The sequence below is a fragment of the Ammospiza nelsoni genome, unplaced genomic scaffold, assembly GCF_027579445.1.
Source record: "Ammospiza nelsoni isolate bAmmNel1 unplaced genomic scaffold, bAmmNel1.pri scaffold_51, whole genome shotgun sequence".
Taxonomy (NCBI): domain Eukaryota; kingdom Metazoa; phylum Chordata; class Aves; order Passeriformes; family Passerellidae; genus Ammospiza; species Ammospiza nelsoni.
Genome location: NW_026683190.1, coordinates 99374 through 240600, shown reverse-complemented (window position 1 = coordinate 240600; position 141227 = coordinate 99374).

Sequence of the window (141227 nt, the reverse complement as noted above, 5' to 3'; positions counted from 1 at the left end):
GGTTAGGGTTACGCCTAGGTGTAGAGCTTTTTAAACCAGCAAGCTCTGAGCTCCAGGCACACGGCAGCTGCGAAAGGCATCCCAAGGGGAGCACAAAAGTGCCAGAAAATGGCTGCCTCCACACGTTTTCATTGGCACCATTGCTAAGCCTAGGCTGAATCACCTGCCTCCAGTCTCAGCTAGGGACATTGTTTATTAAACCAGGAAGCCCTGAGCTCCAGGCACACGGCAGCTGTGAAAGGCATCCCAAGGGGAGTACAAAAGTGCAACAACATGGCAGCTTTCACAGCTTTTTCCTTGGCACCATCCCTATGCCTAGGCTGATTTATCTGCCTAGGGTTAGGGTTAGGGCTCAGCCAAGGGCAAGGATTATTTTAACCAGGAAGCCCTGAGTTCCAGGCTTACTGCATCTGCCAAAGGCATCCCAAAGGGAGCGCAGAAGTGCCACAACATGGCTGCTTTCACAGCTTTTTCCTTAGGAAGAACCCTAATACCCGGCTGATTTACCTTCCTAGGGTTACTGTTAGGCTTAGGCCTAGGACTTTTAAAACCAGGAAGCCCTGTGCTCCAGGCACACTGCAGCTGTTAAAGGCATCCCAAGGGGAGCGCAAAAGTGACACAACTTGGCTGCCTCCACTGCTATTTCCATGACACCATCCCGAATCATAGGCTGATTTTCCTTCCTAGGCTTAAGGTTTGAGTTAGGCCTAGGGTTAGTGTTCTTTTAACCAGAAAGCCCTGAGTTCCAAGAACACAGCAGCTGCGAAGGACTACCCAAGAAGAGCGCAGAAGTGCCTCAACATGCCTGCCTCCACAGCTTTTTCCTTGGGGACGTCCCGAAACGAAGGCTGATTTAGAAGCCTCCAGTTTGGGCTAAAGTTGTGGGTTTTTACACCAGGAAGCCCTGTGCTCCAAGCACACTGCAGCTGTGAAAGGCATCCCAAGGGGAGCGCAAAAGTGCCACAACATGGCTGTCTCCACAGCTTTTCCCTTGGGATAATTCCTAAACCCAGGCTGCTTTAAATGACCAGTGTTACAGTTAGGGTTAGGGTTACGCCTAGGTGTAGAGCTTTTTAAACCAGCAAGCTCTGAGCTCCAGGCACACGGCAGCTGCGAAAGGCATCCCAAGGGGAGCACAAAAGTGCCAGAAAATGGCTGCCTCCACACGTTTTCATTGGCACCATTGCTAAGCCTAGGCTGAATCACCTGCCTCCAGTCTCAGCTAGGGACATTGTTTTTTAAACCAGGAAGCCCTGAGCTCCAGGCACTTGGCAGCTGTGAAAGGCATCCCAAGGGGAGTACAAAAGTGCAACAACATGGCAGCTTTCACAGCTTTTTCCTTGGCACCATCCCTATACCTAGGCTGATTTATCTGCCGAGGGTTAGGGTTAGGGCTCAGCCAAGGGCAAGGATTTTTTTAACCAGGAAGCCCTGAGTTCCAGGCTTACTGCATCTGCCAAAGGCATCCCAAAGGGAGTGGTGAAGTGCCACAACATGGCTGCTTTCACAGCTTTTTCCTTAGGAAGAACCCTAATACCCGGCTGATTTACCTTCCTAGGGTTACTGTTAGGCTTAGGCCTAGGACTTTTAAAACCAGGAAGCCCTGTGCTCCAGGCACACTGCAGCTGTGAAAGGCATCCCAAGGGGAGCGCAAAAGTGACACAACTTGGCTGCCTCCACTGCTATTTCCATGAGACCATCCTGAATCATAGGCTGATTTTCCTTCCTAGGCTTAAGGTTTGAGTTAGGCCTAGGGTTAGTGTTCTTTTAACCAGAAAGCCCTGAGTTCCAAGAACACAGCAGCTGCGAAGGACTACCCAAGAAGAGCGCAGAAGTGCCTCAACATGCCTGCCTCCACAGCTTTTTCCTTGGGGACGTCCCGAAACAAAGGCTGATTTAGAAGCCTCCAGTTTGGGCTAAAGTTGTGGTTTTTTACACCAGGAAGCCCTGAGTTCCAGGCTTACTGCATCTGCCAAAGGCATCCCAAGGGGAGCACAAAAGTGCCAGAAAATGGCTGCCTCCACACGTTTTCATTGGCACCATTGCTAAGCCTAGGCTGAATCACCTGCCTCCAGTCTCAGCTAGGGACATGGTTTTTTAAACCAGGAAGCCCTGAGCTCCAGGCACACGGCAGCTGTGAAAGGCATCCCAAGGGGAGTACAAAAGTGCAACAACATGGCAGCTTTCACAGCTTTTTCCTTGGCACCATCCCTATACCTAGGCTGATTTATCTGCCTAGGGTTAGGGTTAGGGCTCAGCCAAGGGCAAGGATTTTTTTAACCAGGAAGCCCTGAGTTCCAGGCTTACTGCATCTGCCAAAGGCATCCCAAAGGGAGCGCAGAAGTGCCACAACATGGCTGCTTTCACAGCTTTTTCCTTAGGAAGAACCCTAATACCTGGCTGATTTACCTTCCTAGGGTTACTGTTAGGCTTAGGCCTAGGACTTTTAAAACCAGGAAGCCCTGTGCTCCAGGCACACTGCAGCTGTTAAAGGCATCCCAAGGGGAGCGCAAAAGTGACACAACTTGGCTGCCTCCACTGCTATTTCCATGAGACCATCCCGAATCATAGGCTGATTTTCCTTCCTAGGCTTAAGGTTTGAGTTAGGCCTAGGGTTAGTGTTCTTTTAACCAGAAAGCCCTGAGTTCCAAGAACACAGCAGCTGCGAAGGACTACCCAAGAAGAGCGCAGAAGTGCCTCAACATGCCTGCCTCCACAGCTTTTTCCTTGGGGACGTCCTGAAACGAAGGCTGATTTAGAAGCCTCTAGTTTGGGCTAAAGTTGTGGTTTTTTACACCAGGAAGCCCTGTGCTCCAAGCACACTGCAGCTGTGAAAGGCATCCCAAGGGGAGCGCAAAAGTGCCACAACATGGCTGTCTCCACAGCTTTTCCCTTGGGATAATTCCTAAACCCAGGCTGATTTAAATGACCAGTGTTACAGTTCGGGTTAGGGTTACGCCTAGGTGTAGAGCTTTTTAAACCAGCAAGCTCTGAGCTCCAGGCACACGGCAGCTGCGAAAGGCATCCCAAGGGGAGCACAAAAGTGCCAGAAAATGGCTGCCTCCACACGTTTTCATTGGCACCATTGCTAAGCCTAGGCTGAATCACCTGCCTCCACTCTCAGCTAGGGACATGGTTTTTTAAACCAGGAAGCCCTGAGCTCCAGGCACTTGGCAGCTGTGAAAGGCATCCCAAGGGGAGTACAAAAGTGCAACAACATGGCAGCTTTCATAGCTTTTTCCTTGGCACCATCCCTATACCTAGGCTGATTTATCTGCCTAGGGTTAGGGTTAGGGCTCAGCCAAGGGCAAGGATTTTTTTAACCAGGAAGCCCTGAGTTCCAGGCTTACTGCATCTGCCAAAGGCATCCCAAAGGGAGCGCAGAAGTGCCACAACATGGCTGCTTTCACAGCTTTTTCCTTGGCACCATCCCTATACCTAGGCTGATTTATCTGCCTAGGGTTAGGGTTAGGGCTCAGCCAAGGGCAAGGATTTTTTTAAGCAGGAAGCCCTGAGTTCCAGGCTTACTGCATCTGCCAAAGGCATCCCAAAGGGAGCGCAGAAGTGCCACAACATGGCTGCTTTCACAGCTTTTTCCTTAGGAAGAACCCTAATACCCGGCTGATTTACCTTCCTAGGGTTACTGTTAGGCTTAGGCCTAGGACTTTTAAAACCAGGAAGCCCTGTGCTCCAGGCACACTGCAGCTGTTAAAGGCATCCCAAGGGGAGCGCAAAAGTGACACAACTTGGCTGCCTCCACTGCTATTTCCATGAGACCATCCCGAATCATAGGCTGATTTTCCTTCCTAGGCTTAAGGTTTGAGTTAGGCCTAGGGTTAGTGTTCTTTTAACCAGAAAGCCCTGAGTTCCAAGAACACAGCAGCTGCGAAGGACTACCCAAGAAGAGCGCAGAAGTGCCTCAACATGCCTGCCTCCACAGCTTTTTCCTTGGGGACGTCCCGAAACGAAGGCTGATTTAGAAGCCTCCAGTTTGGGCTAAAGTTGTGGTTTTTTAAACTAGGAAGCCCTGTGCTCCAAGCACACTGCAGCTGTGAAAGGCATCCCAAGGGGAGCGCAAAAGTGCCACAACATGGCTGTCTCCACAGCTTTTCCCTTGGGATAATTCCTAAACCCAGGCTGATTTAAATGACCAGTGTTACGGTTAGGGTTAGGGTTACGCCTAGGTGTAGAGCTTTTTAAACCAGCAAGCTCTGAGCTCCAGGCACACGGCAGCTGCGAAATGCATCCCAAGGGGAGCACAAAAGTGCCAGAAAATGGCTGCCTCCACACGTTTTCATTGGCACCATTGCTAAGCCTAGGCTGAATCACCTGCCTCCAGTCTCAGCTAGGGACATGGTTTTTTAAACCAGGAAGCCCTGAGCTCCAGGCACACGGCAGCTGTGATAGGCATCCCAGTGGGAGTACAAAAGTGCAACAACATGGCAGCTTTCACAGCTTTTTCCTTGGCACCATCCCTATACCTAGGCTGATTTATCTGCCTAGGGTTAGGGTTAGGGCTCAGCCAAGGGTTAGGATTTTTTTAACCAGGAAGCCCTGAGTTCCAGGCTTACTGCATCTGCCAAAGGCATCCCAAAGGGAGCGCAGAAGTGCCACAACATGGCTGCTTTCACAGCTTTTTCCTTAGGAAGAACCCTAATACCCGGCTGATTTACCTTCCTAGGGTTACTGTTAGGCTTAGGCCTAGGACTTTTAAAACCAGGAAGCCCTGTGCTCCAGGCACACTGCAGCTGTTAAAGGCATCCCAAGGGGAGCGCAAAAGTGACACAACTTGGCTGCCTCCACTGCTATTTCCATGACACCATCCCGAATCATAGGCTGATTTTCCTTCCTAGGCTTAAGGTTTGAGTTAGGCCTAGGGTTAGTGTTCTTTTAACCAGAAAGCCCTGAGTTCCAAGAACACAGCAGCTGCGAAGGACTACCCAAGAAGAGCGCAGAAGTGCCTCAACATGCCTGCCTCCACAGCTTTTTCCTTGGGGACGTCCTGAAACGAAGGCTGATTTAGAAGCCTCCAGTTTGGGCTAAAGTTGTGGTTTTTTACACCAGGAAGCCCTGTGCTCCAAGCACACTGCAGCTGTGAAAGGCATCCCAAGGGGAGCGCAAAAGTGCCACAACATGGCTGTCTCCACAGCTTTTCCCTTGGGATAATTCCTAAACCCAGGCTGATTTAAATGACCAGTGTTACAGTTAGGGTTAGGGTTACGCCTAGGTGTAGAGCTTTTTAAACCAGAAAGCTCTGAGCTCCAGGCACACGGCAGCTGCGAAAGGCATCCCAAGGGGAGCACAAAAGTGCCAGAAAATGGCTGCCTCCACACGTTTTCATTGGCACCATTGCTAAGCCTAGGCTGAATCACCTGCCTCCAGTCTCAGCTAGGGACATTGTTTTTTAAACCAGGAAGCCCTGAGCTCCAGGCACTTGGCAGCTGTGAAAGGCATCCCAAGGGGAGTACAAAAGTGCAACAACATGGCAGCTTTCACAGCTTTCTCCTCGGCACCATCCCTATACCTAGGCTGATTTATCTGCCTAGGGTTAGGGTTAGGGCTCAGCCAAGGGCAAGGATTTTTTTAACCAGGAAGCCCTGAGTTCCAGGCTTACTGCATCTGCCAAAGGCATCCCAAAGGGAGCGCAGAAGTGCCACAACATGGCTGCTTTCACAGCTTTTTCCTTGGCACCATCCCTATACCTAGGCTGATTTATCTGCCTAGGGTTAGGGCTAGGGCTCAGCCAAGGGCTAGGATTTTTTTAACCAGGAAGCCCTGAGTTCCAGGCTTACTGCATCTGCCAAAGGCATCCCAAAGGGAGCGCAGAAGTGCCACAACATGGCTGCTTTCACAGCTTTTTCCTTAGGAAGAACCCTAATACCCGGCTGATTTACCTTCCTAGGGTTACTGTTAGGCTTAGGCCTAGGACTTTTAAAACCAGGAAGCCCTGTGCTCCAGGCACACTGCAGCTGTTAAAGGCATCCCAAGGGGAGCGCAAAAGTGACACAACTTGGCTGCCTCCACTGCTATTTCCATGACACCATCCCGAATCATAGGCTGATTTTCCTTCCTAGGCTTAAGGTTTGAGTTAGGCCTAGGGTTAGTGTTCTTTTAACCAGAAAGCCCTGAGTTCCAAGAACACAGCAGCTGCGAAGGACTACCCAAGAAGAGCGCAGAAGTGCCTCAACATGCCTGCCTCCACAGCTTTTTCCTTGGGGACGTCCCGAAACGAAGGCTGATTTCGAAGCCTCCAGTTTGGGCTAAAGTTGTGGTTTTTTACACCAGGAAGCCCTGTGCTCCAAGCTCACTGCAGCTGTGAAAGGCATCCCAAGGGGAGCGCAAAAGTGCCACAACATGGCTGTCTCCACAGCTTTTCCCTTGGGATAATTCCTAAACCCAGGCTGATTTAAATGACCAGTGTTACAGTTAGGGTTAGGGTTACGCCTAGGTGTAGAGCTTTTTAAACCAGCAAGCTCTGAGCTCCAGGCACACGGCAGCTGCGAAAGGCATCCCAAGGGGAGCACAAAAGGGCCAGAAAATGGCTGCCTCCACACGTTTTCATTGGCACCATTGCTAAGCCTAGGCTGAATCACCTGCCTCCAGTCTCAGCTAGGGACATGGTTTTTTAAACCAGGAAGCCCTGAGCTCCAGGCACACGGCAGCTGTGAAAGGCATCCCAAGGGGAGTACAAAAGTGCAACAACATGGCAGCTTTCACAGCTTTTTCCTTGGCACCATCCCTATGCCTAGGCTGATTTATCTGCCTAGGGTTAGGGTTAGGGCTCAGCCAAGGGCAAGGATTTTTTTAACCAGGAAGCCCTGAGTTCCAGGCTTACTGCATCTGCCAAAGGCATCCCAAAGGGAGCGCAGAAGTGCCACAACATGGCTGCTTTCACAGCTTTTTCCTTAGGAAGAACCCTAATACCCGGCTGATTTACCTTCCTAGGGTTACTGTTAGGCTTAGGCCTAGGACTTTTAAAACCAGGAAGCCCTGTGCTCCAGGCACACTGCAGCTGTTAAAGGCATCCCAAGGGGAGCGCAAAAGTGACACAACTTGGCTGCCTCCACTGCTATTTCCATGAGACCATCCCGAATCATAGGCTGATTTTCCTTCCTAGGCTTAAGGTTTGAGTTAGGCCTAGGGTTAGTGTTCTTTTAACCAGAAAGCCCTGAGTTCCAAGAACACAGCAGCTGCGAAGGACTACCCAAGAAGAGCGCAGAAGTGCCTCAACATGCCTGCCTCCACAGCTTTTTCCTTGGGGACGTCCCGAAACGAAGGCTGATTTAGAAGCCTCCAGTTTGGGCTAAAGTTGTGGTTTTTTAAACAAGGAAGCCCTGTGCTCCAAGCACACTGCAGCTGTGAAAGGCATCCCAAGGGGAGCGCAAAAGTGCCACAACATGGCTGTCTCCACAGCTTTTCCCTTGGGATAATTCCTAAACCCAGGCTGATTTAAATGACCAGTGTTACGGTTAGGGTTAGGGTTACGCCTAGGTGTAGAGCTTTTTAAACCAGCAAGCTCTGAGCTCCAGGCACACGGCAGCTGCGAAATGCATCCCAAGGGGAGCACAAAAGTGCCAGAAAATGGCTGCCTCCACACGTTTTCATTGGCACCATTGCTAAGCCTAGGCTGAATCACCTGCCTCCAGTCTCAGCTAGGGACATGGTTTTTTAAACCAGGAAGCCCTGAGCTCCAGGCACACGGCAGCTGTGAAAGGCATCCCAAGGGGAGTACAAAAGTGCAACAACATGGCAGCTTTCACAGCTTTTTCCTTGGCACCATCCCTATACCTAGGCTGATTTATCTGCCTAGGGTTAGGGTTAGGGCTCAGCCAAGGGCTAGGATTTTTTTAAGCAGGAAGCCCTGAGTTCCAGGCTTACTGCATCTGCCAAAGGCATCCCAAAGGGAGCGCAGAAGTGCCACAACATGGCTGCTTTCACAGCTTTTTCCTTAGGAAGAACCCTAATACCCGGCTGATTTACCTTCCTAGGGTTACTGTTAGGCTTAGGCCTAGGACTTTTAAAACCAGGAAGCCCTGTGCTCCAGGCACACTGCAGCTGTTAAAGGCATCCCAAGGGGAGCGCAAAAGTGACACAACTTGGCTGCCTCCACTGCTATTTCCATGAGACCATCCCGAATCATAGGCTGATTTTCCTTCCTAGGCTTAAGGTTTGAGTTAGGCCTAGGGTTAGTGTTCTTTTAACCAGAAAGCCCTGAGTTCCAAGAACACAGCAGCTGCGAAGGACTACCCAAGAAGAGCGCAGAAGTGCCTCAACATGCCTGCCTCCACAGCTTTTTCCTTGGGGACGTCCTGAAACGAAGGCTGATTTAGAAGCCTCCAGTTTGGGCTAAAGTTGTGGTTTTTTACACCAGGAAGCCCTGTGCTCCAAGCACACTGCAGCTGTGAAAGGCATCCCAAGGGGAGCGCAAAAGTGCCACAACATGGCTGTCTCCACAGCTTTTCCCTTGGGATAATTCCTAAACCCAGGCTGATTTAAATGACCAGTGTTACAGTTCGGGTAAGGGTTACGCCTAGGTGTAGAGCTTTTTAAACCAGCAAGCTCTGAGCTCCAGGCACACGGCAGCTGCGAAAGGCATCCCAAGGGGAGCACAAAAGTGCCAGAAAATGGCTGCCTCCACACGTTTTCATTGGCACCATTGCTAAGCCTAGGCTGAATCACCTGCCTCCAGTCTCAGCTAGGGACATGGTTTTTTAAACCAGGAAGCCCTGAGCTCCAGGCACTTGGCAGCTGTGAAAGGCATCCCAAGGGGAGTACAAAAGTGCAACAACATGGCAGCTTTCACAGCTTTTTCCTCAGCACCATCCCTATACCTAGGCTGATTTATCTGCCTAGGGTTAGGGTTAGGGCTCAGCCAAGGGCAAGGATTTTTTTAACCAGGAAGCCCTGAGTTCCAGGCTTACTGCATCTGCCAAAGGCATCCCAAAGGGAGCGCAGAAGTGCCACAACATGGCTGCTTTCACAGCTTTTTCCTTGGCACCATCCCTATACCTAGGCTGATTTATCTGCCTAGGGTTAGGGCTAGGGCTCAGCCAAGGGCTAGGATTTTTTTAACCAGGAAGCCCTGAGTTCCAGGCTTACTGCATCTGCCAAAGGCATCCCAAAGGGAGCGCAGAAGTGCCACAACATGGCTGCTTTCACAGCTTTTTCCTTAGGAAGAACCCTAATACCCGGCTGATTTACCTTCCTAGGGTTACTGTTAGGCTTAGGCCTAGGACTTTTAAAACCAGGAAGCCCTGTGCTCCAGGCACACTGCAGCTGTTAAAGGCATCCCAAGGGGAGCGCAAAAGTGACACAACTTGGCTGCCTCCACTGCTATTTCCATGACACCATCCCGAATCATAGGCTGATTTTCCTTCCTAGGCTTAAGGTTTGAGTTAGGCCTAGGGTTAGTGTTCTTTTAACCAGAAAGCCCTGAGTTCCAAGAACACAGCAGCTGCGAAGGACTACCCAAGAAGAGCGCAGAAGTGCCTCAACATGCCTGCCTCCACAGCTTTTTCCTTGGGGACGTCCCGAAACGAAGGCTGATTTCGAAGCCTCCAGTTTGGGCTAAAGTTGTGGTTTTTTACACCAGGAAGCCCTGTGCTCCAAGCTCACTGCAGCTGTGAAAGGCATCCCAAGGGGAGCGCAAAAGTGCCACAACATGGCTGTCTCCACAGCTTTTCCCTTGGGATAATTCCTAAACCCAGGCTGATTTAAATGACCAGTGTTACAGTTCGGGTAAGGGTTACGCCTAGGTGTAGAGCTTTTTAAACCAGCAAGCTCTGAGCTCCAGGCACACGGCAGCTGCGAAAGGCATCCCAAGGGGAGCACAAAAGTGCCAGAAAATGGCTGCCTCCACACGTTTTCATTGGCACCATTGCTAAGCCTAGGCTGAATCACCTGCCTCCAGTCTCAGCTAGGGACATGGTTTTTTAAACCAGGAAGCCCTGAGCTCCAGGCACTTGGCAGCTGTGAAAGGCATCCCAAGGGGAGTACAAAAGTGCAACAACATGGCAGCTTTCACAGCTTTTTCCTCGGCACCATCCCTATACCTAGGCTGATTTATCTGCCTAGGGTTAGGGTTAGGGCTCAGCCAAGGGCAAGGATTTTTTTAACCAGGAAGCCCTGAGTTCCAGGCTTACTGCATCTGCCAAAGGCATCCCAAAGGGAGCGCAGAAGTGCCACAACATGGCTGCTTTCACAGCTTTTTCCTTGGCACCATCCCTATACCTAGGCTGATTTATCTGCCTAGGGTTAGGGCTAGGGCTCAGCCAAGGGCTAGGATTTTTTTAACCAGGAAGCCCTGAGTTCCAGGCTTACTGCATCTGCCAAAGGCATCCCAAAGGGAGCGCAGAAGTGCCACAACATGGCTGCTTTCACAGCTTTTTCCTTAGGAAGAACCCTAATACCCGGCTGATTTACCTTCCTAGGGTTACTGTTAGGCTTAGGCCTAGGACTTTTAAAACCAGGAAGCCCTGTGCTCCAGGCACACTGCAGCTGTTAAAGGCATCCCAAGGGGAGCGCAAAAGTGACACAACTTGGCTGCCTCCACTGCTATTTCCATGAGACCATCCCGAATCATAGGCTGATTTTCCTTCCTAGGCTTAAGGTTTGAGTTAGGCCTAGGGTTAGTGTTCTTTTAACCAGAAAGCCCTGAGTTCCAAGAACACAGCAGCTGCGAAGGACTACCCAAGAAGAGCGCAGAAGTGCCTCAACATGCCTGCCTCCACAGCTTTTTCCTTGGGGACGTCCCGAAACGAAGGCTGATTTCGAAGCCTCCAGTTTGGGCTAAAGTTGTGGTTTTTTACACCAGGAAGCCCTGTGCTCCAAGCTCACTGCAGCTGTGAAAGGCATCCCAAGGGGAGCGCAAAAGTGCCACAACATGGCTGTCTCCACAGCTTTTCCCTTGGGATAATTCCTAAACCCAGGCTGATTTAAATGACCAGTGTTACAGTTAGGGTTAGGGTTACGCCTAGGTGTAGAGCTTTTTAAACCAGCAAGCTCTGAGCTCCAGGCACACGGCAGCTGCGAAAGGCATCCCAAGGGGAGCACAAAAGGGCCAGAAAATGGCTGCCTCCACACGTTTTCATTGGCACCATTGCTAAGCCTAGGCTGAATCACCTGCCTCCAGTCTCAGCTAGGGACATGGTTTTTTAAACCAGGAAGCCCTGAGCTCCAGGCACACGGCAGCTGTGAAAGGCATCCCAAGGGGAGTACAAAAGTGCAACAACATGGCAGCTTTCACAGCTTTTTCCTTGGCACCATCCCTATGCCTAGGCTGATTTATCTGCCTAGGGTTAGAGTTAGGGCTCAGCCAAGGGCAAGGATTTTTAAAACCAGGAAGCCCTGAGTTCCAGGCTTACTGCATCTGCCAAAGGCATCCCAAGGGGAGCGCAAAAGTGACACAACTTGGCTGCCTCCACTGCTATTTCCATGAGACCATCCCGAATCATAGGCTGATTTTCCTTCCTAGGCTTAAGGTTTGAGTTAGGCCTAGGGTTAGTGTTCTTTTAACCAGAAAGCCCTGAGTTCCAAGAACACAGCAGCTGCGAAGGACTACCCAAGAAGAGCGCAGAAGTGCCTCAACATGCCTGCCTCCACAGCTTTTCCTTGGGGACGTCCCGAAACGAAGGCTGATTTAGAAGCCTCCAGTTTGGGCTAAAGTTGTGGTTTTTTACACCAGGAAGCCCTGTGCTCCAAGCACACTGCAGCTGTGAAAGGCATCCCAAGGGGAGCGCAAAAGTGCCACAACATGGCTGTCTCCACAGCTTTTCCCTTGGGATAATTCCTAAACCCAGGCTGATTTAAATGACCAGTGTTACAGTTCGGGTTAGGGTTACGCCTAGGTGTAGAGCTTTTTAAACCAGCAAGCTCTGAGCTCCAGGCACACGGCAGCTGCGAAAGGCATCCCAAGGGGAGCACAAAAGTGCCAGAAAATGGCTGCCTCCACACGTTTTTATTGGCACCATTGCTAAGCCTAGGCTGAATCACCTGCCTCCAGTCTCAGCTAGGGACATGGTTTTTTAAACCAGGAAGCCCTGAGCTCCAGGCACACGGCAGCTGTGAAAGGCATCCCAAGGGGAGTACAAAAGTGCAACAACATGGCAGCTTTCACAGCTTTTTCCTTGGCACCATCCCTATACCTAGGCTGATTTATCTGCCTAGGGTTAGGGTTAGGGCTCAGCCAAGGGCAAGGATTTTTTTAACCAGGAAGCCCTGAGTTCCAGGCTTACTGCATCTGCCAAAGGCATCCCAAAGGGAGCGCAGAAGTGCCACAACATGGCTGCTTTCACAGCTTTTTCCTTAGGAAGAACCCTAATACCCGGCTGATTTACCTTCCTAGGGTTACTGTTAGGCTTAGGCCTAGGACTTTTAAAACCAGGAAGCCCTGTGCTCCAGGCACACTGCAGCTGTGAAAGGCATCCCAAGGGGAGCGCAAAAGTGACACAACTTGGCTGCCTCCACTGCTATTTCCATGAGACCATCACAAATCATAGGCTGATTTTCCTTCCTAGGCTTAAGGTTTGAGTTAGGCCTAGGGTTAGTGTTCTTTTAACCAGAAAGCCCTGAGTTCAAAGAACACAGCAGCTGCGAAGGACTACCCAAGAAGAGCGCAGAAGTGCCTCAACATGCCTGCCTCCACAGCTTTTTCCTTGGGGACGTCCCGAAACGAAGGCTGATTTAGAAGACTCCAGTTTGGGCTAAAGTTGTGGTTTTTTACACCAGGAAGCCCTGAGTTCCAGGCTTACTGCATCTGCCAAAGGCATCCCAAAGGGAGCGCAGAAGTGCCACAACATGGCTGCTTTCACAGCTTTTTCCTTAGGAAGAACCCTAATACCCGGCTGATTTACCTTCCTAGGGTTACTGTTAGGCTTAGGCCTAGGACTTTTAAAACCAGGAAGCCCTGTGCTCCAGGCACACTGCAGCTGTTAAAGGCATCCCAAGGGGAGCGCAAAAGTGACACAACTTGGCTGCCTCCACTGCTATTTCCATGAGACCATCCCGAATCATAGGCTGATTTTCCTTCCTAGGCTTAAGGTTTGAGTTAGGCCTAGGGTTAGTGTTCTTTTAACCAGAAAGCCCTGAGTTCCAAGAACACAGCAGCTGCGAAGGACTACCCAAGAAGAGCGCAGAAGTGCCTCAACATGCCTGCCTCCACAGCTTTTTCCTTGGGGACGTCCCGAAACGAAGGCTGATTTAGAAGCCTCCAGTTTGGGCTAAAGTTGTGGTTTTTTACACCAGGAAGCCCTGTGCTCCAAGCACACTGCAGCTGTGAAAGGCATCCCAAGGGGAGCGCAAAAGTGCCACAACATGGCTGTCTCCACAGCTTTTCCCTTGGGATAATTCCTAAACCCAGGCTGATTTAAATGACCAGTGTTACGGTTAGGGTTATGGTTACGCCTAGGTGTAGAGCTTTTTAAATCAGCAAGCTCTGAGCTCCAGGCACACGGCAGCTGCGAAATGCATCCCAAGGGGAGCACAAAAGTGCCAGAAAATGGCTGCCTCCACACGTTTTCATTGGCACCATTGCTAAGCCTAGGCTGAATCACCTGCCTCCAGTCTCAGCTAGGGACATGGTTTTTTAAACCAGGAAGCCCTGAGCTCCAGGCACACGGCAGCTGTGAAAGGCATCCCAAGGGGAGTACAAAAGTGCAACAACATGGCAGCTTTCACAGCTTTTTCCTTGGCACCATCCCTATACCTAGGCTGATTTATCTGCCTAGGGTTAGGGTTAGGGCTCAGCCTAGGGCTAGGATTTTTTTAACCAGGAAGCCCTGAGTTCCAGGCTTACTGCATCTGCCAAAGGCATCCCAAAGGGAGCGCAGAAGGTCCACAACATGGCTGCTTTCACAGCTTTTTCCTTAGGAAGAACCCTAATACCCGGCTGATTTACCTTCCTAGGGTTACTGTTAGGCTTAGGCCTAGGACTTTTAAAACCAGGAAGCCCTGTGCTCCAGGCACACTGCAGCTGTTAAAGGCATCCCAAGGGGAGCGCAAAAGTGACACAACTTGGCTGCCTCCACTGCTATTTCCATGAGACCATCCCGAATCATAGGCTGATTTTCCTTCCTAGGCTTAAGGTTTGAGTTAGGCCTAGGGTTAGTGTTCTTTTAACCAGAAAGCCCTGCGTTCCAAGAACACAGCAGCTGCGAAGGACTACCCAAGAAGAGCGCAGAAGTGCCTCAACATGCCTGCCTCCACAGCTTTTTCCTTGGGGACGTCCCGAAACGAAGGCTGATTTAGAAGCCTCCAGTTTGGGCTAAAGTTGTGGTTTTTTAGACCAGGAAGCCCTGTGCTCCAAGCACACTGCAGCTGTGAAAGGCATCCCAAGGGGAGCGCAAAAGTGCCACAACATGGCTGTCTCCACAGCTTTTCCCTTGGGATAATTCCTAAACCCAGGCTGATTTAAATGACCAGTGTTACAGTTAGGGTTAGGGTTACGCCTAGGTGTAGAGCTTTTTAAACCAGCAAGCTCTGAGCTCCAGGCACACGGCAGCTGTGAAAGGCATCCCAAGGGGAGCACAAAAGTGCCAGAAAATGGCTGCCTCCACACGTTTTCATTGGCACCATTGCTAAGCCTAGGCTGAATCACCTGCCTCCAGTCTCAGCTAGGGACATGGTTTTTTAAACCAGGAAGCCCTGAGCTCCAGGCACACGGCAGCTGTGAAAGGCATCCCAAGGGGAGTACAAAAGTGCAACAACATGGCAGCTTTCACAGCTTTTTCCTTGGCACCATCCCTATACCTAGGCTGATTTATCTGCCTAGGGTTAGGGTTAGGGCTCAGCCTAGGGCTAGGATTATTTTAACCAGGAAGCCCTGAGTTCCAGGCTTACTGCATCTGCCAAAGGCATCCCAAAGGGAGCGCAGAAGGTCCACAACATGGCTGCTTTCACAGCTTTTTCCTTAGGAAGAACCCTAATACCCGGCTGACTTACCTTCCTAGGGTTACTGTTAGGCTTAGGCCTAGGACTTTTAAAACCAGGAAGCCCTGTGCTCCAGGCACACTGCAGCTGTTAAAGGCATCCCAAGGGGAGCGCAAAAGTGACACAACTTGGCTGCCTCCACTGCTATTTCCATGAGACCATCCCGAATCATAGGCTGATTTTCCTTCCTAGGCTTAAGGTTTGAGTTAGGCCTAGGGTTAGTGTTCTTTTAACCAGAAAGCCCTGAGTTCCAAGAACACAGCAGCTGCGAAGGACTACCCAAGAAGAGCGCAGAAGTGCCTCAACATGCCTGCCTCCACAGCTTTTTCCTTGGGGACGTCCCGAAACGAAGGCTGATTTAGAAGCCTCCAGTTTGGGCTAAAGTTGTGGTTTTTTACACCAGGAAGCCCTGTGCTCCAAGCACACTGCAGCTGTGAAAGGCATCCCAAGGGGAGCGCAAAAGTGCCACAACATGGCTGTCTCCACAGCTTTTCCCTTGGGATAATTCCTAAACCCAGGCTGATTTAAATGACCAGTGTTACGGTTAGGGTTAGGGTTACGCCTAGGTGTAGAGCTTTTTAAACCAGCAAGCTCTGAGCTCCAGGCACACGGCAGCTGCGAAAGGCATCCCAAGGGGAGCACAAAAGTGCCAGAAAATGGCTGCCTCCACACGTTTTCATTGGCACCATTGCTAAGCCTAGGCTGAATCACCTGCCTCCAGTCTCAGCTAGGGACATGGTTTTTTAAACCAGGAAGCCCTGAGCTCCAGGCACACGGCAGCTGTGAAAGGCATCCCAAGGGGAGTACAAAAGTGCAACAACATGGCAGCTTTCACAGCTTTTTCCTTGGCACCATCCCTATACCTAGGCTGATTTATCTGCCTAGGGTTAGGGTTAGGGCTCAGCCTAGGGCTAGGATTTTTTTAACCAGGAAGCCCTGAGTTCCAGGCTTACTGCATCTGCCAAAGGCATCCCAAAGGGAGCGCAGAAGTGCCACAACATGGCTGCTTTCACAGCTTTTTCCTTAGGAAGAACCCTAATACCCGGCTGATTTACCTTCCTAGGGTTACTGTTAGGCTTAGGCCTAGGACTTTTAAAACCAGGAAGCCCTGTGCTCCAGGCACACTGCAGCTGTTAAAGGCATCCCAAGGGGAGCGCAAAAGTGACACAACTTGGCTGCCTCCACTGCTATTTCCATGAGACCATCCCAAATCATAGGCTGATTTTCCTTCCTAGGCTTAAGGTTTGAGTTAGGCCTAGGGTTAGTGTTCTTTTAACCAGAAAGCCCTGAGTTCCAAGAACACAGCAGCTGCGAAGGACTACCCAAGAAGAGCGCAGAAGTGCCTCAACATGCCTGCCTCCACAGCTTTTTCCTTGGGGACGTCCCGAAACGAAGGCTGATTTAGAAGCCTCCAGTTTGGGCTAAAGTTGTGGTTTTTTAAACCAGGAAGCCCTGTGCTCCAAGCACACTGCAGCTGTGAAAGGCATCCCAAGGGGAGCGCAAAAGTGCCACAACATGGCTGTCTCCACAGCTTTTCCCTTGGGATAATTCCTAAACCCAGGCTGATTTAAATGACCAGTGTTACGGTTAGGGTTAGGGTTACGCCTAGGTGTAGAGCTTTTTAAACCAGCAAGCTCTGAGCTCCAGGCACACGGCAGCTGCGAAAGGCATCCCAAGGGGAGCACAAAAGTGCCAGAAAATGGCTGCCTCCACACGTTTTCATTGGCACCATTGCTAAGCCTAGGCTGAATCACCTGCCTCCCGTCTCAGCTAGGGACATGGTTTTTTAAACCAGGAAGCCCTGAGCTCCAGGCACACGGCAGCTGTGAAAGGCATCCCAAGGGGAGTACAAAAGTGCAACAACATGGCAGCTTTCACAGCTTTTACCTTGGCACCATCCCTATACCTAGGCTGATTTATCTGCCTAGGGTTAGGGTTAGGGCTCAGCCTAGGGCTAGGATTTTTTTAACCAGGAAGCCCTGAGTTCCAGGCTTACTGCATCTGCCAAAGGCATCCCAAAGGGAGCGCAGAAGGTCCACAACATGGCTGCTTTCACAGCTTTTTCCTTAGGAAGAACCCTAATACCCGGCTGATTTACCTTCCTAGGGTTACTGTTAGGCTTAGGCCTAGGACTTTTAAAACCAGGAAGCCCTGTGCTCCAGGCACACTGCAGCTGTTAAAGGCATCCCAAGGGGAGCGCAAAAGTGACACAACTTGGCTGCCTCCACTGCTATTTCCATGAGACCATCCCGAATCATAGGCTGATTTTCCTTCCTAGGCTTAAGGTTTGAGTTAGGCCTAGGGTTAGTGTTCTTTTAACCAGAAAGCCCTGAGTTCCAAGAACACAGCAGCTGCGAAGGACTACCCAAGAAGAGCGCAGAAGTGCCTCAACATGCCTGCCTCCACAGCTTTTTCCTTGGGGACGTCCCGAAACGAAGGCTGATTTAGAAGCCTCCAGTTTGGGCTAAAGTTGTGGTTTTTTACACCAGGAAGCCCTGTGCTCCAAGCACACTGCAGCTGTGAAAGGCATCCCAAGGGGAGCGCAAAAGTGCCACAACATGGCTGTCTCCACAGCTTTTCCCTTGGGATAATTCCTAAACCCAGGCTGATTTAAATGACCAGTGTTACGGTTAGGGTTAGGGTTACGCCTAGGTGTAGAGCTTTCTAAACCAGCAAGCTCTGAGCTCCAGGCACACGGCAGCTGCGAAATGCATCCCAAGGGGAGCACAAAAGTGCCAGAAAATGGCTGCCTCCACACGTTTTCATTGGCACCATTGCTAAGCCTAGGCTGAATCACCTGCCTCCAGTCTCAGCTAGGGACATGGTTTTTTAAACCAGGAAGCCCTGAGCTCCAGGCACACGGCAGCTGTGAAAGGCATCCCAAGGGGAGTACAAAAGTGCAACAACATGGCAGCTTTAACAGCTTTTTCCTTGGCACCATCCCTATACCTAGGCTGATTTATCTGCCTAGGGTTAGGGTTAGGGCTCAGCCAAGGGCAAGGATTTTTTTAACCAGGAAGCCCTGAGTACCAGGCTTACTGCATCTGCCAAAGGCATCCCAAAGGGAGCGCAGAAGTGCCACAACATGGCTGCTTTCACAGCTTTTTCCTTAGGAAGAACCCTAATACCCGGCTGATTTACCTTCCTAGGGTTACTGTTAGGCTTAGGCCTAGGACTTTTAAAACCAGGAAGCCCTGTGCTCCAGGCACACTGCAGCTGTTAAAGGCATCCCAAGGGGAGCGCAAAAGTGCCACAACATGGCTGTCTCCACAGCTTTTCCCTTGGGATAATTCCTAAACCCAGGCTGATTTAAATGACCAGTGTTACGGTTAGGGTTAGGGTTACGCCTAGGTGTAGAGCTTTTTAAACCAGCAAGCTCTGAGCTCCAGGCACACGGCAGCTGCGAAAGGCATCCCAAGGGGAGCACAAAAGTGCCAGAAAATGGCTGCCTCCACACGTTTTCATTGGCACCATTGCTAAGCCTAGGCTGAATCACCTGCCTCCAGTCTCAGCTAGGGACATGGTTTTTTAAACCAGGAAGCCCTGAGCTCCAGGCACACGGCAGCTGTGAAAGGCATCCCAAGGGGAGTACAAAAGTGCAACAACATGGCAGCTTTCACAGCTTTTTCCTTGGCACCATCCCTATACCTAGGCTGATTTATCTGCCTAGGGTTAGGGTTAGGGCTCAGCCTAGGGCAAGGATTTTTTTAAGCAGGAAGCCCTGAGTTCCAGGCTTACTGCATCTGCCAAAGGCATCCCAAAGGGAGCGCAGAAGGTCCACAACATGGCTGCTTTCACAGCTTTTTCCTTAGGAAGAACCCTAATACCCGGCTGACTTACCTTCCTAGGGTTACTGTTAGGCTTAGGCCTAGGACTTTTAAAACCAGGAAGCCCTGTGCTCCAGGCACACTGCAGCTGTTAAAGGCATCCCAAGGGGAGCGCAAAAGTGACACAACTTGGCTGCCTCCACTGCTATTTCCATGAGACCATCCCGAATCATAGGCTGATTTTCCTTCCTAGGCTTAAGGTTTGAGTTAGGCCTAGGGTTAGTGTTCTTTTAACCAGAAAGCCCTGAGTTCCAAGAACACAGCAGCTGCGAAGGACTACCCAAGAAGAGCGCAGAAGTGCCTCAACATGCCTGCCTCCACAGCTTTTTCCTTGGGGACGTCCCGAAACGAAGGCTGATTTAGAAGCCTCCAGTTTGGGCTAAAGTTGTGGTTTTTTACACCAGGAAGCCCTGTGCTCCAAGCACACTGCAGCTGTGAAAGGCATCCCAAGGGGAGCGCAAAAGTGCCACAACATGGCTGTCTCCACAGCTTTTCCCTTGGGATAATTCCTAAACCCAGGCTGATTTAAATGACCAGTGTTACGGTTAGGGTTAGGGTTACGCCTAGGTGTAGAGCTTTTTAAACCAGCAAGCTCTGAGCTCCAGGCACACGGCAGCTGCGAAATGCATCCCAAGGGGAGCACAAAAGTGCCAGAAAATGGCTGCCTCCACACGTTTTCATTGGCACCATTGCTAAGCCTAGGCTGAATCACCTGCCTCCAGTCTCAGCTAGGGACATGGTTTTTTAAACCAGGAAGCCCTGAGCTCCAGGCACACGGCAGCTGTGAAAGGCATCCCAAGGGGAGTACAAAAGTGCAACAACATGGCAGCTTTCACAGCTTTTTCCTTGGCACCATCCCTATACCTAGGCTGATTTATCTGCCTAGGGTTAGGGTTAGGGCTCAGCCTAGGGCTAGGATTTTTTTAACCAGGAAGCCCTGAGTTCCAGGCTTACTGCATCTGCCAAAGGCATCCCAAAGGGAGCGCAGAAGTGCCACAACATGGCTGCTTTCACAGCTTTTTCCTTAGGAAGAACCCTAATACCCGGCTGATTTACCTTCCTAGGGTTACTGTTAGGCTTAGGCCTAGGACTTTTAAAACCAGGAAGCCCTGTGCTCCAGGCACACTGCAGCTGTTAAAGGCATCCCAAGGGGAGCGCAAAAGTGCCACAACATGGCTGTCTCCACAGCTTTTCCCTTGGGATAATTCCTAAACCCAGGCTGATTTAAATGACCAGTGTTACGGTTAGGGTTAGGGTTACGCCTAGGTGTAGAGCTTTTTAAACCAGCAAGCTCTGAGCTCCAGGCACACGGCAGCTGCGAAAGGCATCCCAAGGGGAGCACAAAAGTGCCAGAAAATGGCTGCCTCCACACGTTTTCATTGGCACCATTGCTAAGCCTAGGCTGAATCACCTGCCTCCAGTCTCAGCTAGGGACATGGTTTTTTAAACCAGGAAGCCCTGAGCTCCAGGCACACGGCAGCTGTGAAAGGCATCCCAAGGGGAGTACAAAAGTGCAACAACATGGCAGCTTTCACAGCTTTTTCCTTGGCACCATCCCTATACCTAGGCTGATTTATCTGCCTAGGGTTAGGGTTAGGGCTCAGCCTAGGGCAAGGATTTTTTTAAGCAGGAAGCCCTGAGTTCCAGGCTTACTGCATCTGCCAAAGGCATCCCAAAGGGAGCGCAGAAGGTCCACAACATGGCTGCTTTCACAGCTTTTTCCTTAGGAAGAACCCTAATACCCGGCTGACTTACCTTCCTAGGGTTACTGTTAGGCTTAGGCCTAGGACTTTTAAAACCAGGAAGCCCTGTGCTCCAGGCACACTGCAGCTGTTAAAGGCATCCCAAGGGGAGCGCAAAAGTGACACAACTTGGCTGCCTCCACTGCTATTTCCATGAGACCATCCCGAATCATAGGCTGATTTTCCTTCCTAGGCTTAAGGTTTGAGTTAGGCCTAGGGTTAGTGTTCTTTTAACCAGAAAGCCCTGAGTTCCAAGAACACAGCAGCTGCGAAGGACTACCCAAGAAGAGCGCAGAAGTGCCTCAACATGCCTGCCTCCACAGCTTTTTCCTTGGGGACGTCCCGAAACGAAGGCTGATTTAGAAGCCTCCAGTTTGGGCTAAAGTTGTGGTTTTTTACACCAGGAAGCCCTGTGCTCCAAGCACACTGCAGCTGTGAAAGGCATCCCAAGGGGAGCGCAAAAGTGCCACAACATGGCTGTCTCCACAGCTTTTCCCTTGGGATAATTCCTAAACCCAGGCTGATTTAAATGACCAGTGTTACGGTTAGGGTTAGGGTTACGCCTAGGTGTAGAGCTTTTTAAACCAGCAAGCTCTGAGCTCCAGGCACACGGCAGCTGTGAAATGCATCCCAAGGGGAGCACAAAAGTGCCAGAAAATGGCTGCCTCCACACGTTTTCATTGGCACCATTGCTAAGCCTAGGCTGAATCACCTGCCTCCAGTCTCAGCTAGGGACATGGTTTTTTAAACCAGGAAGCCCTGAGCTCCAGGCACACGGCAGCTGTGAAAGGCATCCCAAGGGGAGTACAAAAGTGCAACAACATGGCAGCTTTCACAGCTTTTTCCTTGGCACCATCCCTATACCTAGGCTGATTTATCTGCCTAGGGTTAGGGTTAGGGCTCAGCCTAGGGCTAGGATTTTTTTAACCAGGAAGCCCTGAGTTCCAGGCTTACTGCATCTGCCAAAGGCATCCCAAAGGGAGCGCAGAAGTGCCACAACATGGCTGCTTTCACAGCTTTTTCCTTAGGAAGAACCCTAATACCCGGCTGATTTACCTTCCTAGGGTTACTGTTAGGCTTAGGCCTAGGACTTTTAAAACCAGGAAGCCCTGTGCTCCAGGCACACTGCAGCTGTTAAAGGCATCCCAAGGGGAGCGCAAAAGTGACACAACTTGGCTGCCTCCACTGCTATTTCCATGAGACCATCCCAAATCATAGGCTGATTTTCCTTCCTAGGCTTAAGGTTTGAGTTAGGCCTAGGGTTAGTGTTCTTTTAACCAGAAAGCCCTGAGTTCCAAGAACACAGCAGCTGCGAAGGACTACCCAAGAAGAGCGCAGAAGTGCCTCAACATGCCTGCCTCCACAGCTTTTTCCTTGGGGACGTCCCGAAACGAAGGCTGATTTAGAAGCCTCCAGTTTGGGCTAAAGTTGTGGTTTTTTAAACCAGGAAGCCCTGTGCTCCAAGCACACTGCAGCTGTGAAAGGCATCCCAAGGGGAGCGCAAAAGTGCCACAACATGGCTGTCTCCACAGCTTTTCCCTTGGGATAATTCCTAAACCCAGGCTGATTTAAATGACCAGTGTTACGGTTAGGGTTAGGGTTACGCCTAGGTGTAGAGCTTTTTAAACCAGCAAGCTCTGAGCTCCAGGCACACGGCAGCTGCGAAAGGCATCCCAAGGGGAGCACAAAAGTGCCAGAAAATGGCTGCCTCCACACGTTTTCATTGGCACCATTGCTAAGCCTAGGCTGAATCACCTGCCTCCCGTCTCAGCTAGGGACATGGTTTTTTAAACCAGGAAGCCCTGAGCTCCAGGCACACGGCAGCTGTGAAAGGCATCCCAAGGGGAGTACAAAAGTGCAACAACATGGCAGCTTTCACAGCTTTTTCCTTGGCACCATCCCTATACCTAGGCTGATTTATCTGCCTAGGGTTAGGGTTAGGGCTCAGCCTAGGGCAAGGATTTTTTTAACCAGGAAGCCCTGAGTTCCAGGCTTACTGCATCTGCCAAAGGCATCCCAAAGGGAGCGCAGAAGGTCCACAACATGGCTGCTTTCACAGCTTTTTCCTTAGGAAGAACCCTAATACCCGGCTGATTTACCTTCCTAGGGTTACTGTTAGGCTTAGGCCTAGGACTTTTAAAACCAGGAAGCCCTGTGCCCCAGGCACACTGCAGCTGTTAAAGGCATCCCAAGGGGAGCGCAAAAGTGCCACAACATGGCTGTCTCCACAGCTTTTCCCTTGGGATAATTCCTAAACCCAGGCTGATTTAAATGACCAGTGTTACGGTTAGGGTTAGGGTTACGCCTAGGTGTAGAGCTTTTTAAACCAGCAAGCTCTGAGCTCCAGGCACACGGCAGCTGCGAAAGGCATCCCAAGGGGAGCACAAAAGTGCCAGAAAATGGCTGCCTCCACACGTTTTCATTGGCACCATTGCTAAGCCTAGGCTGAATCACCTGCCTCCAGTCTCAGCTAGGGACATGGTTTTTTAAACCAGGAAGCCCTGAGCTCCAGGCACACGGCAGCTGTGAAAGGCATCCCAAGGGGAGTACAAAAGTGCAACAACATGGCAGCTTTCACAGCTTTTTCCTTGGCACCATCCCTATACCTAGGCTGATTTATCTGCCTAGGGTTAGGGTTAGGGCTCAGCCTAGGGCAAGGATTTTTTTAAGCAGGAAGCCCTGAGTTCCAGGCTTACTGCATCTGCCAAAGGCATCCCAAAGGGAGCGCAGAAGGTCCACAACATGGCTGCTTTCACAGCTTTTTCCTTAGGAAGAACCCTAATACCCGGCTGACTTACCTTCCTAGGGTTACTGTTAGGCTTAGGCCTAGGACTTTTAAAACCAGGAAGCCCTGTGCTCCAGGCACACTGCAGCTGTTAAAGGCATCCCAAGGGGAGCGCAAAAGTGACACAACTTGGCTGCCTCCACTGCTATTTCCATGAGACCATCCCGAATCATAGGCTGATTTTCCTTCCTAGGCTTAAGGTTTGAGTTAGGCCTAGGGTTAGTGTTCTTTTAACCAGAAAGCCCTGAGTTCCAAGAACACAGCAGCTGCGAAGGACTACCCAAGAAGAGCGCAGAAGTGCCTCAACATGCCTGCCTCCACAGCTTTTTCCTTGGGGACGTCCCGAAACGAAGGCTGATTTAGAAGCCTCCAGTTTGGGCTAAAGTTGTGGTTTTTTACACCAGGAAGCCCTGTGCTCCAAGCACACTGCAGCTGTGAAAGGCATCCCAAGGGGAGCGCAAAAGTGCCACAACATGGCTGTCTCCACAGCTTTTCCCTTGGGATAATTCCTAAACCCAGGCTGATTTAAATGACCAGTGTTACGGTTAGGGTTAGGGTTACGCCTAGGTGTAGAGCTTTTTAAACCAGCAAGCTCTGAGCTCCAGGCACACGGCAGCTGCGAAATGCATCCCAAGGGGAGCACAAAAGTGCCAGAAAATGGCTGCCTCCACACGTTTTCATTGGCACCATTGCTAAGCCTAGGCTGAATCACCTGCCTCCAGTCTCAGCTAGGGACATGGTTTTTTAAACCAGGAAGCCCTGAGCTCCAGGCACACGGCAGCTGTGAAAGGCATCCCAAGGGGAGTACAAAAGTGCAACAACATGGCAGCTTTCACAGCTTTTTCCTTGGCACCATCCCTATACCTAGGCTGATTTATCTGCCTAGGGTTAGGGTTAGGGCTCAGCCTAGGGCTAGGATTTTTTTAACCAGGAAGCCCTGAGTTCCAGGCTTACTGCATCTGCCAAAGGCATCCCAAAGGGAGCGCAGAAGTGCCACAACATGGCTGCTTTCACAGCTTTTTCCTTAGGAAGAACCCTAATACCCGGCTGATTTACCTTCCTAGGGTTACTGTTAGGCTTAGGCCTAGGACTTTTAAAACCAGGAAGCCCTGTGCTCCAGGCACACTGCAGCTGTTAAAGGCATCCCAAGGGGAGCGCAAAAGTGACACAACTTGGCTGCCTCCACTGCTATTTCCATGAGACCATCCCAAATCATAGGCTGATTTTCCTTCCTAGGCTTAAGGTTTGAGTTAGGCCTAGGGTTAGTGTTCTTTTAACCAGAAAGCCCTGAGTTCCAAGAACACAGCAGCTGCGAAGGACTACCCAAGAAGAGCGCAGAAGTGCCTCAACATGCCTGCCTCCACAGCTTTTTCCTTGGGGACGTCCCGAAACGAAGGCTGATTTAGAAGCCTCCAGTTTGGGCTAAAGTTGTGGTTTTTTAAACCAGGAAGCCCTGTGCTCCAAGCACACTGCAGCTGTGAAAGGCATCCCAAGGGGAGCGCAAAAGTGCCACAACATGGCTGTCTCCACAGCTTTTCCCTTGGGATAATTCCTAAACCCAGGCTGATTTAAATGACCAGTGTTACGGTTAGGGTTAGGGTTACGCCTAGGTGTAGAGCTTTTTAAACCAGCAAGCTCTGAGCTCCAGGCACACGGCAGCTGCGAAAGGCATCCCAAGGGGAGCACAAAAGTGCCAGAAAATGGCTGCCTCCACACGTTTTCATTGGCACCATTGCTAAGCCTAGGCTGAATCACCTGCCTCCCGTCTCAGCTAGGGACATGGTTTTTTAAACCAGGAAGCCCTGAGCTCCAGGCACACGGCAGCTGTGAAAGGCATCCCAAGGGGAGTACAAAAGTGCAACAACATGGCAGCTTTCACAGCTTTTTCCTTGTCACCATCCCTATACCTAGGCTGATTTATCTGCCTAGGGTTAGGGTTAGGGCTCAGCCTAGGGCTAGGATTTTTTTAACCAGGAAGCCCTGAGTTCCAGGCTTACTGCATCTGCCAAAGGCATCCCAAAGGGAGCGCAGAAGTGCCACAACATGGCTGCTTTCACAGCTTTTTCCTTAGGAAGAACCCTAATACCCGGCTGACTTACCTTCCTAGGGTTACTGTTAGGCTTAGGCCTAGGACTTTTAAAACCAGGAAGCCCTGTGCTCCAGGCACACTGCAGCTGTTAAAGGCATCCCAAGGGGAGCGCAAAAGTGACACAACTTGGCTGCCTCCACTGCTATTTCCATGAGACCATCCCGAATCATAGGCTGATTTTCCTTCCTAGGCTTAAGGTTTGAGTTAGGCCTAGGGTTAGTGTTCTTTTAACCAGAAAGCCCTGAGTTCCAAGAACACAGCAGCTGCGAAGGACTACCCAAGAAGAGCGCAGAAGTGCCTCAACATGCCTGCCTCCACAGCTTTTTCCTTGGGGACGTCCCGAAACGAAGGCTGATTTAGAAGCCTCCAGTTTGGGCTAAAGTTGTGGTTTTTTACACCAGGAAGCCCTGTGCTCCAAGCACACTGCAGCTGTGAAAGGCATCCCAAGGGGAGCGCAAAAGTGCCACAACATGGCTGTCTCCACAGCTTTTCCCTTGGGATAATTCCTAAACCCAGGCTGATTTAAATGACCAGTGTTACGGTTAGGGTTAGGGTTACGCCTAGGTGTAGAGCTTTTTAAACCAGCAAGCTCTGAGCTCCAGGCACACGGCAGCTGCGAAATGCATCCCAAGGGGAGCACAAAAGTGCCAGAAAATGGCTGCCTCCACACGTTTTCATTGGCACCATTGCTAAGCCTAGGCTGAATCACCTGCCTCCAGTCTCAGCTAGGGACATGGTTTTTTAAACCAGGAAGACCTGAGCTCCAGGCACACGGCAGCTGTGAAAGGCATCCCAAGGGGAGTACAAAAGTGCAACAACATGGCAGCTTTCACAGCTTTTTCCTTGGCACCATCCCTATACCTAGGCTGATTTATCTGCCTAGGGTTAGGGTTAGGGCTCAGCCAAGGGCAAGGATTTTTTTAACCAGGAAGCCCTGAGTTCCAGGCTTACTGCATCTGCCAAAGGCATCCCAAAGGGAGCGCAGAAGTGCCACAACATGGCTGCTTTCACAGCTTTTTCCTTAGGAAGAACCCTAATACCCGGCTGATTTACCTTCCTAGGGTTACTGTTAGGCTTAGGCCTAGGACTTTTAAAACCAGGAAGCCCTGTGCTCCAGGCACACTGCAGCTGTTAAAGGCATCCCAAGGGGAGCGCAAAAGTGACACAACTTGGCTGCCTCCACTGCTATTTCCATGAGACCATCCCGAATCATAGGCTGATTTTCCTTCCTAGGCTTAAGGTTTGAGTTAGGCCTAGGGTTAGTGTTCTTTTAACCAGAAAGCCCTGAGTTCCAAGAACACAGCAGCTGCGAAGGACTACCCAAGAAGAGCGCAGAAGTGCCTCAACATGCCTGCCTCCACAGCTTTTTCCTTGGGGACGTCCCGAAACGAAGGCTGATTTAGAAGCCTCCAGTTTGGGCTAAAGTTGTGGTTTTTTAAACCAGGAAGCCCTGTGCTCCAAGCACACTGCAGCTGTGAAAGGCATCCCAAGGGGAGCGCAAAATTGCCACAACATGGCTGTCTCCACAGCTTTTCCCTTGGGATAATTCCTAAACCCAGGCTGATTTAAATGACCAGTGTTACGGTTAGGGTTAGGGTTACGCCTAGGTGTAGAGCTTTTTAAACCAGCAAGCTCTGAGCTCCAGGCACACGGCAGCTGCGAAAGGCATCCCAAGGGGAGCACAAAAGTGCCAGAAAATGGCTGCCTCCACACGTTTTCATTGGCACCATTGCTAAGCCTAGGCTGAATCACCTGCCTCCCGTCTCAGCTAGGGACATGGTTTTTTAAACCAGGAAGCCCTGAGCTCCAGGCACACGGCAGCTGTGAAAGGCATCCCAAGGGGAGTACAAAAGTGCAACAACATGGCAGCTTTCACAGCTTTTTCCTTGGCACCATCCCTATACCTAGGCTGATTTATCTGCCTAGGGTTAGGGTTAGGGCTCAGCCAAGGGCAAGGATTTTTTTAAGCAGGAAGCCCTGAGTTCCAGGCTTACTGCATCTGCCAAAGGCATCCCAAAGGGAGCGCAGAAGTGCCACAACATGGCTGCTTTCACAGCTTTTTCCTTAGGAAGAACCCTAATACCCGGCTGATTTACCTTCCTAGGGTTACTGTTAGGCCTAGGCCTAGGACTTTTAAAACCAGGAAGCCCTGTGCTCCAGGCACACTGCAGCTGTTAAAGGCATCCCAAGGGGAGCGCAAAAGTGACACAACTTGGCTGCCTCCACTGCTATTTCCATGAGACCATCCCGAATCATAGGCTGATTTTCCTTCCTAGGCTTAAGGTTTGAGTTAGGCCTAGGGTTAGTGTTCTTTTAACCAGAAAGCCCTGAGTTCCAAGAACACAGCAGCTGCGAAGGACTACCCAAGAAGAGCGCAGAAGTGCCTCAACATGCCTGCCTCCACAGCTTTTTCCTTGGGGACGTCCCGAAACGAAGGCTGATTTAGAAGCCTCCAGTTTGGGCTAAAGTTGTGGTTTTTTAAACCAGGAAGCCCTGTGCTCCAAGCACACTGCAGCTGTGAAAGGCATCCCAAGGGGAGCGCAAAATTGCCACAACATGGCTGTCTCCACAGCTTTTCCCTTGGGATAATTCCTAAACCCAGGCTGATTTAAATGACCAGTGTTACGGTTAGGGTTAGGGTTACGCCTAGGTGTAGAGCTTTTTAAACCAGCAAGCTCTGAGCTCCAGGCACACGGCAGCTGCGAAAGGCATCCCAAGGGGAGCACAAAAGTGCCAGAAAATGGCTGCCTCCACACGTTTTCATTGGCACCATTGCTAAGCCTAGGCTGAATCACCTGCCTCCCGTCTCAGCTAGGGACATGGTTTTTTAAACCAGGAAGCCCTGAGCTCCAGGCACACGGCAGCTGTGAAAGGCATCCCAAGGGGAGTACAAAAGTGCAACAACATGGCAGCTTTCACAGCTTTTTCCTTGGCACCATCCCTATACCTAGGCTGATTTATCTGCCTAGGGTTAGGGTTAGGGCTCAGCCAAGGGCAAGGATTTTTTTAAGCAGGAAGCCCTGAGTTCCAGGCTTACTGCATCTGCCAAAGGCATCCCAAAGGGAGCGCAGAAGTGCCACAACATGGCTGCTTTCACAGCTTTTTCCTTAGGAAGAACCCTAATACCCGGCTGATTTACCTTCCTAGGGTTACTGTTAGGCCTAGGCCTAGGACTTTTAAAACCAGGAAGCCCTGTGCTCCAGGCACACTGCAGCTGTTAAAGGCATCCCAAGGGGAGCGCAAAAGTGACACAACTTGGCTGCCTCCACTGCTATTTCCATGAGACCATCCCGAATCATAGGCTGATTTTCCTTCCTAGGCTTAAGGTTTGAGTTAGGCCTAGGGTTAGTGTTCTTTTAACCAGAAAGCCCTGAGTTCCAAGAACACAGCAGCTGCGAAGGACTACCCAAGAAGAGCGCAGAAGTGCCTCAACATGCCTGCCTCCACAGCTTTTTCCTTGGGGACGTCCCGAAACGAAGGCTGATTTAGAAGCCTCCAGTTTGGGCTAAAGTTGTGGTTTTTTACACCAGGAAGCCCTGTGCTCCAAGCACACGGCAGCTGTGAAAGGCATCCCAAGGGGAGCGCAAAAGTGCCACAACATGGCTGTCTCCACAGCTTTTCCCTTGGGATAATTCCTAAACCCAGGCTGATTTAAATGACCAGTGTTACGGTTAGGGTTAGGGTTACGCCTAGGTGTAGAGCTTTTTAAACCAGCAAGCTCTGAGCTCCAGGCACACGGCAGCTGCGAAAGGCATCCCAAGGGGAGCACAAAAGTGCCAGAAAATGGCTGCCTCCACACGTTTTCATTGGCACCATTGCTAAGCCTAGGCTGAATCACCTGCCTCCAGTCTCAGCTAGGGACATGGTTTTTTAAACCAGGAAGCCCTGAGCTCCAGGCACACGGCAGCTGTGAAAGGCATCCCAAGGGGAGTACAAAAGTGCAACAACATGGCAGCTTTCACAGCTTTTTCCTTGGCACCATCCCTATACCTAGGCTGATTTATCTGCCTAGGGTTAGGGTTAGGGCTCAGCCTAGGGCTAGGATTTTTTTAACCAGGAAGCCCTGAGTTCCAGGCTTACTGCATCTGCCAAAGGCATCCCAAAGGGAGCGCAGAAGTGCCACAACATGGCTGCTTTCACAGCTTTTTCCTTAGGAAGAACCCTAATACCCGGCTGATTTACCTTCCTAGGGTTACTGTTAGGCTTAGGCCTAGGACTTTTAAAACCAGGAAGCGCTGTGCTCCAGGCACACTGCAGCTGTTAAAGGCATCCCAAGGGGAGCGCAAAAGTGACACAACTTGGCTGCCTCCACTGCTATTTCCATGAGACCATCCCGAATCATAGGCTGATTTTCCTTCCTAGGCTTAAGGTTTGAGTTAGGCCTAGGGTTAGTGTTCTTTTAACCAGAAAGCCCTGAGTTCCAAGAACACAGCAGCTGCGAAGGACTACCCAAGAAGAGCGCAGAAGTGCCTCAACATGCCTGCCTCCACAGCTTTTTCCTTGGGGACGTCCCGAAACGAAGGCTGATTTCGAAGCCTCCAGTTTGTGCTAAAGTGGTGGTTTTTTAAACCAGGAAGCCCTGTGCTCCAAGCACACTGCAGCTGTGAAAGGCATCCCAAGGGGAGCGCAAAAGTGCCACAACATGGCTGTCTCCACAGCTTTTCCCTTGGGATAATTCCTAAACCCAGGCTGATTTAAATGACCAGTGTTACGGTTAGGGTTAGGGTTACGCCTAGGTGTAGAGCTTTTTAAACCAGCAAGCTCTGAGCTCCAGGCACACGGCAGCTGCGAAAGGCATCCCAAGGGGAGCACAAAAGTGCCAGAAAATGGCTGCCTCCACACGTTTTCATTGGCACCATTGCTAAGCCTAGGCTGAATCACCTGCCTCCCGTCTCAGCTAGGGACATGGTTTTTTAAACCAGGAAGCCCTGAGCTCCAGGCACACGGCAGCTGTGAAAGGCATCCCAAGGGGAGTACAAAAGTGCAACAACATGGCAGCTTTCACAGCTTTTTCCTTGGCACCATCCCTATACCTAGGCTGATTTATCTGCCTAGGGTTAGGGTTAGGGCTCAGCCAAGGGCAAGGATTTTTTTAAGCAGGAAGCCCTGAGTTCCAGGCTTACTGCATCTGCCAAAGGCATCCCAAAGGGAGCGCAGAAGTGCCACAACATGGCTGCTTTCACAGCTTTTTCCTTAGGAAGAACCCTAATACCCGGCTGATTTACCTTCCTAGGGTTACTGTTAGGCCTAGGCCTAGGACTTTTAAAACCAGGAAGCCCTGTGCTCCAGGCACACTGCAGCTGTTAAAGGCATCCCAAGGGGAGCGCAAAAGTGACACAACTTGGCTGCCTCCACTGCTATTTCCATGAGACCATCCCGAATCATAGGCTGATTTTCCTTCCTAGGCTTAAGGTTTGAGTTAGGCCTAGGGTTAGTGTTCTTTTAACCAGAAAGCCCTGAGTTCCAAGAACACAGCAGCTGCGAAGGACTACCCAAGAAGAGCGCAGAAGTGCCTCAACATGCCTGCCTCCACAGCTTTTTCCTTGGGGACGTCCCGAAACGAAGGCTGATTTAGAAGCCTCCAGTTTGGGCTAAAGTTGTGGTTTTTTAAACCAGGAAGCCCTGTGCTCCAAGCACACGGCAGCTGTGAAAGGCATCCCAAGGGGAGCGCAAAAGTGCCACAACATGGCTGTCTCCACAGCTTTTCCCTTGGGATAATTCCTAAACCCAGGCTGATTTAAATGACCAGTGTTACGGTTAGGGTTAGGGTTACGCCTAGGTGTAGAGCTTTTTAAACCAGCAAGCTCTGAGCTCCAGGCACACGGCAGCTGCGAAAGGCATCCCAAGGGGAGCACAAAAGTGCCAGAAAATGGCTGCCTCCACACGTTTTCATTGGCACCATTGCTAAGCCTAGGCTGAATCACCTGCCTCCAGTCTCAGCTAGGGACATGGTTTTTTAAACCAGGAAGCCCTGAGCTCCAGGCACACGGCAGCTGTGAAAGGCATCCCAAGGGGAGTACAAAAGTGCAACAACATGGCAGCTTTCACAGCTTTTTCCTTGGCACCATCCCTATACCTAGGCTGATTTATCTGCCTAGGGTTAGGGTTAGGGCTCAGCCAAGGGCAAGGATTTTTTTAACCAGGAAGCCCTGAGTTCCAGGCTTACTGCATCTGCCAAAGGCATCCCAAAGGGAGCGCAGAAGTGCCACAACATGGCTGCTTTCACAGCTTTTTCCTTAGGAAGAACCCTAATACCCGGCTGATTTACCTTCCTAGGGTTACTGTTAGGCTTAGGCCTAGGACTTTTAAAACCAGGAAGCCCTGTGCTCCAGGCACACTGCAGCTGTTAAAGGCATCCCAAGGGGAGCGCAAAAGTGACACAACTTGGCTGCCTCCACTGCTATTTCCATGAGACCATCCCAAATCATAGGCTGATTTTCCTTCCTAGGCTTAAGGTTTGAGTTAGGCCTAGGGTTAGTGTTCTTTTAACCAGAAAGCCCTGAGTTCCAAGAACACAGCAGCTGCGAAGGACTACCCAAGAAGAGCGCAGAAGTGCCTCAACATGCCTGCCTCCACAGCTTTTTCCTTGGGGACGTCCCGAAACGAAGGCTGATTTAGAAGCCTCCAGTTTGGGCTAAAGTTGTGGTTTTTTAAACCAGGAAGCCCTGTGCTCCAAGCACACTGCAGCTGTGAAAGGCATCCCAAGGGGAGCGCAAAAGTGCCACAACATGGCTGTCTCCACAGCTTTTCCCTTGGGATAATTCCTAAACCCAGGCTGATTTAAATGACCAGTGTTACGGTTAGGGTTAGGGTTACGCCTAGGTGTAGAGCTTTTTAAACCAGCAAGCTCTGAGCTACAGGCACACTGCAGCTGTTAAAGGCATCCCAAGGGGAGCGCAAAAGTGACACAACTTGGCTGCCTCCACTGCTATTTCCATGAGACCATCCCGAATCATAGGCTGATTTTCCTTCCTAGGCTTAAGGTTTGAGTTAGGCCTAGGGTTAGTGTTCTTTTAACCAGAAAGCCCTGAGTTCCAAGAACACAGCAGCTGCGAAGGACTACCCAAGAAGAGCGCAGAAGTGCCTCAACATGCCTGCCTCCACAGCTTTTTCCTTGGGGACGTCCCGAAACGAAGGCTGATTTAGAAGCCTCCAGTTTGGGCTAAAGTTGTGGTTTTTTAAACCAGGAAGCCCTGTGCTCCAAGCACACGGCAGCTGTGAAAGGCATCCCAAGGGGAGCGCAAAAGTGCCACAACATGGCTGTCTCCACAGCTTTTCCCTTGGGATAATTCCTAAACCCAGGCTGATTTAAATGACCAGTGTTACGGTTAGGGTTAGGGTTACGCCTAGGTGTAGAGCTTTTTAAACCAGCAAGCTCTGAGCTCCAGGCACACGGCAGCTGCGAAAGGCATCCCAAGGGGAGCACAAAAGTGCCAGAAAATGGCTGCCTCCACACGTTTTCATTGGCACCATTGCTAAGCCTAGGCTGAATCACCTGCCTCCAGTCTCAGCTAGGGACATGGTTTTTTAAACCAGGAAGCCCTGAGCTCCAGGCACACGGCAGCTGTGAAAGGCATCCCAAGGGGAGTACAAAAGTGCAACAACATGGCAGCTTTCACAGCTTTTTCCTTGGCACCATCCCTATACCTAGGCTGATTTATCTGCCTAGGGTTAGGGTTAGGGCTCAGCCAAGGGCAAGGATTTTTTTAACCAGGAAGCCCTGAGTTCCAGGCTTACTGCATCTGCCAAAGGCATCCCAAAGGGAGCGCAGAAGTGCCACAACATGGCTGCTTTCACAGCTTTTTCCTTAGGAAGAACCCTAATACCCGGCTGATTTACCTTCCTAGGGTTACTGTTAGGCTTAGGCCTAGGACTTTTAAAACCAGGAAGCCCTGTGCTCCAGGCACACTGCAGCTGTTAAAGGCATCCCAAGGGGAGCGCAAAAGTGACACAACTTGGCTGCCTCCACTGCTATTTCCATGAGACCATCCCAAATCATAGGCTGATTTTCCTTCCTAGGCTTAAGGTTTGAGTTAGGCCTAGGGTTAGTGTTCTTTTAACCAGAAAGCCCTGAGTTCCAAGAACACAGCAGCTGCGAAGGACTACCCAAGAAGAGCGCAGAAGTGCCTCAACATGCCTGCCTCCACAGCTTTTTCCTTGGGGACGTCCCGAAACGAAGGCTGATTTAGAAGCCTCCAGTTTGGGCTAAAGTTGTGGTTTTTTAAACCAGGAAGCCCTGTGCTCCAAGCACACTGCAGCTGTGAAAGGCATCCCAAGGGGAGCGCAAAAGTGCCACAACATGGCTGTCTCCACAGCTTTTCCCTTGGGATAATTCCTAAACCCAGGCTGATTTAAATGACCAGTGTTACGGTTAGGGTTAGGGTTACGCCTAGGTGTAGAGCTTTTTAAACCAGCAAGCTCTGAGCTCCAGGCACACGGCAGCTGCGAAAGGCATCCCAAGGGGAGCACAAAAATGCCAGAAAATGGCTGCCTCCACACGTTTTCATTGGCACCATTGCTAAGCCTAGGCTGAATCACCTGCCTCCCGTCTCAGCTAGGGACATTGTTTTTTAAACCAGGAAGCCCTGAGCTCCAGGCACACGGCAGCTGTGAAAGGCATCCCAAGGGGAGTACAAAAGTGCAACAACATGGCAGCTTTCACAGCTTTTTCCTTGGCACCATCCCTATACCTAGGCTGATTTATCTGCCTAGGGTTAGGGTTAGGGCTCAGCCAAGGGCAAGGATTTTTTTAACCAGGAAGCCCTGAGTTCCAGGCTTACTGCATCTGCCAAAGGCATCCCAAAGGGAGCGCAGAAGTGCCACAACATGGCTGCTTTCACAGCTTTTTCCTTAGGAAGAACCCTAATACCCGGCTGATTTACCTTCCTAGGGTTACTGTTAGGCTTAGGCCTAGGACTTTTAAAACCAGGAAGCCCTGTGCTCCAGGCACACTGCAGCTGTTAAAGGCATCCCAAGGGGAGCGCAAAAGTGACACAACTTGGCTGCCTCCACTGCTATTTCCATGAGACCATCCCGAATCATAGGCTGATTTTCCTTCCTAGGCTTAAGGTTTGAGTTAGGCCTAGGGTTAGTGTTCTTTTAACCAGAAAGCCCTGAGTTCCAAGAACACAGCAGCTGCGAAGGACTACCCAAGAAGAGCGCAGAAGTGCCTCAACATGCCTGCCTCCACAGCTTTTTCCTTGGGGACGTCCCGAAACGAAGGCTGATTTAGAAGCCTCCAGTTTGGGCTAAAGTTGTGGTTTTTTAAACCAGGAAGCCCTGTGCTCCAAGCACACTGCAGCTGTGAAAGGCATCCCAAGGGGAGCGCAAAAGTGCCACAACATGGCTGTCTCCACAGCTTTTCCCTTGGGATAATTCCTAAACCCAGGCTGATTTAAATGACCAGTGTTACGGTTAGGGTTAGGGTTACGCCTAGGTGTAGAGCTTTTTAAACCAGCAAGCTCTGAGCTCCAGGCACACGGCAGCTGCGAAAGGCATCCCAAGGGGAGCACAAAAGTGCCAGAAAATGGCTGCCTCCACACGTTTTCATTGGCACCATTGCTAAGCCTAGGCTGAATCACCTGCCTCCCGTCTCAGCTAGGGACATTGTTTTTTAAACCAGGAAGCCCTGAGCTCCAGGCACACGGCAGCTGTGAAAGGCATCCCAAGGGGAGTACAAAAGTGCAACAACATGGCAGCTTTCACAGCTTTTTCCTTGGCACCATCCCTATACCTAGGCTGATTTATCTGCCTAGGGTTAGGGTTAGGGCTCAGCCAAGGGCAAGGATTTTTTTAACCAGGAAGCCCTGAGTTCCAGGCTTACTGCATCTGCCAAAGGCATCCCAAAGGGAGCGCAGAAGTGCCACAACATGGCTGCTTTCACAGCTTTTTCCTTAGGAAGAACCCTAATACCCGGCTGATTTACCTTCCTAGGGTTACTGTTAGGCTTAGGCCTAGGACTTTTAAAACCAGGAAGCCCTGTGCTCCAGGCACACTGCAGCTGTTAAAGGCATCCCAAGGGGAGCGCAAAAGTGACACAACTTGGCTGCCTCCACTGCTATTTCCATGAGACCATCCCAAATCATAGGCTGATTTTCCTTCCTAGGCTTAAGGTTTGAGTTAGGCCTAGGGTTAGTGTTCTTTTAACCAGAAAGCCCTGAGTTCCAAGAACACAGCAGCTGCGAAGGACTACCCAAGAAGAGCGCAGAAGTGCCTCAACATGCCTGCCTCCACAGCTTTTTCCTTGGGGACGTCCCGAAACGAAGGCTGATTTAGAAGCCTCCAGTTTGGGCTAAAGTTGTGGTTTTTTAAACCAGGAAGCCCTGTGCTCCAAGCACACTGCAGCTGTGAAAGGCATCCCAAGGGGAGCGCAAAAGTGCCACAACATGGCTGTCTCCACAGCTTTTCCCTTGGGATAATTCCTAAACCCAGGCTGATTTAAATGACCAGTGTTACGGTTAGGGTTAGGGTTACGCCTAGGTGTAGAGCTTTTTAAACCAGCAAGCTCTGAGCTCCAGGCACACGGCAGCTGCGAAAGGCATCCCAAGGGGAGCACAAAAGTGCCAGAAAATGGCTGCCTCCACACGTTTTCATTGGCACCATTGCTAAGCCTAGGCTGAATCACCTGCCTCCAGTCTCAGCTAGGGACATTGTTTTTTAAACCAGGAAGCCCTGAGCTCCAGGCACACGGCAGCTGTGAAAGGCATCCCAAGGGGAGTACAAAAGTGCAACAACATGGCAGCTTTCACAGCTTTTTCCTTGGCACCATCCCTATACCTAGGCTGATTTATCTGCCTAGGGTTAGGGTTAGGGCTCAGCCAAGGGCAAGGATTTTTTTAACCAGGAAGCCCTGAGTTCCAGGCTTACTGCATCTGCCAAAGGCATCCCAAAGGGAGCGCAGAAGTGCCACAACATGGCTGCTTTCACAGCTTTTTCCTTAGGAAGAACCCTAATACCCGGCTGATTTACCTTCCTAGGGTGACTGTTAGGCTTAGGCCTAGGACTTTTAAAACCAGGAAGCCCTGTGCTCCAGGCACACTGCAGCTGTTAAAGGCATCCCAAGGGGAGCGCAAAAGTGACACAACTTGGCTGCCTCCACTGCTATTTCCATGAGACCATCCCAAATCATAGGCTGATTTTCCTTCCTAGGCTTAAGGTTTGAGTTAGGCCTAGGGTTAGTGTTCTTTTAACCAGAAAGCCCTGAGTTCCAAGAACACAGCAGCTGCGAAGGACTACCCAAGAAGAGCGCAGAAGTGCCTCAACATGCCTGCCTCCACAGCTTTTTCCTTGGGGACGTCCCGAAACGAAGGCTGATTTAGAAGCCTCCAGTTTGGGCTAAAGTTGTGGTTTTTTAAACCAGGAAGCCCTGTGCTCCAAGCACACTGCAGCTGTGAAAGGCATGCCAAGGGGAGCGCAAAAGTGCCACAACATGGCTGTCTCCACAGCTTTTCCCTTGGGATAATTGCTAAACCCAGGCTGATTTAAATGACCAGTGTTACGGTTAGGGTTAGGGTTACGCCTAGGTGTAGAGCTTTTTAAACCAGCAAGCTCTGAGCTCCAGGCACACGGCAGCTGCGAAAGGCATCCCAAGGGGAGCACAAAAGTGCCAGAAAATGGCTGCCTCCACACGTTTTCATTGGCACCATTGCTAAGCCTAGGCTGAATCACCTGCCTCCCGTCTCAGCTAGGGACATTGTTTTTTAAACCAGGAAGCCCTGAGCTCCAGGCACACGGCAGCTGTGAAAGGCATCCCAAGGGGAGTACAAAAGTGCAACAACATGGCAGCTTTCACAGCTTTTTCCTTGGCACCATCCCTATACCTAGGCTGATTTATCTGCCTAGGGTTAGGGTTAGGGCTCAGCCAAGGGCAAGGATTTTTTTAACCAGGAAGCCCTGAGTTCCAGGCTTACTGCATCTGCCAAAGGCATCCCAAAGGGAGCGCAGAAGTGCCACAACATGGCTGCTTTCACAGCTTTTTCCTTAGGAAGAACCCTAATACCCGGCTGATTTACCTTCCTAGGGTTACTGTTAGGCTTAGGCCTAGGACTTTTAAAACCAGGAAGCCCTGTGCTCCAGGCACACTGCAGCTGTTAAAGGCATCCCAAGGGGAGCGCAAAAGTGACACAACTTGGCTGCCTCCACTGCTATTTCCATGAGACCATCCCGAATCATAGGCTGATTTTCCTTCCTAGGCTTAAGGTTTGAGTTAGGCCTAGGGTTAGTGTTCTTTTAACCAGAAAGCCCTGAGTTCCAAGAACACAGCAGCTGCGAAGGACTACCCAAGAAGAGCGCAGAAGTGCCTCAACATGCCTGCCTCCACAGCTTTTTCCTTGGGGACGTCCCGAAACGAAGGCTGATTTAGAAGCCTCCAGTTTGGGCTAAAGTTGTGGTTTTTTAAACCAGGAAGCCCTGTGCTCCAAGCACACTGCAGCTGTGAAAGGCATCCCAAGGGGAGCGCAAAAGTGCCACAACATGGCTGTCTCCACAGCTTTTCCCTTGGGATAATTCCTAAACCCAGGCTGATTTAAATGACCAGTGTTACGGTTAGGGTTAGGGTTACGCCTAGGTGTAGAGCTTTTTAAACCAGCAAGCTCTGAGCTCCAGGCACACGGCAGCTGCAAAAGGCATCCCAAGGGGAGCACAAAAGTGCCAGAAAATGGCTGCCTCCACACGTTTTCATTGGCACCATTGCTAAGCCTAGGCTGAATCACCTGCCTCCAGTCTCAGCTAGGGACATTGTTTTTTAAACCAGGAAGCCCTGAGCTCCAGGCACACGGCAGCTGTGAAAGGCATCCCAAGGGGAGTACAAAAGTGCAACAACATGGCAGCTTTCACAGCTTTTTCCTTGGCACCATCCCTATACCTAGGCTGATTTATCTGCCTAGGGTTAGGGTTAGGGCTCAGCCAAGGGCAAGGATTTTTTTAACCAGGAAGCCCTGAGTTCCAGGCTTACTGCATCTGCCAAAGGCATCCCAAAGGGAGCGCAGAAGTGCCACAACATGGCTGCTTTCACAGCTTTTTCCTTAGGAAGAACCCTAATACCCGGCTGATTTACCTTCCTCGGGTTACTGTTAGGCTTAGGCCTAGGACTTTTAAAACCAGGAAGCCCTGTGCTCCAGGCACACTGCAGCTGTTAAAGGCATCCCAAGGGGAGCGCAAAAGTGACACAACTTGGCTGCCTCCACTGCTATTTCCATGAGACCATCCCGAATCATAGGCTGATTTTCCTTCCTAGGCTTAAGGTTTGAGTTAGGCCTAGGGTTAGTGTTCTTTTAACCAGAAAGCCCTGAGTTCCAAGAACACAGCAGCTGCGAAGGACTACCCAAGAAGAGCGCAGAAGTGCCTCAACATGCCTGCCTCCACAGCTTTTTCCTTGGGGACGTCCCGAAACGAAGGCTGATTTAGAAGCCTCCAGTTTGGGCTAAAGTTGTGGTTTTTTAAACCAGGAAGCCCTGTGCTCCAAGCACACTGCAGCTGTGAAAGGCATCCCAAGGGGAGCGCAAAAGTGCCACAACATGGCTGTCTCCACAGCTTTTCCCTTGGGATAATTCCTAAACCCAGGCTGATTTAAATGACCAGTGTTACGGTTAGGGTTAGGGTTACGCCTAGGTGTAGAGCTTTTTAAACCAGCAAGCTCTGAGCTCCAGGCACACGGCAGCTGCGAAAGGCATCCCAAGGGGAGCACAAAAGTGCCAGAAAATGGCTGCCTCCACACGTTTTCATTGGCACCATTGCTAAGCCTAGGCTGAATCACCTTCCTCCAGTCTCAGCTAGGGACATTGTTTTTTAAACCAGGAAGCCCTGAGCTCCAGGCACACGGCAGCTGTGAAAGGCATCCCAAGGGGAGTACAAAAGTGCAACAACATGGCAGCTTTCACAGCTTTTTCCTTGGCACCATCCCTATACCTAGGCTGATTTATCTGCCTAGGGTTAGGGTTAGGGCTCAGCCAAGGGCAAGGATTTTTTTAACCAGGAAGCCCTGAGTTCCAGGCTTACTGCATCTGCCAAAGGCATCCCAAAGGGAGCGCAGAAGTGCCACAACATGGCTGCTTTCACAGCTTTTTCCTTAGGAAGAACCCTAATACCCGGCTGATTTACCTTCCTCGGGTTACTGTTAGGCTTAGGCCTAGGACTTTTAAAACCAGGAAGCCCTGTGCTCCAGGCACACTGCAGCTGTTAAAGGCATCCCAAGGGGAGCGCAAAAGTGACACAACTTGGCTGCCTCCACTGCTATTTCCATGAGACCATCCCGAATCATAGGCTGATTTTCCTTCCTAGGCTTAAGGTTTGAGTTAGGCCTAGGGTTAGTGTTCTTTTAACCAGAAAGCCCTGAGTTCCAAGAACACAGTAGCTGCGAAGGACTACACAAGAAGAGTGCAGAAGTGCCTCAACATGCCTGCCTCCACAGCTTTTTCCTTGGGGACGTCCCGAAACGAAGGCTGATTTAGAAGCCTCCAGTTTGGGCTAAAGTTGTGGTTTTTTAAACCAGGAAGCCCTGTGCTCCAAGCACACTGCAGCTGTGAAAGGCATCCCAAGGGGAGCGCAAAAGTGCCACAACATGGCTGTCTCCACAGCTTTTCCCTTGGGATAATTCCTAAACCCAGGCTGATTTAAATGACCAGTGTTACGGTTAGGGTTAGGGTTACGCCTAGGTGTAGAGCTTTTTAAACCAGCAAGCTCTGAGCTCCAGGCACACGGCAGCTGCAAAAGGCATCCCAAGGGGAGCACAAAAGTGCCAGAAAATGGCTGCCTCCACACGTTTTCATTGGCACCATTGCTAAGCCTAGGCTGAATCACCTGCCTCCAGTCTCAGCTAGGGACATTGTTTTTTAAACCAGGAAGCCCTGAGCTCCAGGCACACGGCAGCTGTGAAAGGCATCCCAAGGGGAGTACAAAAGTGCAACAACATGGCAGCTTTCACAGCTTTTTCCTTGGCACCATCCCTATACCTAGGCTGATTTATCTGCCTAGGGTTAGGGTTAGGGCTCAGCCAAGGGCAAGGATTTTTTTAACCAGGAAGCCCTGAGTTCCAGGCTTACTGCATCTGCCAAAGGCATCCCAAAGGGACCGCAGAAGTGCCACAACATGGCTGCTTTCACAGCTTTTTCCTTAGGAAGAACCCTAATACCCGGCTGATTTACCTTCCTAGGGTTACTGTTAGGCTTAGGCCTAGGACTTTTAAAACCAGGAAGCCCTGTGCTCCAGGCACACTGCAGCTGTTAAAGGCATCCCAAGGGGAGCGCAAAAGTGACACAACTTGGCTGCCTCCACTGCTATTTCCATGAGACCATCCCGAATCATAGGCTGATTTTCCTTCCTAGGCTTTAGGTTTGAGTTAGGCCTAGGGTTAGTGTTCTTTTAACCAGAAAGCCCTGAGTTCCAAGAACACAGCAGCTGCGAAGGACTACCCAAGAAGAGCGCAGAAGTGCCTCAACATGCCTGCCTCCACAGCTTTTTCCTTGGGGACGTCCCGAAACGAAGGCTGATTTAGAAGCCTCCAGTTTGGGCTAAAGTTGTGGTTTTTTACACCAGGAAGCCCTGTGCTCCAAGCACACTGCAGCTGTGAAAGGCATCCCAAGGGGAGCGCAAAAGTGCCACAACATGGCTGTCTCCACAGCTTTTCCCTTGGGATAATTCCTAAACCCAGGCTGATTTAAATGACCAGTGTTACGGTTAGGGTTAGGGTTACGCCTAGGTGTAGAGCTTTTTAAACCAGCAAGCTCTGAGCTCCAGGCACACGGCAGCTGCGAAAGGCATCCCAAGGGGAGCACAAAAGTGCCAGAAAATGGCTGCCTCCACACGTTTTCATTGGCACCATTGCTAAGCCTAGGCTGAATCACCTGCCTCCAGTCTCATCTAGGGACATTGTTTTTTAAACCAGGAAGACCTGAGCTCCAGGCACACGGCAGCTGTGAAAGGCATCCCAAGGGGAGTACAAAAGTGCAACAACATGGCAGCTTTCACAGCTTTTTCCTTGGCACCATCCCTATACCTAGGCTGATTTATCTGCCTAGGGTTAGGGTTAGGGCTCAGCCAAGGGCAAGGATTTTTTTAAGCAGGAAGCCCTGAGTTCCAGGCTTACTGCATCTGCCAAAGGCATCCCAAAGGGAGCGCAGAAGTGCCACAACATGGCTGCTTTCACAGCTTTTTCCTTAGGAAGAACCCTAATAACCGGCTGATTTACCTTCCTAGGGTGACTGTTAGGCTTAGGCCTAGGACTTTTAAAACCAGGAAGCCCTGTGCTCCAGGCACACTGCAGCTGTTAAAGGCATCCCAAGGGGAGCGCAAAAGTGACACAACTTGGCTGCCTCCACTGCTATTTCCATGAGACCATCCCGAATCATAGGCTGATTTTCCTTCCTAGGCTTAAGGTTTGAGTTAGGCCTAGGGTTAGTGTTCTTTTAACCAGAAAGCCCTGAGTTCCAAGAACACAGCAGCTGCGAAGGACTACCCAAGAAGAGCGCAGAAGTGCCTCAACATGCCTGCCTCCACAGCTTTTTCCTTGGGGACGTCCCGAAACGAAGGCTGATTTAGAAGCCTCCAGTTTGGGCTAAAGTTGTGGTTTTTTAAACCAGGAAGCCCTGTGCTCCAAGCACACTGCAGCTGTGAAAGGCATCCCAAGGGGAGCGCAAAAGTGCCACAACATGGCTGTCTCCACAGCTTTTCCCTTGGGATAATTGCTAAACCCAGGCTGATTTAAATGACCAGTGTTACGGTTAGGGTTAGGGTTACGCCTAGGTGTAGAGCTTTTTAAACCAGCAAGCTCTGAGCTCCAGGCACACGGCAGCTGCGAAAGGCATCCCAAGGGGAGCACAAAAGTGCCAGAAAATGGCTGCCTCCACACGTTTTCATTGGCACCATTGCTAAGCCTAGGCTGAATCACCTGCCTCCAGTCTCAGCTAGGGACATGGTTTTTTAAACCAGGAAGCCCTGAGCTCCAGGCACACGGCAGCTGTGAAAGGCATCCCAAGGGGAGTACAAAAGTGCAACAACATGGCAGCTTTCACAGCTTTTTCCTTGGCACCATCCCTATACCTAGGCTGATTTATCTGCCTAGGGTTAGGGTTAGGGCTCAGCCAAGGGCAAGGATTTTTTTAACCAGGAAGCCCTGAGTTCCAGGCTTACTGCATCTGCCAAAGGCATCCCAAAGGGAGCGCAGAAGTGCCACAACATGGCTGCTTTCACAGCTTTTTCCTTAGGAAGAACCCTAATACCCGGCTGATTTACCTTCCTAGGGTTACTGTTAGGCTTAGGCCTAGGACTTTTAAAACCAGGAAGCCCTGTGCTCCAGGCACACTGCAGCTGTTAAAGGCATCCCAAGGGGAGCGCAAAAGTGACACAACTTGGCTGCCTCCACTGCTATTTCCATGAGACCATCCCGAATCATAGGCTGATTTTCCTTCCTAGGCTTAAGGTTTGAGTTAGGCCTAGGGTTAGTGTTCTTTTAACCAGAAAGCCCTGAGTTCCAAGAACACAGCAGCTGCGAAGGACTACCCAAGAAGAGCGCAGAAGTGCCTCAACATGCCTGCCTCCACAGCTTTTTCCTTGGGGACGTCCCGAAACGAAGGCTGATTTAGAAGCCTCCAGTTTGGGCTAAAGTTGTGGTTTTTTAAAGCAGGAAGCCCTGTGCTCCAAGCACACTGCAGCTGTGAAAGGCATCCCAAGGGGAGCGCAAAAGTGCCACAACATGGCTGTCTCCACAGCTTTTCCCTTGGGATAATTGCTAAACCCAGGCTGATTTAAATGACCAGCGTTACAGTTAGGGTTAGGGTTACGCCTAGGTGTAGAGCTTTTTAAACCAGCAAGCTCTGAGCTCCAGGCACACGGCAGCTGCGAAAGGCATCCCAAGGGGAGCACAAAAGTGCCAGAAAATGGCTGCCTCCACACGTTTTCATTGGCACCATTGCTAAGCCTAGGCTGAATCACCTGCCTCCAGTCTCAGCTAGGGACATGGTTTTTTAAACCAGGAAGCCCTGAGCTCCAGGCACACAGCAGCTGTGAAAGGCATCCCAAGGGGAGTACAAAAGTGCAACAACATGGCAGCTTTCACAGCTTTTTCCTTGGCACCATCCCTATACCTAGGCTGATTTATCTGCCTAGGGTTAGGGTTAGGGCTCAGCCTAGGGCTAGGATTTTTTTAACCAGGAAGCCCTGAGTTCCAGGCTTACTGCATCTGCCAAAGGCATCCCAAAGGGAGCGCAGAAGTGCCACAACATGGCTGCTTTCACAGCTTTTTCCTTAGGAAGAACCCTAATACCCGGCTGATTTACCTTCCTAGGGTTACTGTTAGGCTTAGGCCTAGGACTTTTAAAACCAGGAAGCCCTGTGCTCCAGGCACACTGCAGCTGTTAAAGGCATCCCAAGGGGAGTGCAAAAGTGACACAACTTGGCTGCCTCCACTGCTATTTCCATGAGACCATCCCGAATCATAGGCTGATTTTCCTTCCTAGGCTTAAGGTTTGAGTTAGGCCTAGGGTTAGTGTTCTTTTAACCAGAAAGCCCTGAGTTCCAAGAACACAGCAGCTGCGAAGGACTACCCAAGAAGAGCGCAGAAGTGCCTCAACATGCCTGCCTCCACAGCTTTTTCCTTGGGGACGTCCCGAAACGAAGGCTGATTTAGAAGCCTCCAGTTTGGGCTAAAGTTGTGGGTTTTTACACCAGGAAGCCCTGTGCTCCAAGCACACTGCAGCTGTGAAAGGCATCCCAAGGGGAGCGCAAAAGTGCCACAACATGGCTGTCTCCACAGCTTTTCCCTTGGGATAATTCCTAAACCCAGGCTGATTTAAATGACCAGTGTTACGGTTAGGGTTAGGGTTACGCCTAGGTGTAGAGCTTTTTAAACCAGCAAGCTCTGAGCTCCAGGCACACGGCAGCTGCGAAAGGCATCCCAAGGGGAGCACAAAAGTGCCAGAAAATGGCTGCCTCCACACGTTTTCATTGGCACCATTGCTAAGCCTAGGCTGAATCACCTGCCTCCAATCTCACCTAGGGACATGGATTTTTAAACCAGGAAGCCCTGAGCTCCAGGCACACGGCAGCTGTGAAAGGCATCCCAAGGGGAGTACAAAAGTGCAACAACATGGCAGCTTTCACAGCTTTTTCCTTGGCACCATCCCTATACCTAGGCTGATTTATCTGCCTAGGGTTAGGGTTAGGGCTCAGCCTAGGGCTAGGATTATTTTAACCAGGAAGCCCTGAGTTCCAGGCTTACTGCATCTGCCAAAGGCATCCCAAAGGGAGCGCAGAAGTGCCACAACATGTCTGCTTTCACAGCTTTTTCCTTAGGAAGAACCCTAATACCCGGCTGATTTACCTTCCTAGGGGTACTGTTAGGCTTAGGCCTAGGACTTTTAAAACCAGGAAGCCCTGTGCTCCAGGCACACTGCAGCTGTGAAAGGCATCCCAAGGGGAGCGCAAAAGTGACACAACTTGGCTGCCTCCACTGCTATTTCCATGAGACCATCCCGAATCATAGGCTGATTTTCCTTCCTAGGCTTAAGGTTTGAGTTAGGCCTAGGGTTAGTGTTCTTTTAACCAGAAAGCCCTGAGTTCCAAGAACACAGCAGCTGCGAAGGACTACCCAAGAAGAGCGCAGAAGTGCCTCAACATGCCTGCCTCCACAGCTTTTTCCTTGGGGACGTCCCGAAACGAAGGCTGATTTAGAAGCCTACAGTTTGGGCTAAAGTTGTGGTTTTTTACACCAGGAAGCCCTGTGCTCCAAGCACACTGCAGCTGTGAAAGGCATCCCAAGGGGAGCGCAAAAGTGCCACAACATGGCTGTCTCCACAGCTTTTCCCTTGGGATAATTGCTAAACCAAGGCTGATTTAAATGACCAGTGTTACGGTTAGGGTTAGGGTTACGCCTAGGTGTAGAGCTTTTTAAACCAGCAAGCTCTGAGCTCCAGGCACACGGCAGCTGCGAAAGGCATCCCAAGGGGAGCACAAAAGTGCCAGAAAATGGCTGCCTCCACACGTTTTCATTGGCACCATTGCTAAGCCTAGGCTGAATCACCTGCCTCCAATCTCACCTAGGGACATGGTTTTTTAAACCAGGAAGCCCTGAGCTCCAGGCACACGGCAGCTGTGAAAGGCATCCCAAGGGGAGTACAAAAGTGCAACAACATGGCAGCTTTCACAGCTTTTTCCTTGGCACCATCCCTATACCTAGGCTGATTTATCTGCCTAGGGTTAGGGTTAGGGCTCAGCCTAGGGCTAGGATTTTTTTAAGCAGGAAGCCCTGAGTTCCAGGCTTACTGCATCTGCCAAAGGCATCCCAAAGGGAGCGCAGAAGTGCCACAACATGGCTGCTTTCACAGCTTTTTCCTTAGGAAGAACCCTAATAACCGGCTGATTTACCTTCCTAGGATTACTGTTAGGCTTAGGCCTAGGACTTTTAAAACCAGGAAGCCCTGTGCTCCAGGCACACTGCAGCTGTTAAAGGCATCCCAAGGGGAGCGCAAAAGTGACACAACTTGGCTGCCTCCACTGCTATTTCCATGAGACCATCCCGAATCATAGGCTGATTTTCCTTCCTAGGCTTAAGGTTTGAGTTAGGCCTAGGGTTAGTGTTCTTTTAACCAGAAAGCCCTGAGTTCCAAGAACACAGCAGCTGCGAAGGACTACCCAAGAAGAGCGCAGAAGTGCCTCAACATGCCTGCCTCCACAGCTTTTTCCTTGGGGACGTCCCGAAACGAAGGCTGATTTAGAAACCTCCAGTTTGGGCTAAAGTTGTGGTTTTTTACACCAGGAAGCCCTGTGCTCCAAGCACACTGCAGCTGTGAAAGGCATCCCAAGGGGAGCGCAAAAGTGCCACAACATGGCTGTCTCCACAGCTTTTCCCTTGGGATAATTCCTAAACCCAGGCTGATTTAAATGACCAGTGTTACAGTTAGGGTTAGGGTTACGCCTAGGTGTAGAGCTTTTTAAACCAGCAAGCTCTGAGCTCCAGGCACACGGCAGCTGCGAAAGGCATCCCAAGGGGAGCACAAAAGTGCCAGAAAATGGCTGCCTCCACACGTTTTCATTGGCACCATTGCTAAGCCTAGGCTGAATCACCTGCCTCCAGTCTCAGCTAGGGACATTGTTTATTAAACCAGGAAGCCCTGAGCTCCAGGCACACGGCAGCTGTGAAAGGCATCCCAAGGGGAGTACAAAAGTGCAACAACATGGCAGCTTTCACAGCTTTTTCCTTGGCACCATCCCTATGCCTAGGCTGATTTATCTGCCTAGGGTTAGGGTTAGGGCTCAGCCAAGGGCAAGGATTATTTTAACCAGGAAGCCCTGAGTTCCAGGCTTACTGCATCTGCCAAAGGCATCCCAAAGGGAGCGCAGAAGTGCCACAACATGGCTGCTTTCACAGCTTTTTCCTTAGGAAGAACCCTAATACCCGGCTGATTTACCTTCCTAGGGTTACTGTTAGGCTTAGGCCTAGGACTTTTAAAACCAGGAAGCCCTGTGCTCCAGGCACACTGCAGCTGTTAAAGGCATCCCAAGGGGAGCGCAAAAGTGACACAACTTGGCTGCCTCCACTGCTATTTCCATGACACCATCCCGAATCATAGGCTGATTTTCCTTCCTAGGCTTAAGGTTTGAGTTAGGCCTAGGGTTAGTGTTCTTTTAACCAGAAAGCCCTGAGTTCCAAGAACACAGCAGCTGCGAAGGACTACCCAAGAAGAGCGCAGAAGTGCCTCAACATGCCTGCCTCCACAGCTTTTTCCTTGGGGACGTCCCGAAACGAAGGCTGATTTAGAAGCCTCCAGTTTGGGCTAAAGTTGTGGTTTTTTACACCAGGAAGCCCTGTGCTCCAAGCACACTGCAGCTGTGAAAGGCATCCCAAGGGGAGCGCAAAAGTGCCACAACATGGCTGTCTCCACAGCTTTTCCCTTGGGATAATTCCTAAACCCAGGCTGCTTTAAATGACCAGTGTTACAGTTAGGGTTAGGGTTACGCCTAGGTGTAGAGCTTTTTAAACCAGCAAGCTCTGAGCTCCAGGCACACGGCAGCTGCGAAAGGCATCCCAAGGGGAGCACAAAAGTGCCAGAAAATGGCTGCCTCCACACGTTTTCATTGGCACCATTGCTAAGCCTAGGCTGAATCACCTGCCTCCAGTCTCAGCTAGGGACATTGTTTTTTAAACCAGGAAGCCCTGAGCTCCAGGCACTTGGCAGCTGTGAAAGGCATCCCAAGGGGAGTACAAAAGTGCAACAACATGGCAGCTTTCACAGCTTTTTCCTTGGCACCATCCCTATACCTAGGCTGATTTATCTGCCTAGGGTTAGGGTTAGGGCTCAGCCAAGGGCAAGGATTTTTTTAACCAGGAAGCCCTGAGTTCCAGGCTTACTGCATCTGCCAAAGGCATCCCAAAGGGAGTGGTGAAGTGCCACAACATGGCTGCTTTCACAGCTTTTTCCTTAGGAAGAACCCTAATACCCGGCTGATTTACCTTCCTAGGGTTACTGTTAGGCTTAGGCCTAGGACTTTTAAAACCAGGAAGCCCTGTGCTCCAGGCACACTGCAGCTGTGAAAGGCATCCCAAGGGGAGCGCAAAAGTGACACAACTTGGCTGCCTCCACTGCTATTTCCATGAGACCATCCTGAATCATAGGCTGATTTTCCTTCCTAGGCTTAAGGTTTGAGTTAGGCCTAGGGTTAGTGTTCTTTTAACCAGAAAGCCCTGAGTTCCAAGAACACAGCAGCTGCGAAGGACTACCCAAGAAGAGCGCAGAAGTGCCTCAACATGCCTGCCTCCACAGCTTTTTCCTTGGGGACGTCCCGAAACAAAGGCTGATTTAGAAGCCTCCAGTTTGGGCTAAAGTTGTGGTTTTTTACACCAGGAAGCCCTGAGTTCCAGGCTTACTGCATCTGCCAAAGGCATCCCAAGGGGAGCACAAAAGTGCCAGAAAATGGCTGCCTCCACACGTTTTCATTGGCACCATTGCTAAGCCTAGGCTGAATCACCTGCCTCCAGTCTCAGCTAGGGACATGGTTTTTTAAACCAGGAAGCCCTGAGCTCCAGGCACACGGCAGCTGTGATAGGCATCCCAGTGGGAGTACAAAAGTGCAACAACATGGCAGCTTTCACAGCTTTTTCCTTGGCACCATCCCTATACCTAGGCTGATTTATCTGCCTAGGGTTAGGGTTAGGGCTCAGCCAAGGGTTAGGATTTTTTTAACCAGGAAGCCCTGAGTTCCAGGCTTACTGCATCTGCCAAAGGCATCCCAAAGGGAGCGCAGAAGTGCCACAACATGGCTGCTTTCACAGCTTTTTCCTTAGGAAGAACCCTAATACCCGGCTGATTTACCTTCCTAGGGTTACTGTTAGGCTTAGGCCTAGGACTTTTAAAACCAGGAAGCCCTGTGCTCCAGGCACACTGCAGCTGTTAAAGGCATCCCAAGGGGAGCGCAAAAGTGACACAACTTGGCTGCCTCCACTGCTATTTCCATGAGACCATCCCGAATCATAGGCTGATTTTCCTTCCTAGGCTTAAGGTTTGAGTTAGGCCTAGGGTTAGTGTTCTTTTAACCAGAAAGCCCTGAGTTCCAAGAACACAGCAGCTGCGAAGGACTACCCAAGAAGAGCGCAGAAGTGCCTCAACATGCCTGCCTCCACAGCTTTTTCCTTGGGGACGTCCTGAAACGAAGGCTGATTTAGAAGCCTCCAGTTTGGGCTAAAGTTGTGGTTTTTTACACCAGGAAGCCCTGTGCTCCAAGCACACTGCAGCTGTGAAAGGCATCCCAAGGGGAGCGCAAAAGTGCCACAACATGGCTGTCTCCACAGCTTTTCCCTTGGGATAATTCCTAAACCCAGGCTGATTTAAATGACCAGTGTTACAGTTAGGGTTAGGGTTACGCCTAGGTGTAGAGCTTTTTAAACCAGCAAGCTCTGAGCTCCAGGCACACGGCAGCTGCGAAAGGCATCCCAAGGGGAGCACAAAAGTGCCAGAAAATGGCTGCCTCCACACGTTTTCATTGGCACCATTGCTAAGCCTAGGCTGAATCACCTGCCTCCAGTCTCAGCTAGGGACATTGTTTTTTAAACCAGGAAGCCCTGAGCTCCAGGCACTTGGCAGCTGTGAAAGGCATCCCAAGGGGAGTACAAAAGTGCAACAACATGGCAGCTTTCACAGCTTTCTCCTCGGCACCATCCCTATACCTAGGCTGATTTATCTGCCTAGGGTTAGGGTTAGGGCTCAGCCAAGGGCAAGGATTTTTTTAACCAGGAAGCCCTGAGTTCCAGGCTTACTGCATCTGCCAAAGGCATCCCAAAGGGAGCGCAGAAGTGCCACAACATGGCTGCTTTCACAGCTTTTTCCTTGGCACCATCCCTATACCTAGGCTGATTTATCTGCCTAGGGTTAGGGCTAGGGCTCAGCCAAGGGCTAGGATTTTTTTAACCAGGAAGCCCTGAGTTCCAGGCTTACTGCATCTGCCAAAGGCATCCCAAAGGGAGCGCAGAAGTGCCACAACATGGCTGCTTTCACAGCTTTTTCCTTAGGAAGAACCCTAATACCCGGCTGATTTACCTTCCTAGGGTTACTGTTAGGCTTAGGCCTAGGACTTTTAAAACCAGGAAGCCCTGTGCTCCAGGCACACTGCAGCTGTTAAAGGCATCCCAAGGGGAGCGCAAAAGTGACACAACTTGGCTGCCTCCACTGCTATTTCCATGACACCATCCCGAATCATAGGCTGATTTTCCTTCCTAGGCTTAAGGTTTGAGTTAGGCCTAGGGTTAGTGTTCTTTTAACCAGAAAGCCCTGAGTTCCAAGAACACAGCAGCTGCGAAGGACTACCCAAGAAGAGCGCAGAAGTGCCTCAACATGCCTGCCTCCACAGCTTTTTCCTTGGGGACGTCCCGAAACAAAGGCTGATTTCGAAGCCTCCAGTTTGGGCTAAAGTTGTGGTTTTTTACACCAGGAAGCCCTGTGCTCCAAGCTCACTGCAGCTGTGAAAGGCATCCCAAGGGGAGCGCAAAAGTGCCACAACATGGCTGTCTCCACAGCTTTTCCCTTGGGATAATTCCTAAACCCAGGCTGATTTAAATGACCAGTGTTACAGTTAGGGTTAGGGTTACGCCTAGGTGTAGAGCTTTTTAAACCAGCAAGCTCTGAGCTCCAGGCACACGGCAGCTGCGAAAGGCATCCCAAGGGGAGCACAAAAGGGCCAGAAAATGGCTGCCTCCACACGTTTTCATTGGCACCATTGCTAAGCCTAGGCTGAATCACCTGCCTCCAGTCTCAGCTAGGGACATGGTTTTTTAAACCAGGAAGCCCTGAGCTCCAGGCACACGGCAGCTGTGAAAGGCATCCCAAGGGGAGTACAAAAGTGCAACAACATGGCAGCTTTCACAGCTTTTTCCTTGGCACCATCCCTATGCCTAGGCTGATTTATATGCCTAGGGTTAGGGTTAGGGCTCAGCCAAGGGCAAGGATTTTTTTAACCAGGAAGCCCTGAGTTCCAGGCTTACTGCATCTGCCAAAGGCATCCCAAAGGGAGCGCAGAAGTGCCACAACATGGCTGCTTTCACAGCTTTTTCCTTAGGAAGAACCCTAATACCCGGCTGATTTACCTTCCTAGGGTTACTGTTAGGCTTAGGCCTAGGACTTTTAAAACCAGGAAGCCCTGTGCTCCAGGCACACTGCAGCTGTTAAAGGCATCCCAAGGGGAGCGCAAAAGTGACACAACTTGGCTGCCTCCACTGCTATTTCCATGAGACCATCCCGAATCATAGGCTGATTTTCCTTCCTAGGCTTAAGGTTTGAGTTAGGCCTAGGGTTAGTGTTCTTTTAACCAGAAAGCCCTGAGTTCCAAGAACACAGCAGCTGCGAAGGACTACCCAAGAAGAGCGCAGAAGTGCCTCAACATGCCTGCCTCCACAGCTTTTTCCTTGGGGACGTCCCGAAACGAAGGCTGATTTAGAAGCCTCCAGTTTGGGCTAAAGTTGTGGTTTTTTAAACAAGGAAGCCCTGTGCTCCAAGCACACTGCAGCTGTGAAAGGCATCCCAAGGGGAGCGCAAAAGTGCCACAACATGGCTGTCTCCACAGCTTTTCCCTTGGGATAATTCCTAAACCCAGGCTGATTTAAATGACCAGTGTTACGGTTAGGGTTAGGGTTACGCCTAGGTGTAGAGCTTTTTAAACCAGCAAGCTCTGAGCTCCAGGCACACGGCAGCTGCGAAATGCATCCCAAGGGGAGCACAAAAGTGCCAGAAAATGGCTGCCTCCACACGTTTTCATTGGCACCATTGCTAAGCCTAGGCTGAATCACCTGCCTCCAGTCTCAGCTAGGGACATGGTTTTTTAAACCAGGAAGCCCTGAGCTCCAGGCACACGGCAGCTGTGAAAGGCATCCCAAGGGGAGTACAAAAGTGCAACAACATGGCAGCTTTCACAGCTTTTTCCTTGGCACCATCCCTATACCTAGGCTGATTTATCTGCCTAGGGTTAGGGTTAGGGCTCAGCCAAGGGCTAGGATTTTTTTAAGCAGGAAGCCCTGAGTTCCAGGCTTACTGCATCTGCCAAAGGCATCCCAAAGGGAGCGCAGAAGTGCCACAACATGGCTGCTTTCACAGCTTTTTCCTTAGGAAGAACCCTAATACCCGGCTGATTTACCTTCCTAGGGTTACTGTTAGGCTTAGGCCTAGGACTTTTAAAACCAGGAAGCCCTGTGCTCCAGGCACACTGCAGCTGTTAAAGGCATCCCAAGGGGAGCGCAAAAGTGACACAACTTGGCTGCCTCCACTGCTATTTCCATGAGACCATCCCGAATCATAGGCTGATTTTCCTTCCTAGGCTTAAGGTTTGAGTTAGGCCTAGGGTTAGTGTTCTTTTAACCAGAAAGCCCTGAGTTCCAAGAACACAGCAGCTGCGAAGGACTACCCAAGAAGAGCGCAGAAGTGCCTCAACATGCCTGCCTCCACAGCTTTTTCCTTGGGGACGTCCTGAAACGAAGGCTGATTTAGAAGCCTCCAGTTTGGGCTAAAGTTGTGGTTTTTTACACCAGGAAGCCCTGTGCTCCAAGCACACTGCAGCTGTGAAAGGCATCCCAAGGGGAGCGCAAAAGTGCCACAACATGGCTGTCTCCACAGCTTTTCCCTTGGGATAATTCCTAAACCCAGGCTGATTTAAATGACCAGTGTTACAGTTCGGGTAAGGGTTACGCCTAGGTGTAGAGCTTTTTAAACCAGCAAGCTCTGAGCTCCAGGCACACGGCAGCTGCGAAAGGCATCCCAAGGGGAGCACAAAAGTGCCAGAAAATGGCTGCCTCCACACGTTTTCATTGGCACCATTGCTAAGCCTAGGCTGAATCACCTGCCTCCAGTCTCAGCTAGGGACATGGTTTTTTAAACCAGGAAGCCCTGAGCTCCAGGCACACGGCAGCTGTGAAAGGCATCCCAAGGGGAGTACAAAAGTGCAACAACATGGCAGCTTTCACAGCTTTTTCCTCAGCACCATCCCTATACCTAGGCTGATTTATCTGCCTAGGGTTAGGGTTAGGGCTCAGCCAAGGGCAAGGATTTTTTTAACCAGGAAGCCCTGAGTTCCAGGCTTACTGCATCTGCCAAAGGCATCCCAAAGGGAGCGCAGAAGTGCCACAACATGGCTGCTTTCACAGCTTTTTCCTTGGCACCATCCCTATACCTAGGCTGATTTATCTGCCTAGGGTTAGGGCTAGGGCTCAGCCAAGGGCTAGGATTTTTTTAACCAGGAAGCCCTGAGTTCCAGGCTTACTGCATCTGCCAAAGGCATCCCAAAGGGAGCGCAGAAGTGCCACAACATGGCTGCTTTCACAGCTTTTTCCTTAGGAAGAACCCTAATACCCGGCTGATTTACCTTCCTAGGGTTACTGTTAGGCTTAGGCCTAGGACTTTTAAAACCAGGAAGCCCTGTGCTCCAGGCACACTGCAGCTGTTAAAGGCATCCCAAGGGGAGCGCAAAAGTGACACAACTTGGCTGCCTCCACTGCTATTTCCATGACACCATCCCGAATCATAGGCTGATTTTCCTTCCTAGGCTTAAGGTTTGAGTTAGGCCTAGGGTTAGTGTTCTTTTAACCAGAAAGCCCTGAGTTCCAAGAACACAGCAGCTGCGAAGGACTACCCAAGAAGAGCGCAGAAGTGCCTCAACATGCCTGCCTCCACAGCTTTTTCCTTGGGGACGTCCCGAAACGAAGGCTGATTTCGAAGCCTCCAGTTTGGGCTAAAGTTGTGGTTTTTTACACCAGGAAGCCCTGTGCTCCAAGCTCACTGCAGCTGTGAAAGGCATCCCAAGGGGAGCGCAAAAGTGCCACAACATGGCTGTCTCCACAGCTTTTCCCTTGGGATAATTCCTAAACCCAGGCTGATTTAAATGACCAGTGTTACAGTTCGGGTAAGGGTTACGCCTAGGTGTAGAGCTTTTTAAACCAGCAAGCTCTGAGCTCCAGGCACACGGCAGCTGCGAAAGGCATCCCAAGGGGAGCACAAAAGTGCCAGAAAATGGCTGCCTCCACACGTTTTCATTGGCACCATTGCTAAGCCTAGGCTGAATCACCTGCCTCCAGTCTCAGCTAGGGACATGGTTTTTTAAACCAGGAAGCCCTGAGCTCCAGGCACTTGGCAGCTGTGAAAGGCATCCCAAGGGGAGTACAAAAGTGCAACAACATGGCAGCTTTCACAGCTTTTTCCTCGGCACCATCCCTATACCTAGGCTGATTTATCTGCCTAGGGTTAGGGTTAGGGCTCAGCCAAGGGCAAGGATTTTTTTAACCAGGAAGCCCTGAGTTCCAGGCTTACTGCATCTGCCAAAGGCATCCCAAAGGGAGCGCAGAAGTGCCACAACATGGCTGCTTTCACAGCTTTTTCCTTGGCACCATCCCTATACCTAGGCTGATTTATCTGCCTAGGGTTAGGGCTAGGGCTCAGCCAAGGGCTAGGATTTTTTTAACCAGGAAGCCCTGAGTTCCAGGCTTACTGCATCTGCCAAAGGCATCCCAAAGGGAGCGCAGAAGTGCCACAACATGGCTGCTTTCACAGCTTTTTCCTTAGGAAGAACCCTAATACCCGGCTGATTTACCTTCCTAGGGTTACTGTTAGGCTTAGGCCTAGGACTTTTAAAACCAGGAAGCCCTGTGCTCCAGGCACACTGCAGCTGTTAAAGGCATCCCAAGGGGAGCGCAAAAGTGACACAACTTGGCTGCCTCCACTGCTATTTCCATGAGACCATCCCGAATCATAGGCTGATTTTCCTTCCTAGGCTTAAGGTTTGAGTTAGGCCTAGGGTTAGTGTTCTTTTAACCAGAAAGCCCTGAGTTCCAAGAACACAGCAGCTGCGAAGGACTACCCAAGAAGAGCGCAGAAGTGCCTCAACATGCCTGCCTCCACAGCTTTTTCCTTGGGGACGTCCCGAAACGAAGGCTGATTTCGAAGCCTCCAGTTTGGGCTAAAGTTGTGGTTTTTTACACCAGGAAGCCCTGTGCTCCAAGCTCACTGCAGCTGTGAAAGGCATCCCAAGGGGAGCGCAAAAGTGCCACAACATGGCTGTCTCCACAGCTTTTCCCTTGGGATAATTCCTAAACCCAGGCTGATTTAAATGACCAGTGTTACAGTTAGGGTTAGGGTTACGCCTAGGTGTAGAGCTTTTTAAACCAGCAAGCTCTGAGCTCCAGGCACACGGCAGCTGCGAAAGGCATCCCAAGGGGAGCACAAAAGTGCCAGAAAATGGCTGCCTCCACACGTTTTCATTGGCACCATTGCTAAGCCTAGGCTGAATCACCTGCCTCCAGTCTCAGCTAGGGACATGGTTTTTTAAACCAGGAAGCCCTGAGCTCCAGGCACACGGCAGCTGTGAAAGGCATCCCAAGGGGAGTACAAAAGTGCAACAACATGGCAGCTTTCACAGCTTTTTCCTTGGCACCATCCCTATGCCTAGGCTGATTTATCTGCCTAGGGTTAGAGTTAGGGCTCAGCCAAGGGCAAGGATTTTTTTAACCAGGAAGCCCTGAGTTCCAGGCTTACTGCATCTGCCAAAGGCATCCCAAGGGGAGCGCAAAAGTGACACAACTTGGCTGCCTCCACTGCTATTTCCATGAGACCATCCCGAATCATAGGCTGATTTTCCTTCCTAGGCTTAAGGTTTGAGTTAGGCCTAGGGTTAGTGTTCTTTTAACCAGAAAGCCCTGAGTTCCAAGAACACAGCAGCTGCGAAGGACTACCCAAGAAGAGCGCAGAAGTGCCTCAACATGCCTGCCTCCACAGCTTTTCCTTGGGGACGTCCCGAAACGAAGGCTGATTTAGAAGCCTCCAGTTTGGGCTAAAGTTGTGGTTTTTTACACCAGGAAGCCCTGTGCTCCAAGCACACTGCAGCTGTGAAAGGCATCCCAAGGGGAGCGCAAAAGTGCCACAACATGGCTGTCTCCACAGCTTTTCCCTTGGGATAATTCCTAAACCCAGGCTGATTTAAATGACCAGTGTTACAGTTCGGGTTAGGGTTACGCCTAGGTGTAGAGCTTTTTAAACCAGCAAGCTCTGAGCTCCAGGCACACGGCAGCTGCGAAAGGCATCCCAAGGGGAGCACAAAAGTGCCAGAAAATGGCTGCCTCCACACGTTTTTATTGGCACCATTGCTAAGCCTAGGCTGAATCACCTGCCTCCAGTCTCAGCTAGGGACATGGTTTTTTAAACCAGGAAGCCCTGAGCTCCAGGCACACGGCAGCTGTGAAAGGCATCCCAAGGGGAGTACAAAAGTGCAACAACATGGCAGCTTTCACAGCTTTTTCCTTGGCACCATCCCTATACCTAGGCTGATTTATCTGCCTAGGGTTAGGGTTAGGGCTCAGCCAAGGGCAAGGATTTTTTTAACCAGGAAGCCCTGAGTTCCAGGCTTACTGCATCTGCCAAAGGCATCCCAAAGGGAGCGCAGAAGTGCCACAACATGGCTGCTTTCACAGCTTTTTCCTTAGGAAGAACCCTAATACCCGGCTGATTTACCTTCCTAGGGTTACTGTTAGGCTTAGGCCTAGGACTTTTAAAACCAGGAAGCCCTGTGCTCCAGGCACACTGCAGCTGTGAAAGGCATCCCAAGGGGAGCGCAAAAGTGACACAACTTGGCTGCCTCCACTGCTATTTCCATGAGACCATCACAAATCATAGGCTGATTTTCCTTCCTAGGCTTAAGGTTTGAGTTAGGCCTAGGGTTAGTGTTCTTTTAACCAGAAAGCCCTGAGTTCAAAGAACACAGCAGCTGCGAAGGACTACCCAAGAAGAGCGCAGAAGTGCCTCAACATGCCTGCCTCCACAGCTTTTTCCTTGGGGACGTCCCGAAACGAAGGCTGATTTAGAAGACTCCAGTTTGGGCTAAAGTTGTGGTTTTTTACACCAGGAAGCCCTGAGTTCCAGGCTTACTGCATCTGCCAAAGGCATCCCAAAGGGAGCGCAGAAGTGCCACAACATGGCTGCTTTCACAGCTTTTTCCTTAGGAAGAACCCTAGTACCCGGCTGATTTACCTTCCTAGGGTTACTGTTAGGCTTAGGCCTAGGACTTTTAAAACCAGGAAGCCCTGTGCTCCAGGCACACTGCAGCTGTTAAAGGCATCCCAAGGGGAGCGCAAAAGTGACACAACTTGGCTGCCTCCACTGCTATTTCCATGAGACCATCCCGAATCATAGGCTGATTTTCCTTCCTAGGCTTAAGGTTTGAGTTAGGCCTAGGGTTAGTGTTCTTTTAACCAGAAAGCCCTGAGTTCCAAGAACACAGCAGCTGCGAAGGACTACCCAAGAAGAGCGCAGAAGTGCCTCAACATGCCTGCCTCCACAGCTTTTTCCTTGGGGACGTCCCGAAACGAAGGCTGATTTAGAAGCCTCCAGTTTGGGCTAAAGTTGTGGTATTTTACACCAGGAAGCCCTGTGCTCCAAGCACACTGCAGCTGTGAAAGGCATCCCAAGGGGAGCGCAAAAGTGCCACAACATGGCTGTCTCCACAGCTTTTCCCTTGGGATAATTCCTAAACCCAGGCTGATTTAAATGACCAGTGTTACGGTTAGGGTTATGGTTACGACTAGGTGTAGAGCTTTTTAAATCAGCAAGCTCTGAGCTCCAGGCACACGGCAGCTGCGAAATGCATCCCAAGGGGAGCACAAAAGTGCCAGAAAATGGCTGCCTCCACACGTTTTCATTGGCACCATTGCTAAGCCTAGGCTGAATCACCTGCCTCCAGTCTCAGCTAGGGACATGGTTTTTTAAACCAGGAAGCCCTGAGCTCCAGGCACACGGCAGCTGTGAAAGGCATCCCAAGGGGAGTACAAAAGTGCAACAACATGGCAGCTTTCACAGCTTTTTCCTTGGCACCATCCCTATACCTAGGCTGATTTATCTGCCTAGGGTTAGGGTTAGGGCTCAGCCTAGGGCTAGGATTTTTTTAACCAGGAAGCCCTGAGTTCCAGGCTTACTGCATCTGCCAAAGGCATCCCAAAGGGAGCGCAGAAGTGCCACAACATGGCTGCTTTCACAGCTTTTTCCTTAGGAAGAACCCTAATACCCGGCTGATTTACCTTCCTAGGGTTACTGTTAGGCTTAGGCCTAGGACTTTTAAAACCAGGAAGCCCTGTGCTCCAGGCACACTGCAGCTGTTAAAGGCATCCCAAGGGGAGCGCAAAAGTGACACAACTTGGCTGCCTCCACTGCTATTTCCATGAGACCATCCCGAATCATAGGCTGATTTTCCTTCCTAGGCTTAAGGTTTGAGTTAGGCCTAGGGTTAGTGTTCTTTTAACCAGAAAGCCCTGCGTTCCAAGAACACAGCAGCTGCGAAGGACTACCCAAGAAGAGCGCAGAAGTGCCTCAACATGCCTGCCTCCACAGCTTTTTCCTTGGGGACGTCCCGAAACGAAGGCTGATTTAGAAGCCTCCAGTTTGGGCTAAAGTTGTGGTTTTTTAGACCAGGAAGCCCTGTGCTCCAAGCACACTGCAGCTGTGAAAGGCATCCCAAGGGGAGCGCAAAAGTGCCACAACATGGCTGTCTCCACAGCTTTTCCCTTGGGATAATTCCTAAACCCAGGCTGATTTAAATGACCAGTGTTACAGTTAGGGTTAGGGTTACGCCTAGGTGTAGAGCTTTTTAAACCAGCAAGCTCTGAGCTCCAGGCACACGGCAGCTGTGAAAGGCATCCCAAGGGGAGCACAAAAGTGCCAGAAAATGGCTGCCTCCACACGTTTTCATTGGCACCATTGCTAAGCCTAGGCTGAATCACCTGCCTCCAGTCTCAGCTAGGGACATGGTTTTTTAAACCAGGAAGCCCTGAGCTCCAGGCACACGGCAGCTGTGAAAGGCATCCCAAGGGGAGTACAAAAGTGCAACAACATGGCAGCTTTCACAGCTTTTTCCTTGGCACCATCCCTATACCTAGGCTGATTTATCTGCCTAGGGTTAGGGTTAGGGCTCAGCCTAGGGCTAGGATTATTTTAACCAGGAAGCCCTGAGTTCCAGGCTTACTGCATCTGCCAAAGGCATCCCAAAGGGAGCGCAGAAGGTCCACAACATGGCTGCTTTCACAGCTTTTTCCTTAGGAAGAACCCTAATACCCGGCTGACTTACCTTCCTAGGGTTACTGTTAGGCTTAGGCCTAGGACTTTTAAAACCAGGAAGCCCTGTGCTCCAGGCACACTGCAGCTGTTAAAGGCATCCCAAGGGGAGCGCAAAAGTGACACAACTTGGCTGCCTCCACTGCTATTTCCATGAGACCATCCCGAATCATAGGCTGATTTTCCTTCCTAGGCTTAAGGTTTGAGTTAGGCCTAGGGTTAGTGTTCTTTTAACCAGAAAGCCCTGAGTTCCAAGAACACAGCAGCTGCGAAGGACTACCCAAGAAGAGCGCAGAAGTGCCTCAACATGCCTGCCTCCACAGCTTTTTCCTTGGGGACGTCCCGAAACGAAGGCTGATTTAGAAGCCTCCAGTTTGGGCTAAAGTTGTGGTTTTTTACACCAGGAAGCCCTGTGCTCCAAGCACACTGCAGCTGTGAAAGGCATCCCAAGGGGAGCGCAAAAGTGCCACAACATGGCTGTCTCCACAGCTTTTCCCTTGGGATAATTCCTAAACCCAGGCTGATTTAAATGACCAGTGTTACGGTTAGGGTTAGGGTTACGCCTAGGTGTAGAGCTTTTTAAACCAGCAAGCTCTGAGCTCCAGGCACACGGCAGCTGCGAAATGCATCCCAAGGGGAGCACAAAAGTGCCAGAAAATGGCTGCCTCCACACGTTTTCATTGGCACCATTGCTAAGCCTAGGCTGAATCACCTGCCTCCAGTCTCAGCTAGGGACATGGTTTTTTAAACCAGGAAGCCCTGAGCTCCAGGCACACGGCAGCTGTGAAAGGCATCCCAAGGGGAGTACAAAAGTGCAACAACATGGCAGCTTTCACAGCTTTTTCCTTGGCACCATCCCTATACCTAGGCTGATTTATCTGCCTAGGGTTAGGGTTAGGGCTCAGCCTAGGGCTAGGATTTTTTTAACCAGGAAGCCCTGAGTTCCAGGCTTACTGCATCTGCCAAAGGCATCCCAAAGGGAGCGCAGAAGTGCCACAACATGGCTGCTTTCACAGCTTTTTCCTTAGGAAGAACCCTAATACCCGGCTGATTTACCTTCCTAGGGTTACTGTTAGGCTTAGGCCTAGGACTTTTAAAACCAGGAAGCCCTGTGCTCCAGGCACACTGCAGCTGTTAAAGGCATCCCAAGGGGAGCGCAAAAGTGACACAACTTGGCTGCCTCCACTGCTATTTCCATGAGACCATCCCAAATCATAGGCTGATTTTCCTTCCTAGGCTTAAGGTTTGAGTTAGGCCTAGGGTTAGTGTTCTTTTAACCAGAAAGCCCTGAGTTCCAAGAACACAGCAGCTGCGAAGGACTACCCAAGAAGAGCGCAGAAGTGCCTCAACATGCCTGCCTCCACAGCTTTTTCCTTGGGGACGTCCCGAAACGAAGGCTGATTTAGAAGCCTCCAGTTTGGGCTAAAGTTGTGGTTTTTTAAACCAGGAAGCCCTGTGCTCCAAGCACACTGCAGCTGTGAAAGGCATCCCAAGGGGAGCGCAAAAGTGCCACAACATGGCTGTCTCCACAGCTTTTCCCTTGGGATAATTCCTAAACCCAGGCTGATTTAAATGACCAGTGTTACGGTTAGGGTTAGGGTTACGCCTAGGTGTAGAGCTTTTTAAACCAGCAAGCTCTGAGCTCCAGGCACACGGCAGCTGCGAAAGGCATCCCAAGGGGAGCACAAAAGTGCCAGAAAATGGCTGCCTCCACACGTTTTCATTGGCACCATTGCTAAGCCTAGGCTGAATCACCTGCCTCCCGTCTCAGCTAGGGACATGGTTTTTTAAACCAGGAAGCCCTGAGCTCCAGGCACACGGCAGCTGTGAAAGGCATCCCAAGGGGAGTACAAAAGTGCAACAACATGGCAGCTTTCACAGCTTTTACCTTGGCACCATCCCTATACCTAGGCTGATTTATCTGCCTAGGGTTAGGGTTAGGGCTCAGCCTAGGGCTAGGATTTTTTTAACCAGGAAGCCCTGAGTTCCAGGCTTACTGCATCTGCCAAAGGCATCCCAAAGGGAGCGCAGAAGGTCCACAACATGGCTGCTTTCACAGCTTTTTCCTTAGGAAGAACCCTAATACCCGGCTGATTTACCTTCCTAGGGTTACTGTTAGGCTTAGGCCTAGGACTTTTAAAACCAGGAAGCCCTGTGCTCCAGGCACACTGCAGCTGTTAAAGGCATCCCAAGGGGAGCGCAAAAGTGACACAACTTGGCTGCCTCCACTGCTATTTCCATGAGACCATCCCGAATCATAGGCTGATTTTCCTTCCTAGGCTTAAGGTTTGAGTTAGGCCTAGGGTTAGTGTTCTTTTAACCAGAAAGCCCTGAGTTCCAAGAACACAGCAGCTGCGAAGGACTACCCAAGAAGAGCGCAGAAGTGCCTCAACATGCCTGCCTCCACAGCTTTTTCCTTGGGGACGTCCCGAAACGAAGGCTGATTTAGAAGCCTCCAGTTTGGGCTAAAGTTGTGGTTTTTTACACCAGGAAGCCCTGTGCTCCAAGCACACTGCAGCTGTGAAAGGCATCCCAAGGGGAGCGCAAAAGTGCCACAACATGGCTGTCTCCACAGCTTTTCCCTTGGGATAATTCCTAAACCCAGGCTGATTTAAATGACCAGTGTTACGGTTAGGGTTAGGGTTACGCCTAGGTGTAGAGCTTTTTAAACCAGCAAGCTCTGAGCTCCAGGCACACGGCAGCTGCGAAATGCATCCCAAGGGGAGCACAAAAGTGCCAGAAAATGGCTGCCTCCACACGTTTTCATTGGCACCATTGCTAAGCCTAGGCTGAATCACCTGCCTCCAGTCTCAGCTAGGGACATGGTTTTTTAAACCAGGAAGCCCTGAGCTCCAGGCACACGGCAGCTGTGAAAGGCATCCCAAGGGGAGTACAAAAGTGCAACAACATGGCAGCTTTAACAGCTTTTTCCTTGGCACCATCCCTATACCTAGGCTGATTTATCTGCCTAGGGTTAGGGTTAGGGCTCAGCCAAGGGCAAGGATTTTTTTAACCAGGAAGCCCTGAGTACCAGGCTTACTGCATCTGCCAAAGGCATCCCAAAGGGAGCGCAGAAGTGCCACAACATGGCTGCTTTCACAGCTTTTTCCTTAGGAAGAACCCTAATACCCGGCTGATTTACCTTCCTAGGGTTACTGTTAGGCTTAGGCCTAGGACTTTTAAAACCAGGAAGCCCTGTGCTCCAGGCACACTGCAGCTGTTAAAGGCATCCCAAGGGGAGCGCAAAAGTGCCACAACATGGCTGTCTCCACAGCTTTTCCCTTGGGATAATTCCTAAACCCAGGCTGATTTAAATGACCAGTGTTACGGTTAGGGTTAGGGTTACGCCTAGGTGTAGAGCTTTTTAAACCAGCAAGCTCTGAGCTCCAGGCACACGGCAGCTGCGAAAGGCATCCCAAGGGGAGCACAAAAGTGCCAGAAAATGGCTGCCTCCACACGTTTTCATTGGCACCATTGCTAAGCCTAGGCTGAATCACCTGCCTCCAGTCTCAGCTAGGGACATGGTTTTTTAAACCAGGAAGCCCTGAGCTCCAGGCACACGGCAGCTGTGAAAGGCATCCCAAGGGGAGTACAAAAGTGCAACAACATGGCAGCTTTCACAGCTTTTTCCTTGGCACCATCCCTATACCTAGGCTGATTTATCTGCCTAGGGTTAGGGTTAGGGCTCAGCCTAGGGCAAGGATTTTTTTAAGCAGGAAGCCCTGAGTTCCAGGCTTACTGCATCTGCCAAAGGCATCCCAAAGGGAGCGCAGAAGGTCCACAACATGGCTGCTTTCACAGCTTTTTCCTTAGGAAGAACCCTAATACCCGGCTGACTTACCTTCCTAGGGTTACTGTTAGGCTTAGGCCTAGGACTTTTAAAACCAGGAAGCCCTGTGCTCCAGGCACACTGCAGCTGTTAAAGGCATCCCAAGGGGAGCGCAAAAGTGACACAACTTGGCTGCCTCCACTGCTATTTCCATGAGACCATCCCGAATCATAGGCTGATTTTCCTTCCTAGGCTTAAGGTTTGAGTTAGGCCTAGGGTTAGTGTTCTTTTAACCAGAAAGCCCTGAGTTCCAAGAACACAGCAGCTGCGAAGGACTACCCAAGAAGAGCGCAGAAGTGCCTCAACATGCCTGCCTCCACAGCTTTTTCCTTGGGGACGTCCCGAAACGAAGGCTGATTTAGAAGCCTCCAGTTTGGGCTAAAGTTGTGGTTTTTTACACCAGGAAGCCCTGTGCTCCAAGCACACTGCAGCTGTGAAAGGCATCCCAAGGGGAGCGCAAAAGTGCCACAACATGGCTGTCTCCACAGCTTTTCCCTTGGGATAATTCCTAAACCCAGGCTGATTTAAATGACCAGTGTTACGGTTAGGGTTAGGGTTACGCCTAGGTGTAGAGCTTTTTAAACCAGCAAGCTCTGAGCTCCAGGCACACGGCAGCTGCGAAATGCATCCCAAGGGGAGCACAAAAGTGCCAGAAAATGGCTGCCTCCACACGTTTTCATTGGCACCATTGCTAAGCCTAGGCTGAATCACCTGCCTCCAGTCTCAGCTAGGGACATGGTTTTTTAAACCAGGAAGCCCTGAGCTCCAGGCACACGGCAGCTGTGAAAGGCATCCCAAGGGGAGTACAAAAGTGCAACAACATGGCAGCTTTCACAGCTTTTTCCTTGGCACCATCCCTATACCTAGGCTGATTTATCTGCCTAGGGTTAGGGTTAGGGCTCAGCCTAGGGCTAGGATTTTTTTAACCAGGAAGCCCTGAGTTCCAGGCTTACTGCATCTGCCAAAGGCATCCCAAAGGGAGCGCAGAAGTGCCACAACATGGCTGCTTTCACAGCTTTTTCCTTAGGAAGAACCCTAATACCCGGCTGATTTACCTTCCTAGGGTTACTGTTAGGCTTAGGCCTAGGACTTTTAAAACCAGGAAGCCCTGTGCTCCAGGCACACTGCAGCTGTTAAAGGCATCCCAAGGGGAGCGCAAAAGTGACACAACTTGGCTGCCTCCACTGCTATTTCCATGAGACCATCCCAAATCATAGGCTGATTTTCCTTCCTAGGCTTAAGGTTTGAGTTAGGCCTAGGGTTAGTGTTCTTTTAACCAGAAAGCCCTGAGTTCCAAGAACACAGCAGCTGCGAAGGACTACCCAAGAAGAGCGCAGAAGTGCCTCAACATGCCTGCCTCCACAGCTTTTTCCTTGGGGACGTCCCGAAACGAAGGCTGATTTAGAAGCCTCCAGTTTGGGCTAAAGTTGTGGTTTTTTAAACCAGGAAGCCCTGTGCTCCAAGCACACTGCAGCTGTGAAAGGCATCCCAAGGGGAGCGCAAAAGTGCCACAACATGGCTGTCTCCACAGCTTTTCCCTTGGGATAATTCCTAAACCCAGGCTGATTTAAATGACCAGTGTTACGGTTAGGGTTAGGGTTACGCCTAGGTGTAGAGCTTTTTAAACCAGCAAGCTCTGAGCTCCAGGCACACGGCAGCTGCGAAAGGCATCCCAAGGGGAGCACAAAAGTGCCAGAAAATGGCTGCCTCCACACGTTTTCATTGGCACCATTGCTAAGCCTAGGCTGAATCACCTGCCTCCCGTCTCAGCTAGGGACATGGTTTTTTAAACCAGGAAGCCCTGAGCTCCAGGCACACGGCAGCTGTGAAAGGCATCCCAAGGGGAGTACAAAAGTGCAACAACATGGCAGCTTTCACAGCTTTTTCCTTGGCACCATCCCTATACCTAGGCTGATTTATCTGCCTAGGGTTAGGGTTAGGGCTCAGCCTAGGGCTAGGATTTTTTTAACCAGGAAGCCCTGAGTTCCAGGCTTACTGCATCTGCCAAAGGCATCCCAAAGGGAGCGCAGAAGGTCCACAACATGGCTGCTTTCACAGCTTTTTCCTTAGGAAGAACCCTAATACCCGGCTGATTTACCTTCCTAGGGTTACTGTTAGGCTTAGGCCTAGGACTTTTAAAACCAGGAAGCCCTGTGCTCCAGGCACACTGCAGCTGTTAAAGGCATCCCAAGGGGAGCGCAAAAGTGCCACAACATGGCTGTCTCCACAGCTTTTCCCTTGGGATAATTCCTAAACCCAGGCTGATTTAAATGACCAGTGTTACGGTTAGGGTTAGGGTTACGCCTAGGTGTAGAGCTTTTTAAACCAGCAAGCTCTGAGCTCCAGGCACACGGCAGCTGCGAAAGGCATCCCAAGGGGAGCACAAAAGTGCCAGAAAATGGCTGCCTCCACACGTTTTCATTGGCACCATTGCTAAGCCTAGGCTGAATCACCTGCCTCCAGTCTCAGCTAGGGACATGGTTTTTTAAACCAGGAAGCCCTGAGCTCCAGGCACACGGCAGCTGTGAAAGGCATCCCAAGGGGAGTACAAAAGTGCAACAACATGGCAGCTTTCACAGCTTTTTCCTTGGCACCATCCCTATACCTAGGCTGATTTATCTGCCTAGGGTTAGGGTTAGGGCTCAGCCTAGGGCAAGGATTTTTTTAAGCAGGAAGCCCTGAGTTCCAGGCTTACTGCATCTGCCAAAGGCATCCCAAAGGGAGCGCAGAAGGTCCACAACATGGCTGCTTTCACAGCTTTTTCCTTAGGAAGAACCCTAATACCCGGCTGACTTACCTTCCTAGGGTTACTGTTAGGCTTAGGCCTAGGACTTTTAAAACCAGGAAGCCCTGTGCTCCAGGCACACTGCAGCTGTTAAAGGCATCCCAAGGGGAGCGCAAAAGTGACACAACTTGGCTGCCTCCACTGCTATTTCCATGAGACCATCCCGAATCATAGGCTGATTTTCCTTCCTAGGCTTAAGGTTTGAGTTAGGCCTAGGGTTAGTGTTCTTTTAACCAGAAAGCCCTGAGTTCCAAGAACACAGCAGCTGCGAAGGACTACCCAAGAAGAGCGCAGAAGTGCCTCAACATGCCTGCCTCCACAGCTTTTTCCTTGGGGACGTCCCGAAACGAAGGCTGATTTAGAAGCCTCCAGTTTGGGCTAAAGTTGTGGTTTTTTACACCAGGAAGCCCTGTGCTCCAAGCACACTGCAGCTGTGAAAGGCATCCCAAGGGGAGCGCAAAAGTGCCACAACATGGCTGTCTCCACAGCTTTTCCCTTGGGATAATTCCTAAACCCAGGCTGATTTAAATGACCAGTGTTACAGTTAGGGTTAGGGTTACGCCTAGGTGTAGAGCTTTTTAAACCAGCAAGCTCTGAGCTCCAGGCACACGGCAGCTGCGAAATGCATCCCAAGGGGAGCACAAAAGTGCCAGAAAATGGCTGCCTCCACACGTTTTCATTGGCACCATTGCTAAGCCTAGGCTGAATCACCTGCCTCCAGTCTCAGCTAGGGACATGGTTTTTTAAACCAGGAAGCCCTGAGCTCCAGGCACACGGCAGCTGTGAAAGGCATCCCAAGGGGAGTACAAAAGTGCAACAACATGGCAGCTTTCACAGCTTTTTCCTTGGCACCATCCCTATACCTAGGCTGATTTATCTGCCTAGGGTTAGGGTTAGGGCTCAGCCTAGGGCTAGGATTTTTTTAACCAGGAAGCCCTGAGTTCCAGGCTTACTGCATCTGCCAAAGGCATCCCAAAGGGAGCGCAGAAGTGCCACAACATGGCTGCTTTCACAGCTTTTTCCTTAGGAAGAACCCTAATACCCGGCTGATTTACCTTCCTAGGGTTACTGTTAGGCTTAGGCCTAGGACTTTTAAAACCAGGAAGCCCTGTGCTCCAGGCACACTGCAGCTGTTAAAGGCATCCCAAGGGGAGCGCAAAAGTGACACAACTTGGCTGCCTCCACTGCTATTTCCATGAGACCATCCCAAATCATAGGCTGATTTTCCTTCCTAGGCTTAAGGTTTGAGTTAGGCCTAGGGTTAGTGTTCTTTTAACCAGAAAGCCCTGAGTTCCAAGAACACAGCAGCTGCGAAGGACTACCCAAGAAGAGCGCAGAAGTGCCTCAACATGCCTGCCTCCACAGCTTTTTCCTTGGGGACGTCCCGAAACGAAGGCTGATTTAGAAGCCTCCAGTTTGGGCTAAAGTTGTGGTTTTTTAAACCAGGAAGCCCTGTGCTCCAAGCACACTGCAGCTGTGAAAGGCATCCCAAGGGGAGCGCAAAAGTGCCACAACATGGCTGTCTCCACAGCTTTTCCCTTGGGATAATTCCTAAACCCAGGCTGATTTAAATGACCAGTGTTACGGTTAGGGTTAGGGTTACGCCTAGGTGTAGAGCTTTTTAAACCAGCAAGCTCTGAGCTCCAGGCACACGGCAGCTGCGAAAGGCATCCCAAGGGGAGCACAAAAGTGCCAGAAAATGGCTGCCTCCACACGTTTTCATTGGCACCATTGCTAAGCCTAGGCTGAATCACCTGCCTCCCGTCTCAGCTAGGGACATGGTTTTTTAAACCAGGAAGCCCTGAGCTCCAGGCACACGGCAGCTGTGAAAGGCATCCCAAGGGGAGTACAAAAGTGCAACAACATGGCAGCTTTCACAGCTTTTTCCTTGGCACCATCCCTATACCTAGGCTGATTTATCTGCCTAGGGTTAGGGTTAGGGCTCAGCCTAGGGCTAGGATTTTTTTAACCAGGAAGCCCTGAGTTCCAGGCTTACTGCATCTGCCAAAGGCATCCCAAAGGGAGCGCAGAAGGTCCACAACATGGCTGCTTTCACAGCTTTTTCCTTAGGAAGAACCCTAATACCCGGCTGATTTACCTTCCTAGGGTTACTGTTAGGCTTAGGCCTAGGACTTTTAAAACCAGGAAGCCCTGTGCTCCAGGCACACTGCAGCTGTTAAAGGCATCCCAAGGGGAGCGCAAAAGTGACACAACTTGGCTGCCTCCACTGCTATTTCCATGAGACCATCCCGAATCATAGGCTGATTTTCCTTCCTAGGCTTAAGGTTTGAGTTAGGCCTAGGGTTAGTGTTCTTTTAACCAGAAAGCCCTGAGTTCCAAGAACACAGCAGCTGCGAAGGACTACCCAAGAAGAGCGCAGAAGTGCCTCAACATGCCTGCCTCCACAGCTTTTTCCTTGGGGACGTCCCGAAACGAAGGCTGATTTAGAAGCCTCCAGTTTGGGCTAAAGTTGTGGTTTTTTACACCAGGAAGCCCTGTGCTCCAAGCACACTGCAGCTGTGAAAGGCATCCCAAGGGGAGCGCAAAAGTGCCACAACATGGCTGTCTCCACAGCTTTTCCCTTGGGATAATTCCTAAACCCAGGCTGATTTAAATGACCAGTGTTACGGTTAGGGTTAGGGTTACGCCTAGGTGTAGAGCTTTTTAAACCAGCAAGCTCTGAGCTCCAGGCACACGGCAGCTGCGAAATGCATCCCAAGGGGAGCACAAAAGTGCCAGAAAATGGCTGCCTCCACACGTTTTCATTGGCACCATTGCTAAGCCTAGGCTGAATCACCTGCCTCCAGTCTCAGCTAGGGACATGGTTTTTTAAACCAGGAAGACCTGAGCTCCAGGCACACGGCAGCTGTGAAAGGCATCCCAAGGGGAGTACAAAAGTGCAACAACATGGCAGCTTTCACAGCTTTTTCCTTGGCACCATCCCTATACCTAGGCTGATTTATCTGCCTAGGGTTAGGGTTAGGGCTCAGCCTAGGGCTAGGATTTTTTTAACCAGGAAGCCCTGAGTTCCAGGCTTACTGCATCTGCCAAAGGCATCCCAAAGGGAGCGCAGAAGTGCCACAACATGGCTGCTTTCACAGCTTTTTCCTTAGGAAGAACCCTAATACCCGGCTGATTTACCTTCCTAGGGTTACTGTTAGGCTTAGGCCTAGGACTTTTAAAACCAGGAAGCCCTGTGCTCCAGGCACACTGCAGCTGTTAAAGGCATCCCAAGGGGAGCGCAAAAGTGACACAACTTGGCTGCCTCCACTGCTATTTCCATGAGACCATCCCGAATCATAGGCTGATTTTCCTTCCTAGGCTTAAGGTTTGAGTTAGGCCTAGGGTTAGTGTTCTTTTAACCAGAAAGCCCTGAGTTCCAAGAACACAGCAGCTGCGAAGGACTACCCAAGAAGAGCGCAGAAGTGCCTCAACATGCCTGCCTCCACAGCTTTTTCCTTGGGGACGTCCCGAAACGAAGGCTGATTTAGAAGCCTCCAGTTTGGGCTAAAGTTGTGGTTTTTTAAACCAGGAAGCCCTGTGCTCCAAGCACACTGCAGCTGTGAAAGGCATCCCAAGGGGAGCGCAAAATTGCCACAACATGGCTGTCTCCACAGCTTTTCCCTTGGGATAATTCCTAAACCCAGGCTGATTTAAATGACCAGTGTTACGGTTAGGGTTAGGGTTACGCCTAGGTGTAGAGCTTTTTAAACCAGCAAGCTCTGAGCTCCAGGCACACGGCAGCTGCGAAAGGCATCCCAAGGGGAGCACAAAAGTGCCAGAAAATGGCTGCCTCCACACGTTTTCATTGGCACCATTGCTAAGCCTAGGCTGAATCACCTGCCTCCCGTCTCAGCTAGGGACATGGTTTTTTAAACCAGGAAGCCCTGAGCTCCAGGCACACGGCAGCTGTGAAAGGCATCCCAAGGGGAGTACAAAAGTGCAACAACATGGCAGCTTTCACAGCTTTTTCCTTGGCACCATCCCTATACCTAGGCTGATTTATCTGCCTAGGGTTAGGGTTAGGGCTCAGCCAAGGGCAAGGATTTTTTTAAGCAGGAAGCCCTGAGTTCCAGGCTTACTGCATCTGCCAAAGGCATCCCAAAGGGAGCGCAGAAGTGCCACAACATGGCTGCTTTCACAGCTTTTTCCTTAGGAAGAACCCTAATACCCGGCTGATTTACCTTCCTAGGGTTACTGTTAGGCCTAGGCCTAGGACTTTTAAAACCAGGAAGCCCTGTGCTCCAGGCACACTGCAGCTGTTAAAGGCATCCCAAGGGGAGCGCAAAAGTGACACAACTTGGCTGCCTCCACTGCTATTTCCATGAGACCATCCCGAATCATAGGCTGATTTTCCTTCCTAGGCTTAAGGTTTGAGTTAGGCCTAGGGTTAGTGTTCTTTTAACCAGAAAGCCCTGAGTTCCAAGAACACAGCAGCTGCGAAGGACTACCCAAGAAGAGCGCAGAAGTGCCTCAACATGCCTGCCTCCACAGCTTTTTCCTTGGGGACGTCCCGAAACGAAGGCTGATTTAGAAGCCTCCAGTTTGGGCTAAAGTTGTGGTTTTTTACACCAGGAAGCCCTGTGCTCCAAGCACACGGCAGCTGTGAAAGGCATCCCAAGGGGAGCGCAAAAGTGCCACAACATGGCTGTCTCCACAGCTTTTCCCTTGGGATAATTCCTAAACCCAGGCTGATTTAAATGACCAGTGTTACGGTTAGGGTTAGGGTTACGCCTAGGTGTAGAGCTTTTTAAACCAGCAAGCTCTGAGCTCCAGGCACACGGCAGCTGCGAAAGGCATCCCAAGGGGAGCACAAAAGTGCCAGAAAATGGCTGCCTCCACACGTTTTCATTGGCACCATTGCTAAGCCTAGGCTGAATCACCTGCCTCCAGTCTCAGCTAGGGACATGGTTTTTTAAACCAGGAAGCCCTGAGCTCCAGGCACACGGCAGCTGTGAAAGGCATCCCAAGGGGAGTACAAAAGTGCAACAACATGGCAGCTTTCACAGCTTTTTCCTTGGCACCATCCCTATACCTAGGCTGATTTATCTGCCTAGGGTTAGGGTTAGGGCTCAGCCTAGGGCTAGGATTTTTTTAACCAGGAAGCCCTGAGTTCCAGGCTTACTGCATCTGCCAAAGGCATCCCAAAGGGAGCGCAGAAGTGCCACAACATGGCTGCTTTCACAGCTTTTTCCTTAGGAAGAACCCTAATACCCGGCTGATTTACCTTCCTAGGGTTACTGTTAGGCTTAGGCCTAGGACTTTTAAAACCAGGAAGCGCTGTGCTCCAGGCACACTGCAGCTGTTAAAGGCATCCCAAGGGGAGCGCAAAAGTGACACAACTTGGCTGCCTCCACTGCTATTTCCATGAGACCATCCCGAATCATAGGCTGATTTTCCTTCCTAGGCTTAAGGTTTGAGTTAGGCCTAGGGTTAGTGTTCTTTTAACCAGAAAGCCCTGAGTTCCAAGAACACAGCAGCTGCGAAGGACTACCCAAGAAGAGCGCAGAAGTGCCTCAACATGCCTGCCTCCACAGCTTTTTCCTTGGGGACGTCCCGAAACGAAGGCTGATTTCGAAGCCTCCAGTTTGTGCTAAAGTTGTGGTTTTTTAAACCAGGAAGCCCTGTGCTCCAAGCACACTGCAGCTGTGAAAGGCATCCCAAGGGGAGCGCAAAAGTGCCACAACATGGCTGTCTCCACAGCTTTTCCCTTGGGATAATTCCTAAACCCAGGCTGATTTAAATGACCAGTGTTACGGTTAGGGTTAGGGTTACGCCTAGGTGTAGAGCTTTTTAAACCAGCAAGCTCTGAGCTCCAGGCACACGGCAGCTGCGAAAGGCATCCCAAGGGGAGCACAAAAGTGCCAGAAAATGGCTGCCTCCACACGTTTTCATTGGCACCATTGCTAAGCCTAGGCTGAATCACCTGCCTCCCGTCTAAGCTAGGGACATGGTTTTTTAAACCAGGAAGCCCTGAGCTCCAGGCACACGGCAGCTGTGAAAGGCATCCCAAGGGGAGTACAAAAGTGCAACAACATGGCAGCTTTCACAGCTTTTTCCTTGGCACCATCCCTATACCTAGGCTGATTTATCTGCCTAGGGTTAGGGTTAGGGCTCAGCCAAGGGCAAGGATTTTTTTAAGCAGGAAGCCCTGAGTTCCAGGCTTACTGCATCTGCCAAAGGCATCCCAAAGGGAGCGCAGAAGTGCCACAACATGGCTGCTTTCACAGCTTTTTCCTTAGGAAGAACCCTAATACCCGGCTGATTTACCTTCCTAGGGTTACTGTTAGGCCTAGGCCTAGGACTTTTAAAACCAGGAAGCCCTGTGCTCCAGGCACACTGCAGCTGTTAAAGGCATCCCAAGGGGAGCGCAAAAGTGACACAACTTGGCTGCCTCCACTGCTATTTCCATGAGACCATCCCGAATCATAGGCTGATTTTCCTTCCTAGGCTTAAGGTTTGAGTTAGGCCTAGGGTTAGTGTTCTTTTAACCAGAAAGCCCTGAGTTCCAAGAACACAGCAGCTGCGAAGGACTACCCAAGAAGAGCGCAGAAGTGCCTCAACATGCCTGCCTCCACAGCTTTTTCCTTGGGGACGTCCCGAAACGAAGGCTGATTTAGAAGCCTCCAGTTTGGGCTAAAGTTGTGGTTTTTTAAACCAGGAAGCCCTGTGCTCCAAGCACACGGCAGCTGTGAAAGGCATCCCAAGGGGAGCGCAAAAGTGCCACAACATGGCTGTCTCCACAGCTTTTCCCTTGGGATAATTCCTAAACCCAGGCTGATTTAAATGACCAGTGTTACGGTTAGGGTTAGGGTTACGCCTAGGTGTAGAGCTTTTTAAACCAGCAAGCTCTGAGCTCCAGGCACACGGCAGCTGCGAAAGGCATCCCAAGGGGAGCACAAAAGTGCCAGAAAATGGCTGCCTCCACACGTTTTCATTGGCACCATTGCTAAGCCTAGGCTGAATCACCTGCCTCCACTCTCAGCTAGGGACATGGTTTTTTAAACCAGGAAGCCCTGAGCTCCAGGCACACGGCAGCTGTGAAAGGCATCCCAAGGGGAGTACAAAAGTGCAACAACATGGCAGCTTTCACAGCTTTTTCCTTGGCACCATCCCTATACCTAGGCTGATTTATCTGCCTAGGGTTAGGGTTAGGGCTCAGCCAAGGGCAAGGATTTTTTTAACCAGGAAGCCCTGAGTTCCAGGCTTACTGCATCTGCCAAAGGCATCCCAAAGGGAGCGCAGAAGTGCCACAACATGGCTGCTTTCACAGCTTTTTCCTTAGGAAGAACCCTAATACCCGGCTGATTTACCTTCCTAGGGTTACTGTTAGGCTTAGGCCTAGGACTTTTAAAACCAGGAAGCCCTGTGCTCCAGGCACACTGCAGCTGTTAAAGGCATCCCAAGGGGAGCGCAAAAGTGACACAACTTGGCTGCCTCCACTGCTATTTCCATGAGACCATCCCGAATCATAGGCTGATTTTCCTTCCTAGGCTTAAGGTTTGAGTTAGGCCTAGGGTTAGTGTTCTTTTAACCAGAAAGCCCTGAGTTCCAAGAACACAGCAGCTGCGAAGGACTACCCAAGAAGAGCGCAGAAGTGCCTCAACATGCCTGCCTCCACAGCTTTTTCCTTGGGGACGTCCCGAAACGAAGGCTGATTTAGAAGCCTCCAGTTTGGGCTAAAGTTGTGGTTTTTTAAACCAGGAAGCCCTGTGCTCCAAGCACACTGCAGCTGTGAAAGGCATCCCAAGGGGAGCGCAAAAGTGCCACAACATGGCTGTCTCCACAGCTTTTCCCTTGGGATAATTCCTAAACCCAGGCTGATTTAAATGACCAGTGTTACGGTTAGGGTTAGGGTTACGCCTAGGTGTAGAGCTTTTTAAACCAGCAAGCTCTGAGCTACAGGCACACTGCAGCTGTTAAAGGCATCCCAAGGGGAGCGCAAAAGTGACACAACTTGGCTGCCTCCACTGCTATTTCCATGAGACCATCCCGAATCATAGGCTGATTTTCCTTCCTAGGCTTAAGGTTTGAGTTAGGCCTAGGGTTAGTGTTCTTTTAACCAGAAAGCCCTGAGTTCCAAGAACACAGCAGCTGCGAAGGACTACCCAAGAAGAGCGCAGAAGTGCCTCAACATGCCTGCCTCCACAGCTTTTTCCTTGGGGACGTCCCGAAACGAAGGCTGATTTAGAAGCCTCCAGTTTGGGCTAAAGTTGTGGTTTTTTAAACCAGGAAGCCCTGTGCTCCAAGCACACGGCAGCTGTGAAAGGCATCCCAAGGGGAGCGCAAAAGTGCCACAACATGGCTGTCTCCACAGCTTTTCCCTTGGGATAATTCCTAAACCCAGGCTGATTTAAATGACCAGTGTTACGGTTAGGGTTAGGGTTACGCCTAGGTGTAGAGCTTTTTAAACCAGCAAGCTCTGAGCTCCAGGCACACGGCAGCTGCGAAAGGCATCCCAAGGGGAGCACAAAAGTGCCAGAAAATGGCTGCCTCCACACGTTTTCATTGGCACCATTGCTAAGCCTAGGCTGAATCACCTGCCTCCAGTCTCAGCTAGGGACATGGTTTTTTAAACCAGGAAGCCCTGAGCTCCAGGCACACGGCAGCTGTGAAAGGCATCCCAAGGGGAGTACAAAAGTGCAACAACATGGCAGCTTTCACAGCTTTTTCCTTGGCACCATCCCTATACCTAGGCTGATTTATCTGCCTAGGGTTAGGGTTAGGGCTCAGCCAAGGGCAAGGATTTTTTTAACCAGGAAGCCCTGAGTTCCAGGCTTACTGCATCTGCCAAAGGCATCCCAAAGGGAGCGCAGAAGTGCCACAACATGGCTGCTTTCACAGCTTTTTCCTTAGGAAGAGCCCTAATACCCGGCTGATTTACCTTCCTAGGGTTACTGTTAGGCTTAGGCCTAGGACTTTTAAAACCAGGAAGCCCTGTGCTCCAGGCACACTGCAGCTGTTAAAGGCATCCCAAGGGGAGCGCAAAAGTGACACAACTTGGCTGCCTCCACTGCTATTTCCATGAGACCATCCCGAATCATAGGCTGATTTTCCTTCCTAGGCTTAAGGTTTGAGTTAGGCCTAGGGTTAGTGTTCTTTTAACCAGAAAGCCCTGAGTTCCAAGAACACAGCAGCTGCGAAGGACTACCCAAGAAGAGCGCAGAAGTGCCTCAACATGCCTGCCTCCACAGCTTTTTCCTTGGGGACGTCCCGAAACGAAGGCTGATTTAGAAGCCTCCAGTTTGGGCTAAAGTTGTGGTTTTTTAAACCAGGAAGCCCTGTGCTCCAAGCACACTGCAGCTGTGAAAGGCATCCCAAGGGGAGCGCAAAAGTGCCACAACATGGCTGTCTCCACAGCTTTTCCCTTGGGATAATTCCTAAACCCAGGCTGATTTAAATGACCAGTGTTACGGTTAGGGTTAGGGTTACGCCTAGGTGTAGAGCTTTTTAAACCAGCAAGCTCTGAGCTCCAGGCACACGGCAGCTGCGAAAGGCATCCCAAGGGGAGCACAAAAATGCCAGAAAATGGCTGCCTCCACACGTTTTCATTGGCACCATTGCTAAGCCTAGGCTGAATCACCTGCCTCCCGTCTCAGCTAGGGACATTGTTTTTTAAACCAGGAAGCCCTGAGCTCCAGGCACACGGCAGCTGTGAAAGGCATCCCAAGGGGAGTACAAAAGTGCAACAACATGGCAGCTTTCACAGCTTTTTCCTTGGCACCATCCCTATACCTAGGCTGATTTATCTGCCTAGGGTTAGGGTTAGGGCTCAGCCAAGGGCAAGGATTTTTTTAACCAGGAAGCCCTGAGTTCCAGGCTTACTGCATCTGCCAAAGGCATCCCAAAGGGAGCGCAGAAGTGCCACAACATGGCTGCTTTCACAGCTTTTTCCTTAGGAAGAACCCTAATACCCGGCTGATTTACCTTCCTAGGGTTACTGTTAGGCTTAGGCCTAGGACTTTTAAAACCAGGAAGCCCTGTGCTCCAGGCACACTGCAGCTGTTAAAGGCATCCCAAGGGGAGCGCAAAAGTGACACAACTTGGCTGCCTCCACTGCTATTTCCATGAGACCATCCCGAATCATAGGCTGATTTTCCTTCCTAGGCTTAAGGTTTGAGTTAGGCCTAGGGTTAGTGTTCTTTTAACCAGAAAGCCCTGAGTTCCAAGAACACAGCAGCTGCGAAGGACTACCCAAGAAGAGCGCAGAAGTGCCTCAACATGCCTGCCTCCACAGCTTTTTCCTTGGGGACGTCCCGAAACGAAGGCTGATTTAGAAGCCTCCAGTTTGGGCTAAAGTTGTGGTTTTTTAAACCAGGAAGCCCTGTGCTCCAAGCACACTGCAGCTGTGAAAGGCATCCCAAGGGGAGCGCAAAAGTGCCACAACATGGCTGTCTCCACAGCTTTTCCCTTGGGATAATTCCTAAACCCAGGCTGATTTAAATGACCAGTGTTACGGTTAGGGTTAGGGTTACGCCTAGGTGTAGAGCTTTTTAAACCAGCAAGCTCTGAGCTCCAGGCACACGGCAGCTGCGAAAGGCATCCCAAGGGGAGCACAAAAGTGCCAGAAAATGGCTGCCTCCACACGTTTTCATTGGCACCATTGCTAAGCCTAGGCTGAATCACCTGCCTCCCGTCTCAGCTAGGGACATTGTTTTTTAAACCAGGAAGCCCTGAGCTCCAGGCACACGGCAGCTGTGAAAGGCATCCCAAGGGGAGTACAAAAGTGCAACAACATGGCAGCTTTCACAGCTTTTTCCTTGGCACCATCCCTATACCTAGGCTGATTTATCTGCCTAGGGTTAGGGTTAGGGCTCAGCCAAGGGCAAGGATTTTTTTAACCAGGAAGCCCTGAGTTCCAGGCTTACTGCATCTGCCAAAGGCATCCCAAAGGGAGCGCAGAAGTGCCACAACATGGCTGCTTTCACAGCTTTTTCCTTAGGAAGAACCCTAATACCCGGCTGATTTACCTTCCTAGGGTTACTGTTAGGCTTAGGCCTAGGACTTTTAAAACCAGGAAGCCCTGTGCTCCAGGCACACTGCAGCTGTTAAAGGCATCCCAAGGGGAGCGCAAAAGTGACACAACTTGGCTGCCTCCACTGCTATTTCCATGAGACCATCCCGAATCATAGGCTGATTTTCCTTCCTAGGCTTAAGGTTTGAGTTAGGCCTAGGGTTAGTGTTCTTTTAACCAGAAAGCCCTGAGTTCCAAGAACACAGCAGCTGCGAAGGACTACCCAAGAAGAGCGCAGAAGTGCCTCAACATGCCTGCCTCCACAGCTTTTTCCTTGGGGACGTCCCGAAACGAAGGCTGATTTAGAAGCCTCCAGTTTGGGCTAAAGTTGTGGTTTTTTAAACCAGGAAGCCCTGTGCTCCAAGCACACTGCAGCTGTGAAAGGCATCCCAAGGGGAGCGCAAAAGTGCCACAACATGGCTGTCTCCACAGCTTTTCCCTTGGGATAATTCCTAAACCCAGGCTGATTTAAATGACCAGTGTTACGGTTAGGGTTAGGGTTACGCCTAGGTGTAGAGCTTTTTAAACCAGCAAGCTCTGAGCTCCAGGCACACGGCAGCTGCGAAAGGCATCCCAAGGGGAGCACAAAAGTGCCAGAAAATGGCTGCCTCCACACGTTTTCATTGGCACCATTGCTAAGCCTAGGCTGAATCACCTGCCTCCCGTCTCAGCTAGGGACATTGTTTTTTAAACCAGGAAGCCCTGAGCTCCAGGCACACGGCAGCTGTGAAAGGCATCCCAAGGGGAGTACAAAAGTGCAACAACATGGCAGCTTTCACAGCTTTTTCCTTGGCACCATCCCTATACCTAGGCTGATTTATCTGCCTAGGGTTAGGGTTAGGGCTCAGCCAAGGGCAAGGATTTTTTTAACCAGGAAGCCCTGAGTTCCAGGCTTACTGCATCTGCCAAAGGCATCCCAAAGGGAGCGCAGAAGTGCCACAACATGGCTGCTTTCACAGCTTTTTCCTTAGGAAGAACCCTAATACCCGGCTGATTTACCTTCCTAGGGTTACTGTTAGGCTTAGGCCTAGGACTTTTAAAACCAGGAAGCCCTGTGCTCCAGGCACACTGCAGCTGTTAAAGGCATCCCAAGGGGAGCGCAAAAGTGACACAACTTGGCTGCCTCCACTGCTATTTCCATGAGACCATCCCAAATCATAGGCTGATTTTCCTTCCTAGGCTTAAGGTTTGAGTTAGGCCTAGGGTTAGTGTTCTTTTAACCAGAAAGCCCTGAGTTCCAAGAACACAGCAGCTGCGAAGGACTACCCAAGAAGAGCGCAGAAGTGCCTCAACATGCCTGCCTCCACAGCTTTTTCCTTGGGGACGTCCCGAAACGAAGGCTGATTTAGAAGCCTCCAGTTTGGGCTAAAGTTGTGGTTTTTTAAACCAGGAAGCCCTGTGCTCCAAGCACACTGCAGCTGTGAAAGGCATCCCAAGGGGAGCGCAAAAGTGCCACAACATGGCTGTCTCCACAGCTTTTCCCTTGGGATAATTCCTAAACCCAGGCTGATTTAAATGACCAGTGTTACGGTTAGGGTTAGGGTTACGCCTAGGTGTAGAGCTTTTTAAACCAGCAAGCTCTGAGCTCCAGGCACACGGCAGCTGCGAAAGGCATCCCAAGGGGAGCACAAAAGTGCCAGAAAATGGCTGCCTCCACACGTTTTCATTGGCACCATTGCTAAGCCTAGGCTGAATCACCTGCCTCCCGTCTCAGCTAGGGACATTGTTTTTTAAACCAGGAAGCCCTGAGCTCCAGGCACACGGCAGCTGTGAAAGGCATCCCAAGGGGAGTACAAAAGTGCAACAACATGGCAGCTTTCACAGCTTTTTCCTTGGCACCATCCCTATACCTAGGCTGATTTATCTGCCTAGGGTTAGGGTTAGGGCTCAGCCAAGGGCAAGGATTTTTTTAACCAGGAAGCCCTGAGTTCCAGGCTTACTGCATCTGCCAAAGGCATCCCAAAGGGAGCGCAGAAGTGCCACAACATGGCTGCTTTCACAGCTTTTTCCTTAGGAAGAACCCTAATACCCGGCTGATTTACCTTCCTAGGGTGACTGTTAGGCTTAGGCCTAGGACTTTTAAAACCAGGAAGCCCTGTGCTCCAGGCACACTGCAGCTGTTAAAGGCATCCCAAGGGGAGCGCAAAAGTGACACAACTTGGCTGCCTCCACTGCTATTTCCATGAGACCATCCCAAATCATAGGCTGATTTTCCTTCCTAGGCTTAAGGTTTGAGTTAGGCCTAGGGTTAGTGTTCTTTTAACCAGAAAGCCCTGAGTTCCAAGAACACAGCAGCTGCGAAGGACTACCCAAGAAGAGCGCAGAAGTGCCTCAACATGCCTGCCTCCACAGCTTTTTCCTTGGGGACGTCCCGAAACGAAGGCTGATTTAGAAGCCTCCAGTTTGGGCTAAAGTTGTGGTTTTTTAAACCAGGAAGCCCTGTGCTCCAAGCACACTGCAGCTGTGAAAGGCATCCCAAGGGGAGCGCAAAAGTGCCACAACATGGCTGTCTCCACAGCTTTTCCCTTGGGATAATTGCTAAACCCAGGCTGATTTAAATGACCAGTGTTACGGTTAGGGTTAGGGTTACGCCTAGGTGTAGAGCTTTTTAAACCAGCAAGCTCTGAGCTCCAGGCACACGGCAGCTGCGAAAGGCATCCCAAGGGGAGCACAAAAGTGCCAGAAAATGGCTGCCTCCACACGTTTTCATTGGCACCATTGCTAAGCCTAGGCTGAATCACCTGCCTCCCGTCTCAGCTAGGGACATTGTTTTTTAAACCAGGAAGCCCTGAGCTCCAGGCACACGGCAGCTGTGAAAGGCATCCCAAGGGGAGTACAAAAGTGCAACAACATGGCAGCTTTCACAGCTTTTTCCTTGGCACCATCCCTATACCTAGGCTGATTTATCTGCCTAGGGTTAGGGTTAGGGCTCAGCCAAGGGCAAGGATTTTTTTAACCAGGAAGCCCTGAGTTCCAGGCTTACTGCATCTGCCAAAGGCATCCCAAAGGGAGCGCAGAAGTGCCACAACATGGCTGCTTTCACAGCTTTTTCCTTAGGAAGAACCCTAATACCCGGCTGATTTACCTTCCTAGGGTTACTGTTAGGCTTAGGCCTAGGACTTTTAAAACCAGGAAGCCCTGTGCTCCAGGCACACTGCAGCTGTTAAAGGCATCCCAAGGGGAGCGCAAAAGTGACACAACTTGGCTGCCTCCACTGCTATTTCCATGAGACCATCCCGAATCATAGGCTGATTTTCCTTCCTAGGCTTAAGGTTTGAGTTAGGCCTAGGGTTAGTGTTCTTTTAACCAGAAAGCCCTGAGTTCCAAGAACACAGCAGCTGCGAAGGACTACCCAAGAAGAGCGCAGAAGTGCCTCAACATGCCTGCCTCCACAGCTTTTTCCTTGGGGACGTCCCGAAACGAAGGCTGATTTAGAAGCCTCCAGTTTGGGCTAAAGTTGTGGTTTTTTAAACCAGGAAGCCCTGTGCTCCAAGCACACTGCAGCTGTGAAAGGCATCCCAAGGGGAGCGCAAAAGTGCCACAACATGGCTGTCTCCACAGCTTTTCCCTTGGGATAATTCCTAAACCCAGGCTGATTTAAATGACCAGTGTTACGGTTAGGGTTAGGGTTACGCCTAGGTGTAGAGCTTTTTAAACCAGCAAGCTCTGAGCTCCAGGCACACGGCAGCTGCAAAAGGCATCCCAAGGGGAGCACAAAAGTGCCAGAAAATGGCTGCCTCCACACGTTTTCATTGGCACCATTGCTAAGCCTAGGCTGAATCACCTGCCTCCAGTCTCAGCTAGGGACATTGTTTTTTAAACCAGGAAGCCCTGAGCTCCAGGCACACGGCAGCTGTGAAAGGCATCCCAAGGGGAGTACAAAAGTGCAACAACATGGCAGCTTTCACAGCTTTTTCCTTGGCACCATCCCTATACCTAGGCTGATTTATCTGCCTAGGGTTAGGGTTAGGGCTCAGCCAAGGGCAAGGATTTTTTTAACCAGGAAGCCCTGAGTTCCAGGCTTACTGCATCTGCCAAAGGCATCCCAAAGGGAGCGCAGAAGTGCCACAACATGGCTGCTTTCACAGCTTTTTCCTTAGGAAGAACCCTAATACCCGGCTGATTTACCTTCCTCGGGTTACTGTTAGGCTTAGGCCTAGGACTTTTAAAACCAGGAAGCCCTGTGCTCCAGGCACACTGCAGCTGTTAAAGGCATCCCAAGGGGAGCGCAAAAGTGACACAACTTGGCTGCCTCCACTGCTATTTCCATGAGACCATCCCGAATCATAGGCTGATTTTCCTTCCTAGGCTTAAGGTTTGAGTTAGGCCTAGGGTTAGTGTTCTTTTAACCAGAAAGCCCTGAGTTCCAAGAACACAGCAGCTGCGAAGGACTACCCAAGAAGAGCGCAGAAGTGCCTCAACATGCCTGCCTCCACAGCTTTTTCCTTGGGGACGTCCCGAAACGAAGGCTGATTTAGAAGCCTCCAGTTTGGGCTAAAGTTGTGGTTTTTTAAACCAGGAAGCCCTGTGCTCCAAGCACACTGCAGCTGTGAAAGGCATCCCAAGGGGAGCGCAAAAGTGCCACAACATGGCTGTCTCCACAGCTTTTCCCTTGGGATAATTCCTAAACCCAGGCTGATTTAAATGACCAGTGTTACGGTTAGGGTTAGGGTTACGCCTAGGTGTAGAGCTTTTTAAACCAGCAAGCTCTGAGCTCCAGGCACACGGCAGCTGCGAAAGGCATCCCAAGGGGAGCACAAAAGTGCCAGAAAATGGCTGCCTCCACACGTTTTCATTGGCACCATTGCTAAGCCTAGGCTGAATCACCTTCCTCCAGTCTCAGCTAGGGACATTGTTTTTTAAACCAGGAAGCCCTGAGCTCCAGGCACACGGCAGCTGTGAAAGGCATCCCAAGGGGAGTACAAAAGTGCAACAACATGGCAGCTTTCACAGCTTTTTCCTTGGCACCATCCCTATACCTAGGCTGATTTATCTGCCTAGGGTTAGGGTTAGGGCTCAGCCAAGGGCAAGGATTTTTTTAACCAGGAAGCCCTGAGTTCCAGGCTTACTGCATCTGCCAAAGGCATCCCAAAGGGAGCGCAGAAGTGCCACAACATGGCTGCTTTCACAGCTTTTTCCTTAGGAAGAACCCTAATACCCGGCTGATTTACCTTCCTCGGGTTACTGTTAGGCTTAGGCCTAGGACTTTTAAAACCAGGAAGCCCTGTGCTCCAGGCACACTGCAGCTGTTAAAGGCATCCCAAGGGGAGCGCAAAAGTGACACAACTTGGCTGCCTCCACTGCTATTTCCATGAGACCATCCCGAATCATAGGCTGATTTTCCTTCCTAGGCTTAAGGTTTGAGTTAGGCCTAGGGTTAGTGTTCTTTTAACCAGAAAGCCCTGAGTTCCAAGAACACAGTAGCTGCGAAGGACTACACAAGAAGAGTGCAGAAGTGCCTCAACATGCCTGCCTCCACAGCTTTTTCCTTGGGGACGTCCCGAAACGAAGGCTGATTTAGAAGCCTCCAGTTTGGGCTAAAGTTGTGGTTTTTTAAACCAGGAAGCCCTGTGCTCCAAGCACACTGCAGCTGTGAAAGGCATCCCAAGGGGAGCGCAAAAGTGCCACAACATGGCTGTCTCCACAGCTTTTCCCTTGGGATAATTCCTAAACCCAGGCTGATTTAAATGACCAGTGTTACGGTTAGGGTTAGGGTTACGCCTAGGTGTAGAGCTTTTTAAACCAGCAAGCTCTGAGCTCCAGGCACACGGCAGCTGCAAAAGGCATCCCAAGGGGAGCACAAAAGTGCCAGAAAATGGCTGCCTCCACACGTTTTCATTGGCACCATTGCTAAGCCTAGGCTGAATCACCTGCCTCCAGTCTCAGCTAGGGACATTGTTTTTTAAACCAGGAAGCCCTGAGCTCCAGGCACACGGCAGCTGTGAAAGGCATCCCAAGGGGAGTACAAAAGTGCAACAACATGGCAGCTTTCACAGCTTTTTCCTTGGCACCATCCCTATACCTAGGCTGATTTATCTGCCTAGGGTTAGGGTTAGGGCTCAGCCAAGGGCAAGGATTTTTTTAACCAGGAAGCCCTGAGTTCCAGGCTTACTGCATCTGCCAAAGGCATCCCAAAGGGACCGCAGAAGTGCCACAACATGGCTGCTTTCACAGCTTTTTCCTTAGGAAGAACCCTAATACCCGGCTGATTTACCTTCCTAGGGTTACTGTTAGGCTTAGGCCTAGGACTTTTAAAACCAGGAAGCCCTGTGCTCCAGGCACACTGCAGCTGTTAAAGGCATCCCAAGGGGAGCGCAAAAGTGACACAACTTGGCTGCCTCCACTGCTATTTCCATGAGACCATCCCGAATCATAGGCTGATTTTCCTTCCTAGGCTTTAGGTTTGAGTTAGGCCTAGGGTTAGTGTTCTTTTAACCAGAAAGCCCTGAGTTCCAAGAACACAGCAGCTGCGAAGGACTACCCAAGAAGAGCGCAGAAGTGCCTCAACATGCCTGCCTCCACAGCTTTTTCCTTGGGGACGTCCCGAAACGAAGGCTGATTTAGAAGCCTCCAGTTTGGGCTAAAGTTGTGGTTTTTTACACCAGGAAGCCCTGTGCTCCAAGCACACTGCAGCTGTGAAAGGCATCCCAAGGGGAGCGCAAAAGTGCCACAACATGGCTGTCTCCACAGCTTTTCCCTTGGGATAATTCCTAAACCCAGGCTGATTTAAATGACCAGTGTTACGGTTAGGGTTAGGGTTACGCCTAGGTGTAGAGCTTTTTAAACCAGCAAGCTCTGAGCTCCAGGCACACGGCAGCTGCGAAAGGCATCCCAAGGGGAGCACAAAAGTGCCAGAAAATGGCTGCCTCCACACGTTTTCATTGGCACCATTGCTAAGCCTAGGCTGAATCACCTGCCTCCAGTCTCATCTAGGGACATTGTTTTTTAAACCAGGAAGACCTGAGCTCCAGGCACACGGCAGCTGTGAAAGGCATCCCAAGGGGAGTACAAAAGTGCAACAACATGGCAGCTTTCACAGCTTTTTCCTTGGCACCATCCCTATACCTAGGCTGATTTATCTGCCTAGGGTTAGGGTTAGGGCTCAGCCAAGGGCAAGGATTTTTTTAAGCAGGAAGCCCTGAGTTCCAGGCTTACTGCATCTGCCAAAGGCATCCCAAAGGGAGCGCAGAAGTGCCACAACATGGCTGCTTTCACAGCTTTTTCCTTAGGAAGAACCCTAATAACCGGCTGATTTACCTTCCTAGGGTGACTGTTAGGCTTAGGCCTAGGACTTTTAAAACCAGGAAGCCCTGTGCTCCAGGCACACTGCAGCTGTTAAAGGCATCCCAAGGGGAGCGCAAAAGTGACACAACTTGGCTGCCTCCACTGCTATTTCCATGAGACCATCCCGAATCATAGGCTGATTTTCCTTCCTAGGCTTAAGGTTTGAGTTAGGCCTAGGGTTAGTGTTCTTTTAACCAGAAAGCCCTGAGTTCCAAGAACACAGCAGCTGCGAAGGACTACCCAAGAAGAGCGCAGAAGTGCCTCAACATGCCTGCCTCCACAGCTTTTTCCTTGGGGACGTCCCGAAACGAAGGCTGATTTAGAAGCCTCCAGTTTGGGCTAAAGTTGTGGTTTTTTAAACCAGGAAGCCCTGTGCTCCAAGCACACTGCAGCTGTGAAAGGCATCCCAAGGGGAGCGCAAAAGTGCCACAACATGGCTGTCTCCACAGCTTTTCCCTTGGGATAATTGCTAAACCCAGGCTGATTTAAATGACCAGTGTTACGGTTAGGGTTAGGGTTACGCCTAGGTGTAGAGCTTTTTAAACCAGCAAGCTCTGAGCTCCAGGCACACGGCAGCTGCGAAAGGCATCCCAAGGGGAGCACAAAAGTGCCAGAAAATGGCTGCCTCCACACGTTTTCATTGGCACCATTGCTAAGCCTAGGCTGAATCACCTGCCTCCAGTCTCAGCTAGGGACATGGTTTTTTAAACCAGGAAGCCCTGAGCTCCAGGCACACGGCAGCTGTGAAAGGCATCCCAAGGGGAGTACAAAAGTGCAACAACATGGCAGCTTTCACAGCTTTTTCCTTGGCACCATCCCTATACCTAGGCTGATTTATCTGCCTAGGGTTAGGGTTAGGGCTCAGCCAAGGGCAAGGATTTTTTTAACCAGGAAGCCCTGAGTTCCAGGCTTACTGCATCTGCCAAAGGCATCCCAAAGGGAGCGCAGAAGTGCCACAACATGGCTGCTTTCACAGCTTTTTCCTTAGGAAGAACCCTAATACCCGGCTGATTTACCTTCCTAGGGTTACTGTTAGGCTTAGGCCTAGGACTTTTAAAACCAGGAAGCCCTGTGCTCCAGGCACACTGCAGCTGTTAAAGGCATCCCAAGGGGAGCGCAAAAGTGACACAACTTGGCTGCCTCCACTGCTATTTCCATGAGACCATCCCGAATCATAGGCTGATTTTCCTTCCTAGGCTTAAGGTTTGAGTTAGGCCTAGGGTTAGTGTTCTTTTAACCAGAAAGCCCTGAGTTCCAAGAACACAGCAGCTGCGAAGGACTACCCAAGAAGAGCGCAGAAGTGCCTCAACATGCCTGCCTCCACAGCTTTTTCCTTGGGGACGCCCCGAAACGAAGGCTGATTTAGAAGCCTCCAGGTTGGGCTAAAGTTGTGGTTTTTTAAAGCAGGAAGCCCTGTGCTCCAAGCACACTGCAGCTGTGAAAGGCATCCCAAGGGGAGCGCAAAAGTGCCACAACATGGCTGTCTCCACAGCTTTTCCCTTGGGATAATTGCTAAACCCAGGCTGATTTAAATGACCAGCGTTACAGTTAGGGTTAGGGTTACGCCTAGGTGTAGAGCTTTTTAAACCAGCAAGCTCTGAGCTCCAGGCACACGGCAGCTGCGAAAGGCATCCCAAGGGGAGCACAAAAGTGCCAGAAAATGGCTGCCTCCACACGTTTTCATTGGCACCATTGCTAAGCCTAGGCTGAATCACCTGCCTCCAGTCTCAGCTAGGGACATGGTTTTTTAAACCAGGAAGCCCTGAGCTCCAGGCACACAGCAGCTGTGAAAGGCATCCCAAGGGGAGTACAAAAGTGCAACAACATGGCAGCTTTCACAGCTTTTTCCTTGGCACCATCCCTATACCTAGGCTGATTTATCTGCCTAGGGTTAGGGTTAGGGCTCAGCCTAGGGCTAGGATTTTTTTAACCAGGAAGCCCTGAGTTCCAGGCTTACTGCATCTGCCAAAGGCATCCCAAAGGGAGCGCAGAAGTGCCACAACATGGCTGCTTTCACAGCTTTTTCCTTAGGAAGAACCCTAATACCCGGCTGATTTACCTTCCTAGGGTTACTGTTAGGCTTAGGCCTAGGACTTTTAAAACCAGGAAGCCCTGTGCTCCAGGCACACTGCAGCTGTTAAAGGCATCCCAAGGGGAGTGCAAAAGTGACACAACTTGGCTGCCTCCACTGCTATTTCCATGAGACCATCCCGAATCATAGGCTGATTTTCCTTCCTAGGCTTAAGGTTTGAGTTAGGCCTAGGGTTAGTGTTCTTTTAACCAGAAAGCCCTGAGTTCCAAGAACACAGCAGCTGCGAAGGACTACCCAAGAAGAGCGCAGAAGTGCCTCAACATGCCTGCCTCCACAGCTTTTTCCTTGGGGACGTCCCGAAACGAAGGCTGATTTAGAAGCCTCCAGTTTGGGCTAAAGTTGTGGGTTTTTACACCAGGAAGCCCTGTGCTCCAAGCACACTGCAGCTGTGAAAGGCATCCCAAGGGGAGCGCAAAAGTGCCACAACATGGCTGTCTCCACAGCTTTTCCCTTGGGATAATTCCTAAACCCAGGCTGATTTAAATGACCAGTGTTACGGTTAGGGTTAGGGTTACGCCTAGGTGTAGAGCTTTTTAAACCAGCAAGCTCTGAGCTCCAGGCACACGGCAGCTGCGAAAGGCATCCCAAGGGGAGCACAAAAGTGCCAGAAAATGGCTGCCTCCACACGTTTTCATTGGCACCATTGCTAAGCCTAGGCTGAATCACCTGCCTCCAATCTCACCTAGGGACATGGTTTTTTAAACCAGGAAGCCCTGAGCTCCAGGCACACGGCAGCTGTGAAAGGCATCCCAAGGGGAGTACAAAAGTGCAACAACATGGCAGCTTTCACAGCTTTTTCCTTGGCACCATCCCTATACCTAGGCTGATTTATCTGCCTAGGGTTAGGGTTAGGGCTCAGCCTAGGGCTAGGATTATTTTAACCAGGAAGCCCTGAGTTCCAGGCTTACTGCATCTGCCAAAGGCATCCCAAAGGGAGCGCAGAAGTGCCACAACATGTCTGCTTTCACAGCTTTTTCCTTAGGAAGAACCCTAATACCCGGCTGATTTACCTTCCTAGGGGTACTGTTAGGCTTAGGCCTAGGACTTTTAAAACCAGGAAGCCCTGTGCTCCAGGCACACTGCAGCTGTGAAAGGCATCCCAAGGGGAGCGCAAAAGTGACACAACTTGGCTGCCTCCACTGCTATTTCCATGAGACCATCCCGAATCATAGGCTGATTTTCCTTCCTAGGCTTAAGGTTTGAGTTAGGCCTAGGGTTAGTGTTCTTTTAACCAGAAAGCCCTGAGTTCCAAGAACACAGCAGCTGCGAAGGACTACCCAAGAAGAGCGCAGAAGTGCCTCAACATGCCTGCCTCCACAGCTTTTTCCTTGGGGACGTCCCGAAACGAAGGCTGATTTAGAAGCCTACAGTTTGGGCTAAAGTTGTGGTTTTTTACACCAGGAAGCCCTGTGCTCCAAGCACACTGCAGCTGTGAAAGGCATCCCAAGGGGAGCGCAAAAGTGCCACAACATGGCTGTCTCCACAGCTTTTCCCTTGGGATAATTGCTAAACCAAGGCTGATTTAAATGACCAGTGTTACGGTTAGGGTTAGGGTTACGCCTAGGTGTAGAGCTTTTTAAACCAGCAAGCTCTGAGCTCCAGGCACACGGCAGCTGCGAAAGGCATCCCAAGGGGAGCACAAAAGTGCCAGAAAATGGCTGCCTCCACACGTTTTCATTGGCACCATTGCTAAGCCTAGGCTGAATCACCTGCCTCCAATCTCACCTAGGGACATGGTTTTTTAAACCAGGAAGCCCTGAGCTCCAGGCACACGGCAGCTGTGAAAGGCATCCCAAGGGGAGTACAAAAGTGCAACAACATGGCAGCTTTCACAGCTTTTTCCTTGGCACCATCCCTATACCTAGGCTGATTTATCTGCCTAGGGTTAGGGTTAGGGCTCAGCCTAGGGCTAGGATTATTTTAACCAGGAAGCCCTGAGTTCCAGGCTTACTGCATCTGCCAAAGGCATCCCAAAGGGAGCGCAGAAGTGCCACAACATGGCTGCTTTCACAGCTTTTTCCTTAGGAAGAACCCTAATAACCGGCTGATTTACCTTCCTAGGATTACTGTTAGGCTTAGGCCTAGGACTTTTAAAACCAGGAAGCCCTGTGCTCCAGGCACACTGCAGCTGTTAAAGGCATCCCAAGGGGAGCGCAAAAGTGACACAACTTGGCTGCCTCCACTGCTATTTCCATGAGACCATCCCGAATCATAGGCTGATTTTCCTTCCTAGGCTTAAGGTTTGAGTTAGGCCTAGGGTTAGTGTTCTTTGAACCAGAAAGCCCTGAGTTCCAAGAACACAGCAGCTGCGAAGGACTACCCAAGAAGAGCGCAGAAGTGCCTCAACATGCCTGCCTCCACAGCTTTTTCCTTGGGGACGTCCCGAAACGAAGGCTGATTTAGAAGCCTCCAGTTTGGGCTAAAGTTGTGGTTTTTTACACCAGGAAGCCCTGTGCTCCAAGCACACTGCAGCTGTGAAAGGCATCCCAAGGGGAGCGCAAAAGTGCCACAACATGGCTGTCTCCACAGCTTTTCCCTTGGGATAATTCCTAAACCCAGGCTGATTTAAATGACCAGTGTTACAGTTAGGGTTAGGGTTACGCCTAGGTGTAGAGCTTTTTAAACCAGCAAGCTCTGAGCTCCAGGCACACGGCAGCTGCGAAAGGCATCCCAAGGGGAGCACAAAAGTGCCAGAAAATGGCTGCCTCCACACGTTTTCATTGGCACCATTGCTAAGCCTAGGCTGAATCACCTGCCTCCAGTCTCAGCTAGGGACATTGTTTATTAAACCAGGAAGCCCTGAGCTCCAGGCACACGGCAGCTGTGAAAGGCATCCCAAGGGGAGTACAAAAGTGCAACAACATGGCAGCTTTCACAGCTTTTTCCTTGGCACCATCCCTATGCCTAGGCTGATTTATCTGCCTAGGGTTAGGGTTAGGGCTCAGCCAAGGGCAAGGATTATTTTAACCAGGAAGCCCTGAGTTCCAGGCTTACTGCATCTGCCAAAGGCATCCCAAAGGGAGCGCAGAAGTGCCACAACATGGCTGCTTTCACAGCTTTTTCCTTAGGAAGAACCCTAATACCCGGCTGATTTACCTTCCAAGGGTTACTGTTAGGCTTAGGCCTAGGACTTTTAAAACCAGGAAGCCCTGTGCTCCAGGCACACTGCAGCTGTTAAAGGCATCCCAAGGGGAGCGCAAAAGTGACACAACTTGGCTGCCTCCACACGTTTTCATTGGCACCATTGCTAAGCCTAGGCTGAATCACCTGCCTCCAGTCTCAGCTAGGGACATTGTTTTTTAAACCAGGAAGCCCTGAGCTCCAGGCACTTGGCAGCTGTGAAAGGCATCCCAAGGGGAGTACAAAAGTGCAACAACATGGCAGCTTTCACAGCTTTTTCCTTGGCACCATCCCTATACCTAGGCTGATTTATCTGCCTAGGGTTAGGGTTAGGGCTCAGCCAAGGGCAAGGATTTTTTTAACCAGGAAGCCCTGAGTTCCAGGCTTACTGCATCTGCCAAAGGCATCCCAAAGGGAGTGGTGAAGTGCCACAACATGGCTGCTTTCACAGCTTTTTCCTTAGGAAGAACCCTAATACCCGGCTGATTTACCTTCCTAGGGTTACTGTTAGGCTTAGGCCTAGGACTTTTAAAACCAGGAAGCCCTGTGCTCCAGGCACACTGCAGCTGTGAAAGGCATCCCAAGGGGAGCGCAAAAGTGACACAACTTGGCTGCCTCCACTGCTATTTCCATGAGACCATCCTGAATCATAGGCTGATTTTCCTTCCTAGGCTTAAGGTTTGAGTTAGGCCTAGGGTTAGTGTTCTTTTAACCAGAAAGCCCTGAGTTCCAAGAACACAGCAGCTGCGAAGGACTACCCAAGAAGAGCGCAGAAGTGCCTCAACATGCCTGCCTCCACAGCTTTTTCCTTGGGGACGTCCCGAAACAAAGGCTGATTTAGAAGCCTCCAGTTTGGGCTAAAGTTGTGGTTTTTTACACCAGGAAGCCCTGAGTTCCAGGCTTACTGCATCTGCCAAAGGCATCCCAAGGGGAGCACAAAAGTGCCAGAAAATGGCTGCCTCCACACGTTTTCATTGGCACCATTGCTAAGCCTAGGCTGAATCACCTGCCTCCAGTCTCAGCTAGGGACATGGTTTTTTAAACCAGGAAGCCCTGAGCTCCAGGCACACGGCAGCTGTGAAAGGCATCCCAAGGGGAGTACAAAAGTGCAACAACATGGCAGCTTTCACAGCTTTTTCCTTGGCACCATCCCTATACCTAGGCTGATTTATCTGCCTAGGGTTAGGGTTAGGGCTCAGCCAAGGGCAAGGATTTTTTTAACCAGGAAGCCCTGAGTTCCAGGCTTACTGCATCTGCCAAAGGCATCCCAAAGGGAGCGCAGAAGTGCCACAACATGGCTGCTTTCACAGCTTTTTCCTTAGGAAGAACCCTAATACCTGGCTGATTTACCTTCCTAGGGTTACTGTTAGGCTTAGGCCTAGGACTTTTAAAACCAGGAAGCCCTGTGCTCCAGGCACACTGCAGCTGTTAAAGGCATCCCAAGGGGAGCGCAAAAGTGACACAACTTGGCTGCCTCCACTGCTATTTCCATGAGACCATCCCGAATCATAGGCTGATTTTCCTTCCTAGGCTTAAGGTTTGAGTTAGGCCTAGGGTTAGTGTTCTTTTAACCAGAAAGCCCTGAGTTCCAAGAACACAGCAGCTGCGAAGGACTACCCAAGAAGAGCGCAGAAGTGCCTCAACATGCCTGCATCCACAGCTTTTTCCTTGGGGACGTCCTGAAACGAAGGCTGATTTAGAAGCCTCTAGTTTGGGCTAAAGTTGTGGTTTTTTACACCAGGAAGCCCTGTGCTCCAAGCACACTGCAGCTGTGAAAGGCATCCCAAGGGGAGCGCAAAAGTGCCACAACATGGCTGTCTCCACAGCTTTTCCCTTGGGATAATTCCTAAACCCAGGCTGATTTAAATGACCAGTGTTACAGTTCGGGTTAGGGTTACGCCTAGGTGTAGAGCTTTTTAAACCAGCAAGCTCTGAGCTCCAGGCACACGGCAGCTGCGAAAGGCATCCCAAGGGGAGCACAAAAGTGCCAGAAAATGGCTGCCTCCACACGTTTTCATTGGCACCATTGCTAAGCCTAGGCTGAATCACCTGCCTCCACTCTCAGCTAGGGACATGGTTTTTTAAACCAGGAAGCCCTGAGCTCCAGGCACTTGGCAGCTGTGAAAGGCATCCCAAGGGGAGTACAAAAGTGCAACAACATGGCAGCTTTCATAGCTTTTTCCTTGGCACCATCCCTATACCTAGGCTGATTTATCTGCCTAGGGTTAGGGTTAGGGCTCAGCCAAGGGCAAGGATTTTTTTAACCAGGAAGCCCTGAGTTCCAGGCTTACTGCATCTGCCAAAGGCATCCCAAAGGGAGCGCAGAAGTGCCACAACATGGCTGCTTTCACAGCTTTTTCCTTGGCACCATCCCTATACCTAGGCTGATTTATCTGCCTAGGGTTAGGGTTAGGGCTCAGCCAAGGGCAAGGATTTTTTTAACCAGGAAGCCCTGAGTTCCAGGCTTACTGCATCTGCCAAAGGCATCCCAAAGGGAGCGCAGAAGTGCCACAACATGGCTGCTTTCACAGCTTTTTCCTTAGGAAGAACCCTAATACCCGGCTGATTTACCTTCCTAGGGTTACTGTTAGGCTTAGGCCTAGGACTTTTAAAACCAGGAAGCCCTGTGCTCCAGGCACACTGCAGCTGTTAAAGGCATCCCAAGGGGAGCGCAAAAGTGACACAACTTGGCTGCCTCCACTGCTATTTCCATGAGACCATCCCGAATCATAGGCTGATTTTCCTTCCTAGGCTTAAGGTTTGAGTTAGGCCTAGGGTTAGTGTTCTTTTAACCAGAAAGCCCTGAGTTCCAAGAACACAGCAGCTGCGAAGGACTACCCAAGAAGAGCGCAGAAGTGCCTCAACATGCCTGCCTCCACAGCTTTTTCCTTGGGGACGTCCCGAAACGAAGGCTGATTTAGAAGCCTCCAGTTTGGGCTAAAGTTGTGGTTTTTTAAACAAGGAAGCCCTGTGCTCCAAGCACACTGCAGCTGTGAAAGGCATCCCAAGGGGAGCGCAAAAGTGCCACAACATGGCTGTCTCCACAGCTTTTCCCTTGGGATAATTCCTAAACCCAGGCTGATTTAAATGACCAGTGTTACGGTTAGGGTTAGGGTTACGCCTAGGTGTAGAGCTTTTTAAACCAGCAAGCTCTGAGCTCCAGGCACACGGCAGCTGCGAAATGCATCCCAAGGGGAGCACAAAAGTGCCAGAAAATGGCTGCCTCCACACGTTTTCATTGGCACCATTGCTAAGCCTAGGCTGAATCACCTGCCTCCAGTCTCAGCTAGGGACATGGTTTTTTAAACCAGGAAGCCCTGAGCTCCAGGCACACGGCAGCTGTGATAGGCATCCCAGTGGGAGTACAAAAGTGCAACAACATGGCAGCTTTCACAGCTTTTTCCTTGGCACCATCCCTATACCTAGGCTGATTTATCTGCCTAGGGTTAGGGTTAGGGCTCAGCCAAGGGTTAGGATTTTTTTAAGCAGGAAGCCCTGAGTTCCAGGCTTACTGCATCTGCCAAAGGCATCCCAAAGGGAGCGCAGAAGTGCCACAACATGGCTGCTTTCACAGCTTTTTCCTTAGGAAGAACCCTAATACCCGGCTGATTTACCTTCCTAGGGTTACTGTTAGGCTTAGGCCTAGGACTTTTAAAACCAGGAAGCCCTGTGCTCCAGGCACACTGCAGCTGTTAAAGGCATCCCAAGGGGAGCGCAAAAGTGACACAACTTGGCTGCCTCCACTGCTATTTCCATGAGACCATCCCGAATCATAGGCTGATTTTCCTTCCTAGGCTTAAGGTTTGAGTTAGGCCTAGGGTTAGTGTTCTTTTAACCAGAAAGCCCTGAGTTCCAAGAACACAGCAGCTGCGAAGGACTACCCAAGAAGAGCGCAGAAGTGCCTCAACATGCCTGCCTCCACAGCTTTTTCCTTGGGGACGTCCCGAAACGAAGGCTGATTTAGAAGCCTCCAGTTTGGGCTAAAGTTGTGGTTTTTTACACCAGGAAGCCCTGTGCTCCAAGCACACTGCAGCTGTGAAAGGCATCCCAAGGGGAGCGCAAAAGTGCCACAACATGGCTGTCTCCACAGCTTTTCCCTTGGGATAATTCCTAAACCCAGGCTGATTTAAATGACCAGTGTTACAGTTAGGGTTAGGGTTACGCCTAGGTGTAGAGCTTTTTAAACCAGCAAGCTCTGAGCTCCAGGCACACGGCAGCTGCGAAAGGCATCCCAAGGGGAGCACAAAAGTGCCAGAAAATGGCTGCCTCCACACGTTTTCATTGGCACCATTGCTAAGCCTAGGCTGAATCACCTGCCTCCAGTCTCAGCTAGGGACATTGTTTTTTAAACCAGGAAGCCCTGAGCTCCAGGCACTTGGCAGCTGTGAAAGGCATCCCAAGGGGAGTACAAAAGTGCAACAACATGGCAGCTTTCACAGCTTTCTCCTCGGCACCATCCCTATACCTAGGCTGATTTATCTGCCTAGGGTTAGGGTTAGGGCTCAGCCAAGGGCAAGGATTTTTTTAACCAGGAAGCCCTGAGTTCCAGGCTTACTGCATCTGCCAAAGGCATCCCAAAGGGAGCGCAGAAGTGCCACAACATGGCTGCTTTCACAGCTTTTTCCTTGGCACCATCCCTATACCTAGGCTGATTTATCTGCCTAGGGTTAGGGCTAGGGCTCAGCCAAGGGCTAGGATTTTTTTAACCAGGAAGCCCTGAGTTCCAGGCTTACTGCATCTGCCAAAGGCATCCCAAAGGGAGCGCAGAAGTGCCACAACATGGCTGCTTTCACAGCTTTTTCCTTAGGAAGAACCCTAATACCCGGCTGATTTACCTTCCTAGGGTTACTGTTAGGCTTAGGCCTAGGACTTTTAAAACCAGGAAGCCCTGTGCTCCAGGCACACTGCAGCTGTTAAAGGCATCCCAAGGGGAGCGCAAAAGTGACACAACTTGGCTGCCTCCACTGCTATTTCCATGACACCATCCCGAATCATAGGCTGATTTTCCTTCCTAGGCTTAAGGTTTGAGTTAGGCCTAGGGTTAGTGTTCTTTTAACCAGAAAGCCCTGAGTTCCAAGAACACAGCAGCTGCGAAGGACTACCCAAGAAGAGCGCAGAAGTGCCTCAACATGCCTGCCTCCACAGCTTTTTCCTTGGGGACGTCCCGAAACGAAGGCTGATTTCGAAGCCTCCAGTTTGGGCTAAAGTTGTGGTTTTTTACACCAGGAAGCCCTGTGCTCCAAGCTCACTGCAGCTGTGAAAGGCATCCCAAGGGGAGCGCAAAAGTGCCACAACATGGCTGTCTCCACAGCTTTTCCCTTGGGATAATTCCTAAACCCAGGCTGATTTAAATGACCAGTGTTACAGTTAGGGTTAGGGTTACGCCTAGGTGTAGAGCTTTTTAAACCAGCAAGCTCTGAGCTCCAGGCACACGGCAGCTGCGAAAGGCATCCCAAGGGGAGCACAAAAGGGCCAGAAAATGGCTGCCTCCACACGTTTTCATTGGCACCATTGCTAAGCCTAGGCTGAATCACCTGCCTCCAGTCTCAGCTAGGGACATGGTTTTTTAAACCAGGAAGCCCTGAGCTCCAGGCACACGGCAGCTGTGAAAGGCATCCCAAGGGGAGTACAAAAGTGCAACAACATGGCAGCTTTCACAGCTTTTTCCTTGGCACCATCCCTATGCCTAGGCTGATTTATCTGCCTAGGGTTAGGGTTAGGGCTCAGCCAAGGGCAAGGATTTTTTTAACCAGGAAGCCCTGAGTTCCAGGCTTACTGCATCTGCCAAAGGCATCCCAAAGGGAGCGCAGAAGTGCCACAACATGGCTGCTTTCACAGCTTTTTCCTTAGGAAGAACCCTAATACCCGGCTGATTTACCTTCCTAGGGTTACTGTTAGGCTTAGGCCTAGGACTTTTAAAACCAGGAAGCCCTGTGCTCCAGGCACACTGCAGCTGTTAAAGGCATCCCAAGGGGAGCGCAAAAGTGACACAACTTGGCTGCCTCCACTGCTATTTCCATGAGACCATCCCGAATCATAGGCTGATTTTCCTTCCTAGGCTTAAGGTTTGAGTTAGGCCTAGGGTTAGTGTTCTTTTAACCAGAAAGCCCTGAGTTCCAAGAACACAGCAGCTGCGAAGGACTACCCAAGAAGAGCGCAGAAGTGCCTCAACATGCCTGCCTCCACAGCTTTTTCCTTGGGGACGTCCCGAAACGAAGGCTGATTTAGAAGCCTCCAGTTTGGGCTAAAGTTGTGGTTTTTTAAACAAGGAAGCCCTGTGCTCCAAGCACACTGCAGCTGTGAAAGGCATCCCAAGGGGAGCGCAAAAGTGCCACAACATGGCTGTCTCCACAGCTTTTCCCTTGGGATAATTCCTAAACCCAGGCTGATTTAAATGACCAGTGTTACGGTTAGGGTTAGGGTTACGCCTAGGTGTAGAGCTTTTTAAACCAGCAAGCTCTGAGCTCCAGGCACACGGCAGCTGCGAAATGCATCCCAAGGGGAGCACAAAAGTGCCAGAAAATGGCTGCCTCCACACGTTTTCATTGGCACCATTGCTAAGCCTAGGCTGAATCACCTGCCTCCAGTCTCAGCTAGGGACATGGTTTTTTAAACCAGGAAGCCCTGAGCTCCAGGCACACGGCAGCTGTGAAAGGCATCCCAAGGGGAGTACAAAAGTGCAACAACATGGCAGCTTTCACAGCTTTTTCCTTGGCACCATCCCTATACCTAGGCTGATTTATCTGCCTAGGGTTAGGGTTAGGGCTCAGCCAAGGGCTAGGATTTTTTTAAGCAGGAAGCCCTGAGTTCCAGGCTTACTGCATCTGCCAAAGGCATCCCAAAGGGAGCGCAGAAGTGCCACAACATGGCTGCTTTCACAGCTTTTTCCTTAGGAAGAACCCTAATACCCGGCTGATTTACCTTCCTAGGGTTACTGTTAGGCTTAGGCCTAGGACTTTTAAAACCAGGAAGCCCTGTGCTCCAGGCACACTGCAGCTGTTAAAGGCATCCCAAGGGGAGCGCAAAAGTGACACAACTTGGCTGCCTCCACTGCTATTTCCATGAGACCATCCCGAATCATAGGCTGATTTTCCTTCCTAGGCTTAAGGTTTGAGTTAGGCCTAGGGTTAGTGTTCTTTTAACCAGAAAGCCCTGAGTTCCAAGAACACAGCAGCTGCGAAGGACTACCCAAGAAGAGCGCAGAAGTGCCTCAACATGCCTGCCTCCACAGCTTTTTCCTTGGGGACGTCCTGAAACGAAGGCTGATTTAGAAGCCTCCAGTTTGGGCTAAAGTTGTGGTTTTTTACACCAGGAAGCCCTGTGCTCCAAGCACACTGCAGCTGTGAAAGGCATCCCAAGGGGAGCGCAAAAGTGCCACAACATGGCTGTCTCCACAGCTTTTCCCTTGGGATAATTCCTAAACCCAGGCTGATTTAAATGACCAGTGTTACAGTTCGGGTAAGGGTTACGCCTAGGTGTAGAGCTTTTTAAACCAGCAAGCTCTGAGCTCCAGGCACACGGCAGCTGCGAAAGGCATCCCAAGGGGAGCACAAAAGTGCCAGAAAATGGCTGCCTCCACACGTTTTCATTGGCACCATTGCTAAGCCTAGGCTGAATCACCTGCCTCCAGTCTCAGCTAGGGACATGGTTTTTTAAACCAGGAAGCCCTGAGCTCCAGGCACTTGGCAGCTGTGAAAGGCATCCCAAGGGGAGTACAAAAGTGCAACAACATGGCAGCTTTCACAGCTTTTTCCTCAGCACCATCCCAATACCTAAGCTGATTTATCTGCCTAGGGTTAGGGTTAGGGCTCAGCCAAGGGCAAGGATTTTTTTAACCAGGAAGCCCTGAGTTCCAGGCTTACTGCATCTGCCAAAGGCATCCCAAAGGGAGCGCAGAAGTGCCACAACATGGCTGCTTTCACAGCTTTTTCCTTGGCACCATCCCTATACCTAGGCTGATTTATCTGCCTAGGGTTAGGGCTAGGGCTCAGCCAAGGGCTAGGATTTTTTTAACCAGGAAGCCCTGAGTTCCAGGCTTACTGCATCTGCCAAAGGCATCCCAAAGGGAGCGCAGAAGTGCCACAACATGGCTGCTTTCACAGCTTTTTCCTTAGGAAGAACCCTAATACCCGGCTGATTTACCTTCCTAGGGTTACTGTTAGGCTTAGGCCTAGGACTTTTAAAACCAGGAAGCCCTGTGCTCCAGGCACACTGCAGCTGTTAAAGGCATCCCAAGGGGAGCGCAAAAGTGACACAACTTGGCTGCCTCCACTGCTATTTCCATGACACCATCCCGAATCATAGGCTGATTTTCCTTCCTAGGCTTAAGGTTTGAGTTAGGCCTAGGGTTAGTGTTCTTTTAACCAGAAAGCCCTGAGTTCCAAGAACACAGCAGCTGCGAAGGACTACCCAAGAAGAGCGCAGAAGTGCCTCAACATGCCTGCCTCCACAGCTTTTTCCTTGGGGACGTCCCGAAACGAAGGCTGATTTCGAAGCCTCCAGTTTGGGCTAAAGTTGTGGTTTTTTACACCAGGAAGCCCTGTGCTCCAAGCTCACTGCAGCTGTGAAAGGGATCCCAAGGGGAGCGCAAAAGTGCCACAACATGGCTGTCTCCACAGCTTTTCCCTTGGGATAATTCCTAAACCCAGGCTGATTTAAATGACCAGTGTTACAGTTCGGGTAAGGGTTACGCCTAGGTGTAGAGCTTTTTAAACCAGCAAGCTCTGAGCTCCAGGCACACGGCAGCTGCGAAAGGCATCCCAAGGGGAGCACAAAAGTGCCAGAAAATGGCTGCCTCCACACGTTTTCATTGGCACCATTGCTAAGCCTAGGCTGAATCACCTGCCTCCAGTCTCAGCTAGGGACATGGTTTTTTAAACCAGGAAGCCCTGAGCTCCAGGCACTTGGCAGCTGTGAAAGGCATCCCAAGGGGAGTACAAAAGTGCAACAACATGGCAGCTTTCACAGCTTTTTCCTCGGCACCATCCCTATACCTAGGCTGATTTATCTGCCTAGGGTTAGGGTTAGGGCTCAGCCAAGGGCAAGGATTTTTTTAACCAGGAAGCCCTGAGTTCCAGGCTTACTGCATCTGCCAAAGGCATCCCAAAGGGAGCGCAGAAGTGCCACAACATGGCTGCTTTCACAGCTTTTTCCTTGGCACCATCCCTATACCTAGGCTGATTTATCTGCCTAGGGTTAGGGCTAGGGCTCAGCCAAGGGCTAGGATTTTTTTAACCAGGAAGCCCTGAGTTCCAGGCTTACTGCATCTGCCAAAGGCATCCCAAAGGGAGCGCAGAAGTGCCACAACATGGCTGCTTTCACAGCTTTTTCCTTAGGAAGAACCCTAATACCCGGCTGATTTACCTTCCTAGGGTTACTGTTAGGCTTAGGCCTAGGACTTTTAAAACCAGGAAGCCCTGTGCTCCAGGCACACTGCAGCTGTTAAAGGCATCCCAAGGGGAGCGCAAAAGTGACACAACTTGGCTGCCTCCACTGCTATTTCCATGAGACCATCCCGAATCATAGGCTGATTTTCCTTCCTAGGCTTAAGGTTTGAGTTAGGCCTAGGGTTAGTGTTCTTTTAACCAGAAAGCCCTGAGTTCCAAGAACACAGCAGCTGCGAAGGACTACCCAAGAAGAGCGCAGAAGTGCCTCAACATGCCTGCCTCCACAGCTTTTTCCTTGGGGACGTCCCGAAACGAAGGCTGATTTCGAAGCCTCCAGTTTGGGCTAAAGTTGTGGTTTTTTACACCAGGAAGCCCTGTGCTCCAAGCTCACTGCAGCTGTGAAAGGCATCCCAAGGGGAGCGCAAAAGTGCCACAACATGGCTGTCTCCACAGCTTTTCCCTTGGGATAATTCCTAAACCCAGGCTGATTTAAATGACCAGTGTTACAGTTAGGGTTAGGGTTACGCCTAGGTGTAGAGCTTTTTAAACCAGCAAGCTCTGAGCTCCAGGCACACGGCAGCTGTGAAAGGCATCCCAAGGGGAGCACAAAAGGGCCAGAAAATGGCTGCCTCCACACGTTTTCATTGGCACCATTGCTAAGCCTAGGCTGAATCACCTGCCTCCAGTCTCAGCTAGGGACATGGTTTTTTAAACCAGGAAGCCCTGAGCTCCAGGCACACGGCAGCTGTGAAAGGCATCCCAAGGGGAGTACAAAAGTGCAACAACATGGCAGCTTTCACAGCTTTTTCCTTGGCACCATCCCTATGCCTAGGCTGATTTATCTGCCTAGGGTTAGAGTTAGGGCTCAGCCAAGGGCAAGGATTTTTTTAACCAGGAAGCCCTGAGTTCCAGGCTTACTGCATCTGCCAAAGGCATCCCAAGGGGAGCGCAAAAGTGACACAACTTGGCTGCCTCCACTGCTATTTCCATGAGACCATCCCGAATCATAGGCTGATTTTCCTTCCTAGGCTTAAGGTTTGAGTTAGGCCTAGGGTTAGTGTTCTTTTAACCAGAAAGCCCTGAGTTCCAAGAACACAGCAGCTGCGAAGGACTACCCAAGAAGAGCGCAGAAGTGCCTCAACATGCCTGCCTCCACAGCTTTTTCCTTGGGGACGTCCCGAAACGAAGGCTGATTTAGAAGCCTCCAGTTTGGGCTAAAGTTGTGGTATTTTACACCAGGAAGCCCTGTGCTCCAAGCACACTGCAGCTGTGAAAGGCATCCCAAGGGGAGCGCAAAAGTGCCACAACATGGCTGTCTCCACAGCTTTTCCCTTGGGATAATTCCTAAACCCAGGCTGATTTAAATGACCAGTGTTACGGTTAGGGTTATGGTTACGCCTAGGTGTAGAGCTTTTTAAATCAGCAAGCTCTGAGCTCCAGGCACACGGCAGCTGCGAAATGCATCCCAAGGGGAGCACAAAAGTGCCAGAAAATGGCTGCCTCCACACGTTTTCATTGGCACCATTGCTAAGCCTAGGCTGAATCACCTGCCTCCAGTCTCAGCTAGGGACATGGTTTTTTAAACCAGGAAGCCCTGAGCTCCAGGCACACGGCAGCTGTGAAAGGCATCCCAAGGGGAGTACAAAAGTGCAACAACATGGCAGCTTTCACAGCTTTTTCCTTGGCACCATCCCTATACCTAGGCTGATTTATCTGCCTAGGGTTAGGGTTAGGGCTCAGCCTAGGGCTAGGATTTTTTTAACCAGGAAGCCCTGAGTTCCAGGCTTACTGCATCTGCCAAAGGCATCCCAAAGGGAGCGCAGAAGTGCCACAACATGGCTGCTTTCACAGCTTTTTCCTTAGGAAGAACCCTAATACCCGGCTGATTTACCTTCCTAGGGTTACTGTTAGGCTTAGGCCTAGGACTTTTAAAACCAGGAAGCCCTGTGCTCCAGGCACACTGCAGCTGTTAAAGGCATCCCAAGGGGAGCGCAAAAGTGACACAACTTGGCTGCCTCCACTGCTATTTCCATGAGACCATCCCGAATCATAGGCTGATTTTCCTTCCTAGGCTTAAGGTTTGAGTTAGGCCTAGGGTTAGTGTTCTTTTAACCAGAAAGCCCTGCGTTCCAAGAACACAGCAGCTGCGAAGGACTACCCAAGAAGAGCGCAGAAGTGCCTCAACATGCCTGCCTCCACAGCTTTTTCCTTGGGGACGTCCCGAAACGAAGGCTGATTTAGAAGCCTCCAGTTTGGGCTAAAGTTGTGGTTTTTTAGACCAGGAAGCCCTGTGCTCCAAGCACACTGCAGCTGTGAAAGGCATCCCAAGGGGAGCGCAAAAGTGCCACAACATGGCTGTCTCCACAGCTTTTCCCTTGGGATAATTCCTAAACCCAGGCTGATTTAAATGACCAGTGTTACAGTTAGGGTTAGGGTTACGCCTAGGTGTAGAGCTTTTTAAACCAGCAAGCTCTGAGCTCCAGGCACACGGCAGCTGTGAAAGGCATCCCAAGGGGAGCACAAAAGTGCCAGAAAATGGCTGCCTCCACACGTTTTCATTGGCACCATTGCTAAGCCTAGGCTGAATCACCTGCCTCCAGTCTCAGCTAGGGACATGGTTTTTTAAACCAGGAAGCCCTGAGCTCCAGGCACACGGCAGCTGTGAAAGGCATCCCAAGGGGAGTACAAAAGTGCAACAACATGGCAGCTTTCACAGCTTTTTCCTTGGCACCATCCCTATACCTAGGCTGATTTATCTGCCTAGGGTTAGGGTTAGGGCTCAGCCTAGGGCTAGGATTATTTTAACCAGGAAGCCCTGAGTTCCAGGCTTACTGCATCTGCCAAAGGCATCCCAAAGGGAGCGCAGAAGTGCCACAACATGGCTGCTTTCACAGCTTTTTCCTTAGGAAGAACCCTAATACCTGGCTGATTTACCTTCCTAGGGTTACTGTTAGGCTTAGGCCTAGGACTTTTAAAACCAGGAAGCCCTGTGCTCCAGGCACACTGCAGCTGTTAAAGGCATCCCAAGGGGAGCGCAAAAGTGACACAACTTGGCTGCCTCCACTGCTATTTCCATGAGACCATCCCGAATCATAGGCTGATTTTCCTTCCTAGGCTTAAGGTTTGAGTTAGGCCTAGGGTTAGTGTTCTTTTAACCAGAAAGCCCTGAGTTCCAAGAACACAGCAGCTGCGAAGGACTACCCAAGAAGAGCACAGAAGTGCCTCAACATGCCTGCCTCCACAGCTTTTTCCTTGGGGACGTCCCGAAACGAAGGCTGATTTAGAAGCCTCCAGTTTGGGCTAAAGTTGTGGTTTTTTAGACCAGGAAGCCCTGTGCTCCAAGCACACTGCAGCTGTGAAAGGCATCCCAAGGGGAGCGCAAAAGTGCCACAACATGGCTGTCTCCACAGCTTTTCCCTTGGGATAATTCCTAAACCCAGGCTGATTTAAATGTCCAGTGTTACAGTTCGGGTTAGGGTTACGCCTAGGTGTAGAGCTTTTTAAACCAGCAAGCTCTGAGCTCCAGGCACACGGCAGCTGCGAAAGGCATCCCAAGGGGAGCACAAAAGTGCCAGAAAATGGCTGCCTCCACACGTTTTCATTGGCACCATTGCTAAGCCTAGGCTGAATCACCTGCCTCCAGTCTCAGCTAGGGACATGGTTTTTTAAACCAGGAAGCCCTGAGCTCCAGGCACTTGGCAGCTGTGAAAGGCATCCCAAGGGGAGTACAAAAGTGCAACAACATGGCAGCTTTCACAGCTTTTTCCTTGGCACCATCCCTATACCTAGGCTGATTCATCTGCCTAGGGTTAGGGATAGGGCTCAGCCTAAGGCTAGGATTTTTTTAACCAGGAAGCCCTGAGTTCCAGGCTTACTACATCTGCCAAAGGCATCCCAAAGGGAGCGCAGAAGTGCCACAACATGGCTGCTTTCACAGCTTTTTCCTTGGCACCATCCCTATACCTAGGCTGATTTATCTGCCTAGGGTTAGGGTTAGGGCTCAGCCAAGGGCAAGGATTTTTTTAAGCAGGAAGCCCTGAGTTCCAGGCTTACTGCATCTGCCAAAGGCATCCCAAAGGGAGCGCAGAAGTGCCACAACATGGCTGCTTTCACAGCTTTTTCCTTAGGAAGAACCCTAATACCCGGCTGATTTACCTTCCTAGGGTTACTGTTAGGCTTAGGCCTAGGACTTTTAAAACCAGGAAGCCCTGTGCTCCAGGCACACTGCAGCTGTTAAAGGCATCCCAAGGGGAGCGCAAAAGTGACACAACTTGGCTGCCTCCACTGCTATTTCCATGAGACCATCCCGAATCATAGGCTGATTTTCCTTCCTAGGCTTAAGGTTTGAGTTAGGCCTAGGGTTAGTGTTCTTTTAACCAGAAAGCCCTGAGTTCCAAGAACACAGCAGCTGCGAAGGACTACCCAAGAAGAGCGCAGAAGTGCCTCAACATGCCTGCCTCCACAGCTTTTTCCTTGGGGACGTCCCGAAACGAAGGCTGATTTAGAAGCCTCCAGTTTGGGCTAAAGTTGTGGTTTTTTACACCAGGAAGCCCTGAGTTTCAGGCTTACTGCATCTGCCAAAGGCATCCCAAGGGGAGCGCAGAAGTGCCACAACATGGCTGCTTTCACAGCTTTTTCCTTAGGAAGAACCCTAATACCCGGCTGATTTACCTTCCTAGGGTTACTCTTAGGCTTAGGCCTAGGACTTTTAAAACCAGGAAGCCCTGTGCTCCAGGCACACTGCAGCTGTTAAAGGCATCCCAAGGGGAGCGCAAAAGTGACACAACTTGGCTGCCTCCACTGCTATTTCCATCAGACCATCCCGAATCATAGGCTGATTTTCCTTCCTAGGCTTTAGGTTTGAGTTAGGCCTAGGGTTAGTGTTCTTTTAACCAGAAAGCCCTGAGTTCCAAGAACACAGCAGCTGCGAAGGACTACCCAAGAAGAGCGCAGAAGTGCCTCAACATGCCTGCCTCCACAGCTTTTTCCTTGGGGACGTCCCGAAACGAAGGCTGATTTAGAAGCCTCCAGTTTGGGCTAAAGTTGTGGTTTTTTAAACCAGGAAGCCCTGTGCTCCAAGCACACTGCAGCTGGGAAAGGCATCCCAAGGGGAGTGCAAAAGTGCCACAACATGGCTGTCTCCACAGCTTTTCCCTTGGGATAATTCCTAAACCCAGGCTGCTTTAAACGACCAGTGTTACGGTTAGGGTTAGGATTACGCCTAGGTGTAGAGCTTTTTAAACCAGCAAGCTCTGAGCTCCAGGCACACGGCAGCTGCGAAAGGCATCCCAAGGGGAGCACAAAAGTGCCAGAAAATGGCTGCCTCCACACGTTTTCATTGGCACCATTGCTAAGCCTAGGCTGAATCACCTGCCTCCAGTCTCAGCTAGGGACATGGTTTTTTAAACCAGGAAGCCCTGAGCTCCAGGCACACGGCAGCTGTGAAAGGCATCCCAAGGGGAGTACAAAAGTGCAACAACATGGCAGCTTTCACAGCTTTTTCCTTGGCACCATCCCTATACCTAGGCTGATTTATCTGCCTAGGGTTAGGGTTAGGGCTCAGCCTAGGGCAAGGATTTTTTTAACCAGGAAGCCCTGAGTTCCAGGCTTACTGCATCTGCCAAAGGCATCCCAAAGGGAGCGCAGAAGTGCCACAACATGGCTGCTTTCACAGCTTTTTCCTTAGGAAGAACCCTAATACCCGGCTGATTTACCTTCCTAGGGTTACTGTTAGGCTTAGGCCTAGGACTTTTAAAACCAGGAAGCCCTGTGCTCCAGGCACACTGCAGCTGTTAAAGGCATCCCAAGGGGAGCGCAAAAGTGACACAACTTGGCTGCCTCCACTGCTATTTCCATGAGACCATCCCGAATCATAGGCTGATTTTCCTTCCTAGGCTTAAGGTTTGAGTTAGGCCTAGGGTTAGTGTTCTTTTAACCAGAAAGCCCTGAGTTCCAAGAACACAGCAGCTGCGAAGGACTACCCAAGAAGAGCGCAGAAGTGCCTCAACATGCCTGCCTCCACAGCTTTTTCCTTGGGGACGTCCCGAAACGAAGGCTGATTTAGAAGCCTCCAGTTTGGGCTAAAGTTGTGGTTTTTTAAACCAGGAAGCCCTGTGCTCCAAGCACACTGCAGCTGTGAAAGGCATCCCAAGGGGAGTGCAAAAGTGCCACAACATGGCTGTCTCCACAGCTTTTCCCTTGGGATAATTCCTAAACCCAGGCTGATTTAAATGACCAGTGTTACGGTTAGGGTTAGGGTTACGCCTAGGTGTAGAGCTTTTTAAACCAGCAAGCTCTGAGCTCCAGGCACACGGCAGCTGCGAAAGGCATCCCAAGGGGAGCACAAAAGTGCCAGAAAATGGCTGCCTCCACACGTTTTCATTGGCACCATTGCTAAGCCTAGGCTGAATCACCTGCCTCCAGTCTCAGCTAGGGACATGGTTTTTTAAACCAGGAAGCCCTGAGCTCCAGGCACTTGGCAGCTGTGAAAGGCATCCCAAGGGGAGTACAAAAGTGCAACAACATGGCAGCTTTCACAGCTTTTTCCTTGGCACCATCCCTATACCTAGGCTGATTTATCTGCCTAGGGTTAGGGTTAGGGCTCAGCCTAGGGCTAGGATTTTTTTAACCAGGAAGCCCTGAGTTCCAGGCTTACTGCATCTGCCAAAGGCATCCCAAAGGGAGCGCAGAAGTGCCACAACATGGCTGCTTTCACAGCTTTTTCCTTAGGAAGAACCCTAATACCCGGCTGATTTACCTTCCTAGGGTTACTGTTAGGCTTAGGCCTAGGACTTTTAAAACCAGGAAGCCCTGTGCTCCAGGCACACTGCAGCTGTTAAAGGCATCCCAAGGGGAGCGCAAAAGTGACACAACTTGGCTGCCTCCACTGCTATTTCCATGAGACCATCCCGAATCATAGGCTGATTTTCCTTCCTAGGCTTAAGGTTTGAGTTAGGCCTAGGGTTAGTGTTCTTTTAACCAGAAAGCCCTGAGTTCCAAGAACACAGCAGCTGCGAAGGACTACCCAAGAAGAGCGCAGAAGTGCCTCAACATGCCTGCCTCCACAGCTTTTTCCTTGGGGACGTCCCGAAACGAAGGCTGATTTAGAAGCCTCCAGTTTGGGCTAAAGTTGTGGTTTTTTAAACCAGGAAGCCCTGTGCTCCAAGCACACTGCAGCTGTGAAAGGCATCCCAAGGGGAGTGCAAAAGTGCCACAACATGGCTGTCTCCACAGCTTTTCCCTTGGGATAATTCCTAAACCCAGGCTGCTTTAAATGACCAGTGTTACAGTTAGGGTTAGGGTTACGCCTAGGTGTAGAGCTTTTTAAACCAGCAAGCTCTGAGCTCCAGGCACACGGCAGCTGCGAAAGGCATCCCAAGGGGAGCACAAAAGTGCCAGAAAATGGCTGCCTCCACACGTTTTCATTGGCACCATTGCTAAGCCTAGGCTGAATTACCTGCCTCCAGTCTCAGCTAGGGACATGGTTTTTTAAACCAGGAAGCCCTGAGCTCCAGGCACACGGCAGCTGTGAAAGGCATCCCAAGGGGAGTACAAAAGTGCAACAACATGGCAGCTTTCACAGCTTTTTCCTTGGCACCATCCCTATACCTAGGCTGATTTATCTGCCTAGGGTTAGGGTTAGGGCTCAGCCTAGGGCTAGGATTTTTTTAACCAGGAAGCCCTGAGTTCCAGGCTTACTGCATCTGCCAAAGGCATCCCAAAGGGAGCGCAGAAGTGCCACAACATGGCTGCTTTCACAGCTTTTTCCTTAGGAAGAACCCTAATACCCGGCTGATTTACCTTCCTAGGGTTACTGTTAGGCTTAGGCCTAGGACTTTTAAAACCAGGAAGCCCTGTGCTCCAGGCACACTGCAGCTGTTAAAGGCATCCCAAGGGGAGCGCAAAAGTGACACAACTTGGCTGCCTCCACTGCTATTTCCATGAGACCATCCCGAATCATAGGCTGATTTTCCTTCCTAGGCTTAAGGTTTGAGTTAGGCCTAGGGTTAGTGTTCTTTTAACCAGAAAGCCCTGAGTTCCAAGAACACAGCAGCTGCGAAGGACTACCCAAGAAGAGCGCAGAAGTGCCTCAACATGCCTGCCTCCACAGCTTTTTCCTTGGGGACGTCCCGAAACGAAGGCTGATTTAGAAGCCTCCAGTTTGGGCTAAAGTTGTGGTTTTTTAAACCAGGAAGCCCTGTGCTCCAAGCACACTGCAGCTGTGAAAGGCATCCCAAGGGGAGTGCAAAAGTGCCACAACATGGCTGTCTCCACAGCTTTTCCCTTGGGATAATTCCTAAACCCAGGCTGCTTTAAACGACCAGTGTTACGGTTAGGGTTAGGGTTACGCCTAGGTGTAGAGCTTTTTAAACCAGCAAGCTCTGAGCTCCAGGCACACGGCAGCTGCGAAAGGCATCCCAAGGGGAGCACAAAAGTGCCAGAAAATGGCTGCCTCCACACGTTTTCATTGGCACCATTGCTAAGCCTAGGCTGAATCACCTGCCTCCAGTCTCAGCTAGGGACATGGTTTTTTAAACCAGGAAGCCCTGAGCTCCAGGCACTTGGCAGCTGTGAAAGGCATCCCAAGGGGAGTACAAAAGTGCAACAACATGGCAGCTTTCACAGCTTTTTCCTTGTCACCATCCCTATACCTAGGCTGATTTATCTGCCTAGGGTTAGGGTTAGGGCTCAGCCTAGGGCTAGGATTTTTTTAACCAGGAAGCCCTGAGTTCCAGGCTTACTGCATCTGCCAAAGGCATCCCAAAGGGAGCGCAGAAGTGCCACAACATGGCTGCTTTCACAGCTTTTTCCTTAGGAAGAACCCTAATACCCGGCTGATTTACCTTCCTAGGGTTACTGTTAGGCTTAGGCCTAGGACTTTTAAAACCAGGAAGCCCTGTGCTCCAGGCACACTGCAGCTGTTAAAGGCATCCCAAGGGGAGCGCAAAAGTGACACAACTTGGCTGCCTCCACTGCTATTTCCATGAGACCATCCCGAATCATAGGCTGATTTTCCTTCCTAGGCTTAAGGTTTGAGTTAGGCCTAGGGTTAGTGTTCTTTTAACCAGAAAGCCCTGAGTTCCAAGAACACAGCAGCTGCGAAGGACTACCCAAGAAGAGCGCAGAAGTGCCTCAACATGCCTGCCTCCACAGCTTTTTCCTTGGGGACGTCCCGAAACGAAGGCTGATTTAGAAGCCTCCAGTTTGGGCTAAAGTTGTGGTTTTTTAAACCAGGAAGCCCTGTGCTCCAAGCACACTGCAGCTGTGAAAGGCATCCCAAGGGGAGTGCAAAAGTGCCACAACATGGCTGTCTCCACAGCTTTTCCCTTGGGATAATTCCTAAACCCAGGCTGCTTTAAATGACCAGTGTTACAGTTAGGGTTAGGGTTACGCCTAGGTGTAGAGCTTTTTAAACCAGCAAGCTCTGAGCTCCAGGCACACGGCAGCTGCGAAAGGCATCCCAAGGGGAGCACAAAAGTGCCAGAAAATGGCTGCCTCCACACGTTTTCATTGGCACCATTGCTAAGCCTAGGCTGAATTACCTGCCTCCAGTCTCAGCTAGGGACATGGTTTTTTAAACCAGGAAGCCCTGAGCTCCAGGCACACGGCAGCTGTGAAAGGCATCCCAAGGGGAGTACAAAAGTGCAACAACATGGCAGCTTTCACAGCTTTTTCCTTGGCACCATCCCTATACCTAGGCTGATTTATCTGCCTAGGGTTAGGGTTAGGGCTCAGCCTAGGGCTAGGATTTTTTTAACCAGGAAGCCCTGAGTTCCAGGCTTACTGCATCTGCCAAAGGCATCCCAAAGGGAGCGCAGAAGTGCCACAACATGGCTGCTTTCACAGCTTTTTCCTTAGGAAGAACCCTAATACCCGGCTGATTTACCTTCCTAGGGTTACTGTTAGGCTTAGGCCTAGGACTTTTAAAACCAGGAAGCCCTGTGCTCCAGGCACACTGCAGCTGTTAAAGGCATCCCAAGGGGAGCGCAAAAGTGACACAACTTGGCTGCCTCCACTGCTATTTCCATGAGACCATCCCGAATCATAGGCTGATTTTCCTTCCTAGGCTTAAGGTTTGAGTTAGGCCTAGGGTTAGTGTTCTTTTAACCAGAAAGCCCTGAGTTCCAAGAACACAGCAGCTGCGAAGGACTACCCAAGAAGAGCGCAGAAGTGCCTCAACATGCCTGCCTCCACAGCTTTTTCCTTGGGGACGTCCCGAAACGAAGGCTGATTTAGAAGCCTCCAGTTTGGGCTAAAGTTGTGGTTTTTTACACTAGGAAGCCCTGAGTTCCAGGCTTACTGCATCTGCCAAAGGCATCCCAAAGGGAGCTCAGAAGTGCCACAACATGGCTGCTTTTACAGCTTTTTCCTTAGGAAGAACCCTAATACCCGGCTGATTTACCTTCCTAGGGTTACTGTTAGGCTTAGGCCTAGGACTTTTAAAACCAGGAAGCCCTGTGCTCCAGGCACACTGCAGCTGTTAAAGGCATCCCAAGGGGAGCGCAAAAGTGACACAACTTGGCTGCCTCCACTGCTATTTCCATGAGACCATCCCGAATCATAGGCTGATTTTCCTTCCTAGGCTTAAGGTTTGAGTTAGGCCTAGGGTTAGTGTTCTTTTAACCAGAAAGCCCTGAGTTCCAAGAACACAGCAGCTGCGAAGGACTACCCAAGAAGAGCGCAGAAGTGCCTCAACATGCCTGCCTCCACAGCTTTTTCCTTGGGGACGTCCCGAAACGAAGGCTGATTTAGAAGCCTCCAGTTTGGGCTAAAGTTGTGGTTTTTTAAACCAGGAAGCCCTGTGCTCCAAGCACACTGCAGCTGTGAAAGGCATCCCAAGGGGAGTGCAAAAGTCCCACAACATGGCTGTCTCCACAGCTTTTCCCTTGGGATAATTCCTAAACCCAGGCTGCTTTAAATGACCAGTGTTACAGTTAGGGTTAGGGTTACGCCTAGGTGTAGAGCTTTTTAAACCAGCAAGCTCTGAGCTCCAGGCACACGGCAGCTGCGAAAGGCATCCCAAGGGGAGCACAAAAGTGCCAGAAAATGGCTGCCTCCACACGTTTTCATTGGCACCATTGCTAAGCCTAGGCTGAATCACCTGCCTCCAGTCTCAGCTAGGGACATGGTTTTTTAAACCAGGAAGCCCTGAGCTCCAGGCACTTGGCAGCTGTGAAAGGCATCCCAAGGGGAGTACAAAAGTGCAACAACATGGCAGCTTTCACAGCTTTTTCCTTGTCACCATCCCTATACCTAGGCTGATTTATCTGCCTAGGGTTAGGGTTAGGGCTCAGCCTAGGGTAGGATTTTTTTAACCAGGAAGCCCTGAGTTCCAGGCTTACTGCATCTGCCAAAGGCATCCCAAAGGGAGCGCAGAAGTGCCACAACATGGCTGCTTTCACAGCTTTTTCCTTAGGAAGAACCCTAATACTCGGCTGATTTACCTTCCTAGGGTTACTCTTAGGCTTAGGCCTAGGACTTTTAAAACCAGGAAGCCCTGTGCTCCAGGCACACTGCAGCTGTTAAAGGCATCCCAAGGGGAGCGCAAAAGTGACACAACTTGGCTGCCTCCACTGCTATTTCCATGAGACCATCCCGAATCATAGGCTGATTTTCCTTCCTAGGCTTAAGGTTTGAGTTAGGCCTAGGGTTAGTGTTCTTTTAACCAGAAAGCCCTGAGTTCCAAGAACACAGCAGCTGCGAAGGACTACCCAAGAAGAGCGCAGAAGTGCCTCAACATGCCTGCCTCCACAGCTTTTTCCTTGGGGACGTCCCGAAACGAAGGCTGATTTAGAAGCCTCCAGTTTGGGCTAAAGTTGTGGTTTTTTACACCAGGAAGCCCTGTGCTCCAAGCACACTGCAGCTGTGAAAGGCATCCCAAGGGGAGCGCAAAAGTGCCACAACATGGCTGTCTCCACAGCTTTTCCCTTGGGATAATTCCTAAACCCAGGCTGATTTAAATGACCAGTGTTACTGTTAGGGTTAGGGTTACGCCTAGGTGTAGAGCTTTTTAAACCAGCAAGCTCTGAGCTCCAGGCACACGGCAGCTGCGAAATGCACCCCAAGGGGAGCACAAAAGTGCCAGAAAATGGCTGCCTCCACACGTTTTCATTGGCACCATTGCTAAGCCTAGGCTGAATTACCTGCCTCCAGTCTCAGCTAGGGACATGGTTTTTTAAACCAGGAAGCCCTGAGCTCCAGGCACACGGCAGCTGTGAAAGGCATCCCAAGGGGAGTACAAAAGTGCAACAACATGGCAGCTTTCACAGCTTTTTCCTTGGCACCATCCCTATACCTAGGCTGATTTATCTGCCTAGGGTTAGGGTTAGGGCTCAGCCTAGGGCTAGGATTTTTTTAACCAGGAAGCCCTGAGTTCCAGGCTTACTGCATCTGCCAAAGGCATCCCAAAGGGAGCGCAGAAGTGCCACAACATGGCTGCTTTCACAGCTTTTTCCTTAGGAAGAACCCTAATACCCGGCTGATTTACCTTCCAAGGGTTACTGTTAGGCTTAGGCCTAGGACTTTTAAAACCAGGAAGCCCTGTGCTCCAGGCACACTGCAGCTGTTAAAGGCATCCCAAGGGGAGCGCAAAAGTGACACAACTTGGCTGCCTCCACTGCTATTTCCATGAGACCATCCCGAATCATAGGCTGATTTTCCTTCCTAGGCTTAAGGTTTGAGTTAGGCCTAGGGTTAGTGTTCTTTTAACCAGAAAGCCCTGAGTTCCAAGAACACAGCAGCTGCGAAGGACTACCCAAGAAGAGCGCAGAAGTGCCTCAACATGCCTGCCTCCACAGCTTTTTCCTTGGGGACGTCCTGAAACGAAGGCTGATTTAGAAGCCTCCAGTTTGGGCTAAAGTTGTGGTTTTTTACACCAGGAAGCCCTGTGGTCCAAGCACACTGCAGCTGTGAAAGGCATCCCAAGGGGAGCGCAAAAGTGCCACAACATGGCTGTCTCCACAGCTTTTCCCTTGGGATAATTCCTAAACCCAGGCTTATTTAAATGACCAGTGTTACTGTTAGGGTTAGGGTTACGCCTAGGTGTAGAGCTTTTTAAACCAGCAAGCTCTGAGCTCCAGGCACACGGCAGCTGCGAAAGGCATCCCAAGGGGAGCACAAAAGTGCCAGAAAATGGCTGCCTCCACACGTTTTCATTGGCACCATTGCTAAGCCTAGGCTGAATCACCTGCCTCCAGTCTCAGCTAGGGACATGGTTTTTTAAACCAGGAAGCTCTGAGCTCCAGGCACTTGGCAGCTGTGAAAGGCATCCCAAGGGGAGTACAAAAGTGCAACAACATGGCAGCTTTCACAGCTTTTTCCTTGGCACCATCCCTATACCTAGGCTGATTTATCTGCCTAGGTTTAGGGTTAGGGCTCAGCCAAGGGCTAGGATTTTTTTAACCAGGAAGCCCTGAGTTCCAGGCTTACTGCATCTGCCAAAGGCATCCCAAAGGGAGCGCAGAAGTGCCACAACATGGCTGCTTTCACAGCTTTTTCCTTAGGAAGAACCCTAATACCCGGCTGATTTACCTTCCTAGGGTTACTGTTAGGCTTAGGCCTAGGACTTTTAAAACCAGGAAGCCCTGTGCTCCAGGCACACTGCAGCTGTGAAAGGCATCCCAAGGGGAGCGCAAAAGTGACACAACTTGGCTGCCTCCACTGCTATTTCCATGAGACCATCCCGAATCATAGGCTGATTTTCCTTCCTAGGCTTAAGGTTTGAGTTAGGCCTAGGGTTAGTGTACTTTTAACCAGAAAGCCCTGAGTTCCAAGAACACAGCAGCTGCGAAGGACTACCCAAGAAGAGCGCAGAAGTGCCTCAACATGCCTGCCTCCACAGCTTTTTCCTTGGGGACGTCCCGAAACGAAGGCTGATTTAGAAGCCTCCAGTTTGGGCTAAAGTTGTGGTATTTTACACCAGGAAGCCCTGTGCTCCAAGCACACTGCAGCTGTGAAAGGCATCCCAAGGGGAGCGCAAAAGTGCCACAACATGGCTGTCTCCACAGCTTTTCCCTTGGGATAATTCCTAAACCCAGGCTGATTTAAATGACCAGTGTTACGGTTAGGGTTAGGGTTACACCTAGGTGTAGAGCTTTTTAAACCAGCAAGCTCTGAGCTCCAGGCACACGGCAGCTGCGAAAGGCATCCCAAGGGGAGCACAAAAGTGCCAGAAAATGGCTGCCTCCACACGTTTTCATTGGCACCATTGCTAAGCCTAGGCTGAATTACCTGCCTCCAATCTCAGCTAGGGACATGGTTTTTTAAACCAGGAAGCCCTGAGCTCCAAGCACACGACAGCTGTGAAAGGCATCCCAAAGGGAGTACAAAAGTACAACAACATGGCAGCTTTCACAGCTTTTTCCTTGGCACCATCCCTATACCTAGGCTGATTTATCTGCCTTGGGTTAGGGTTAGGGCTCAGCCTAGGGCTAGGATTTTTTTAACCAGGAAGCCGTGAGTTCCAGGCTTACTGCATCTGCCAAAGGCATCCCAAAGGGAGCGCAGAAGTGCCACAACATGGCTGCTTTCACAGCTTTTTCCTTAGGAAGAACCCTAATACCCGGCTGATTTACCTTCCTAGGGTTACTGTTAGGCTTAGGCCTAGGACTTTTAAAACCAGGAAGCCCTGTGCTCCAGGCACACTGCAGCTGTTAAAGGCAGCCCAAGGGGAGTGCAAAAGAGACACAACTTGGCTGCCTCCGCTGCTATTTCCATGAGACCATCCCGAATCATAGGCTGATTTTCCTTCCTAGGCTGAAGGTTTGAGTTAGGCCTAGGGTTAGTGTTCTTTTAATCAGAAAGCCCTGAGTTCCACGAGCACAGCAGCTGCGAAGGACTGCTCAAGAAGAGCGCAGAAGTGCCACAACATGCCTGCCTCCACAGCTTTTTCCTTGGGGACGTCCCGAAACGAAGGCTGATTTAGAAGCCTCCAGTTTGGGCTAAAGTTGTGGTATTTTACACCAGGAAGCCCTGTGCTCCAAGCACACTGCAGCTGTGAAAGGCATCCCAAGGGGAGCGCAAAAGTGCCACAACATGGCTGTGTCCACAGCTTTTCCCTTGGGATAATTCCTAAACCCAGGCTGATTTAAATGACCAGTGTTACAGTTACGGTTAGAGTTAGGCCTAGGTGTAGAGCTTTTTAAACCAGCAAGCTCTGAGCTCCAGGCACACGGCAGCTGCGAAAGGCATCCCAGGGGGAGTGCAAAAGTGCCAGGAAATGGCTGCCTCCACACGTTTTCATTGGCAACATTGCTAAGCCTAGTCTGAATTACCTGCCTCCAGTCTCAGCTAGGGACATGGATTTTTAAACCAGGAAGCCCTGAGCTCCAGGCACACGGCAGCTGTGAAAGGCATCCCAAGGGGAGTACAAAAGTGCAACAACATGGCAGCTTTCACAGCTTTTTCCTTGGCACCATCCCTATACCTAGGCTGAATTATCTGCCTAGGGTTAGGGTTAGGGCTCAGCCTAGGGATAGGATTTTTTAAAGCAGGAAGCCCTGAATTCCAGGCTTACTGCATCTGCAAAAGGCATCCCAAAGGGAGCGCAGAAGGTCCACAACATGGCTGCTTTCACAGCTTTTTCCTTAGGAAGAACCCTAATACCCGGCTGATTTACCTTCCTAGGGTTACTGTTAGGCTTAGGCCTAGGACTTTTAAAACCAGGAAGCCCTGTGCTCCAGGCACACTGCAGCTGTGAAAGGCATCCCAAGGGGAGCGCAAAAGTGACACAACTCGGCTGCCTCCACTGCTATTTCCATGAGACCATCCCGAATCATAGGCTGATTTTCCTTCCTAGGCTTAAGGTTTGAGTTAGGCCTAGGGTTAGTGTTCTTTTAACCAGAAAGCCCTGAGTTCCAAGAACACAGCAGCTGCGAAGGACTACCCAAGAAGAGCGCAGAAGTGCCTCAACATGCCTGCCTCCACAGCTTTTTCCTTGGGGACGTCCCGAAACGAAGGCTGATTCAGATACCTCCAGTTTGGGCTAAAGTTGTGGTTTTTTAACCAGGAAGCCCTGTGCTCCAAGCATACTGCAGCTGTGAAAGGCATCCCAAGGGGAGCGCAAAAGTGCCACAACATGGCTGTCTCCACAGCTTTTCCCTTGGGATAATTCCTAAACCCAGGCTGATTTAAATGACCAGTGTTACGTTCAGGGTTAGGGTTACGCCTAGGTGTAGAGCTTTTTAAACCAGCAAGCTCTGAGCTCCAGGCACACGGCAGCTGCGAAAGGCATCCCAAGGGGAGCACAAAAGTGCCAGAAAATGGCTGCCTCCACACGTTTTCATTGGCACCATTGCTAAGCCTAGGCTGAATCACCTGCCTCCAGTCTCAGCTAGGGACATGGTTTTTTAAACCAGGAAGCCCTGAGCTCCAGGCACTTGGCAGCTGTGAAAGGCATCCCAAGGGGAGTACAAAAGTGCAACAACATGGCAGCTTTCACAGCTTTTTCCTTGGCACCATCCCTATACCTAGGCTGATTTATCTGCCTAGGGTTAGGGTTAGGGCTCAGCCTAGGGCTAGGATTATTTTAACCAGGAAGCCCTGAGTTCCAGGCTTACTGCATCTGCCAAAGGCATCCCAAAGGGAGCGCAGAAGTGCCACAACATGGCTGCTTTCACAGCTTTTTCCTTAGGAAGAACCCTAATACCCGGCTGATTTACCTTCCTAGGGTTACTGTTAGGCTTAGGCCTAGGACTTTTAAAACCAGGAAGCCCTGTGCTCCAGGCACACTGCAGCTGTTAAAGGCATCCCAAGGGGAGCGCAAAAGTGACACAACTTGGCTGCCTCCACTGCTATTTCCATGAGACCATCCCGAATCATAGGCTGATTTTCCTTCCTAGGCTTAAGGTTTGAGTTAGGCCTAGGGTTAGTGTTCTTTTAACCAGAAAGCCCTGAGTTCCAAGAACACAGCAGCTGCGAAGGACTACCCAAGAAGAGCGCAGAAGTGCCTCAACATGCCTGCCTCCACAGCTTTTTCCTTGGGGACGTCCCGAAACGAAGGCTGATTTCGAAGCCTCCAGTTTGGGCTAAAGTTGTGGTTTTTTACACCAGGAAGCCCTGTGCTCCAAGCACACTGCAGCTGTGAAAGGCATCCCAAGGGGAGCGCAAAAGTGCCACAACATGGCTGTCTCCACAGCTTTTCCCTTGGGATAATTCCTAAACCCAGGCTGATTTAAATGACCAGTGTTACTGTTAGGGTTAGGGTTACGCCTAGGTGTAGAGCTTTTTAAACCAGCCAGCTCTGAGCTCCAGGCACACGGCAGCTGCGAAATGCACCCCAAGGGGAGCACAAAAGTGCCAGAAAATGGCTGCCTCCACACGTTTTCATTGGCACCATTGCTAAGCCTAGGCTGAATTACCTGCCTCCAGTGTCAGCTAGGGACATGGTTTTTTAAACCAGGAAGCCCTGAGCTCCAGGCACACGGCAGCTGTGAAAGGCATCCCAAGGGGAGTACAAAAGTGCAACAACATGGCAGCTTTCACAGCTTTTTCCTTGGCACCATCCCTATACCTAGGCTGATTTATCTGCCTAGGGTTAGGGTTAGGGCTCAGCCTAGGGCTAGGATTTTTTTAACCAGGAAGCCCTGAGTTCCAGGCTTACTGCATCTGCAAAAGGCATCCCAAAGGGAGCGCAGAAGGTCCACAACATGGCTGCTTTCACAGCTTTTTCCTTAGGAAGAACCCTAATACCCGGCTGATTTACCTTCCTAGGGTTACTGTTAGGCTTAGGCCTAGGACTTTTAAAACCAGGAAGCCCTGTGCTCCAGGCACACTGCAGCTGTGAAAGGCATCCCAAGGGGAGCGCAAAAGTGACACAACTCGGCTGCCTCCACTGCTATTTCCATGAGACCATCCCGAATCATAGGCTGATTTTCCTTCCTAGGCTTAAGGTTTGAGTTAGGCCTAGGGTTAGTGTTCTTTTAACCAGAAAGCCCTGAGTTCCAAGAACACAGCAGCTGCGAAGGACTACCCAAGAAGAGCGCAGAAGTGCCTCAACATGCCTGCCTCCACAGCTTTTTCCTTGGGGACGTCCCGAAACGAAGGCTGATTCAGATACCTCCAGTTTGGGCTAAAGTTGTGGTTTTTTAACCAGGAAGCCCTGTGCTCCAAGCATACTGCAGCTGTGAAAGGCATCCCAAGGGGAGCGCAAAAGTGCCACAACATGGCTGTCTCCACAGCTTTTCCCTTGGGATAATTCCTAAACCCAGGCTGATTTAAATGACCAGTGTTACGTTCAGGGTTAGGGTTACGCCTAGGTGTAGAGCTTTTTAAACCAGCAAGCTCTGAGCTCCAGGCACACGGCAGCTGCGAAAGGCATCCCAAGGGGAGCACAAAAGTGCCAGAAAATGGCTGCCTCCACACGTTTTCATTGGCACCATTGCTAAGCCTAGGCTGAATTACCTGCCTCCAGTCTCAGCTAGGGACATGGTTTTTTAAACCAGGAAGCCCTGAGCTCCAAGCACACGACAGCTGTGAAAGGCATCCCAAGGGGAGTACAAAAGTGCAACAACATGGCAGCTTTCACAGCTTTTTCCTTGGCACCATCCCTATACCTAGGCTGATTTATCTGCCTAGGGTTAGGGTTAGGGCTCAGCCTAGGGCTAGGATTTTTTTAAGCAGGAAGCCCTGAGTTCCAGGCTTACTGCATCTGCCAAAGGCAACCCAAAGGGAGCGCAGAAGTGCCACAACATGGCTGCTTTCACAGCTTTTTCCTTAGGAAGAACCCTAATACCCGGCTGATTTACCTTCCTAGGGTTACTGTTAGGCTTAGGCCTAGGACTTTTAAAACCAGGAAGCCCTGTTCTCCAGGCACACTGCAGCTGTGAAAGGCATCCCAAGGGGAGCGCAAAAGTGCCACAACATGGCTGTGTCCACAGCTTTTCCCTTGGGAAAATTCCTAAATCCAGGCTGATTTAAATGACCAGTGTTACGGTCAGGGTTAGGGTTACGCCTAAGTGTAGAGCTTTTTAAACCAGCAAGCTCTGAGCTCCAGGCACACGGCAGCTGCGAAAGGCATCCCAAGGGGAGCACAAAAGTGCCAGAAAATGGCTGCCTCCACACGTTTTCATTGGCACCATTGCTAAGCCTGGGCTGAATTACCTGCCTCCAGTCTCACCTAGGGACATGGTTTTTTAAACCAGGAAGCCCTGTGCTCCAGACACACTGCAGCTGTGAAAGGCATCCCAAGGGGAGCGCAAAAGTGCCAAAACATGGCTGTGTCCACAGCGTTTCCCTTGGGATAATTCCTAAACCCAGGCTGATTTAAATGACCAGTGTTACGGTCAGGGTTAGGGTTATGCCTAGGTGTAGAGCTTTTTAAACCAGCAAGCTCTGAGCTCCAGGCACACGGCAGCTGCGAAAGGCATCCCAAGGGGAGCACAAAAGTGCCAGAAAATGGCTGCCTCCACACGTTTTCATTGGCAGCATTGCTAAGCCTAGGCTGAATTACCTGCATCCAATCTCAGCTAGGGACATGGATTTTTAAACCAGGAAGCCCTGAGCTCCAGGCACACGGCAGCTGTGAAAGGCATCCCAAGGGGAGTACAAAAGTGCAACAACATGGCAGCTTTCACAGCTTTTTCCTTGGCACCATCCCTATACCTAGGCTGATTTATCTGCCTAGGGTTAGGGTTAGGGCTCAGCCTAGGGCTAGGATTTTTTTAACCAGAAAGCCCTGAGTTCCAGGCTTACTGCATCTGCCAAAGGCATCCCAAAGGGAGCGCAGAAGGTCCACAACATGGCTGCTTTCACAGCTTTTTCCTTAGGAAGAACCCTAATACCCGGCTGATTTACCTTCCTAGGGTTACTGTTAGGCTTAGGCCTAGGACTTTTAAAACCAGGAAGCCCTGTGCTCCAGGCACACTGCAGCTGTGAAAGGCATCCCAAGGGGAGCGCAAAAGTGACACAACTTGGCTGCCTCCACTGCTATTTCCATGAGACCATCCCGAATCATAGGCTGATTTTCCTTCCTAGGCTTATAGTTTGAGTTAGGCCTAGGGTTAGTGTTCTTTTAACCAGAAAGCCCTGAGTTCCAAGAACACAGCAGCTGCGAAGGACTACCCAAGAAGAGCGCAGAAGTGCCTCAACATGCCTGCCTCCACAGCTTTTTCCTTGGGGACGTCCCGAAACGAAGGCTGATTTAGAAGCCTCCAGTTTGGGCTAAAGTTGTGGTTTTGTAAACCAGGAAGCCCTGTGCTCCAAGCACACTGCAGCTGTGAAAGGCATCCCAAGGGGAGTGCAAAAGTGCCACAACATGGCTGTCTCCACAGCTTTTCCCTTGGGATAATTCCTAAACCCAAGCTGATTTAAATGACCAGTGTTACGGTTAGGGTTAAGGTTACGCCTAGGTGTAGAGCTTTTTAAACCAGCAAGCTCTGAGCTCCAGGCACACGGCAGCTGCGAAAGGCATCCCAAGGGGTGCACAAAAGTGCCAGAAAATGGCTGCCTCCACACGTTTTCATTGGCAGCATTGCTAAGCCTAGGCTGAATCACCTGCCTCCAGTCTCAGCTAGGGACATGGATTTTTAAACCAGGAAGCCCTGAGCTCCAGGCACTTGGCAGCTGTGAAAGGCATCCCAAGGGGAGTACAAAAGTGCAACAACATGGCAGCTTTCACAGCTTTTTCCTTGGCACCATCCCTAAACCTAGGCTGATTTATCTGCCTAGAGTTAGGGTTAGGGCTCAGCCAAGGGCTAGGATTTTTTAAAACCAGGAAGCCCTGAGTTCCAGGCTTACTGCATCTGCCAAAGGCATCCCAAAGGGAGCGCAGAAGTGCCACAACATGGCTGCTTTCACAGCTTTTTCCTTAGGAAGAACCCTAATACCCGGCTGATTTACCTTCCTAAGGTTACTGTTTGGCTTAGGCCTAGGAGTTTTAAAACCAGGAAGCCCTGTTCTCCAGGCACACTGCAGCTGTTAAAGGCATCCCAAGGGGAGCGCAAAAGTGACACAACTTAGCTGCCTCCACTGCTATTTCCATGAGACCATCCCGAATCATAGGCTGATTTTCCTTCCTAGGCTTAAGGTTTGAGTTAGGCCTAGGGTTAGTGTTCTTTTAACCAGAAAGCCCTGAGTTCCAAGAACACAGCAGCTGCGAAGGACTACCCAAGAAGAGCGCAGAAGTGCCTCAACATGCCTGCCTCCACAGCTTTTTCCTTGGGGACGTCCCGAAACGAAGGCTGATTTAGAAGCCTCCAGTTTGGGCTAAAGTTGTGGTTTTTAAACCAGGAAGCCCTGTGCTCCAAGCACACTGCAGCTGTGAAAGGCATCCCAAGGGGAGCGCAAAAGTGCCACAACATGGCTGTGTCCACAACTTTTCCCTTGGGATAATTCCTAAATCCAGGCTGATTTAAATGACCAGTGTTACCGTCAGGGTTAGGGTTACGCCTAAGTTTAGAGCTTTTTAAACCAGCAAGCTCTGAGCTCCAGGCACACGGCAGCTGCGAAAGGCATCCCAAGGGGAGCACAAAAGTGCCAGAAAATGGCTGCCTCCACACGTTTTCATTGGCACCATTGCTAAGCCTAGGCTGAATTACCTGCCTCCAGTCTCAGCTAGGGACATGGTTTTTTAAACCAGGAAGCCCTGAGCTCCAAACACACTGCAGCTGTGAAAGGCATCCCAAGGGGAGCGCAAAAGTGCCACAACATGGCTGTCTCCACAGCTTTTCCCTTGGGATAATTCCTAAACCCAGGCTGATTTAAATGACCAGTGTTACGGTCAGGGTTAGGGTTGCGCCTAGGTGTAGAGCTTTTTAAACCAGCAAGCTCTGAGCTCCAGGCACACGGCAGCTGCGAAAGGCATCCCAAGGGGAGCACAAAAGTGCCAGAAAATGGCTGCCTCCACACGTTTTCATTGGCACCATTGCTAAGCCTAGGCTGCATTACCTGCCCCCAGTCTCAGCTAGGGACATGGATTTTTAAACCAGGAAGCCCTGAGCTCCAGGCACACTGCAGCTGTGAAAGGCATCCCAAGGGGAGTACAAAAGTGCAACAACATGGCAGCTTTCACAGCTTTTTCCTTGGCACCATCCCTATACCTAGGCTGATTGATCTGCCTAGGGTTAGGGTTAGGGCTCAGCCTAGGGCTAGGATTTTTTTAAGCAGGAAGCCCTGAGTTCCAGGCTTACTGCATCTGCCAAAGGCATCCCAAAGGGAGCGCAGAAGTGCTACAACATGGCTGCTTTCACAGCTTTTTCCTTAGGAAGAACCCTAATACCCAGCTGATTTACCTTCCTAGGGTTACTGTTAGGCTTAGGCCTAGGACTTTTAAAACCAGGAAGCCCTGTTCTCTAGGCACACTGCAGCTGTAAAAGGCATCCCAAGGGGAGTGCAAAAGTGACACAACTTGGCTGCCTCCACTGCTATTTCCATGAGACCATCCCGAATCATAGGCTGATTTTCCTTCCTAGGCTTAAGGTTTGAGTTAGGCCTAGGGTTAGTGTTCTTTTAACCAGAAAGCCCTGAGTTCCAAGAACACAGCAGCTGCAAAGGACTACCCAAGAAGAGCGCAGAAGTGCCTCAACATGCCTGCCTCCACAGCTTTTTCCTTGGGGACGTCCCGAAACGCAGGCTGATTTAGAAGCCTCCAGTTTGGGCTAAAGTTGTGGTTTTTTAAACCAGGAAGCCCTGTGCTCCAAGCACACTGCAGCTGTGAAAGGCATCCCAAGGGGAGCGCAAAAGTGCCACAACATGGCTGTCTCCACAGCTTTTCCCTTGGGATAATTCCTAAACCCAGGCTGATTTAAATGACCAGTGTTACGGTTAGGGTTAGGGTTACGCCTAGGTGTAGAGCTTTTTAAACCAGCAAGCTCTGAGCTCCAGGCACACGGCAGCTGCGAAAGGCATCCCAAGGGGAGCACAAAAGTGCCAGAAAATGGCTGCCTCCACACGTTTTCATTGGCACCATTGCTAAGCCTAGGCTGAATTACCTGCCTCCAGTCTCAGCTAGGGACATGGTCTTTTAAACCAGGAAGCCCTGAGCTCCAAGCACACGAAAGCTGTGAAAGGCATCCCAAGGGGAGTACAAAAGTGCCTGAAAAGGGCTGCCTCCACACGTTTTCATTGGCACCATTGATAAGCCTAGTCTGAATTACCTGCCTCTAGTCTCAGCTAGGGACATGGTTTTTTAAACCAGGAAGCCCTGAGCTCCAGGCATACAGGTGCTGTGAAAGGCATCCCAAAGGGAGTACAAAAGTGCAACAACATGGCAGCTTTCACAGCTTTTTCCTTGGCACCATCCCTATACCTAGGCTGATTTATCTGCCTTGGGTTAGGGTTAGGGCTCAGCCAAGGGCAAGGATTTTTTTAACCAGAAAGCCCTGAGTTCCAGGCTTACTGCATCTGCCAAAGGCATCCCAAAGGGAGCGCAGAAGGTCCACAACATGGCTGCTTTCACAGCTTTTTCCTTAGGAAGAACCCTAATACCCGGCTGATTTACCTTCCTAGGGTTACTGTTAGGCTTAGGCCTAGGACTTTTAAAACCAGGAAGCCCTGTGCTCCAGGCACACTGCAGCTGTTAAAGGCATCCCAAGGGGAGCGCAAAAGTGACACAACTTGGCTGCCTCCACTGCTATTTCCATGAGACCATCCCGAATCATAGGCTGATTTTCCTTCCTAGGCTTAAGGTTTGAGTTAGGCCTAGGGTTAGTGTTCTTTTAACCAGAAAGCCCTGAGTTCCAAGAACACAGCAGCTGCAAAGGACTACACAAGAAGAGCGCAGAAGTGCCTCAACATGCCTGCCTCCACAGCTTTTTCCTTGGGGACGTCCCGAAACGAAGGCTGATTTAGAAGCCTCCAGTTTGGGCTAAAGTTGTGGTTTTTTAAACCAGGAAGCCCTGTGCTCCAAGCACACTGCAGCTGTGAAAGGCATCCAAAGAGGAGCGCAAAAGTGCCACAACATGGCTGTCTCCACAGCTTTTCCCTTGGGATAATTCCTAAACCCAGGCTGATTTAAATGAACAGTGTTACGGTTAGAGTTAGGGTTACGCCTAAGTGTAGAGCTTTTTAAACCAGCAAGCTCTGAGCTCCAGGCACACGGCAGCTGCGAAAGGCATCCCAAGGGGAGCACAAAAGTGCCAGAAAATGGCTGCCTCCACACGTTTTCATTGGCACCATTGCTAAGCCTAGGCTGAATTACCTGCGTCCAGTCTCAGCTAGGGACATGGTTTTTTAAACCAGGAAGCCCTGAGCTCCAAGCACACTGCAGCTGTGAAAGGCATCCCAAGGGGAGCGCAAAAGTGCCACAACATGGCTGTCTCCACAGCTTTTCCCTTGGGATAATTCCTAAACCCAGGCTGATTTAAATGACCAGTGTTACGGTCAGGGTTAGGGTTACGCCTAGGTGTAGAGCTTTTTAAACCAGCAAGCTCTGAGCTCCAGGCACACGGCAGCTGCGAAAGGCATCCCAAGGGGAGCACAAAAGTGCCAGAAAATGGCTGCCTCCACACGTTTTCATTGGCACCATTGCTAAGCCTAGGCTGCATTACCTGCCTCCAGTCTCAGCTAGGGACATGGTTTTTTAAACCAGGAAGCCCTGAGCTCCAGGCATACAGGAGCTGTGAAAGGCATCCCAAAGGGAGTACAAAAGTGCAACAACATGGCAGCTTTCACAGCTTTTTCCTTGGCACCATCCCTATACCTACGCTGATTTATCTGCCTTGGGTTAGAGTTAGGGCTCAGCCAAGGGCAAGGATTTTTTTAACCAGAAAGCCCTGAGTTCCAGGCTTACTGCATCTGCCAAAGGCATCCCAAAGGGAGCGCAGAAGTGCCACAACATGGCTGCTTTCACAGCTTTTTCCTTAGGAAGAACCCTAATACCCAGCTGATTTACCTTCCTAGGGTTACTGTTAGGCTTAGGCCTAGGACTTTTAAAACCAGGAAGCCCTGTGCTCCAGGCACACTGCAGCTGTTAAAGGCATCCCAAGGGGAGCGCAAAAGTGACACAACTTGGCTGCCTCCACTGCTATTTCCATGAGACCATCCCGAATCATAGGCTGATTTTCCTTCCTAGGCTTAAGGTTTGAGTTAGGCCTAGGGTTAGTGTTCTTTTAACCAGAAAGCCCTGAGTTCCAAGAACACAGCAGCTGCGAAGGACTACCCAAGAAGAGCGCAGAAGTGCCTCAACATGCCTGCCTCCACAGCTTTTTCCTTGGGGACGTCCCGAAACGAAGGCTGATTTAGAAGCCTCCAGTTTGGGCTAAAGTTGTGGTTTTGTAAACCAGGAAGCCCTGTGCTCCAAGCACACTGCAGCTGTGAAAGGCATCCCAAGGGGAGCGCAAAAGTGCCACAACATAGCTGTCTCCACAGCTTTTCCCTTGGGATAATTCCTAAACCCAGGCTGATTTAAATGACCAGTATTACGGTTAGGGTTAGGTTTACGCCTAGGTGTAGAGCTATTCGAACCAGCAAGCTCTGAGCTCCAGGCACACGGCAGCTGCGAAAGGCATCCCAAGGGGAGCACAAAAGTGCCAGGAAATGGCTGCCTCCACACGTTTTCATTGGCACCATTGCTAAGCCTAGGCTGAATCACCTGCCTCCAGTCTCAGCTAGGGACATGGTTTTTTAAACCAGGAAGCCCTGAGCTCCAGGCACATGGCAGCTGTGAAAGGCATCCCAAGGGGAGTACAAAAGTGCAACAACATGGCAGCTTTCACAGCTTTTTCCTTGGCACCATCCCTATACCTAGGCTGATTTATCTGCCTTGGTTTAGGGTTAGGGCTCAGCCAAGGGCTAGGATTTTTTTAACCAGGAAGCCCTGAGTTCCAGGCTTACTGCATCTGCCAAAGGCATCCCAAAGGGAGCGCAGAAGTGCCACAACATGGCTGCTTTCACAGCTTTTTCCTTAGGAAGAACCCTAATACCCGGCTGATTTACCTTCCTAGGGTTACTGTTAGGCTTAGGCCTAGGACTTTTAAAACCAGCAAGCCCTGTTCTCTAGGCACACTGCAGCTGTTAAAGGCATCCCAAGGGGAGCACAAAAGTGACACAACTTGGCTGCCTCCACTGCTATTTCCATGAGACCATCCCGAATCATAGGCTGATTTTCCTTCCTAGGCTTAAGGTTTGAGTTAGGCCTAGGGTTAGTGTTCTTTTAACCAGAAAGCCCTGAGTTCCAAGAACACAGCAGCTGCAAAGGACTACCCAAGAAGAGCGCAGAAGTGCCTCAACATGCCTGCCTCCACAGCTTTTTCCTTGGGGACGTCCCGAAACGAAGGCTGATTTAGAAGCCTCCAGTGTGGGCTAAAGTTGTGGTTTTGTAAACCAGGAAGCCCTGTGCTCCAAGCACACTGCAGCTGTGAAAGGCATCCCAAGGGGAGCGCAAAAGTGCCACAACATGGCTGTCTCCACAGCTTTTCCCTTGGGATAATTCCTAAACCCAGGCTGATTTAAATGACCAGTGTTACGGTTAGGGTTAGGGTTACGCCTAGGTGTAGAGCTTTTTAAACCAGCAAGCTCTGAGCTCCAGGCACACGGCAGCTGCGAAAGGCATCCCAAGGGGAGCACAAAAGTGCCAGAAAATGGCTGCCTCCACACGTTTTCATTGGCACCATTGATAAGCCCAGGCTGAATTACCTGCCTCCAGTCTCAGCTAGGGACATGGTTTTTTAAACCAGGAAGCCCTGAGCTCCAAGCACACGAAAGCTGTGAAAGGCATCCCAAGGGGAGTACAAAAGTGCCTGAAAAGGGCTGCCTCCACACGTTTTCATTGGCACCATTGCTAAGCCTAGGCTGAATCACCTGCCTCCAGTCTCAGCTAGGGACATGGTTTTTTAAACCAGGAAGCCCTGAGCTCCAAGCACATGGCAGCTGTGAAAGGCATCCCAAAGGGAGTACAAAAGTACAACAACATGGCAGCTTTCACAGCTTTTTCCTTGGCACCATCCCTATACCTAGGCTGATTTATCTGCCTTGGGTTAGGGTTAGGGCTCAGCCAAGGGCAAGGATTTTTTTAACCAGAAAGCCCTGAGTTCCAGGCTTACTGCATCTGCCAAAGGCATCCCAAAGGGAGCGCAGAAGGTCCACAACATGGCTGCTTTCACAGCTTTTTCCTTAGGAAGAACCCTAATACCCGGCTGATTTACCTTCCTAGGGTTACTGTTAGGCTTAGGCCTAGGACTTTTAAAACCAGGAAGCCCTGTGCTCCAGGCACACTGCAGCTGTTAAAGGCATCCCAAGGGGAGCACAAAAGTGACACAACTTGGCTGTCTCCACAGCTTTTCCCTTGGGATAATTCCTAAACCCAGGCTGATTTAAATGGCCAGTGTTACGGTTAGGGTTAGGGTTACACCTAGGTGTAGAGCTTTTTGAACCAGCTAGCTCTGAGCTCCAGGCACACGGCAGCTGCGAAAGGCATCCCAAGGGGAGCACAGAAGTGCCAGGAAATGGCTGCCTCCACACGTTTTCATTGGCACCATTGCTAAGCCTAGGCTGAATCACCTGCCTCCAGTCTCAGCTAGGGACATGGTTTTTTAAACCAGGAAGCCCTGAGCTCCACGCACACGACAGCTGTGAAAGGCATCCCAAGGGGAGTACAAAAGTGCAACAACATGGCAGCTTTCACAGCTTTTTCCTTGGCACCATCCCTATACCTAGGCTGATTTATCTGCCTAGGGTTAGGGTTACGGCTCAGCCAAGGGCTAGGATTTTTTTAACCAGGAGGCCCTGAGTTCCAGGCTTAATGCATCTGCCAAAGGCATCCCAAAGGGAGCGCAGAAGTGCCACAACATGGCTGCTTTCACAGCTTTTTCCTTAGGAAGAACCCTAATACCCGGCTGATTTACCTTCCTAGGGTTACTGTTAGGCTTAGGCCTAGGACTTTTAAAACCAGGAAGCCCTGTTCTCTAGGCACACTGCAGCTGTTAAAGGCATCCCAAGGGGAGCGCAAAAGTGACACAACTTGGCTGTCTCCACTGCTATTTCCATGAGACCATCCCGAATCATAGGCTGATTTTCCTTCCTAGGCTTAAGGTTTGAGTTAGGCCTAGGGTTAGTGTTCTTTTAACCAGAAAGCCCTGAGTTCCAAGAACACAGCAGCTGAAAAGGACTACCCAAGAAGAGCGCAGAAGTGCCTCAACATGCCTGCCTCCACAGCTTTTTCCTTGGGGACGTCCCGAAACGAAGGCTGATTTAGAAGCCTCCAGTTTGGGCTAAAGTTGTGGCTTTTTAAACCAGGAAGCCCTGTGCTCCAAGCACACTGAAGTTGTGAAAGGCATCCCAAGGGGAGCGCAAAAGTGCCACAACATGGCTGTCTCCACAGCTTTTCCCTTGGGATAATTCCTAAACCCAGGCTGATTTAAATGACCAGTGTTACGGTTAGGGTAAGGGTTACACCTAGGTGTAGAGCTTTTTAAACCAGCAAGCTCTGAGCTCCAGGCACACGGCAGCTGCGAAAGGCATCCCAAGGGGAGCACAAAAGTGCCAGAAAATGGCTGCCTCCACACCTTTTCATTGGCACCATTGCTAAGCCTAGGCTGAATTACCTGCCTCCAGTCTCAGCTAGGGACATGGTCTTTTAAACCAGGAAGCCCTGTGCTCCAGACACACAACAGCTGTGAAAGGCATCCCAAGGGGAGTACAAAAGTGCCAGAAAATGGCTGCCTCCACACGTTTTCATTGGCACCATTGTTAAGCCTAGGCTGAATTACCTGCCTCCAGTCTCAGCTAGGGACATGGTTTTTTACACCAGGAAGCCCTGAGCTCCAGGCACACGGCAGCTGTGAAAGGCATCCCAAAGGGAGTACAAAAGTACAACAACATGGCAGCTTTCACAGCTTTTTCCTTGGCACCATCCCTATACCTAGGCTGATTTATCTTCCTTGGGTTAGGGTTAGGGCTCAGCGAAGGGCAAGGATTTTTTTAAGCAGAAAGCCCTGGGTTCCAGGCTTACTGCATCTGCCAAAGGCATCCCAAAGGGAGCGCAGAAGTGCCACAACATGGCTGCTTTCACAGCTTTTTCCTTAGGAAGAACCCTAATACCCGGCTGATTTACCTTCCTAGGATTAATGTTAGGCTTAGGCCTAGGACTTTTAAAACCAGGAAGCCCTGTGCTCCAGGCACACTGCAGCTGTTAAAGGCATCCCAAGGGGAGCGCAAAAGTGACACAACTTGGCTGCCTCCACTGCTATTTCCATGAGACCATCCCGAATCATAGGCTGATTTTCCTTCCTAGGCTTAAGGTTTGAGTTAGGCCTAGGGTTAGTGTTCTTTTAACCAGAAAGCCCTGAGTTCCAAGAACACAGCAGCTGCGAAGGACTACCCAAGAAGAGCGCAGAAGTGCCTCAACATGCCTGCCTCCACAGCTTTTTCCTTGGGGACGTCCCGAAACGAAGGCGGATTAAGAAGCCTCCAGTTTGGGCTAAAGTTGTGGTTTTGTAAACCAGGAAGCCCTGTGCTCCAAGCACACTGCAGCTGTGAAAGGCATCCCAAGGGGAGCGCAAAAGTGCCACAACATGGCTGTCTCCACAGCTTTTCCCTTGGGATAATTCCTAAACCCAGGCTGATTTAAATGACCAGTGTTACGGTTAGGGTTAGGGTTACGCCTAGGTGTAGAGCTTTTTAAACCAGCAAGCTCTGAGCTCCAGGCACACGGCAGCTGCGAAAGGCATCCCAAGGGGAGCACAAAAGTGCCAGAAAATGGCTGCCTCCACACGTTTTCATTGGCACCATTGCTAAGCCTAGGCTGAATCACCTGCCTCCAGTCTCAGCTAGGGACATGGTTTTTTAAACCAGGAAGCCCTGAGCTCCAGGCACACGGCAGCTGTGAAAGGCATCCCAAGGGGAGTACAAAAGTGCAACAACATGGCAGCTTTCACAGCTTTTTCCTTGGCACCATCCCTATACCTAGGCTGATTTATCTGCCTAGGGTTAGGGTTAGGGCTCAGCCTAGGGCTAGGATTTTTTTAAGCGGGAAGACCGGAGTTCCAGGCTTACTGCATCTGCCAAAGGCATCCCAAAGGGAGCGCAGAAGTGCCACAACATGGCTGCTTTCACAGCTTTTTCCTTAGGAAGAACCCTAATACCCGGCTGATTTACCTTCCTAGGGTTACTGTTAGGCTTAGGCCTAGGACTTTTAAAACCAGGAAGCCCTGTGCTCCAGGCACACTGCAGCTGTTAAAGGCATCCCAAGGGGAGCGCAAAAGTGACACAACTTGGCTGCCTCCACTGCTATTTCCATGAGACCATCCCGAATCATAGGCTGATTTTCCTTCCTAGGCTTAAGGTTTGAGTTAGGCCTAGGGTTAGTGTTCTTTTAACCAGAAAGCCCTGAGTTCCAAGAACACAGCAGCTGCGAAGGACTACCCAAGAAGAGCGCAGAAGTGCCTCAACATGCCTGCCTCCACAGCTTTTTCCTTGGGGACGTCCCGAAACGAAGGCGGATTAAGAAGCCTCCAGTTTGGGCTAAAGTTGTGGTTTTGTAAACCAGGAAGCCCTGTGCTCCAAGCACACTGCAGCTGTGAAAGGCATCCCAAGGGGAGCGCAAAAGTGCCACAACATGGCTGTCTCCACAGCTTTTCCCTTGGGATAATTCCTAAACCCAGGCTGATTTAAATGACCAGTGTTACAGTTAGGGTTAGGGTTACGCCTAGGTGTAGAGCTTTTTAAACCAGCAAGCTCTGAGCTCCAGGCACACGGCAGCTGCGAAAGGCATCCCAAGGGGAGCACAAAAGTGCCAGAAAATGGCTGCCTCCACACGTTTTCATTGGCACCATTGATTAGCCCAGGCTGAATTACCTGCCTCCAGTCTCAGCTAGGGACATGGATTTTTAAACCAGGAAGCCCTGAGCTCCAAGCACAGGACAGCTGTGAAAGGCATCACAAGGGGTGTACAAAAGTGCCAGAAAATGGCTGCCTCCACACGTTTTCATTGGCACCATTGATAAGCCTAGGCTGAATTACCTGCCTCCAGTCTCAGCTAGGGACATGGTTTTTTAAACCAGGAAGCCCTGAGCTCCATGCACACGGCAGCTGTGAAAGGCATCCCAAAGGGAGTACAAAAGTGCCAGAAAATGGCTGCCTCCACACGTTTTCATTGGCACCATTGCTAAGCCTAGGCTGAATTACCTGCCTCCAGTCTCAGCTAGGGACATGGTTTTTTAAACCAGGAAGCCCTGAGCTCCAGGCACACGGCAGCTGTGAAAGGCATCCCAAGGGGAGTACAAAAGTGCAACAACATGGCAGCTTTCACAGCTTTTTCCTTGGCACCATCCCTATACCTAGGCTGATTTATCTTCCTTGGGTTAGGGTTAGGGCTCAGCCAAGGGCAAGGATTTTTTTAAGCAGAAAGCCCTGGGTTCCAGGCTTACTGCATCTGCCAAAGGCATCCCAAAGGGAGCGCAGAAGTGCCACAACATGGCTGCTTTCACAGCTTTTTCCTTAGGAAGAACCCTAATACCCGGCTGATTTACCTTCCTAGGATTAATGTTAGGCTTAGGCCTAGGACTTTTAAAACCAGGAAGCCCTGTGCTCCAGGCACACTGCAGCTGTTAAAGGCATCCCAAGGGGAGCGCAAAAGTGACACAACTTGGCTGCCTCCACTGCTATTTCCATGAGACCATCCCGAATCATAGGCTGATTTTCCTTCCTAGGCTTAAGGTTTGAGTTAGGCCTAGGGTTAGTGTTCTTTTAACCAGAAAGCCCTGAGTTCCAAGAACACAGCAGCTGCGAAGGACTACCCAAGAAGAGCGCAGAAGTGCCTCAACATGCCTGCCTCCACAGCTTTTTCCTTGGGGACGTCCCGAAACGAAGGCGGATTTAGAAGCCTCCAGTTTGGGCTAAAGTTGTGGTTTTGTAAACCAGGAAGCCCTGTGCTCCAAGCACACTGCAGCTGTGAAAGGCATCCCAAGGGGAGCGCAAAAGTGCCACAACATGGCTGTCTCCACAGCTTTTCCCTTGGGATAATTCCTAAACCCAGGCTGATTTAAATGACCAGTGTTACGGTTAGGGTTAGGGTTACGCCTAGGTGTAGAGCTTTTTAAACCAGCAAGCTCTGAGCTCCAGGCACACGGCAGCTGCGAAAGGCATCCCAAGGGGAGCACAAAAGTGCCAGAAAATGGCTGCCTCCACACGTTTTCATTGGCACCATTGCTAAGCCTAGGCTGAATCACCTGCCTCCAGTCTCAGCTAGGGACATGGTTTTTTAAACCAGGAAGCCCTGAGCTCCAGGCACACGGCAGCTGTGAAAGGCATCCCAAGGGGAGTACAAAAGTGCAACAACATGGCAGCTTTCACAGCTTTTTCCTTGGCACCATCCCTATACCTAGGCTGATTTATCTGCCTAGGGTTAGGGTTAGGGCTCAGCCTAGGGCTAGGATTTTTTTAAGCGGGAAGACCGGAGTTCCAGGCTTACTGCATCTGCCAAAGGCATCCCAAAGGGAGCGCAGAAGTGCCACAACATGGCTGCTTTCACAGCTTTTTCCTTAGGAAGAACCCTAATACCCGGCTGATTTACCTTCCTAGGGTTACTGTTAGGCTTAGGCCTAGGACTTTTAAAACCAGGAAGCCCTGTGCTCCAGGCACACTGCAGCTGTTAAAGGCATCCCAAGGGGAGCGCAAAAGTGACACAACTTGGCTGCCTCCACTGCTATTTCCATGAGACCATCCCGAATCATAGGCTGATTTTCCTTCCTAGGCTTAAGGTTTGAGTTAGGCCTAGGGTTAGTGTTCTTTTAACCAGAAAGCCCTGAGTTCCAAGAACACAGCAGCTGCGAAGGACTACCCAAGAAGAGCGCAGAAGTGCCTCAACATGCCTGCCTCCACAGCTTTTTCCTTGGGGACGTCCCGAAACGAAGGCGGATTAAGAAGCCTCCAGTTTGGGCTAAAGTTGTGGTTTTGTAAACCAGGAAGCCCTGTGCTCCAAGCACACTGCAGCTGTGAAAGGCATCCCAAGGGGAGCGCAAAAGTGCCACAACATGGCTGTCTCCACAGCTTTTCCCTTGGGATAATTCCTAAACCCAGGCTGATTTAAATGACCAGTGTTACAGTTAGGGTTAGGGTTACGCCTAGGTGTAGAGCTTTTTAAACCAGCAAGCTCTGAGCTCCAGGCACACGGCAGCTGCGAAAGGCATCCCAAGGGGAGCACAAAAGTGCCAGAAAATGGCTGCCTCCACACGTTTTCATTGGCACCATTGCTAAGCCTAGGCTGAATTACCTGCCTCCAGTCTCAGCTAGGGACATGGTTTTTTACACCAGGAAGCCCTGAGCTCCAAGCACATGGCAGCTGTGAAAGGCATCCCAAAGGGAGTACAAAAGTGCAACAACATGGCAGCTTTCACAGCTTTTTCCTTGGCACCATCCCTATACCTAGGCTAATTTATCTGCCTTGGGTTAGGGTTAGGGCTCAGCCACGGGCAAGGATTTTTTTAAGCAGAAAGCCCTGGGTTCCAGGCTTACTGCATCTGCCAAAGGCATCCCAAAGGGAGCGCAGAAGTGCCACAACATGGCTGCTTTCACAGCTTTTTCCTTAGGAAGAACCCTAATACCCGGCTGATTTACCTTCCTAGGGTTACTGTTAGGCTTAGGCCTAGGACTTTTAAAACCAGGAAGCCCTGTGCTCCAGGCACACTGCAGCTGTTAAAGGCATCCCAAGGGGAGCGCAAAAGTGACACAACTTGGCTGCCTCCACTGCTATTTCCATGAGACCATCCCGAATCATAGGCTGATTTTCCTTCCTAGGCTTAAGGTTTGAGTTAGGCCTAGGGTTAGTGTTCTTTTAACCAGAAAGCCCTGAGTTCCAAGAACACAGCAGCTGCGAAGGACTACCCAAGAAGAGCGCAGAAGTGCCTCAACATGCCTGCCTCCACAGCTTTTTCCTTGGGGACGTCCCGAAACGAAGGCTGATTTAGAAGCCTCCAGTTTGGGCTAAAGTTGTGGTTTTGTAAACCAGGAAGCCCTGTGCTCCAAGCACACTGCAGCTGTGAAAGGCATCCCAAGGGGAGCGCAAAAGTGCCACAACATGGCTGTCTCCACAGCTTTTCCCTTGGGATAATTCCTAAACCCAGGCTGATTTAAATGACCAGTGTTACGGTTAGGGTTAGGGTTACGCCTAGGTGTAGAGCTTTTTAAACCAGCAAGCTCTGAGCTCCAGGCACACGGCAGCTGCGAAAGTCATCCCAAGGGGAGCACAAAAGTGCCAGAAAATGGCTGCCTCCACACGTTTTCATTGGCACCTTTGATTAGCCCAGGCTGAATTACCTGCCTCCAGTCTCAGCTAGGGACATGGATTTTTAAACCAGGAAGCCCTGAGCTCCAAGCACAGGACAGCTGTGAAAGGCATCACAAGGGGTGTACAAAAGTGCCAGAAAATGGCTGCCTCCACACGTTTTCATTGGCACCATTGATAAGCCTAGGCTGAATTACCTGCCTCCAGTCTCAGCTAGGGACATGGTTTTTTAAACCAGGAAGCCCTGAGCTCCATGCACACGGCAGCTGTGAAAGGCATCCCAAAGGGAATACAAAAGTGCCAGAAAATGGCTGCCTCCACACGTTTTCATTGGCACCATTGCTAAGCCTAGGCTGAATTAACTGCCTCCAGTCTCAGCTAGGGACATGGTTTTTTAAACCAGGAAGCCCTGATCTCCAGGCACACGGCAGCTGTGAAAGGCATCCTAAGGGGAGTACAAAAGTGCAACAACATGGCAGGTTTCACAGCTTTTTCCTTGGCACCATCCCTATACCTAGGCCGATTTATCTGCCTCTGGTTAGGGTTAGGGCTCAGCCAAGGGCAAGGCTTTTTTTAACCAGAAAGCCCTGAGTTCCAGGCTTACTGCATCTGCCAAAGGCATCCCAAAGGGAGCGCAGAAGTGCCACAACATGGCTGCTTTCACAGCTTTTTCCTTAGGAAGAACCCTAATACCCGGCTGATTTACCTTCCTAGGGTTACTGTTAGGCTTAGGCCTAGGACTTTTAAAACCAGGAAGCCCTGTGCTCCAGGCACACTGCAGCTGTTAAAGGCATCCCAAGGGGAGCGCAAAAGTGACACAACTTGGCTGCCTCCACTGCTATTTCCATGAGACCATCCCGAATCATAGGCTGATTTTCCTTCCTAGGCTTAAGGTTTGAGTTAGGCCTAGGGTTAGTGTTCTTTTAACCAGAAAGCCCTGAGTTCCAAGAACACAGCAGCTGCGAAGGACTACCCAAGAAGAGCGCAGAAGTGCCTCAACATGCCTGCCTCCACAGCTTTTTCCTTGGGGACGCCCCGAAACGAAGGCTGATTTAGAAGCCTCCAGTTTGGGCTAAAGTTGTGGTTTTTTAAACCAGGAAGCCCTGTGCTCCAAGCACACTGCAGCTGTGAAAGGCATCCCAAGGGGAGCGCAAAAGTGCCACAACATGGCTGTCTCCACAGCTTTTCCCTTGGGATAATTCCTAAACACAGGCTGATTTAAATGACCAGTGTTACGGTTAGGGTTAGGGTTACGCCTAGGTGTAGAGCTTTTTAAACCAGCAAGCTCTGAGCTCCAGGCACACGGCAGCTGCGAAAGGCATCCCAAGAGGAGCACAAAAGTGCCAGAAAATGGCTGCCTCCACACGTTTTCATTGGCACCATTGATAAGCCCAGGCTGAATTACCTGCCTCCAGTCTCAGCTAGGGACATTGTTTTTTAAACCAGGAAGCCCTGAACTCCAGGCACACGGCAGCTGTGAAAGGCATCCCAAAGGGAGTACAAAAGTGCCAGAAAATGGCTGCCTCCACACGTTTTCATTGGCACCATTGCTAAGCCTAGGCTGAATTACCTGCCTCCAGTCTCAGCTAGGGACATGGTTTTTTAAACCAGGAAGCCCTGAGCTCCAGGCACACGGCAGCTGTGAAAGGCATCCCAAGGGGAGTACAAAAGTGCAACAACATGGCAGCTTTCACAGCTTTTTCCTTGGCTCCATCCCTATACCTAGGCTGATTTATCTGCCTCTGGTTAGGGTTAGGGCTCAGCCAAGGGCAAGGATTTTTTTAACCAGAAAGCCCTGAGTTCCAGGCTTACTGCATCTGCCAAAGGCATCCCAAAGGGAGCGCAGAAGTGCCACAACATGGCTGTTTTCACAGCTTTTTCCTTAGGAAGAACCCTAATACCCAGCTGATTTACCTTCCTAGGGTTACTGTTAGGCTTAGGCCTAGGACTTTTAAAACCAGGAAGCCCTGTGCTCCAGGCACACTGCAGCTGTTAAAGGCATCCCAAGGGGAGCGCAAAAGTGACACAACTTGGCTGCCTCCACTGCTATTTCCATGAGACCATCCCGAATCATAGGCTGATTTTCCTTCCTAGGCTTAAGGTTTGAGTTAGGCCTAGGGTTAGTGTTCTTTTAACCAGAAAGCCCTGAGTTCCAAGAACACAGCAGCTGCGAAGGACTACCCAAGAAGAGCGCAGAAGTGCCTCAACATGCCTGCCTCCACAGCTTTTTCCTTGGGGACGTCCCGAAACGAAGGCTGATTTAGAAGCCTCCAGTTTGGGCTAAAGTTGTGGTTTTTTAAACCAGGAAGCCCTGTGCTCCAAGCACACTGCAGCTGTGAAAGGCATCCCAAGGGGAGCGCAAAAGTGCCACAACATGGCTGTCTCCACAGCTTTTCCCTTGGGATAATTCCTAAACCCAGGCTGATTTAAATGACCAGTGTTACGGTTAGGGTTAGGGTTACGCCTAGGTGTAGAGCTTTTTAAACCAGCAAGCTCTGAGCTCCAAGCACACGGCAGCTGCGAAAGGCATCCCAAGGGGAGCACAAAAGTGCCAGAAAATGGCTGTCTCCACACGTTTTCATTGGTACCATTGATTAGCCCAGGCCGAATTACCTGCCTCCAGTCTCAGCTAGGGACATGGATTTTTAAACCAGGAAGCCCTGAGCTCCAAGCACACGACAGCTGTGAAAGGCATCCCAAGGGGATTACAAAAGTGCCAGAAAATGGCTGCCTCCACACGTTTTCATTGGCACCATTGATAAGCCTAGGCTGAATTACCTGCCTCCAGTCTCAGCTAGGGACATGGTTTTTTACACCAGGAAGCCCTGAGCTCCAGGCACACGGCAGCTGTGAAAGGCATCCCAAAGGGAGTACAAAAGTGCAACAACATGGCAGCTTTCACAGCTTTTTCCTTGCCACCAACTCTCTATCTAGGCTGTTTTATCTGCCTAGGGTTAGGGTTAGGGCTCAGCCAAGGGCAAGGATTTTTTTAACCAGAACGCCCTGAGTTCCAGGCTTACTGCATCTGCCAAAGGCATCCCAAAGGGAGCGCAGAAGTGCCACAACATGGCTGCTTTCACAGCTTTTTCCTTAGGAAGAACCCTAATACCCGGCTGATTTACCTTCCTAGGTTTACTGTTAGGCTTAGGCCTAGGACTTTTAAAACCAGGAAGCCCTGTGCTCCAGGCACACTGCAGCTGTTAAAGGCATCCCAAGGGGAGCACAAAAGTGACACAACTTGGCTGCCTCCACTGCTATTTCCATGAGACCATCCCGAATCATAGGCTGATTTTCCTTCCTAGGCTTAAGGTTTGAGTTAGGCCTAGGGTTAGTGTTCTTTTAACCAGAAAGCCCTGAGTTCCAAGAACACAGCAGCTGCGAAGGACTACCCAAGAAGAGCGCAGAAGTGCCTCAACATGCCTGCCTCCACAGTTTTTTCCTTGGGGACGTCCCGAAACGAAGGCTGATTTAGAAGCCTCCAGTTTGGGCTAAAGTTGTGGTTTTGTAAAGCAGAAAGCCCTGTGCTCCAAGCACACTGCAGCTGTGAAAGGCATCCCAAGGGGAGCACAAAAGTGCCAAAACATGGCTGTCTCCACAGCTTTTCCCGTGGGATAATTCCTAAACCCAGGCTGATTTAAATGACCAGTGTTACGGTTAGGGTTAGGGTTACGCCTAGGTGTAGAGCTTTTTGAACCAGCAAGCTCTGAGCTCCAGGAACACGGCAGCTTCGAAAGGCATCCCAAGGGGAGCACAAAAGTGCCAGAAAATGGCTGCCTCCACACGTTTTCATTGGCACCATTGCTAAGCCTAGGCTGAATTACCTGCCTCCAGTCTCAGCTAGGGACATGGTTTTTTAAACCAGGAAGCCCTGAGCTCCAGGCAAACGGCAGCTGTGAAAGGCATCCCAAAGGGTATACAAAAGTGCCAGAAAATGGCTGCCTCCACACGTTTTCATTGGCACCATTGCTTAGCCTAGGCTGAATTACCTGCCTCCAGTCTCAGCTAGGGTCATCGTTTTTTAAACCAGGAAGCCCTGAGCTCCAGGCACACGGCAGCTGTGAAAGGCATCCCAAGGGGAGTACAAAAGTGCAACAACATGGCAGCTTTCACAGCTTTTTCCTTGGCTCCATCCCTATACCTAGGCTGATTTATCTCCCTCTGGTTAGGGTTAGGGCTCAGCCAAGGGCAAGGATTTTTTTAACCAGAAAGCCCTGAGTTCCAGGCTTACTGCATCTGCCAAAGGCATCCCAAAGGGAGCGCAGAAGTGCCACAACATGGCTGCTTTCACAGCTTTTTCCTTAGGAAGAACCCTAATACCCAGCTGATTTACCTTCCTAGGGTTACTGTTAGGCTCAGGCCTAGGACTTTTAAAACCAGGAAGCCCTGTGCTCCAGGCACACTGCAGCTGTTAAAGGCATCCCAAGGGGAGCGCAAAAGTGACACAACTTGGCTGCCTCCACTGCTATTTCCATGAGACCATCCCGAATCATAGGCTGATTTTCCTTCCTAGGCTTAAGGTTTGAGTTAGGCCTAGGGTTAGTGTTCTTTTAACCAGAAAGCCCTGAGTTCCAAGAACACAGCAGCTGCGAAGGACTACCCAAGAAGAGCGCAGAAGTGCCTCAACATGCCTGCCTCCACAGCTTTTTCCTTGGGGACGTCCCGAAACGAAGGCTGATTTAGAAGCCTCCAGTTTGGGCTAAAGTTGTGGTTTTTTAAACCAGGAAGCCCTGTGCTCCAAGCACACTGCAGCTGTGAAAGGCATCCCAAGGGGAGCGCAAAAGTGCCAGAAAATGGCTGCCTCCACACGTTTTCATTGGCACCATTGCTTAGCCTAGGCTGAATTACCTGCCTCCAGTCTCAGCTAGGGTCATCGTTTTTTAAACCAGGAAGCCCTGAGCTCCAGGCACACGGCAGCTGTGAAAGGCATCCCAAGGGGAGTACAAAAGTGCAACAACATGGCAGCTTTCACAGCTTTTTCCTTGGCACCATCCCTATACCTAGGCTGATTTATCTGCCTTGGGTTAGGGTTAGGGCTCAGCCTAGGGCTAGGATTTTTTTTAACCAGGAAGCCCTGAGTTCCAGGCTTACTGCATCTGCCAAAGTCATCCCAAAGGGAGTGCAGAAGGTCCACAACATGGCTGCTTTCACAGCTTTTTCCTTAGGAAGAACCCTAATACCCGGCTGATTTACCTTCCTAGGGTTACTGTTAGGCTTAGGCCTAGGACTTTTAAAACCCGGAAACCCTGTGCTCCAGGCACACTGCAGCTGTTAAAGGCATCCCAAGGGGAGCGCAAAAGTGACACAACTTGGCTGCCTCCACTGCTATTTCCATGAGACCATCCCGAATCATAGGCTGATTTTCCTTCCTAGGCTTAAGGTTTGAGTTAGGCCTAGGGTTAGTGTTCTTTTAACCAGAAATCCCTAAGTTCCAAGAGCACAGCAGCTGCAAAGGACTACCCAAGAAGAGCGCAGAAGTGCCTCAACATGCCTGCCTCCACAGCTTTTTCCTTGGGGACGTCCCGAAACGAAGGCTGATTTAGAAGCCTCCAGTTTGGGCTAAAGTTGTGGTTTTGTAAAGCAGAAAGCCCTGTGCTCCAAGCACACTGCAGCTGTGAAAGGCATCCCAAGGGGAGCACAAAAGTGCCAAAACATGGCTGTCTCCACAGCTTTATCCTTGGGATAATTCCTAAACCCAGGCTGATTTAAATGACCAGTGTTACGGTTAGGGTTAGGGTTACGCCTAGGTGTAGAGCTTTTTGAACCAGCAAGCTCTGAGCTCCAGGAACACGGCAGCTTCGAAAGGCATCCCAAGGGGAGCACAAAAGTGCCAGAAAATGGCTGCCTCCACACGTTTTCATGGGCACCATTGCTAAGCCTAGGCTGAATTACCTGCCTCCAGTCTCAGCTAGGGACATGGTTTTTTAAACCAGGAAGCCCTGAGCTCCAGGCAAACGGCAGCTGTGAAAGGCATCCCAAAGGGTATACAAAAGTGCCAGAAAATGGCTGCCTCCACACGTTTTCATTGGCACCATTGCTTAGCCTAGGCTGAATTACCTGCCTCCAGTCTCAGCTAGGGTCATCGTTTTTTAAACCAGGAAGCCCTGAGCTCCAGGCACACGGCAGCTGTGAAAGGCATCCCAAGGGGAGTACAAAAGTGCAACAACATGGCAGCTTTCACAGCTTTTTCCTTGGCACCATCCCTATACCTAGGCTGATTTATCTCCCTCTGGTTAGGGTTAGGGCTCAGCCAAGGGCAAGGATTTTTTTAACCAGAAAGCCCTGAGTTCCAGGCTTACTGCATCTGCAAAAGGCATCCCAAAGGGAGCGCAGAAGTGCCACAACATGGCTGCTTTCACAGCTTTTTCCTTAGGAAGAACCCTAATACCCAGCTGATTTACCTTCCTAGGGTTACTGTTAGGCTTAGGCCTAGGACTTTTAAAACCAGGAAGCCCTGTGCTCCAGGCACACTGCAGCTGTTAAAGGCATCCCAAGGGGAGCGCAAAAGTGACACAACTTGGCTGCCTCCACTGCTATTTCCATGAGACCATCCCGAATCATAGGCTGATTTTCCTTCCTAGGCTTAAGGTTTGAGTTAGGCCTAGGGTTAGTGTTCTTTTAACCAGAAAGCCCTGAGTTCCAAGAACACAGCAGCTGCGAAGGACTACCCAAGAAGAGCGCAGAAGTGCCTCAACATGCCTGCCTTCACAGCTTTTTCCTTGGGGACGTCCCGAAACGAAGGCTGATTTAGAAGCCTCCAGTTTGGGCTAAAGTTCTGGTTTTTTAAACCAGGAAGCCCTGTGCTCCAAGCACACTGCAGCTGTGAAAGGCATCCCAAGGGGAGCGCAAAAGTGCCAGAAAATGGCTGCCTCCACACGTTTTCATTGGCACCATTGCTTAGCCTAGGCTGAATTACCTGCCTCCAGTCTCAGCTAGGGTCATCGTTTTTTAAACCAGGAAGCCCTGAGCTCCAGGCACACGGCAGCTGTGAAAGTCATCCCAAGGGGAGTACAAAAGTGCAACAACATGGCAGCTTTCACAGCTTTTTCCTTGGCACCATCCCTATACCTAGGCTGATTTATCTGCCTCTGGTTAGGGTTAGGGCTCAGCCAAGGGCAAGGATTTTTTTAACCAGGAAGCCCTGAGTTCCAGGCTTACTGCATCTGCCAAAGGCATCCCAAAGGGAGCGCAGAAGTGCCACAACATGGCTGCTTTCACAGCTTTTTCCTTAGGAAGAACCCTAATACCCGGCTGATTTACCTTCCTAGGGTTACTGTTAGGCTTAGGCCTAGGACTTTTAAAACCAGGAAGCCCTGTGCTCCAGGCACACTGCAGCTGTTAAAGGCATCCCAAGGGGAGCGCAAAAGTGACACAACTTGGCTGCCTCCACTGCTATTTCCATGAGACCATCCCGAATCATAGGCTGATTTTCCTTCCTAGGCTTAAGGTTTCAGTTAGGCCTAGGGTTAGTGTTCTTTTAACCAGAAAGCCCTGAGTTCCAAGAGCACAGCAGCTGCGAAGGACTGCCCAAGAAGAGCGCAGAAGTGCCACAACATGCCTGCCTCCAAAGCTTTTTCCTTGGGGACGTCCCGAAACGAAGGCTGATTTAGAAGCCTCCAGTTTGGGCTAAAGTTGTGGTATTTTACACCAGGAAGCCCTGTGCTCCAAGCACACTGCAGCTGTGAAAGGCATCCCAAGGGGAGCGCAAAAGTGCCACAACATGGCTGTCTCCACAGCTTTTCCCTTGGGATAATTCCTAAACCCAGGCTGATTTAAATGACCAGTGTTACGGTTAGGGTTAGGGTTACGCCTAGGTGTAGAGCTTTTTAAACCAGCAAGCTCTGAGCTCCAGGCACACGGCAGCTGCGAAAGGCATCCCAAGGGGAGCACAAAAGTGCCAGAAAATGGCTGCCTCCACACGTTTTCATTGGCACCATTGCTAAGCCTAGGCTGAATCACCGGCCTCCAGTCTCAGCTGGGGACATGGTTTTTTAAACCAGGAAGCCCTGAGCTCCAGGCACACGGCAGCTGTGAAAGGCATCCCAAGGGGAGTACAAAAGTGCAACAACATGGCAGCTTTCACAGCTTTTTCCTTCGCACCATCCCTATACCTAGGCTGATTTATCTGCCTAGGGTTAGGGTTAGGGCTCAGCCTAGGGCTAGGATTTTTTTAACCAGGAAGCCCTGAGTTCCAGGCTTACTGCATCTGCCAAAGGCATCCCAAAGGGAGCGCAGAAGGTCCACAACATGGCTGCTTTCACAGCTTTTTCCTTAGGAAGAACCCTAATACCCGGCTGATTTACCTTCCTAGGGTTACTGTTAGGCTTAGGCCTAGGACATTTAAAACCAGGAAGCCCTGTGCTCCAGGCACACTGCAGCTGTTAAAGGCATCCCAAGGGGAGTGCAAAAGTGACACAACTTGGCTGCCTCCACTGCTATTTCCATGAGACCATCCCGAATCATAGGCTGATTTTCCTTCCTAGGCTTAAGGTTTGAGTTAGGCCTAGGGTTAGTGTTCTTTTAATCAGAGAGCCTTGAGTTCCAACAGCACAGCAGCTGCGAAGGACTGCCCAAGAAGAGCGCAGAAGTGCCTCAACATGCCTGCCTCCAAAGCTTTTTCCTTGGGGACGTCCCGAAACGAAGGCTGA